At 42.4% G+C, this 144,179-nt stretch overlaps 2 protein-coding genes across 17 annotated transcripts; one reads left to right on the forward strand and one right to left on the reverse strand.

Annotated features, from left to right (window-relative positions):
* Window positions 1–26,593: 26,593 nt before the first annotated feature.
* CDK8 (cyclin dependent kinase 8) lies at window positions 26,594–107,134 on the reverse strand. Of its 12 annotated transcripts, none has more exons than XM_080358658.1 (13): window positions 106,953–107,134; window positions 83,796–83,871; window positions 72,801–72,911; window positions 69,780–69,920; window positions 51,045–51,102; window positions 48,153–48,284; window positions 45,957–46,100; window positions 43,840–43,909; window positions 42,731–42,803; window positions 35,136–35,233; window positions 33,693–33,771; window positions 33,414–33,569; window positions 26,594–27,885 (listed from the first exon to the last, which is right to left on the reverse strand). In XM_080358658.1, the coding sequence occupies exons 1-13, from the start codon at window positions 107,078–107,080 to the stop codon at window positions 27,760–27,762; spliced, it is 1,392 nt and encodes a 463-aa protein (XP_080214784.1). In that variant the 5' UTR covers window positions 107,081–107,134; the 3' UTR covers window positions 26,594–27,759. The 12 variants fall into 12 exon arrangements, with proteins under 12 accessions (XP_080214784.1, XP_080214783.1, XP_080214786.1 ...); XM_080358657.1 differs by having other exon boundaries at window positions 33,414–33,572; XM_080358660.1 differs by having other exon boundaries at window positions 33,414–33,572; window positions 83,796–83,866; window positions 106,953–107,062.
* A 7,468-nt stretch (window positions 107,135–114,602) lies between these two features.
* On the forward strand, window positions 114,603–127,335 carry RNF6 (ring finger protein 6; the record flags this gene model as incomplete). Of its 5 annotated transcripts, XM_080363368.1 has the most annotated exons (6): window positions 114,603–114,996; window positions 118,435–118,644; window positions 119,234–119,341; window positions 120,562–122,052; window positions 124,305–124,444; window positions 127,244–127,335. In XM_080363368.1, the coding sequence occupies 5 exons, from the start codon at window positions 114,603–114,605 to the stop codon at window positions 124,310–124,312; spliced, it is 2,211 nt and encodes a 736-aa protein (XP_080219494.1). In that variant the 3' UTR covers window positions 124,313–124,444; window positions 127,244–127,335. The 5 variants fall into 5 exon arrangements, with proteins under 5 accessions (XP_080219494.1, XP_080219493.1, XP_080219496.1 ...); XM_080363367.1 differs by lacking the exons at window positions 124,305–124,444; window positions 127,244–127,335 and having other exon boundaries at window positions 120,562–123,366; XM_080363370.1 differs by lacking the exons at window positions 124,305–124,444; window positions 127,244–127,335 and having other exon boundaries at window positions 114,644–114,743; window positions 120,562–123,366.
* Window positions 127,336–144,179: the final 16,844 nt, after the last annotated feature.

The raw sequence follows: 144,179 nt of genomic DNA on the forward strand, positions 1-144,179 counted from the left end.
GGACTGAGGCAATTGCTGATTTCTCTCTTTTAACAGCTACGCACACCAGACATCTGAAGGCACTAACATTCTCACCATTATCCCAGAGTAATGTGAGTAAGAGCTGGAATGAGTCGCTCAGCAATCACAGAGCATCCATTACAGCCACTCAGCCGGAGCAGAAGCTTCATTGAGGCCCTACATAACCGCCCTGGTATAAAGGATTTCTAATTCCTGTAAGAAACATTACTCTTTCACATAACTCTGCAGTGCATGCAGGTAATTCCCACCAACTCCTAGCAGCTCTACACTATGTGTTTTAATGTGCTCTCCCTGCTTTTCTGAGTATGATAGAATGAGGTCTTGAAAAACACAAGATCATCCCCAGCATCTTTGTTTCTGCACTGTGATGAAGGGACTGTAGCACTCTGTTGAGACCGTCTTCAGCCAAGCATCGCAGAGAGAAGAAAGCCACAGCTGATATTGGACATGTAGGATCCATTAAACTGGATTCCTGCCCACAGATGCAGAGTCAGCTCTTAACTATGCTGGTTTTATGGTCATTTTGCCTGAGGAGACCAATTTAAAGCAGGTGCAGCATCACCAAGAAATGAGCCCAGTGACCTGGAGTTTCAAAGGGATTTGAGCATCTCAATGGAAGTAAAGCCTTGCTGAAACTACCCCACACTCCTTGGAATACTCTTCTCTCTACTACTGACTATTTGGAATTGCTTTTCCTCTGGTTATTTCAGCACTTTCAACACTTGCTCAAGAATTTCGATATCTCTGATGGACTGGTTCAGTTTAGGAGACAAAAAGCCAGCATTTCCTTCTATAATCATTGAGATAATCCACTGAATTTCCAAAGCTGCCACCTGCAAGTCTCACTCAATACCAGGAGCTCTGGTGCCTCTGAAAGTCCAGCAAGGAAAAAAAAAAAAAAAACAACCAAAACCAGAGGCTACAGACACATGGGAGAGGATATTGGGATATTGGTAAATGAAATGGAAGAATAACTCTCTGAGAGATGTGGTACCCCCTGGAGAAGAGGAGGCCCGGTCTGGCTGCTCTATAGATTTTTAGGTTGCTTTTGAAAGAAAGTGTAACTATGAATATGTAAAAAAAATACCATTTACAGAATAAATTAATTAAAATTAATTAAAGAGGAGTTGGAGTGAAGAAGGGACAGTTGTTGGGGACAGGAGAGCAGCCCTGGGCAGTATATGCCCTTGTGATATGCATGCATTTTCTCTGCATTGCCCAACTTTCTCTTTGGCCTCTAATTTAAGGTTGCATGTTCGGATAGTAAACATCTCACAGCTGCAGAAAGGAAGCCACAGACAGCCTGTAATTTACTGCCAAACATCACTCTGAAGGAGTTTGCAATTTGTGATAATGGTATTGTTCCTTCAATTCTGTTCTTGTAGCTCATCCTTCATTACACACAAGGCTTTACAAAGCCTTCTGTGTTTAGCAGCATTAGCCCCTCAAGCAAGAGATTACAGTAAGAATATTTAAAATTTTATTACTGCAGCTATTTTTTTAAGTCCCTAGTGGCGGTTAGTACAAGGTATGAGTGGGTAGTGCCAGAAAAAATCATTCTTGTTTGTATCAGGCAACAAATAAACCCCACGTGTCTAATACAATTTGACATCATAAACCCTCAGTGCAATTAGCTCCTGGATTAGTAATTTTATAATTTGGTTGTTCAGCAATGACTCAAACCTGTTGTATGCTATCTTTCAAGTAACAATATAAATAGCTTTAGCCAGCAAATCAGAGACCTGCAATTTATTGTTTCAGAATGCACTTTTCTGTTCCAGATCTCTGATCTTTTTCCTGGTAAAACTGTCTGAAGGTGATTTGGACTAAATGGATGGGCTTTACCCAAAGCAGCCTGAGGTTCAGCTCAGAGTGTATAATGTGTGTCAGCCCTGAATGGACTGGGGACATGTACCTTTCTCTGCTAAAGATCTGCATTTTACTGCTTTCCCAGGCAAGATATGCATCTTCTCTTACCTCTAAGGAGGGATGGGGGTGTGCACAGAGAACCACTGCGCAGAATCACACAGGTAGGATTCAAAGCAGATGGATTTGCTGTTTCTTCAGGCTAAAGGCTGAGGTCTGCTTCTAATTATGATACTGGCCAAATCCACATAGGATTCAGATTTGTGAAATCCAGAGGTTTGGTTTGACTTTTATTTATTTGGATGTGCAATATTAGTCTTGTCGAGTTTTCCCATCAATGACTCCTTCCAGAAACATGACTTAGTGTCCCCAAGGGGCTCCTGAGGACGGAGAGCACTCAGCTCTGCTGCAGAGCGGGTGTTCACAGACCACGTGCAATTGCTCAGGATCCAGGATACCGTACTTGGCTCCCAGATTATTCCTGTAGTTCTGGATTGTATCAGTACCCAATGTGTCCTCTGGAGTGTTATATTTAAATGGTTAAACTTTTCCTCTCACCTGCTCCAGTATGCTTGTTTCTTTTCCCCAACTGGGATACACCTTTCCTCTAGAGAAATAATATTTGGTACCCCAAAAATGTCTTGCGCTGTGGAAATACACTGCTTCCTTTCTGAAGAGTCTCTGTTTTACCCCAAAATATTATTTTACCCTCTGGGTTTATAAACCCACTTTATACTATGGCCCAAACTCCATAGCCTTACATCACGTCTTTCTTCTCACTGTAGTATGATGGGAAAGAAGGAGCCATGCTTCATGAAGAACTGACCCAAACAGGTAGCTAACGGGTTGCACTCTTAAACGTGGCCTCTGTTCAGCAGATGATAAAAGTTTTGCTATCTCTGGTAATATATATATATATATATGTATCGAAAGGAACAGGGGTCCTGGGAGGCCACCATGGCAAACTTTGTTTCAGTCAGTAAAACAGAAACAGGAATACAAATTATTTATTTAGCTTTATTTACTTGAACAATGGGCAATAAAGGCTTGTGATATGATAATTTCTTCAAGTGGAATTAACTTAGACTGGGCAGTCAAGTTGATACGGCAATTGTGAATTTGGATTGATTTTTCAAGAACAATTGTGGTAAGGTTTTGTAAAGTTAATGTGACCCTAATGATGTTAAATATAGAGGTTGTCACCATGAAGAGCCTGGCTCCATCCTCGTGACACTCACCCTTTATATATCTGTAAACATTAATGAGGTCACCCCTCAGTCTCCTCTTCTCTAAGCTAAAGTGACCCAGCTCCCTCAGCCTTTCCTCATAAGAAAGGCTCCACTCCTTTTGGTTCTAGCTGTTGCCCAGCTTTCTGCAGTTAGCAAGGAGCTCCGTAGCAGCAGGGAACCCCAGACATCATGGAACCTGGATGAACAACGCTCTAAACACTGGTTGCAGAATAATTAATTACTGTCTTTCACGCTGGCATGACTGGCCACATGCAGTATCCTCCTAGTGACCAGCAAAATGAGACTTCTGTGTGAATGCAGATTAAAGCCCCAGGACTGACCCCCAGAATGGCACCATGCACATTTCTGAGATCAGGCTGCCTGCGGGAGAGTTTTTGGAAGACCTCGCTTCACAGGGCTGCTGGCTTGCGGGAGCATGGCTGAGAACCTGGCATGATGTGAGCAGATGGAGGGATACTTCAGGTTTGCTGTTAACAGGGGAGATATTTCGGCTACCAGTCCCTAAAGAAAAGAGGCTGGGGAAGATGTTGCTTCTGCTTGCTGAGGGCAGGTCTCCGCCAGAACTCGTCATTAAGAGGCACCAGCACTAAGGAGAGCCTTTTCCAGATATTTTATGAGTCTTTAGGGACACACAGGGTGAAGGTTCCCTCACATCTCTCCTCTCTTTGTGGAGTGTTTGTGATACCTGCAGATTAGCACCACGCCTTCACATTGTCAGGCTGGGCTGAGGCCACCCCAAGAGTAAACACAGACACTGCTGGTAAGACAAAGCCCCATTTACCCATCAAGAGATAAGGTCAGGTTTCTGTTAGAAGATTGCAAACTAAATTGCCAGCAAAGCATAAATACGGTTTTAATCTCAGCCCTGCTGCACAATGTGTCTGTTTGCTTAGGTTCTTTTACCTAGACATATCTCTGCTCTCAGAAGAAAGGGCTGAAGGCATCATCCCACCATCAGGGTGTCATCCTCTGCTGTCCAGAAGCAGAGACCTCTTCCCCAGCGTGGAGCTGGTTTATAGGACTACGGTCAAGGGTAAAAAGGAAAATGCTGAGGAGAGTATTTAGGAGTAAAACTGCAAATGAGAACCACCTTAAATATCTACAGACCATCTTTCCTCTGGTCTCTGGAAAAGACAGCGTAACACATTGCTGTTATATATTTTTCCTGTAATTGATCACAGAAAAAATATTGTGAATCTCATACCGTTTGCTGCATACTTGCAGCTCAGATGCCCGTTTAAATATTGCCTTATTTCTGTCCTTCTCCCTCTGGCAAATGTCACAATCAGCACAGCAGAGCTTCTGAAGGTCTTGTTTTCCTCTGATAGCATGTAGCAGCCCAAATAATATCAATGGACTGTGGCGAGAAAGCTTCACTAGGGAGGAGAATTAACCCAGTTGAATAAACATGGATCAGCTTTGGCTAACACCTCAGGGTGAAATCTCTAGGTCACTTTGGCTGACAACGATGGTATGAAATGGGTCAGACATCCAGGCCTTGGCTCCTCCTGTTTTCCAGGCTCTAAAGTCAGTCTTTGCAGGCAAAGCAAGCAGGGAATGTTTTCCTGCTGACCCAGTGGGGTTAATGGGTTCTAGGAGGGCAGGGAAGCACTGGAGCCTGCAGGAGAAAAGGATGGAGACAACCATCCTCAGGGAGGACAGGGCCGTGGAGAGGAGGCAGAAAGGGGGCACAACATTACAGTGATTCCTGCAGCACCATCCGACTGTGCCCCAGCTTCTGCACAGTTAATAAAGAGGAATAATTGTGTTTTGAAATGGCTGGTTTTAAAGGACACTAAATTTCCTGACAGACACCTCCCTGGTAGATGTATATAATTCCCTTGGATAACATGCCACTCAGAGAACTGCAGGCCCTTAGTGCCTGGGTAAGATTTTCAGCTTTGGTTTTCATAGGCTGGCTAATGGCTGTTAAATTCCCTCCCAGCTCTTAGTTTGAACACTGCATCCATGATTTAAAAGCACTCGCTCGTTTACCCCTATGTTAGATAAAGAAGGAGGCTACATGTGCTATGTAGTGTGTTATACTCCTTGATGCAGCTGGAGGGATACCAGAAGGCCCAGTCCATCAGCAAGGCTATAACCTTAAGTGAATGAAACCACATAATAGGTTCTTCAGCCATCACCTTAAGTGAATAAATACACAGAATAGCTTCTCCAGCAAAAAAACCAGCTTTGAGTACCAAGAAGAATGAAGTCCTAATTCTGCAAAGATACTATCAGCAGCCACTGCAGCACCTATTGTTTCTATTCATAAGCTCCCTCTCATATCTCTGCCTCTTTTATTACATCAGTTTCAGGCTACTGAGAAATTCCTCAGTTCCCAAATCATGCTCAAGCTACTGTAACCCCTGGATGCACTTGAAGGCAGCTGACACTGATTTGATTTTTGCTCTATTATCTCAAGTTTCCTCCCTTGACCACTTGAAGCGATACAATTCAAACACCCTGAAAAAAACCTCTGACTTGCTAGTTACATAAACTTTCAAACAAAAGGCTTGCATAATTATATCACCCAGTTTTGTGCAGTAGCAGGAGCCTGATTAACAGACAGCAACCCTAGAAAGATGGCTTTTTCTTAATCAAAGCAAAAATGCAGTGCTCTGAGGCTGAAATGCTGAGAAACTTGGACAGTACCTATCTGCTGCAGTCTTATACATGACACAATGCTGTTAATTAATGAATTCCAGAGAGTCTTCTTAGTTTGTCTACAAACCCATTTAAATTAAAACTTTACTGTCAGTGACCTGAACTCTCTTTTAGGGACCAATTTGGCATTGTGTTTGCTATGGAGACAAACACCCTGCACATGCATAGAGTGACACAGCTGTGTGCCAAAACAGGGTCATAGGGAATTCACTCTGCACCAGAGTAACAACTTGATGTTCCTGTCTGTTAGTGGTGGAAATGCAGGACACGTTGGACAACACTGCATGTTACACACATTTGCACAAAGCGAAGCTAAAGGTCAGCCAATGATGGCAACAGTCACTTGGTTGTTAGACAACTGCTGCTACAGCTTAACAAGCGAACACAAGCTCCAGGCAGATTATGGCTCCTCATTGTTCAGTTACTACAAAGCCTGTGACCTGCTCCTCAGCATTGGGCTACTCTGCTTACTGGGCTACATGGCCATCAGAGGCGGTGAACAGCATCTCTTGATGTTTGCCTGGGGACATACAGCAATTTGAATTCTGACTCTCTCCAAAGAGACAAAAACAAGAGAAGCGGACACTGTCCACAGGAGATATGAACCTGGCTATTGTCCAGATCACAGCCACAGTTTGGGGCTGCGAACGGCTCAAACAGCTTAATTGAGCAGAATGTCCTCTCCCATGGGAAATGAGGAGAATGGAGGCAAGGAAAACCGTCCTGGAGAGCTCAGCTCATTTGGAAGGACTCCGGTGGCCTTGCACATGCACAGCATGGAGTCTTCAGAGGGTTAAAGAGTGTGTTTGGCTCTGATCTTGCACCCCTGCAGACACACAGCTCCAGTGAGTGCTGCGTGAAGGCTGTGGGTGCACAAAAGGATGAAGTGGAGCCACAGCTGAGCCCTGGTGTGTGCAGGGACAGCACCTGGGTCTTCTCCTGCAGGGATCTGCCTATTAGCACAATGCCCACTGTCACTTTGTAGTTAGAGCAGTCACCAGCTCTTGATGACAATTTTATTCCACTTAAAGAAGACATTATCTTTGCTAAGTTGGATGTTTGGCAGTTGCAAAGGACGTGTCTCCACTATTGTTTTGGTTTGTATCACAAGTGAGCTTTAGAAATTATTCTCCTCATCAGGTCTGTGGAGCTTTCCATGAATAATGAGAACAGACTAAATACTCCTGCCGGCATCCTCCTTCCTATTTTAGGGGGAGCTTCAGGCAATCAAACAATTGTCAAGTTTCAAAGCAGCTGCTTCACTCCCAGAAGAAGGCACACTTTGTTCTTCCTGAGCAACAGCTCTGAAGTCTGCTGGATTAAGTTTGACCATGACAAAGTAGGAGAACCTGGACCAGGGTGTCAGTGGTGGATGAGGTGAGGATGAATTTAAGCCCCTGTGAACCCCATGTCTCTTGGGCAAGTGCAGAACTGACATCACGGAGATGAGATGAAGGCCAGGGTCACCAGAGCCCCAATCCAGCTGATAGACTATTGAGCAGCTCCCATCAGTCCTTAACTGGGCCAAGGGCACCCCTGGGAAGGAGAATTCGATTTGAACACTGCAGCTTGGTGAGGAAGTATTGACTTCTCTTTCCATTTTATTTCTGGGGAGAAATTTATCACCCCAGCCTATTTTTTGTTGGAAAAGAGATAGTTTCAATGGATATTCCTCTGGAAGTTAAAATGAAAATATTTTCATGAAAAGAAAATTAATTTATTTGGGCTCAAAATATCACCAGAAATTAATCTACAACTAATAAGAAGTTCAATGTCAAAAGGCAACAGATGTTGAATTTTGGTGTTGTTTTGTTTCGGTTTTTATTTATCCATTGAGGAGGTCCTTCTCCCTCTTTGCCAGAGGGAGATGGTGCTGGGTGTCTACATGAGTGCTCTGTCTGCCTGCACCAAGGGGTCAGTCACCTTCATTTCCTTCATCAAAATGATTCAGCCTTCTGCAGAAAGACAAAGCAGTGCCTGACCGAAGCGGGCTCTGCCGCCTCTCACTGCAGCGTGCTGCTCTGGGCCTGTCCTCTCTGGCATTTGGACCAGTAAATTCCATCTTGGCCATGTGCCTTGGAAAATGATCTGTTTCTGAGAGAGAAACAGGGCACTGCTGTCAGCTCCCAGACAGCCCCTGCCATGGCCTGCATCCTCCTGGCTCTACAGTGGGTCCCATCGACACATCTGTGCGGTGTCATGTCTTGTGTGCAAGCTCCTCAGCACAGGGAGCAACTCTTACTTGATATTCATACAAGACTTAACACGACAAAGCTTAGGGTGGTTTGGTTTTGTTTCTTCTTATTTTTGTGTGTGGATTTTTTGTTTTTGTTTTTGTTTTTTCAGAAGCGATGCTAGAAAGAAATACAAAAAGAAAATACATGCCATCTGATACAAGAGCTTATTCCATTGCATCATGATGAAAGTTTTGCTGAATTAAAATAAAAAAAGTGGATTTTCTCAGCTGGTCACAGAAATAGAATACAAGTGTGAAGTCAGTATGAACTAAACATTTGTAATGTGATGCAGCCAGGTCATGGAGTGCTGAGAAGATTTTTCTAGTCACCTAAATCAAGGAATTGTGTGAGCCGTGGGACCCATAAATCCTGATGTCTTGTGTCCTTCTGCATAAGTCTCTACTGACTAATAAGGGGGCAGTCGTTAGTTTTTCCTGCCAGAAAGGAAGGAAATTCACTGCAACCACTTGGGACCACTTCATCACCGGTTCCTGAGATAATCTGAGAGGGGCAGGACTTATGATCTGCCCCAGCAGCTCCCTGGAGGAGGCAAGGGAAACCAGTGCCCTGGCTGCAGCTGCACTGGAGAGCCTCTGCGGAAGTCTGGAAACGCTGTTTGCAATATGGGGATTTTTCCTTCCATCACCTTGTCTTACTTAGAGGAATCACCAGCTCTTTGGAAAAGCAGTTGTACTTTTGTAAAGTGTCTAACAGAAAGGAGTTCTGACCTAAGCAGGTGTTTGCTAGAGAAACAAGTGATGGTACCTTTTGAGAAACTTTCCAGTAGGCTGCTCACACAGCCACGTTCTCTAGCAAGATGCTAAAAATGGAGCTGCCTTCATGATGATGGCTTTTAGCTCTAGAGAACAAGTGCTCACAGCTCGGACTTCCTGGCCACGAAGGGAGGACACGTCCAGGCCTTCCCTTTTCTGATTTGTTCTCAGGAGAAATTAGACTTGTCTCACTCTTACATCAGGGAAAGAGAAAGCTGAGATAACACTCTGTTGGTTATTTCCATCTGTTCTGCTGCCCCAGTCAGCCTCGTTTGCTGCTTTCCTTCTTTGTTCTTTTTTAAGGTGTAACAGATGAGTTGTGAAGTGCTGTGGGTGATGTTCTGCTGTCTCTGGCCTGCTGCCACTTCCATTACATCATGTAGGAGCTGCAGGGTCGTGTGAAGCCCCTGGAAGAAATCTCTGAGTTTGTCTTCACCACGCTGAGCAAGCTTGCTACCTGCCATGGTGCACCAATGTCCACTTTGTGCTTCGATGTGACACTCTGACAACTGGGAGAAGGGATCCTTCCCTCTCCCACCAGCGCTCGGTGTTAAACTGAAGGGCTACAACATTATCACTGCCTCATCTCTCACTGTCCAAGATCTGCTGCACACTGCAGCATGGACACATGGAGGAGACCAAACTTACCAGAGACCTGCTCCACTTTCTCCACTCAATCCCACTCTCAAGTGCTTCTCTGCTCCCATCCCTCTCGCTGGAGACCAGCCTACAGGCTTTACCCTGGCAAGAGACTTTCTTGCTTGGTACCTGCCCATTGACTTTCTCTAGCATCTCTTGAGTCCTCATTACCCTTCTCCCTCCACACAAAGGCCTGGCATCCCCAAGCCCTTGCCCAGCAGAGATGCTGAAGTGTTTCCACTCTAGCCTCTCATAGCGGACTGCTCTCCTTCCCTCTGTCCTCTCTCTCACAGCGTGAGTGGCCACGTACAGTGCAATGAGCCCAGCAGGCAACAGCAAGCTTGAGCAAGCTTTGTTGTGACTGTAAGAATTTACTGCAAGCACCAGGGCATAAGGGGAGCAGAGGTGGCTGCCCCATGTTGGAAACGTCAATCTGTTCTCAGGCTGTTGCAGAAACTTCTGAACTTGGCCAAGTTCAGACACTTTACAGACTCAAACAGTCTTGGCAAAAACAATGTCTGCAGCTCTGGAGATTGATGTGGACTGGAATAAAAAGGCAGTTGATGTAATTCTGCTCCTTAACCTCCTGCAACAAGACTTGGAGAGAATAAAAAAAAAAAGGTGTGAGGGGAATAGGAGGAGGTTGGAAATAGCTCAGCACTTAATGAAGACCTTTCAAAATGTCTCACACCTTGTCCCTTAATTCCAGTCTCTTCCAGAAATGAACACCAAGGAGCATGGTGCCATTGTTTGAGACAGCTAGGATGATAATGCAAGATAGCCACAATGGTACATATATTTTGGTTGATCTGTTTTTCCCCTTCTGTTGTTGAAGTTCAAGAAACATGGTTCAAAAGGTGTAAGTATGCATTCCAGACCTTGAGAATAATGTTCCTTCCCTTGGAGAAGGAAGGCTGTTTTTGTAACAGAATTAATTTTTTCTTCTGTGGGGCTATTATAAACTGGCTTTACAGAGAATGATATTTAAAATAGTTTGATTGGAAGTGATTGCAGCCCCTTTTTTACTGCAACACACCAGAACACCTGAAATTCTCCTTTCGATCTAACAGCCTTTCCTAGACCCACAGACAACCTCCTGGGATAAGGCCATGGAAAAGACATCACATTCCTGAGATGAGGGATCCTGAGATGAACTTTTCTTTTCTCTGCCAGACCTCTGCACCCACCTTGGCCCATCTTTTCCATTGGCACCCACTGCTGAGGACAGGGCTACAGGTCCCCCAGAAAATCCACAGGGAATCATCTCCCTCTTATGGTGCGATCCCGTACTACACTTGGGTGCTCCTCTCCCAGCTCCCCAGCAATTTGCTGCTCAACGGGTGCTTGGAAATGCTGAGCAAAGAGGTGGCAGCTCGCCTGCCTGCAGGAGCGGGCAGGGGGCAGGCAGAAAATACGACAAATAAACCATCGCAAGGATGAGGGGGTCTAAAATGGGGATGGGCTGGAAATTAGAAGAGGGTATAACTGCTAGGGGAGGAAAATGAGGGCAGGAAGGTGATGACAAGGTTGTTCAGTTTAGGAGTGAAATTGGAGAAGCTGATCACCTGTGACTGCTGAGGACTGAACCAGTGAGGCAGGGCTCTCAGATGGTCCTTTACATGCTGAATTCCCAAATATTCCTTTGCTCTGATGCTGTGTTGGCTGTGGCTGTACTGGACCATGTGGTCCCTCCTCCGGGAGAAGGATGTTGGGGGTGAGAGCGGCACAGGTCTCTTTGCCCATCAGACAGGTGAGAACTAACCTCGCAGGACTCAGTGCTAAGGCTGGAGGCATCACCTGCACGACTTTGTTTACACTCTTACAAATTCCATACACCTCTTCTCGGCAGAGGTGCTCTGTCTGGTAGAGCTTGCTCTTACAGCAAGGGGAGCGGGGAAGGCAAGAGCTGGGCAGGCTGATGTGTCACCGTCCTAGCTTGTAGCCCAGCTCGACCCCCTTGTGATCACCAGAATAGAGCTTGTAGATCTCCATCTGATGTCTGCTCAGGGAAGAAATTGTCAACCAAACTTGCCAAAACAATCCTTAGAGCTGCAGGAAACGTACAGAAGGTCAGGTCAGGTCAGCGCTGGCCTGCTGGGCCATGCCCATGTCACCACCTGGAGATGCAGCTGCTGACTGGGAAGCACTGCAGCTCCCAGCTGGCCAGAGAAGCAGCTCTCCTCCCAGCCAGGAAGGAAGATGGCATGGACAAGGGTCCTGCCCAGGACCCTCTGCCCAAAAGACAGGGCTGCTGACATGCTCTGATGGTGCATGGCCAGACCCTCCAGCGTGGCAGTCCCAGACCAGTCTTGCACAGAGGCTGATCCTGGATTTCATCATCAATCTGATAAATGGGAAACCTTCATGGAGCAATTTCTGCTGTATCTGTGCATCAGTCTTAAAAGAGCTTATCAGTGTTCAGGTGACTGTATTGTTCGCAGAGCTCAGGACAACTGGGGAGAACTCACTTCATTATAAATATTCAGAGAGAAAAGCCAACCTAGACTGAAAAGAATTCCCAGCAAAACTGGCTACATTAATTTAAATGACCCTTGTTTCCTCTTCAAACTCCGTGACTTCCATAAACCTCACAAGCACTTGAGTGATTACTTTTAAGCTAGACTATTTGTGTCCCATTAGTACCCACAGCATCCAAAAAGGCGGTGGGAGAGCAGCGCTCAGCAGCAGCCTGAGAAGCACATGGGTGCTGGGGCCTCACACACACAAGGCACATCCCCATCACAGCTTGTGGCAGTGGTTCTGCCCCTCCACAGAGCTCCTTCTGCTCCTCCGCACCACCTGCAGCTCAGCTAATAAAATAAACTAACTAACTAAATAAATAAGCTCAGCTAAATAAATAAACTAATGGCCAGGTGCCCATCCTTTGAGATGGACCTGGGAGTTACCCAGCTGGCTGGAGCCAGACTTCAGGGGCTGCTCCCATGCCCATCCTCGTCTGCAGATTTTGCTCCCAGATTAAATCACCTTGATGCACAGCAGCAGTGAAGAGGAAGAACTGAACACAGCTGAAGATGGGTTTATCTTTTGGCTGTACTCATCCCTTCGCAATCCCAACCTGAAGAGTGGCCGAGTGCTCTGATGCTGTTCATTTTTTTGGGTTACATCCGTACAATGTGAAGGCTCCTGCTCAACAAATCAGCAATAAAGATAATGAATTTTAAATGATAAGCTGCAGTTAAGTGAAAGCTGCAGTTCTGTTGTAACGGCATGAATGTATGGGCTAGGAAAAACACCCTAGCTCCTGGTTTCCCATGGACACGGGGAACAGGTTGGGAGAAATTTGCTTCCAAACTGCTCAGGTACCTCTCCTCTAGTGCTGCCAGGGGAAATAGCACATGGTCAGTCCTCCTGCACCAGCCGTGCCACTCTCTAGATGAAATCCCTGGACCCACAGACACATTAATCACTATGAAACCAGGGCAGAAAACAGGAGATGGGTGTCTGTAAATGCCGATCCTCATTTGTGAGGAATTCTCCAGGCTTCCAGTCCTGCTCTGTAAAACACCAGCGATCAACGTAACTTGTGTCCCACAGACAAAAGGCCACTTGCCACATATCATTGCTTCCATGACCTCTGGGTGAAGCTTGTACAGGACCTCTCACTTAGCCTTTCGCCTATTTGGTTTAACAGGATACATCTCTAAACACATTCAAATTACAGGAAAAACAGGTCAAAAAAAGTGATAATTTATTTGCTATTCTGGGGTAACAATCCCTGGGTAATGTTATCAACATTCCTGGGGTGTATTAGAAGGGGGGTGGTTAGTAGGTCGAGAGAGGTTCTCCCCCACCTCTACTCTGCCCTGGTGAGACCACACCTGGAATATTGTGTCCAGTTCTGGGCCCTTCAGTTCCAGCAGGACAGGGAACTGCTGGAGACAGTCCAGCGCAGGGCAACAGAGACGATTAAGGGAGTGGAGCACCTCCCTTGTGAGGAAAGGCTGACGGAGCTGGGGCTCTTTAGCTTGGAGGAGACTGAGGGGTGACCTCATTAATGTTTGTAAATATATAAAGGGTGAGTGTCACGAGGATGGAGCCAGGCTATTCTCGGTGACAACGAATGGTAGGACAAGGGGCAATGGATACAAACTGGAACACAGGAGATTCCACTTAAATATGAGAAGAGGGTGACAGACACTGGAACAGGCTGCCCAGGGGGGTTGTGGAGTCTCCTTCTCTGGAGACATTCAAAATCTGCCTGGACACATTTCTGTGTAACCTCATCTAGGTGTTCCTGCTCCAGCAGGGGGATTGGACTAGATGATCTTTCGAGGTCCCTTCCAATCCCTGACATTTTGTGATTCTGTGACATGTGTGATGGTTGAAAATAAAACAGAGATTATGTAATTGAATGGCTAGTCATGGTACAGCAGCCAAAGGCAGACATGTCCTACTGAAGTTGTAATTTAATATGGAAAGTACAGGGACAAAAAGGCTTAAGGGAAGGGCAAGAAGGATATTGGCTGCTAAGGGAAGGTGGTGATGAAGAGAGAGCAAAAACACCTGCAAAGACATTTGTGAAAATCACTCAGTATTTTGTTCACATTCAATGTCCTACCCAAGCTGGCAGTGCACAGCTGTCACAGGAGGTCCCTGCCCCACCTGGAAGGAACATTTGAACCCTTAAGATTTCTTTGTGTGACCGACTCGTCCAAAGCGTACTTTTAATGGGCTGTAGTGACAGGAGCCACTCGTGGCGCACCGGGACCCACTGGTGCCGAGCTGCTTCTCCCAGCACCCACGTGGCATTGCTTCTGCTCTCTGACTGGGTGACATTTCACTTGGTATAAATTACCCATGTCACAAGTGAATGAACAGTTTGAAATTCATAGAGTCATAAATTGGAAGGCCAGGGGTGCTATTACCACCCTGACCCCCTGTATAACATCAGCCATAAAACCGCAGCCGGGAACTCCTGCATCCAGACGGGTAATTTGTGCCCAGGGAGTGAATCTGTGAGAAAGATGATCTGTCTTGATTAAAATCCTGACGTGACAGAGAGCTCATCTATCCTGGTTGAGATTTCCTAAAGGCTAATTACCCTTGCAGAATTCATACCTTATTCTTGCTTTGGGTTTGCTCCTCACCACAGGGTTCCTTACCTGCATTACTCACAAAGCTCCCCTGCAAAAAATGAACTGAGTATTTCTTTGTACCCACTGGTGTTTGATTGCCTTAGGGACCATTGCTGATTGGGGACCAGATTCACAAATCATCCTGAGCAAACGAGCAGGGGGCATGGGATCACCTGCAGGTTTTGGAAATGCCAAAATATTCAGGACATTAATCAAATATATTTTATAAAAATGATTCACTGAGCTCTCATCTAAAAGGGGTCAGTGGGTGCTTGTGCTCCCAGTAAGGGTGGGCAGCGAAAAGCGAGAAGGCAAGGGTGAGATAAGTGAGAGGATTGACCCAGAGCTGATTACAAAGCAAACTGGAGGCAGCGTGCCAAGCCTCACTGGGAGCTGAGAACTGAAAAAAGCCAACAACAACAAAAAAAGGCACATTTTAAGAAGTGCGAGTGCTACAAAAGCACCAGCACTGGGGCACTGGCTTCAGGAAAGACAGAGAAAAGGGGTTTGAAACCTGTGCCGTGCGTGGGGCTGGACTGCCAGCCAGGGTGATGCCGGGAGCAGGCGGCTGCCAGCCACCGCGGCACCGGGTCTGGCTGGGCAGGGACCGGGTAGTTTCTCCACATCCACACCAGCACAAAACCTGACCTCTCATTCCCATGGCAACCCTAACCCAGCTGCCTCACACCCAGGCAGATGAAGGCATACATTTAATAGGAAAGTCAATCATCTCTGAGCCTCGGCACGTGTGATGCAGCCGAGTTCGGGTTGCTGGGGGAACCATAACTTTTTAATCATGCTGCATTAAGGGGTTTATTACTCTTCATATTTATAAGGGTTGGTTTATTCAGATTCGTTGAGGGAGAGATAGATATTTGCCATTTTTACTGTGTCTTTCATATTACCCCAGGTTTCTCCTTTGCTTTGTGCTGTGCTGGGGCAGGCGACTGGGGTACGGCTGCTGAGAGCAAATGGGGTGCAAAATAGTCACAGCATGTATAAGCAAAATAGCAGAGATGCTAAAGAGACAAGTGCAAAGTATCAGAAGGAGGATCAGTTCTTGATACATAATATTTCTGTGGATTTTGAGTGAAAAGGCAGCTGTAACAAACATAAAGAGGGTTTTTTACATAAATGGCAGCTACAAACATTTAAACAACCAAAGGGAAAAAAAATGCTCAGTGAGTTACCTTCTGGAAAGACTGAGGAACAAATGCAACCATAAGTTTTGTGCCCTCCAGGGCCTTTGTGCACCCTTATTATTCCCCCTCCTGGCCTGTACAGCCTTGCTTAACAACCTATTTGGAAAGCTTTTGGAAAAACATCAGCGCTAGTCTTTGTTTGTATCAGCTGAGAAAGATGTACTTTCCAAAACATTTGGAAAGGAGCAAAAATGACCTCAAGAAACCCTTGGAGGTTTTTCTGGGCACAGGGCTCAGACAGAATTGTTCCTTTGGCTTTAGCTGTGATGATTTAAAATGTGCCTCCAAATTGTGCACTTTTCACCCCACTGACTTGAGGCTGTTTGGGGTTCTTGCTGAGCTGCTCAGCTCCTTGGCCTGGCTGTCAGGGAGGTGTGGGATGCCAGGGCCAGGCATCTCCTCCTTTAGCCATGGAGAGGACCAAGGGAGGTGCAGGGAGGCTGTGTGCAGCCCACACAGGGTGAGTGGTTTGGCTGCCCTTGCTGAACCTTACAAACAGATGAGCTCATTGCCATAGAATTCCCTTCTGAAAGTACCAGGAAAAACAAAAAAGTGTCAGCTTTGTGCCACATGCTTTGGAAAATCCCTTCCCATTTTCCAGTCATCACAACAGCTCCATCCCAGACAAGCTGAGCATCTGTCTGTGCCTCAGCCCAGGCTTCTGATGCCAGCCCCCCCTGTGGCGATGATGCACTGGAATAGAAACAAGACTTACAGCTTCCTCGGTACAAGCCCCAGCACTGGCTGCTGGGTCTTTGAGAGGACTGTGGGCACCAGGAGCACTGAGGCCTCCTTGGGGGCTGAGAAGACCTGGTTTGTTTATTCCAGTGACATAAGTGCTGGGGGCAGAAGGAAGTAACAGGACCTGGTACTATGCGTACCACCATGGTTGCACAGGTTGGGGTGCTCGCACTGCTCACATTTGTCCTCTCCTCCATCTGCTCTTCTTTCTGCCCCTGCTAACTCCTGCTACAGCTCCTTGGCCCCTTCCCGCTCCCCCCAGTGATGCCCAGGCTCATGGTGGTGCCGGCAGCAGGAGCTGTGGTAGCAGCAGCCCCTGCCTCAGGGACTGTGACACCTTTGCCTCTCTTGTCCCCTCCTCTAACACTGACAGCTCAGTGTCTCTTCTCACTCACTTTGCTCCAGTGCTGATTTTTCAACTTCTGAAGATTTTGAGCTTTGACCATTAGGGCGGTGACAGCTGCCTCAACCACGTGAGACTTCATGTTGTAGAGGAGTGGTCACTCTTGATCAGATCAAATGTCCATCCAACTCCATGGCTTGTCCCTATCAGCAGCAGATGCCACAGGAGGAGAGTAAGGACAGGGTGAAGCCATTGCAGTGCCACCCCAAGCTCTCCTCCCCACCCCTGGGGACCCAAGGGACTTCCCGGGCCAGAGTTTATGTCTCTGTAGGCAATAGCCTTTGGATGAATTTATTTTCATGATTTTTTCCTGCCACGTTTTGAAGCTGTGGCCAGCACTGGCAGCCTCTCATGGCAGAGCTCCATCGTGTAACAACACAATGTGTGAAAGCACCTCTCCAGTTTGAAGCCACTGCCTCCTGCTTTCACTTGCTGTCTCCAAGGCACTGACCTGGATGAGGCTGGAAGATGGCCTGTTGGCCATCCTCACGCCCCCTCTATCACCTCTTCCTTTGGCTGGACTGAAAAACTCTTATCCTTTTTCCCAAGACGGCAACTGCTCTGTACATTCGACCACCCTGCACCCACCGCTGCCTCTTCTCCTTGCCGAGGGTGAAGGAGCAGAGCATCTCGGCAGCCCAGCTGCACAGAGGCCGTGGCTCTCCATAGTGCTACAGTGAGCATCGGGGAGGAAAATGGTCCCCGAGGGGCTTCCTCGCAGGTATGGCAGAGCACTGCAGACCCTGGTGCTGAGCGAGCCGGTGGGCACCGGGTGCTGCTTGCCCGGGTGCTGGGCAGGAGATGACCATGAAAGTGTTCCATGGTGATGTCTCCAAGCTGCTGGGTGCCCTTGTGTCAGTAAAGCAAAGCTGCGCAGTGCTTGGCCCACACATGGCCTCAAGTAGGACACCATGGGTTTAAAATAATGTAATTCCATAAAGCTTTCTGTCTTTACGGGGCAGGCTGGAGCACGGGCCCGTTGGTGCGGAGGCTGGGAGGACAGACCTGGCCCAGGCTGGCAGATCCGGCTGCCCGCAGTGACCCACTGCTGCCGGCTCCTGCACAGCTCTGCTGGCCGCCAGCACAGGGCTGGGGCAATGCCCGCCCTGCGTCCCAAAGCCCCTTGCACAGCCACGGTCAATGCTGCAGTGCCTTTTTTTCTTTTTCGGTGCCCTTTTTTTCTCCATACAGCCAGTAACTCTGAAGCACAGATGATATCTTTAGACCTAACTTTGAAGTGCTTCAGGTCTGCAATTGGGTGATTCAGCTTCCAGTGCTATTTACTTTAGTTTTACATTCAAACTGGGCAATTACAGCCCCAAATGGCTCTTCAGAGACCATATTTCCTTGTCTTGCTGTTGCATAGTTCGCATGCACCATTTTCTGTAAAGAAGTGTTTTGCGCACCCTGGTACGTGTCTAAAGGTTTTCCAAAGCAGGTGGAGAATAAAGCCATGGGCTGTCACACCTCTTTCCTCTGGCTGCTTGTAAATCCACCTTCCTGTGCCCTTCATAATGCCACCTTATTTCAAGACGTTCCGGCATGCTCTGCCAGGGCTGCTCCCCAAGACGACAGCTCGTAACGGATTGCTGCAGGATTTGGGTCACAGCCGGAGCGTAAGGTGGCATTTTCTCCCTAATGAAAGTCTCTCTCACAGCTTTTTCCTTTCAGAGGAAGAGATTTCTGCAGCACACAGAGCCATTAGTACTGGCTTAATGATGCTCAAGACATTTATCCTGGGGAAGAGTTCTGCCTGAGCTCCCTGTTTACTTCAAGCCCACTTATTTATAACATTCTTTCTGCCAGTTCTTGAATCTTTCACCTGCACGAACATCTCCTTTAGATCATCTTTATTGAATACAGTTAAGTGTAGCTCATGGGGTTACTGAATTAAAGGCATGAACTTACCAAAATGAGATAAATCATGCACGTATTAGCCTCTCTCTATTAAACACATTTCACCCTGAGGCATTTTTCCATAGAACAGATACTATATATCAAGTGTTTGAATACTGGAAGTAGCTAATGTGGGCTTCTCCGCATGAGAAGGCACACAACGGGAATGCAGCAGCCCTCTCTGAAGGAAGCTTTACTGCCTAAAATATTTATTAGAAATAACATCCTCTATGTGAGGCTTGAACAGTAAGAGCTTGAGATGGAGTTTTAGCTACATTTTCTCCTATTAGATTCTCCTTCATGCAGTGTAGTATTAAACAATGACATGCACCAGTCATCGCAGGTGCCGCACTGCAGAGCATCACCACCGGTCCCTGCATCTGCCCCTGGCATGGGGTGGGCAATGCCCTCCCCGGGGTCACTCACCGACATGCCCCCCAGATCACCGCCTGTGAGAGAGATGTGTTTTTTCTTCGTGAGATATTTGGGCTTGATTTTGGGAGGATCAGCACTGGGAAACCCCGATGCTATTTGGGGATGCAAAGGGGCCGTGGCTGCATGGTGGGGAGCCGCAGGCCCTGGTGCCGCCCAGCCCCAAACCTCGCCACCTCCTCACCCACCCTGTGGCACCCTCGGATTCAGGCACCTCCAGAGCACCTCCAGACCTCTGGTTTGCCTTTTTCTCTAGTTACTTTTCATTCTGGCACTCCTTTTAACTTCTCTTACCTCATTTTTTGGTATTTTCACTGTCAACATCATATCCACATATTTCCTTCCGTGATTTGTAGTTTGACAGGTGGTGGATTTTTTTCCCCTCTTGCAATCACCCTGAGTTGGAAGCCTGAGCGGGTTTGGTGATGGTTTTTTTGGGGGATCCTGATCCCAAACCACATCTGCTGACTCTAAACCATTCTTGCTATAAGGTCGCTGGTGGAGCTTCAGCCTGAAGTCTGTGAGATGAAGGCACAAAATCTCTCCCTGTGATGTTGCTGGGGATGTGCACAATCTCTCCTGCAGGCGTTGGTCTTCTGCAGGGAAGGCAATGTAAAACCACCTTCCCTTTTGTGTATTTCTGTCCAGGTACAGAACTCAACTCGAACCATCAGCGGTTGCTGGCATCACTCTTGCAATTAGAGAAGGGGGGTGATGCTTTTAGCTTGTTGTTCAACCTGCTGAAAAACAGCCAAAATCTCTGCAGAAACCCTGTTTTACTAAACTTTCACTCTTGTGTTTTATGTTGATCCAGTTTCACTGTCTTCCCTCCTGATGGAAGATAAAATCACTCTTAGAGACACCTCCCACTCTGTAATATTTTCACCAAAATGGTCCATTTAATGTATCACACAGTATCACAGTATGTTTGGGATTGGAAGGGACCTCAAAAGATCATCCAGTCCAATTCCCCTGCTGGAGCAGGAACGCCTAGGTGAGGTCGCACAAGAACATGTCCAGGTGGGATTTGAATGTCTCCAGAGAAGGAGACTCCACAACCCCCCTGGGCAGCCTGTTCCAGTGTCTGTCACCCTCACTGAGAAGTTTTTTCTCAACAACACGACCCAGCTCGCAGTTTGTCAGAGCAGCGGTTCTGTGCCCACATCACCAGTTTTCCCAGTAACTGCATCCCACCGTACACACATTTGGGGTGCTACACTCCTCCCAGTTTGCCAGGCACGGCAATAAATCCCTGTGGGGGCTGAGAACAGGACTGCAGCTCCCAGCAAACACTTCAAGCAACACCAGCAACCAAGTGCTGTGTAAAGCAACTGTGCACCCTCAGGTGTTCTCCTCCTTCAGTCCCCCTTTGGGCAAGTTGATTTGCCTTTAAGCGTCCACACACTCTTCAGCTTTGCAATCGGGGAAAAGGAGGTTTCCCATCTTCTGACAGCGGGTCCCCACAGCATTTCGAGCCACCGCTGTCCCGCAGAGCCCCAGGGTACGATCAGCCAGCAGGACTCAGCAGCAGCTCGCTGTCCGCGGCTGCCACCTCCTCCTGCACTCAGACCCGACCAGCAGCGCTGGTGCCTCCCAGGGAGCCGGAGAAGCGTGTGATTGCAAATGACAGGCTCACCTCTTCGCACACAGCGCGAGGGCTGGGTGAGATCTGATCAGGCAGCTGCTCTTGGTCCCCAGGCAGCGGCCACCCGTCACTCGGGACGCACAGGCTGCTCTGCGGACAAGCCCCGGTGGGCTCTCACAGCAGAGCCTCCAAGGCAACTGGGGTGGGATTTTCAAACCAGCTGCTTTTGTCCGGCATGTAAATAAACTGCAGGGATTTCTTACATACTCACTTGGCTGGTGGTAGTGGAACATATATTAGGAGCTTATATAGAGATTTCCAAGTTCCTGGGCTGGGACATCACACTTCTCCCACCTTCTCCTGATCTTCTGAAGGTAAGATGGGGCAGAGAGCCAGGGCAAAGCCTGAAGCCTGTGCACAGAGGACTTCAAGAAGGCCTGAGCTGTGTATGAACTGTCCGCACTGAGGTGAGCACACCTCAAAGCACACAGCCACCACAGTGATCGTTCCCGGCACCCAAATGGAGAATTTATCCCCAAAGAATCCTTCTCCACAACCTGCTGGTATCTCCATATTCTGATCTACGTAGCTGAAGCTGATACGAAGCATGCTAAACAATTTATTCTTTAGAATTCCCTACCCATTAACAGGAAGAACTCACTAAGGACGAGTTTGGCTGGTGTAGGAAGCCCTACGGGTCCCTACGTAAAAATACTATAAACAGCAAAAGAATTTTAATTTAAAAAGTTGATTGATAAGAATAGCTCTGTGCACACCCTGCCAGCATCTTGTGGGAAGACCAGCTGCTGGATACCTTGCCTTTAGGCAACCCTGCATAAACTGGAGACACAAATGTAGGACACTGTCAGATTTTGGCCCAGTGACTCAGAGGAGGAATGAGCTCCCATTAAAGATGTCCTACCTCAAAAGGTAAGACAATACCTCTTCACCTTCCCATATAGCACCTATGGGAAAGGTGTAATGGTGCCTTCCATAAGTGTCTGCTCTGGGCTTTCCAGCTCTCATCTCAGCACTCCCATAGGCACCTTCCTTACACACATCCCTCCCTCGTCTCCCTCCCTTCACCAGTCTACTTGCTGCATTCCTTGTGTAACTGGTGGGGTGACAGAGGCTGCTGCTCCTCAGACACCGTGGGTAAAGCACCATACAAGTCCAAAGCTCCCACAAATATGAAGCTGGTGCTTGCTCTAAGCACACTGCAGCTTTCCCACACCCCATGCTGAGGAAAAGGAAACATTTCAGGAAAGCAGATGCTGTAAAGGCTGTCCTTGGAGCTTCTGTGGGCATGGGGTTACATGTCAAGATGCGCTGCACTGCTTAAATAACAGGTGCTTCTTGCACTCGCCCCTTCTGCACCTCCCCTGGCTCAGGTGGAGAACTCAGCCCACCTAAGGAGGACCAGAGACACAAAGGGGTAGTAAAGCTGCATGTGAGGGCCAAGGAAAGACAACCTAAACCTGGCAGGCTGAGAAGGGCTTTTCAGTATCTTGTGACCCAGGAGCTTTCAGAGCAACAGTGGAGCTTGTCCAGATTCCCATCCTGGGCTGGAACCAGACTCCTGTTCCCTCCCTCAGACTGCTCCTCCCATCGCCGAAACCCTCTTCAAAAGGGATCATTGAAGTTACTTACTTCTTCCTAAAGAAGCTGGGTCCTTACCAGACAGGATAAATTCAGAGCCGCCAGGAACTGGGCTCGCTGCGGGTGCCAAGGCGAAAGTGCAACAGCATATTTACCCTCACAATCAAGTTAACATAAGCCTACTCTAGAAAAACATTTGTTCTTTTATCAGAGCAAGGAAGACAGGCTCCCAGACTCCAGCTGCTTGAAATACATTGGGATTGGTGCAGGTAATAGGTGGTGAAAAATGAAAAGCTTGGAAGCTCTTGAATCTGGTGAGAAACGCTGCCACATCCCACAGGCGGCTGCTGCGTGCTCTCCCGCCCGCCCATTTGCGGCTCTTCTATTAAATGTCCTCAAAGGTGCTGCCTTCTTCCCGTTTCTGGACCCCTCACATAAAGCCCCTGTCCGGAGCAAAACAGGGACAGATGTGTTTTATTTTACAATTCAGGGCAATGGCTTCATTAACATCAGTGCTGGTGCCAAGCTCTACGGCACAGGATCCCTCTAACAGAAGACATTCCTCTGGAGATAGCTGCCTTCTGCCACCACTGAAACCAACCATCGAGACAAGGCTGCTTAAAATCCCCGAGGAGAGGAACTTACGGCAAGAGTCCTGGTGGAAGAAGCAGCTTTGTTTCTGTTTTGCTTTCAGAGGGTAAACACCTTTTTCTCTACCTCTCCTACTGCTAGAGCACAGTTTGTACATCCCATTGTTCATATGTCTGACATGACTTCACAAAGTGTTCTTTATTCATAGCTGTGACAAGCAAATCACACTGAATTAAGCTCATCTACCTTGTTTTCAAGGGATGCTGGCTATTAAACTGTCTCAGAGCTGGCATACTGAAGCACTGTCAGCCTAGAGGAAGATGCTGAGACATGGCGCTACCCAACAAAAACAGGCTGCTCTGTTCAGTGCTGTAAATAAAAGAGCGTGTAGGGAGCACCACATCCCTCAGTCCTTCTGCAGAAAATAGGCAACAACATTTAGTCCAAATGGCAGGGTCTCAACTTCACCCCTGGCTCCAAGATACAATCTGTGTCTTTCCTTTCCAACAGACAACAACCAATACAAGATCCTGTGGGCTCATCCCACCACTGTTGTCCCACTCCATGGCAGTCAAAGGCCTGACCGTACCCATGAAATCAACAGCCACCACACATGAAAGGCAGAGATCAGAGCTTGCCTTTCAGTGACGCCAGCATGGGCTTGGGGGAGATACAACAGGAGCTGCTTATTGTTCAGAGAGCTCTTTCAGAAAGAAATTGATGGACACTGGGGAGCAGCACAAGTCATTTCTTCACATAAAACCTTCACTCGCAACTGACTCTAACCCTTGTTCTCACTGCCACCTCTGCTGAGGTCTGAATGGGCAAGGGACATACAGGAAGGTGACAATGATCGGAACAGCTTCCAGGATCCTTTTTGACAGGGCTTAAGGCCATTTCACATGACGTGGCCAACACCCGCACGCTTCACTCACGCCTTGCTGTCATCTTCTTGCTGCAGTTAGTAAAGGAAGGTTGAGTTGACACCACAACATCCTAATGATCAGAAATGAGAACGTGCTAGTGGTCAGTCTCACAGAAATGTGCTGTTCCATGTTGTAGAGAAAGCTTTGTGCAAAGCTACCATGGCCACACTTGAGCTGTGGATGGCCCTCAGCGAAGAAATACAGAGGAACCTACTCTTTTCTTCTGGAGGAGCCCACCCAGCACAAACGAGGCACCAAGGATTGTGCCACTGTTTGAACAGGCAATGGCATACACCTGCCACCTGCATCAAGCATCTCCCCTGAGAAAGCAAAGCATGGAAACAGAAATCCCGTAAAAACTAAGCACTGCACACAGAAAGTAAAATGGAACTTGTAGAGACACGTTTGCTCGCTCCTCTCCTGCCCCAGCTACCTGAGGGGTCACCCCAGACTCAGAACAGACTCTGCCCTGCGGTGCCTTCAGAATGAAGGGAAAAGGAAGCCGAAAGAAAACCTGAGCTAATGGTGGCCAGCCCCTCACTGCGCATTGCTTGGGCATTGCCACGGGCAACTCAGTGAGTTCAGCGAGTGTTTCCCTATTGACACACACACAGGAAAGGACGGGATAGAACCAGACTCCTGTTCCCTCCCTCAGACTGCTCCTCCCATCGCCGAAACCCTCTTCAAAAAGGATCATTGAAGTTACTTATTTCTTCCTAAAGAAGACGGGTCCTTACCAGACAGGATAAATTCAGAGCCGCCAGGAACTGGGCTCGCTGCGGGTAACTAGGCAAAAGCGCAACAGCATATTTACCCTCACAATCAAGTTAACATAAGCCTACTCTAGAAAAACATTTGTTCTTTTATCAGAGCCAGGAAGACAGGCTCCCAGACTCCAGCTGCTTGAAATACATTGGGATTGGTCCAGGTAATAGGTGGTGAAAAATGAAAAGCTTGGAAGCTCTTGAATCTGGTGAGAAACGCTGCCACATCCCACAGGCGGCTGCTGCATGCCGGCTCCCACCCACCCATTTGCGGTTCTTCTATTAAATGTCCTCAAAGGTGCCGCCTTCCTCCCCTGTTTCTGGACCCCTCACATAAAGCCCCTGCCCGGAGCAAAACAGGGACAGATGTGTTTTATTTTACAGTTCAGGAAAATAACGTAGAGCCTTGCTCTCAGTATTCCTAAAACCAGTATTTAAGAAGCAAAACAGATACCAAACTTATTTGATGGAGATTATTTGTGATTGTCACAGATATTATAGGATTAACCTTATCTGCAACAGAAATACACCACATCTTGAAGGTGTTAGAGCTTATACCAAGCACAGAAAAACCTTCTCTTTCTGCAGTTCTAGAGAAAGAAACCTCAAATTCCTCCTCCAAAATGACCAGCGGAGACATCAGAAAAAGTCAAACATTAAGGTTTTATTCCCCCGTAGGATCTCAGTTTGTTGATGTAATCTGCAATATGTCTACAAATAATGCAGTAAGAATGAACTAAATTACCAAGAGCAGCAGACTATTTAGAACTAAATGTAGAGTATAATTTAGTTTTATTATAATTAGTTGATATGCTGTGTCTTCATCTCAAATACCTTCTTAATAGGAAAATTAAATTCAAGTGCAAACTAATGGCAAGAGTCCTTTTTATCAGCTGGATGCATTTCCCTTTGCAAAACTGAAATTAAAGCCAACCTGCTACTTTTAAGCAAAGCACTGGTATCAAATAGTATGAATAACATTAACTGTTATGGACTGATCTGAGTATGCTTCAACAAGACGGCAAAAATTCCAGGCCAAAGAAAAGTTACTCTTGACACCATATTAGTACCTGGTAAGAGGGCAGAGACAGTGAACAATCAAGTTCAAAGCCTATACACAAATTAAGGATGAAAAAAGGCTTTAATTTTAGAACAAATAAAAAAAAAAAAGATGTTTCAGGCACTCCCACCTGTATATGTATTTTTATTCTAGAAACTGAAGAAAGCCAGATTTTTACAGCACTTATGGCAAAACGCAGCATGTATCGCGCACTATTACTAAAGCAGCATAAACTGCACTCAGATTTTTTTCTTCAGTTTTAAGTCTCCTGAATACTTAAACCTCTACTTAGCTAATTTCATCTTCACCTCAAACATGGTTTGCATTTCAGGCTGGCTACCGATCTGTTTTTCTTTTGCCCCCATCAGCAGCTCAGTGCATTTGAACAGATCATAGCAGCTGATATTCACACTGCATGAAGCAGAAAAAAAACCCTTGCATATATTGTATATATTTATGTCATGGAGCAATATTAGATACCACAATGAGCTACAGAAACCTTAGAAGAACTATTCAGACAGGAACATCTCTAGATTTTGTAGATGAAAAGGTGCTGTCTGATCTGTGAAATGTAGCTGGTAATAAACCCATGTTCAGTGTATCTCCGGCTGATCAGCTACGTGTACGCAACGGGGTTAATGACATGTTATGAAGGCGCTGTATTTTTTTCTGCTATTTAAAATAAAGACTGCTGCTCAGCAGCTAATGGGAACCTGCCTGCTGCAAGAAAAATTCCTGTCTGATACTGTTTCTCAGGACACAACTCAATATAGATGTACAACGGGGGAGCAGGGTCTTGTCGCTGATAAAAAGGAATACAGGCAAAGGTCATATGCAGATTTATGAAAAATAAATTTATTACATAACACCTTGTTTTAACAATGTTTGATTTTTTAATTCAGAATACTTGTGTCATTCATGTAAAATAGTTTGATACAGTACATTGTAAGTTTTTCCTCATAAATTCTAAGGCTCTCCTAACACCTTGATCCTTCGCTGTAGCAATGGCACCCCTAAGCAACGTGCGAACGTTTTAAAAAAACATAATTAAGTGAACAAAATTTAAAATCCACTACACCAAGCTGGTTCTCAAAAATCATGACAAAATATCTGAATGGATGCCGCACCTTTTTAGGAAATATCATTCATGCTTCTTTAATCTCAAAGCATGCTCACAAACCATTAACACTAACAGGAAAAAAATAAAACACTGTCTATGACAATCATTTTAGTTTGTTTGCTGAACCAAACATGTTTATATCAATGACAACATACTTATTTAACTATCAAATAGCAGCTTTAATACCAGTCAAGTCATAGAGTTAAAAACAAAACCAAAAACTTATGTCAGAAATTAATCTTTGGGACATTCATAATTGCTGGAAAAAAAATGCAAATGTTTTCATGTTCTCAAAAAAACCAAATCTCATCATAGCAATCGTGTCGGTCATAAAACACTGATCTAGGTGGAAAACGAACCAACCCACAAAAGTCACTAAAATAAATGTCTACCAAAATCGTCTCAATCGGAGTCATGGTTAGTTTGCTTTTTTGCCATGGTAACATAAACTGTATGCTTCAAGTACCAAAGATGTTGTGTACTATTGGTCAGATAAAGTTGTTACATCAAGAGAATTAATTCACCACATACGACAACAGAAATGCTTGCCCCTAGCACATTTCACAGCTTCAACTGCTACAGACTGTCACTGAAAAAAATTAAAAGAAAAAAGCATCGGTCAGTCTGAACCATGTCAAGTAAATCATGGAAGTAGCATATCCACAACACAAACTGTGCTAGCACTTTCTCTTCAAGTCTAACCCCAAAAGCCAGGTACGATTCGGGAGCCGCCACTGGGCGCTGTGGAAGGGGGTGTGTGGTGGCGGCCGGACAGGTGGGAGGTGTGGTTGTACAGTACATTCTCGCGGCCCGCGCCGGGCTCCGGGCGGGCAGCTGCGCGGCCGGTCCCGCAGCATCAGCGACAGTGCACGGGCGTTCCTGGGATGCAGCTCAGTACCGGTGCGTCTGATGGGAGTACTGGGGCGGCTGCTGGGAGGTAGCTGAATACCCCATGCTGCTCTGTGGCTGCGATGTGCTTGGTCCGGGGTTGGGGTAGGCAGCATGGGGGTTGGAACGCTGCAGGGGGGTACAAGCAGAGGAAACACATCCTTCAGAACAGGGACAGCACAAAACACCTTGCACTTAGTCTGATCACAGCAGGTGCAGGTACGAACATCAGGAATACCAGATTAGAAAGTGAGAGTTACCACCCTTCGGTTATCCACCCAAATCACGTCCTGTGAATGTCCACCCCCCATAATCAAACCTCCAGCCAGCCCTCCAGCTGGCTCTGGTACCCCTGAACGCGGCACCAGGCCACCACCGCTCATGGCAGGGGTCTTCTCCGCTTGCTCCCTTCCCCTGACAAGAAGGTGTTGGGGTGAGGTCCAAACAATGCGTCCTACTGCTGATGAGCCACTCCGCATTACTCCAGAGATTTTCCTACACAAAGGATAAGCTTGCCGCTCTTTTGTGTAACCCAGGAGTAAAGGCTGAGAGCACTGTGATAACTTAGGCTAAGGTATCACCTAGCAGCAGCCTTACCAATACTTGAAGGAGAGTTAAAGACAACAGCCGCAGGCTTCTCAGTGGAACTAGATATTTCAGGGGGAAATGGCCATAGGTTGCAGCTTGGGACACTCAGGTTGGACATTAGGGGAGTGGGGGGAGAAAGAAATCTCTGAGAGACCAGTATAGTACTGGAAGAACTTGCCCAGAGAGGCTGCAAAGTCTCCATCTATGCAGGTTTTTAAAACTCATCTAGACAAAGCCATGTCTGACCTGATGGAGCATTAGCCACAGTCCTGCTACAAGTGAGAGACTGGGGGACACAGTCACTGGAGGCTCCTTTCAAGTAGCATTTCTGCAATTATTTATTGAGTAGAGCATTCATCACTGCAAGACGCTCTGAGCAAACCAGCAACTGCCTGCTCCAATTCTATTTACACATCATGAGGTATAAAGGAAAAAAAGGACTGCGTGTGAGATTTTCAATCTAAGCCTATTACCACTTAGTAACATTAAATTAACACAATTTGAGTACATCACTGTGCTGTTTTACATTTATTTTAAGGTTTACACACACAAATTTTGCAGCATTCGGAAACTGCTGTGTAACTTCTGAACCCTCGATACCACAAGATGTATTAGGATTTTTAGAGACAGCTGTTTCTAGGAAAGGTCTGGAAACTTTCTGAGATGACTATTCCAGGACTAGGGTATTGCTACTTAGACCTGAACATGCAAAACTATGGTGAACCACCATCCTGAAAAAGTAAAATATTAAAACAGCTTTGCAGATTTTACAAACTACGACATAAAACACTAAACAACTACCCAATTTTTTTCTTGCCATTCAGCATTTAGAACAGAAGCTATAAATCAGGATGCTGAGATGATGGCAGAAATGAAAAAGTAAACTCTACCCGTTAACATGTGCTCACAGGACTGAGGGGATTCTCTGAGGGTGTGTAGTGTAAAGGGGAAGAAATGGCTGGACCAGCATTTAACATCAGCAGGAACAAACCAGCACTGCCGAGCTGCACAGAGACTGCACTTCTGTGATATTTGCTTTCAGTCTTGAGAGAGGGACTAAGTCACTCCTCAACAGAAGTGTCACAGCTCTGGGTCACCCTTCTCCATGTAACAAATATATGATGCACTCCAGAGAGCAAAAATCCCTGAATATTCTTTCGGTGCAGCTCCTGTACGTAGGAAACTATCACAAGTTTAACCATTGAAAAACTGACCGCTCACATCAGTTGTAAACACTTTCCACATCCTGACTCCTAAAACAGATCTTATTTTAAGACAGAAGCAATTAAAAATTAGATTCTTTCATTACACCCAGTGCAACAAATGGCTTTTGTTTAAGAACAAATGTAAATAACCATTCCCTCCTAGATACCATTAAGCACCCAGAGGGTTACCACAAGCAGAAGCTCAGAGTAGTGGAATTGCTCCAGCCTGTTTAGTCACATTGCCTTTCGAAGTGTCACGTTGCAGATTTAAATGAGAGGGCAAGGAAGCCTGCGTGCCATGTGTCTACTATTTTCATGCATGGCAGAAAAGGATATAGGGTCAACTTGCTCTGCAGAGAGCAATTCCACTTCTGAATGGATGGAGAAACTGTCTTAGTTTGCCTTGCCCAGGAGATGGCAATCCTTCTTCACAAGCTTTACATAGGGAACTTGAGCAAATTAAATGAAGAACAAAGGAACGGGTGCTTGATTAAAACAGAGGGCTGTATTGTAATATTTGTCTGCTGTATACTCAAGTCACAGGATCAGAAGAAAAAAAATGTGAGGAAGGTCTTTCAGGGAGACCTGAAATCACCAATCGGCAGCATTGAACTGCTTTTGTTCTACTGCCAGCAAGTTCACATCTCCTCCCTTTAATCACCATGCTTTCCAGATACCTTAATCAGAATACTTCTACCCATCGCCTTCTCGCAAGGCTTGGGGGGAGATGTATTTTTTTTTGAAAAGCAGGTGTTTTACCTCCTAGAGAGACAGCAAAAAGATTAGTCGTGAGCAGCCAAGCTACCAGTAAGAGCTCCTGGGACAGCAAGGTAGCAGCTGTCACTATCTCAAGGCAAAAGTATTCTGAAATTATGTTTGTTGACAAGGGCTGCCCCCAGCTATCATCCTGAGATGGATTATCTGAGAGTATAAAAATTTCGATGAGCATGAGCTGAAAACAAACCAACATCAACTCCTGCCAAGGCAATTTGAGTCTTCTGACTTCTCAACTAGCAAACCTCAGCTCTTGCTCACAGAAGTGGAAGCTGAAGTCTGTTCAAAATGCTGCAGCAGCAAAACAGGGTGAAGGGCAGGTAGAATCATAGAACATCCTGGGTTGGAAGGGACCCAAAGGATCATTGAGTCCAACTCCTGTCCCTGCACAGGACAACCCCACATTTCACACCTTGTGTCTGAGGGCGTTGTCCAGTCTCTTCTTGAACACTGTCAGGCTTGGGGCCGTGACACCTCCCTGGGGAGCCTGTTCCAGTGCTCCACCACCCTCTGGGGGAAGAACCTTTTCCTAATGTCCAACCTCAACCTCCTCAGCACATCTTCCTGCCATTCCCTCGGGTTCTGTCATTGGTCACAAGGGGGAAGAGATCAGCGCCTGTCCCTCCTCCTCCACTTGTGAAGAAGCTGTAGCCACCATGAGGTCTCCCCTCAGTCTCCTCCAGGCTGAACAAACCAAGCAACTTCAGCCACTTCTCACACGGCTTCCTCTCCAAACCCTTCACCAACTTCGTGTCCCTCTTCTGGACACTCTCCAGTAGCTTTATATCCTTTTTGTCCTGTGTTGCCCAGAACTGCACACAGAGCTCCAGGTGAGGCCGCACCAGTGCAGAGCAGAGCGGGACAATCACCTCCCTGCCTGGCTGGCAATGCTGTGCTGGATGCACCCAGGACATGGGTGGCCTCTTGGTTGCCACAGCGCACTGTTGGCTCATGTTGAACTTGCCGTCAACCAGAATCCCCAGATCCTTCTCTGCAGAGCTGCTTTCCAGCATCTCGTCCCCCAGTCTGTATGTACAGCCACGGCTGCCAGGTCCCAGGAACAAAATCCAGCACTTGCCCTTGTTGAACTTCATGTGGCTGGTGATTGCCCAGTTCTCCAATTTGTCCAGATCTCTCTGCAGGGCCTCTCTGCCCTCGAAAGTGTTGACAACTCCCCCGAGTTTGTGTCATCAGCAAACTTACTAAGCAATCCCTGATGGCCTGAGTCTAAGTCATTTATAAAAACATGGAAGAGCGCTGGCCCTGAGATCGATCCCTGCGGAACCTGCTAGTGACTGGCCGCAGGTAAACAGGGCATGTAAATGGGAGCTCCCTGACAGGCAAACTCACCATCAGTCCTCTCAGATATGACTCAACATGAGGGGAAGATGAAGAGCTGCAGCTGCATTTGCCTTCTTAAAAATTCACACACACAGGAGTGGTGGAAAGAGGCAGCTAAAAGGCCAAAGCAGCAATCGGCTGCAGCTTGCCAAATTGAGTGGGATGAGGCACCTGTAAGAGGGTGCTCTGTGATACCTAATCTAACTAAAAAAAAGATTATGTTAATACTTGGAGGCACTCCACACTGCAGCACTGTAGTTAAGGCTGACCACTTTTCAAATGACTGAAAATTTCACTAAATGTTTCAAATGACTAAAAATTGTTCAAGGAGAATGATCTGAAAACTGATCTGCTATTGATGTCCTGGGCACAAAGGCACTTGGGAGCTATATGAAAGGTTACACAATAAAGCTCCTGAAAAATGACCTTATTTTACATTCTGTAGTACTTTCAAGTTTTGGTCAATGCTGGAAATACACAGATTTATGTAAACATGAGGATAATGCCCCCAGGCAGCCTTGGAGGATATCTGGTAATCTCAGGAACAAACTCTGAAATACAAGATTTCAAAGCCAATTGATGTTTATGGAGAAACAGAATCAAACTGTGAAAAGTAAGTTGACAGCAGCAGTTTTACTGACACCATTCTTCAACTGTCCCTAAGTTCTGCTACAGAATATAAGCATAAGCTAAGTGAGATTCCAATATTAGGGTCTCAGATTTAGATATTAAGCTTTAAATTAACTGAAAACACCACCAGTAATTTCTGACTTCCCCATCTTTTGATTTCATCAGAGACTCTGCTCCAGTTGTCCTTGTGTACTATGCACTTCACGTGAACCACTATGTAACAGTTCCTGCAGGCAAACACTGCCACCAGCATGTGTTCTCTTGAAATCTGCTCTTCCTTAGGCTTTCAAAACCTGCCACCTCTCTACCTGCTCCTGTGCACATCATTTCAAGTCTTCCTTGCTCCTCTTTTGTAGTTTCTCAGCTTGCACTACCTAAAGGTTGTGTCCTTAACTCTCTTCTCCCCAGTCTCCAGGCATAACCTCAGCCAAACGTACAAAATCAGGCATCATGCCCTGGCATGATTCTCAGTCTTCTGCTCCAGACTCTTCCATTTCCTGATGTCTGAGCACAAGCTCAAATGCAGGCAGGCTAGAACACCATTTTCAAGATTTCCTAAAGCTTTTTTCCTAAACTCCTCATCTTCCTCACTCACTGATTGCCACCACCTCACCTGTCTCTTCAGATCTGTAATACTGGGCTTACTTAACCTGGAATCTCTCTTGGTCTTCAGAGATTGAGATGGCATCATATCAAGTCTTTCTGTTTTGTCATCCAAAATGCAGCTTTCCCACCTATTTGCCCAACTAAAACTCCTGTTCCAGTTCTTATTTCGCAACTTGTTTACTGCAATATCCTTCACCTCCTACCATTGTGGGCTTTTTTGAATAACGAATGGTATTTTTAAGTGATACAGAATGCAGCACAACAGGCTCCTGGTCCAAAATTGGCATTCCCTAATATAAAGGTAATAAATTAGTAACCGTAATAATCTCTGGTCTTAATTTCCTTACCACTAACCTAAAGAGCATATCAATTTACAGGCAAACCATCAACTAAATACATCTGAAAGATGCTAAAAAATACCAGTTAATACAGTGATGTTTACAAAATTACTTTTTTAGCTTAAAGAAACCGTGCTGTAAACATGAGCACCAAATACACAAATAAAACAATTACCTGATAGTCTGAGGTCATGATGAGTCCACCTGAGGTAGTGGTAGGAGGAACAACTCTCACTTTTTTCAGTGGGGGTCCCTGTGTGTGACTGTTGTCTTGGTTCCCTGGATGACCAGTTCCATTAGTGTGGTTATTGCCCTGCTGCTGCTGCTGGTTCTTCTCAATTGTTTAAATACAAAGAAAAATTTCAACTCAAAAGCAGTACAGGAAATAATATGAAAACAGGAAATAAGTGTGAAAGCCAGTGAAGCATCATGATACTGTTCTTCCAGTACTTACTTTGTCTCCTTTATCATCTGGTTCTTCTTCTGTTAAAAATTCTCGTTTTGGGTAAGGGATTTGACAACCTGCAAAAACACTGCCCCCCAAAAAAGTCTATTTATCACTGTATTAGAACAGAAGGGTTAGACCTGTAAGATTTATACTTCACCCATGCTAGTTTCAAATTGCCTGTAACTAATGGAGAAGTTTGCCCTGTCTAACTTTCATCATATTCTGAAGTCATTAATCTTCAGTTGCCTCTTACATACTCATTTAAACTCCTAATAGTTTTCACAGTTTCTGGTAACTGGCGACCAAACTGGTGGCTGAAAAGGCACACCACCTGTCAGATATCTGCAAGGGCATAAAGAGCTACCTCTATCCAGCTATCGTGTAATTCACCATCTCAGGACCAACTAAAATACTCCTGGACACTCCACTGACTATTAATAAAACAACCTGGAACAAAGATTAAAAATAACCAGAAATTTCATCTGTCAATTCATATCTCATGGTCTACATTAATTCGCTACCACGAGCATAAACTAGTATTTACCTGCCCTTAATCAGTAGAACGTATTTATAATAAAGCCTCTGTACAGTTGTTAGCATTGTGTATTCACATTAAAATGCCAATCTAAAGCTCTAAAGTTAAGAAAAAAAACAAACACTGTCCTAAAAGCGGTTTCTGCAAAAGTGAATCATTCACATCACAACATTAAATCAGAGAGACAGGTCAGGAGCTGTTATAAATAATCCAGTAGGCTTTCGTGAAATAATTTAATTTTTAATTAATTGCCTATAAATATACATACCATATTTCATAAATTCTTCCCTAGATAATGGCAGAGAATCATACACAGGATGTACTAATAGCTTTCCTAAAAAGGTGTACAATCATGCTCTCTGGCTAGTCTTTTGGGAGGGGAGCTTAATTTTTAATGAAATCATTCATTGTCCCTAAATTTTCTTCCTTTGGTAAATCTCCCTGCGCAAACAAAGGAGAGGAGCGTCTACAGAAAATGGATTTAAGTTGTTAAGGATGACAGCACAGAGACGCACAGTTGACTTCCCCCACCCACTGAATTTACAACAAAGGCTAAGACAGAAAAATGTAAACTAATTAGAGAGTGTCATCTGGCATTCTGGAGCAGAGAAGTGGACCTGCAGGCACTTAGCAGTTGTCTACAAAGATCTGTAGCATGCATAATCAACCTGCCAGTGAATAACAAGATTAGTGCTGCGACTAATAGGATCAAAGTTCCATAAAGCAAGGAGATTAATAGGAATGCTACTTAATTTTAAAAACCACAAATGGCATTTTAGTGGTTATAGCTTTCTTTCATTGTTAGACAGTAAGTATTTAGCTCAATAATCACAAACATATTTATAGCAGAGAGAAAGCACACATTTCTGAAGCATCTCTGGACTGACTGATAGATTAATAAACTGACCACTTACTCAGATGTGGGAAGAGGATCTTCTAAGAAATAGGGATCCTGCATAGCCTGTTCTGAGGTAATTCTCTTTATTGGATCCATAGTGAGCAATTTCTGAAGCTGTCAAAATAAAACATAAAAAGCTCTGCAATCCCAAAACTGTTTAGAGAAACTTCACTGTATTATTCCTAAAAGATGAGCTGCTACGAATGTGTCTGAACTCAAAACTCTAACCATAAATGGCATAACCACACTCTCCTCTCTCATTGAAATAGTAACTTTGTTTTCCAAAGAACACTATTTTACTTCCACAGCCCAGGACACTCAGTTCCAGTCACAAATGTTTTAACAGAAACACTGAAAGAGCTTGCATGGTGTACCAGCAGCTTTAATCATAGAATACTTTGGGACGAAAGGGACCTTCAAAGTTCATCCAGTCCAACCCCCTGCAATGAGCGGGGACATCTTCAATTAGATCAGGTTGCTCAGAGCCCCATCCAGCCTGGCCTTGAATGTCTCCAGGCATGGGGCATCTACCACTTCTCTGGGCAGCCTGTCTCTGTGTTTCACCACCCTCATTGTAAAAAAATTCTTCCTCGTGTCTGGCCTGAATCTCCCCTCCTTTAGTTTAAAAATATTACCCCATGCCCTGTCATAACAGGCCCTGCTAAAAAGTCTGTCCCTATCTTTCTTATAGGCTCCTTTCAAGTACCAAAAGGCTGCAACAAGGTCTCCCTGGAGCCTTCTCTTCTGCACGCTGAACAACCCCAACCCTCTCAGCCTGTCCTCATAGGAGAGCTGTTCCAGCCCTCTGATCATTTCTGTGGCTCCTCTGTGCCCCCTCCAACAGCTCCATGTCTTTCCTATAACGAGGTTCCAGGGCTGGACACAGGACTCCAGGTGGGGTCTCACCAGAGGGGCAGAATCACCTCCCTTGACCTGCTGGCCACGTTCCTTTTGGTGCAGCCCAAAGTACAACTGGCCTTCTGGGCTGCAAGAGCACATTGCCAGCTCATGTCCAATCTTTCATCCACCCGTTCCCTCAAGTCCTTCTCTTTAATGGTCTGCCAACTTCCCACAAGAATATGTAACATGCACATATTTAGCCTGATTTCTTCAACTAGACTGCAGTTAACAGGAAGCAACATCATATCTGTCTAAATTCAAATAATTCTTAGCAATTAATAAACAAAAGTGATGCCATGTGCATTACTGATCACTACTTAGTATTGTCATGTTAGCAACAACTCCGCTGTCATCCACAGTACTTTAAAGATGTTACATGAAGCCACTCCTTCGAAAATCTTCATGTTGTAAAAGAAAGGAGTAATCAACATGTTCAAAAAACTCACCTGGCCAGATAACTGGTTGTCACCCACTCCAGTGTGTGCTTGTTTATTCTGATAAATATGGACTCTCAGACATATCTGAGTGATCCACGCTGCTCAGAAGAGCAATTGTGCAAAATCTTGAATTTTAGTTGATTTTTTTTGCATGACATGATGCAAAATACTCTAGAGAAGTATAATAAGCCGCCTCCTCCATTGCTGTTGCAATATTAGCGTAAGACTTCAGCCTTTATCTTTGTATTAATAATAACTGAAGAATCAAGTATCAATTACATGGGGAAAAAAACCCAAAACAACCAAACAACAAAAAACATGCCCCCCTAAACCTTGAAAACAACAACAAAACCCAAACAACCAAACAAAAATCCCCCAAACCAGATAAACAACCAACCCCCACAACCACCATAAACTGTCATGTACTGATAAGGATAATGGCTGAAACACTGTGGCAAAACCAGTTCATCCAGCCACAGGAGATGATACATTCAGTATAGGGTGAATTGGGATTTACATATCAAGAACAAGAGATGATACATTCAGTATAGGGTGAATTGGGATTTACATATCAAGAACAAGCTAAAGAGCCGCAGCTCAGGCCAGCAGGCGATATATGAGGTAGGGGACCTGCCGGAGGGCACACAGCTTCGCCTTCTGGTACGCTCAGCACAGCACAAAGGGCAAAGCTGAGGCCCTTCAAGATGGCCTGAGACTTGTCCACCCCTTCCCCCCAGACTTTTCTCTCTTTCACGATAACACCTCCACACAAGGCTAAAAGTTGTGCAAGCAGGCAACCCAGAGGGCTATAAAGGCCCACCTGGTGCCAGCTCTGGCGGCACACACCATCCTGAGGACCACTCTGCCCACCGGTCTCACCGCATGAACTGAACAAGACACCAGAGGACACCGCACATCACTGGATCTGAGACTGCGAACTCCATCACACATACAACGGAGCCATAAGGCCAGTGAAATCTTTCTCTTCTTTCTTTCCCATACTTCTACCTTTATGCTTTCCCTTTTATAAGTAACATAGCAATATAACATCTACAGCCCTGCATATGCCGCAAACTTTTTATGTTTCCCAATTGAACCTACAATAACGTAAATCCTTCTGCCACCAAATCATACACCATTTGGACCAACCTGCAAAATAAAAGCCTTTTGTTTGTGGACCTTAAGTACTGTGTGTACTGTTTTCCAACCAAAGGGGACCCAGGAACCTGAGTCACTTCTCCCCCCAACTCATACCTGAGGGCAGGACATGACACAAACAAAACAAAAAAACTTTCCAAAATGCCTGTGCTTGTTAAAGACAATGAAGATGACCATAAAGTATAAATATGCAGAAGACAAGGCAAAGTATAATGTTCTACAAAACAGCTGAACTGATTTCAACTAAAAATCCAGCAAAACTTTACACTTTGAGAAAGCAGCTCTTGTTCTCATCAGCAAGCACTAACAGAGGGCTAAGAAGCGCACTAGGTATTGCTGTCTGATGTCCAACTTTCAAAAAGGGCATACAAGATGTTTCAGTAACAGACAGGAGGGCAAAAATCCTAATGTAATAAACAAATGAAAATTTAAGAAGAGAAAACTGACCTAACCAAAGCAAAGTGAAAAATTTCTATAAAAAGTGCTATAAACATTGCTAATTGGATGGATATGCTAGGAGAAATGCTTAGGATACACAGTCAGGAACTCCTCTTGATTAACTTCAAATGCCAGTAGCACACAATAACAGTCTAAATTCAGCACAATGTTAAAGATTGAAAGGTAATTCTGAAAAACATTTTCACTGTTTGTACTGTTTTTCCTCCTCCACTTTCATTTTCTACCTATGTAAACATTTCAGATGCTGTCTGGAATTTATAGACTTGGCACTGCAGCATCTCAACAGTGATTTTCAATAAAGAACACATTAGAAACATTATGCTGTCTCCATGGGTGTGAAGATTTCTCTCCATTTTAGGAACTGTAAACCAGAATGATTTTAAGTCTAGCACTGAATTGCAGTGATGCATTCCAAAAGTAAGTGCTCCTTATTCAAAAGGTGTGGTGTATGTGCATATTTCCCCATCCACCCAGCAGTTTTGTGGAATACAGCTGTGCTCAACAAGCAACATATACAGGCAGAATGAGATAACATTCAGATACTACGCAGAAAAAGGAAAATAGTGTCTTCATGTTTCACCACAGAATACAGTGTCTGAGGCAAAACTACACCATGATGCTTGTCAAAGACAATGATCACAGATCTTCCAAAAAAACCCACTACACTGTCAACCTATAAGCGGGTGGTTGTTCTGTTTGCTTTTATCATGGATCTAACAAAATATGCAGAAATGACACATGCAAATAATATTCACTTTACATTTGCTATTCATACTTTTCATGGGACTAAATTCACCTTTTAATAGTGTCATCATCTATGTCTGAACCGGCCACCTCCTTTCACCAGCTATTAAGGGAGCACACACAAGCACAGTGCTGACCTCCACGCTGCAGGTAGCTAAGGTTAGGAAAGTACATTTTCTCTCCTCAGCCTTTGGTTTTAATGGCACGGTTAAGAATATAATAAATATGTATTACCACCATCAATCCAGTTTTGTTTTTCACATAATCAATAAGGATTCACAATAACCTATTTCAGCTCTCTGAGTCTGCATGTAGTCTTTGTCTCTCAAACAGCTCAAAAAGCAATCCTGGGAGCCAGAAAAGGGGAAGGTGAAAAATGAGAAAGAATTGCCAACGGGCTGAAAAACATCACAATCAAAATAAAATTGCAAAATTCTGGCATAATTTCTGGCAATTAGGTTATTAGGCTGTCCATCATATGCTGACAAGATGTGAGCAAATCTGGTCATAATCAGCAACAGAAAACAGAAACCACAAGAAAAGTTTAATGATTGCGCAACTATTATCACACAGGGGAACAAAACTCCTACTGTGCCACTTTGTTCACATGCTAACATAGAAGTGAATCTTCCACGTTATTACAAATATTTTCTGTTTTAAAAACTGTTTGATGAAAAGACCACCTGGCTGAATAACATAAAAATGCATGAACTTTACTGCCAGCAATGAATGGGACAATCACTACAGTTCATATGGACCAAAGAAACAAAATAGAAGATGAAGCATCACTCAATTAAGCAGGGGTAGCAGCTCCAGTGTATCCATTTTCTAAGGCATAAACAAATAAGTAGAAGAAAAAAAATGAGGAAAGTGGAAAAATACGTAAGCTGCAAAAGCAGGAAGGAGCCAAAGTTGTCTCACATTAACACATCAGTTCTGCATGTGAAAAGCAACCGTGTGTACGAATGCCAGTAAAGAGGAAAAAAATCTGGTTAACTCAAGTTGGGAAATCAAAACATTTAATTTTTGGCAATGACAACCATCTCTGGATTTACTAGTCCTAGAATTATTAGTCCTGGCATACTTTACAATAGTAGATGTAAACAAGTTTTTATAAATCTGTTCTGAAGCAGAGAGTAAGAAGGGCTGTGAGACAGCTTGTAGAACAGTAAGATCTCAGGCTATCTCTGGAAGAGCTGGTACCAGGAGACTGGCTGAACTTGTTCAGGCGCTGGTACAGGGGCCCATCAGCAGTTCAGCTGAGTCTAAACAAGAGTGGAAATCTATGGCACTTTCTGATCTTGACAGCGCCTGAACAGTGCTTTAAGATGTTACTTTGGAAAGATCAGGGTATTTATAAGAGGTCTGATTTTCAGTGAGTTGTTCTGACAGACAGCAGTTAGCAGAAAACTGAGAAGACTCTATTAGAGCTAATTAGCTTTGAACTTCACAGCACTTCCCTCACAATCTGTTTCTATGGGAGGAACAGAAGGAGGCTACATCTACCCTACTAAATGCCTTTTAGCTTGTGTGACACTAGCAGACACCACTCAAGTCGCACAAAGGTTGCTCTCTTGCTCTCGGTTTGTGGAGGGAAGGTGGGTAGAGGTCCAAAGCAGAACGAGCGGGTCAGACAGCAGTCTGACAACGTGTTCAGCCAGGGGTCCGCTCCAGCTCCCCTCCTGGTCCTCTTGCTCAGTGCTAACAGCTCTGACCAGGGAGGGAAGGGTGGCAGCAGCCCGGTAAAGGACACCATTCCTTGATTTTGCATTTTAACTTAACCACTGCTTTTTGGTATAAACACAGACATGCTTAACAAAAACGCTGAACGCACTCAGACAGTTCACCCTGTTGTGATACCGCAAGGAAGAAGAGAAAACGCTGTAATAAGTGTTTTAAGCTATTCCTGTGTAATTATCTCGTGTCTAGTTTTGTTGTCCTATTGAAAACAACTGCGAGACTGGGAGAGCAGTTGAGAAATTTCAGGTCAGTTTGGCTAGAGCGCTCACAGTTCCCAAGAGAAGCCAGTTCATTCAGGGAAAGTCTTTTTATGGACCGTGAAGTTATACAGCAAAGCCTGAACTACTCGCTTGTACCTGAGCTTTGTATTAGACCAGCAGACCAGAGAAAGCTGAGAAACAAATAGTTGAGGAATCAAGGAAGAGGAAAAGCACTTGCATTACTTGAAGATGAAGTCACTGGTCATGTTATACAGGTTGTTGCATGGAAAAGCTTTTTATCTCATATTGCCTACATATGATATGAAAATCTAATGAGTCTGATTTTAATAAGCAGAATTGACTGAGTTTGCTCAGCTATTCACCACTAGTGATAATTAGCCACTTTCAGATTTTGGTACAGCAACATAAGCTTAATTTTGAGAGCTTGAGACTCCAAATACATAACAAGTCAAATCTGTAGGTGAAAAGCAGCATGCTGGTTCTCAAGGAAGGTGGAGTTTCAGAAGTAAGTATTGATGCACGCAGCTGAATAATTTTATAGAACATCAGCCTAAAGTGGGTGATGAGACAGATTGGCAAGTTCACTCAATTTGCATAACTTATGAGTCAAAGCATTAATTTTTATTTCCAAAACCCATTCTATGCAAAACATCATATTCAACACATAATTCATGTTTTTTTGCTTTTTGAATTACTTGATTTTCAGAAATAGTATTTAGGCTTTGATAAGAACACAAAATATTATCTATTTGCTGTGTCAAATGTATCTTTCCTAGAGTCTGTATTCTCATACTGAAACATAACATCTAGTAAATACTAAAAATGCATTTACACAGCTCTGTTATAAACAGCTACATGCTAAAACCTGCATCAATTATGTGCAAAATGGGATGGACAGTTTTGCCTGCGCATAACAGGCACTCCAGTTCTTAATAGACCAACATAAACTCTTTATGCATTACACACAAATATACAGACTGCTCAGCAGCTTCCATTTCTGCTTTGATATAAAGATCCATCAAAAATCAAAAATCTATATCAGGGAGGACTAGTTTCCTTGCTTATGTAAACTTCTCTAATATTTCACCAGTTTTTCACTTCAGAGAGCAGAGACACTTCACAGTAAATGACGCGTAATGGTACAACCACCAGGTAATTTCCTGCAATGGGTACTTGATTCAGCTGGTAATACTTACGTTTTTAATCTGAACTTTGAATATGCATTCTATTCTAACCTAAAACATTTAATCCAAGTTGGAAACTTAAAGATAAGGGGATTGTCCATTCAAAGACTTAAATTCTTTCTCATCCATATATGAATTTTATTTTTAGAAACTTGAGTGTTCTTTAAAACACAGAAGAAAAGGGCAACATCTGAAACAATGTACCACAGGCACTTCTAGGGCTAAGCGGGTGTACCAAGTGTACCATTCTAACTGGAATCTTAATTTAAAAAAAGTTAGATGTTCCAGAGAGAAACCAATTGCTGTAGCAAGTTTTCATAAGGAAGCTACAAAGGATTAACGCACCAGGATAAGATGTAAGCTTAATAATGAATATGTAAGAAAATATGCATTTAGGATTTTTTTTTAAATAAAAAATAGGCTGTTACAAGCTTGCAAACCAGCAAAATGGGTAAGAGTTGTGGCAAAATTACAAATTTAACTACAAGCTTAACATGACTTAAAACCTGAACATTTCTGATCTACTTGATACAGAAACTAAACCAATGAATGACTCACAGACTCATTTTATCCATGTGAGAAGATGAAGGTTTGCAATTTTGAGATTGCAGAGTACCAGTTATCCCTAACGTCATTTATAAAACGATATAATACAATATTTTATAAAATAAAGTTAGTCACAGAATACTTGACACCAGCTCAACTCTCAACTTGAACACCCGTAACTTATATGAGGGTTTTGATTTTTTTAAGCATGCAAAAACTTACCAAGTGGAATGCCTTACTATCTGGTTTAACTTTATGTTTTTCCATATATTTGATAAGACTGCAGTTGGTATACCTAGAGAAGGAAAAAAATGTGACACTTCTAATATGCAAATCTGATACAGCAAAACTCACTGGTAGCCATGAAACATGGGTAAGAATATTTTAGTCTCCATTGCTAATTCACTAAATAGTGAAAAAGTCACAACTACCAACACCTGAGAGCTTAAAAATCATTCAGACACTACAGAAATGCATCTGTTTCACTCATACACTTGTAAAAACACATCACATCCACATAAAAACACATTTCCAACCCACATGCAGGCATCAAACTATCGCTTGGATTTAAACTGCCGTTCAGCAGTTTTGCTACTCTACGGTTTCATTCTATGTATTTCTAATGTCAGTAAACATGGGGATAAATGCTAAGCCCAGTTTAATACTCTCTCTTGCAATGTACAGGTTGCTACAAGAACATCCATGAATTCGGTTATTTGAAGAGGAGCTCAGAAATAAGGTTTCTAATTGGTTGCGACAGTATGGCAGATACAAGACACGTATATAAGAGCACAGTCCCAAATCGCTCAGCCTGCAAACAAGCAACAGGGCAGGGTCTAAGCGCAGGTATTAGACTCTGGCAACATGACAGCAAAACTCAAAGGTGTTATTTTCTCCAGCCTTCATGAGTTCCCCTGGACACCAAACCTGACAATTACACCCACTGTTGGCTGGAAACAGCATAAGGTCACTTATGCAGCTCTCACAGACAAATTGCTCCCAGTGCAACCGGTGTGAAGCAGCTGTGGCCAGCTGTGCTCAGCCATGGTCCCAGCTGTGTGGGGCCTCCCGGGCAGAGCACTGGTTCCACACCCAACACCTGCCCCCTCACGCTCTGGCTCTGGCTGCTCTCCTGATTCACATCACCTCAACAAGCCAAGTTCACCATTACAAAACAACTTTATCTTTTTTATTTTTCAGTCTAACTCATAACCATTTCATAGTCCTTGTCTCGCGTCTATACAGAAAACAGCCTGAGCTACAAGAAATTTAGGGTAGGAGAGAGAATGAAATATGCTTTCCTAAGAAAGCGCAACTCAAAGCAGACTTACGTGTTTCTCCGGAAATCTTTCATTAAAGTTGAATGTTCGGGCATCTTTTTTATGTCTTCCCAATCTTTATCTGCAAAATCAATATATATTAATAATTCTTTTTTCTTTCGCCCCCCAAGTAAAACAAAGGCTTTCCAAGTATGGCCATAGCCCTGATGTTTTTTTTGTCTGCTTCTCTAACCTCACAGTTACTTATTTCTTTGTACTCTTTGGCTCATATTCCTTCATCACCTCTTCACAATAGATCTTCTCAATACCAATACGTAAGAGGATCCAGTTGTGTTCTGATTAACTCAAGAACTTCAAAAACAAAAAACAAACCACAGCTGCCAGCTACAGTGAAGATGCCCAAAAGACAAGACAGAGGAAAAACATGTCAGGCACTGTGCCTGTACTCTTCAGGACTGTTATTTGATTTATTGAGGGACAGTTGTGATCTCGGGATGGAAGTACATGAGACTCTCACACACGCTGTCTCCTTCTACAAGATTTTCCATTCTGACAGCGCTGTCTTTAGTGACAGGAAAATGCCTGGGGGTGCTGTGCAAATTGCTGTTGTCTCAACCTAAAAGAAGTACTGTTAGCCAACAAAAGGTTAAGGAAAAGTAACATTTGCACACTCAAAGAATATTTCATCTCAGCTTCTCTGTGTAGACAAAACTTGAAACGGATTTAAAAATAAACCAAGGAAATCACTCCTGGCCCCTAGCCTTACATGTATTACAATCCGTAACTCCTGAAAAGGCTCTATAGCGCAAGTAGTTTGATTCAAGTAAAATCTTTACTAATTCTGCTTGCAAAACACTCGGAGCTCAAAAATATCAAGTGAATAAATAAATCAGACATTAATTATTTAATTATTATTTATTTAAATAAAATATTATCCTCTTGCCCTATCCCAAAGACATGTGAAACTGTTTCAAATATAGCAAGTGTCAATTAAAAAGCAAAAGTTTGCTGCATTTCGACAAGAAATAATATTTCTTGGTATGAACCAAAGACCTTAGAAAAGCAAGTTCAGACCATCAGACAGGATTATTTGAACCAATTAGAAAACAATAATGAGAGCATAGTCTATTTCTGTAAGCTACACAAAGACAACATAAAACTCAAAGAAAAGCATAAGAAAAGGATAATTTTTTCCAGGTGAAAAACAGAAAAGGACAGTATTGCTCAAAGAAGCAAAATTACGGGGGATTTTCAAGAAAATAGAAGTACTTAATATGCAAAGGCAACACTGGCAGGTATCTCATGCAGCAGTATAGAAGCAATGAAGTACATACGACACAAAAAAAGTCAAAGGGAAAAACAAGAGGAAATTGAATACCAAAATTCTAGAACCACACAAACACAAGGATGTGATAGGATGAAGAAAGTCCACCAGAACAGTAAAGAAAAAGTTTATTAATAGTAAGTGGACAACAGCAGAGAACACAATCAGTGAGGAGAAAGATAACCAAAAAGAAAAACAAGCCCCCTGTTATTCTGCCATCTGCAATCATGTGAACACTAGAAGACAAAGCATTAACTGAAAAGATGCAAGACAGCCTGTAGAAAAACAAGATATGACCAACACTGAGGGGAAAATGCAACAACTGAGAGCTACATGTATTTGTTTTGGTTCATGCATCCAGTTATTTGTTCCAGTTTGGAAAGAAATAAAACTCCTCCATATCACAAGCTTTCTACCAGGGCAAAAAATGAAATCCCTTCCCCTGCTATCAAATGCTGTGTTTAATTTAGCATAAGTTAAAACACCTGCATAATATTCACTAAATGTATAGATTTTTGTTTGGTTTCATACAGTCACTTTCCAAATCTATAATCAGCACTGAAAAAAACCACAGAAATACTCCTTCTGATTTTGAATCACCCACCATGAAACATGGTCTTTTAAAATTATAAAGCTCTGACACACGTATACGCAAAGATAATATTATCACTAATAATAGGAAAAATCTCTAATATGACCATTAGATTCTAGATTTATAACTCATGAAATAAAAACCGTGTTTGAATAGCTTTGTTGCTTCGATCAGCTGCCACCTTCATATGCAAAGAAAGCAATACAGGTATCTTTCTTTGAACAGCAGTGAAAAAAAACATACAGCATGTACCTGCAGGAAATCCCATTACATTGAATATTCTGTCCAGCTGGTCATGGTGATAAGGATTACTAGTTTTGATATCTTCTTGCCGACAATGGAATATTGGCTCTGATGTTAGCAGCTCTGCAAATATACACCCTATGGCCCAAATATCTTTAGAAAAGGAGAATAGAAAAATAAAAAAATCAAATTAATCCTTCCAAAAGCATCTTTGTGAGGTAGAATGTTAGTTTTTAGCTTATCAGAGATAATGTACCTAAACTGAAAATTTCAAGTTTCTGTAGCAAAAGCGCAACACTTCCTCGACTTTTAGCTACAGATAGAGGGATACAATTCAGTCACTACACAGGAGCTAAGAGTATCAGACAAGTTGTGTTTTCTTTGGGTTTTGTTTGCTTGTTTAAGTGTAGTTACCATTTACTGATGTAAGAAATTAATTCGATTAAGAAAAACACCTGAGTAAATTATTCAGGTAACTCTCCACACATCATAATAATGCAAATGAAGACAAACCAACCAACAATTTGCCCATTCACTACTATACTGTCCCTGCCAAGAAACGTGCTGTCTCTGATCAGCCACTGGGTTTAATAAGTGTTAAATGACCCAAAAATACAAGTCAAAATGCAATGATATTAGAATAAGCCAAAAGTTTATCTATAAAATGTTGTGGAACGAGAATAAGAAGAAAAATCGCCCTGTGCCCCGTACCTCACCCCTTTTTTTAATAACATTCATTTTAAAAAAAACCCTAACCTGTTTTAACTGTTGTGTCCCAATTTGCAAAAGCAGATAGCTTGAATTTTCCCAGTTATTTTGCCCGATTTTTTACTAGTACATACAAAGACAACTTTTAAGTTACATAAAGTAATGCTACACTGAACTTAGAATGGAGAAGAAAAGGTCAGGAACAAGGACAAAAGCAAATGATGCAGAGAGCATAACCCCATTTCTCAGTGTTTGTACACAGTGAGTTTTTATCTATGCTGAAAAAAATCATGTACTAAAGGCTGTGGCTGTCCATGCAGTTTCACATGCAGCAAGCGGAAGAAAATGCCAATAAAGTGAAGGAACGCACAACAAAAATACAGCAAACAAAGCAGTTTAAAGGAACATAAGGAAATGTATTTAATCTATAAAGGAAATATAGTATTAACGGAAAACTAAACGAAAATACGTTTAAGTCATAAATGTTAGAATTTCTGACAAAAACACCAACATAATATTAAAAAATCTACTGGTGAAGGTCTGAGGAAAGAATCTGGGGTTAGAGCAACACCATACATGCTGATATACAGCCTCCATGTTTGTGCAAAGTAAGTGGAGCATTGCAAGGGAAGTTATTTCCCTAAAAATGCTTGCCAGGTTGTAATGTATCTTTTAAACCACCAGGATAAAAACTTCCCAGTCATGTTTCCTACAGTTTCTCTCCCTTCCACAGCGAAGCTCTTCTCTCCCACTGAAGGTGCCCCGTCCCCTGTTCCCCATCCCACAGCCACCGCACCCAGCAGCGACAGCAGAGACCGGCAGAGACAAGTCAACCAAAGCTGCTAAAATTCAGGCCGATAAGAAAGAATTAAGTGGTGAGGAGGGTGCAGCATTAAGCTGATGTAACCAATGCCATCCTCACAATGCCTGCATTCTGTGAGGCTGCAGGTCTACTGGATATGCCTTGTGCATGACCCTGATCACATCTTGCTACTTCAGGCAAATTCCTGTTCACACTCACACTTTGAAAGAAGATGCAGAGTGAGGCTAAAACGCAGCTTTTCACAGCTTAGTTTCAGTGCAGTCAATATATTCTCCATTCTGTGCGTTCCTTATTTCATGTATTTATTACGCGAGATAAAAACCTCTGCAATGAAATTAACGCACTGTGCCTCAACATCATACGGATTCTACTAACAGTCTGAAGGTGCATCCATATTTTCTATAATCTCTAATAGCATTTATGAAAATCTTATGTGAAAGCTAACTAAAGATATATTGCATCGTAGGGCATATGGAGCCCAGAAATGGTTCATTCCTTTCTCTAGCCACAGACAATACTAAGTTAAACATTTTGCCAAAGTTCAGTATTTCCTCAAGAATCAGTAACGTACCTTTAACTCAGCCACTGTCCTTCGTAATATTTATTAATGCTTTGATATTTGAGTACATTTTGCATAAAGAACAAACCAGTACATTTTTATCCAATGTACTTACCAATAGCTTTGGTATAATGCCTTGCTCCAAGAAGCAACTCTGGAGCTCGATACCAGAACGTTACAACTACTGGATCCAAGTCTGCTAAAGGCTTCAGAGGTGAATTAAATAATCGGGCAAAGCCCATGTCAGCTGCAAAATTCAAAGAGAGATGCTTTAAAATTTTCTGAAAACTACCGACTGTATTTTTTTTAAACGAACTGATCGTTTACTTGTTAGCACTACCATCACTGTGCTAAATAAAAACACAAACGCACGCTGTAGCAGATATGAATTCTGTGAGTAAATTTTATTAAAGCTTTTGTAGAAGTTACTGGATGTCACCACCTCTAAAGTATATAATTATAAATCATTACTAACACGAGCCATTTAGAACAAAGAATTAACCATTGTTCTGAAAAGGTGCATCAACTCACTTCTCTCAGGACACTGGTAAATCCTGACTCATTTTACCTGATATTCTCCAGTAAAATATTCCATTATTACAGGATGGTCTTTCAAGAAGCAGCTTTTTAAATCTGAGCAAAATGCAAGTTCTGCAAAGGTTAGAATGATTTATAATACATACATGCACACCACAAAAGCTTCCTCCTCATGAAGTTAGCTGTAGCAAGATTTCCTTCACACAACAAAGCAACTAAGCCTACAGCACCTGCCTCCCTGCTCATTTTCGGTCAAGATGTATTTTCAGTCTCAAGAGATCAGTACTAAATATCATTTAGGCTATGATTTCAAAATTCTGTTTGGGGGCATTATATAATTAAAACCTGTTTTTTAGAACTGGTGGTATACAACTGCCTCAAAAGCTGTCTGAACTACCAAGTATAAGTGATACGGGGAAAAATGGGCAAAGACCACAAAATGCACCTTTCTCCCACCAAATCTCTTTCCTGACCTACCACTCCCCAAATCCCAAGAAGGAGGGACCGTGTGGTGCAAGGATATACACATGCTGAGAAAGACTTGAATGAAATGAGATGAGGAGCCATTCGGAGGGAAAAGGACCTACGCACTACAGCTCACTGGGTGAGGCAAAACTGCAGTGTAAATACGGGTCGCTAACTTGACTACGCAATCCTCAATTTTTTTTTCATAGGCATTCCTATTTATGATTGTTTTAATGCATTTAAAAATACAAACATTTTATAGTTTTCTACATTAAAATATTGGTTACTCAAGTCACTAGTAACTATGAAAAATAAGGAGAATTGTTGGCAGAAAGTGAATTTATGACTCAAAATGACACAAAAAGCCTATAAAAATGATTTTAAGTTAAATACCAGTTATGTATTTTTTAGAAAAAATTAGTTACACTGGAAAAGTGGAAGCCCTTGGTATGGGTATACCTTCTGCATTCTTTTCCTGCTGTCGTAATATCTTAAGAAAATAAGAAAGAAAAAATCTACATTTTGATAACACACTTAGAAATCCAGGGTCCCCCTCCCTCTTCCCCCACTGGGAATGGATGGCTCAGAGGACTGGTGGTCCAATACAGAATCTTTCACCTGTCCATTAACAGAATACTGACTAAATTTAGTTGTGCTCTAATGTATTCCCAAATGGATTCAACACTGTCAATTAAGAAATAAATGGGTGGTCTATGTGCAATTACAAGCAAGTAGTTGTGTACAGCAAATATCACCACCACAGTTGAACGTGAACGTGCCCCGAGGATGACCTACATTCTCAATTTTGGAAGCAACTGCTCCGTGAAGAATAAGGTAATGAGAAGAAATTTTCCTTCCCGCTGTCCGTGCTGTACCAGTTTCGTATGCAGAAGACCTCAATCTCTACTATCAATCTCAAACCTCAGAAGGGCATTAAAAACTTTCAGGGTAGGATCTGCAGCAGCATTCAGCCCTGGCCCGTTGGCTCCTTGGATTTCAAAGGGCAAGGGAAGGACTAGAGCAGCACTGAATGCTCCAAGAAAATCCTATCCTGAATCATTATACTAGTGATTAACAATATAGTTGAGATAAACAAAACAGTAAGAGTACAGAGCAACAATGCAGAAGAATAATCTCATAAAGAAAGCCAGAGGGAAGTGAAAAAGATGAACTAGCTTTAAGAAAACCCTTCCAAACAGGGCTGCATTACCGTAACAAATCTAAGTGTGCTGTGCCATCGGCAGTCTGCTATCAAAGCACTGCCACCCTAATGCACAGCCTGTAGAGCTTATTACTGTTAGACTACAGTTATTTTATATTTATTTATTTACTTTAATTTAAAACAACTGAAGTTCTACTAATTATCCTCTCACTGTGAACACTCCCACCAGAAAACGTTACGATAGTGGGGAAAGTGTTGGGTCCTTCCTAACCTGGTATACCCCAGTTTAAGCATTTAGCAGTAGTTCTCACTAAGCATTTTGGCTGAATTACTGTGTTTTCTGGACTTTAGGACCCCTTGTGTTTATCTCCAAGGGACCTGGCTATCCCTTCAAGAAAATTTTGTAGGCTAAATGCCACCTCTGATTCCATTATAAAATTTAATGTTTGTAGTAATGAGTAGTTCCCTATTTAGATTTTATAAACAGCAGCAAGATAATGTCATGGCATTACAGGGGTAAATGGAGGAAATTTTAAAATCCCATTTCTGACTCCTTCTTTCCCCTAGCTAGCTCTCATCTTTAAGCCCCGTATCAAAATCCCCCATCCCACACAAACACCCACTTAAGCAAAATATGACATTTTCCACTTTTCATTGATGAGGCTACAGCATTTCATCAGAACTGGTGCATGGGGCTAACATCAAGAAGCGAGTCACTCAGAAAACAGCATTTAGGCTAAGTGCCCAGGCACATACTAGTGACTACTTCAGGGGGTACAGCTGCACCTTCAGAACATTCTAACTTAAATGCTACACTGGGACTTATCAAAGATATAAACATACCAATTTTTACTCTTCCTCGCTCAGGACCTTCACCCATAACTAAAATATTAGCAGGTTTCTGTGGAAAAAAAAATAAATATACAATACATATACCACGACAAACCTAAACATTAGTCTCTGAAAAGTTAGTTAAGCTTTGTTTTGCCAGTTTTAAACCAAATTTGTTTTGATAAAAATGACAAGTTTCTCCGCCACAGTAAAACTGTGCAAGGACCCAGACACAGGTTTTCCCTGACTGCATCTTCCTCATGTTCTTTTCAGTGCTCCGGCACCATCCACGCTCCTTCATGGACACCCTGGGCTCTGTCCTCAACCCACCTGAGCTGGCAGTCGCCGAGCCGCCAAGATTGGTACCGAAATTGCCCTAGATGCTTTTGGCGGGAGGCAGGCCCCTTGCTGTCCCGACCCCGCGCCCCAGCACGGGGACAGGGAGCCAGCTCTGCAACATGCTTGGTCCAGGGTCATTAGGCACGTCTGCAGACACATTTGACATTAAAAAAACTCCAAACCTGAATGAGATGCAGGTTAAACATCACCATATCACTTCATACTGGAGAGCAAAATAATCTACATTACTTCTATTTACAAGTGTGTATCAGTTCAGACAGCTGCAAAACTGGAAAGCATTGTCTTCACACTCTTTTTCTCTCCATCTTCCCTTTCTTTCTTTTACTAGGGAGGTGAGTTAAGTAATTGAGCTAGAATTCAACCGGTTAGAAACATAACCACTCACTTCTTAAATCCTACATTTTCTGCTGTCCTGCTTCGCATAATCCACTCCTGGTATCTGCAGTCAGAAGACTCCTCAAATGCTAGCATGTTTATATAGATCAAACCTGCAGTGCTTATTTTGAGGGAAAATAATCAGGAAATTCACAACTAAAGCTGAAAATTTATTCTAGACTTGTTTTGAAATGGTGTGATGTAGATACCCACTCATACTGTACATCCTGGACAAAACAGGGGCTCTTCAATAATTGTGAACTGTAAGAATTATAATAAGGCTGAGCTCTTGCTCTGATTTCCCAGTTTACATTGATCTGGAGAAAAACATACCCCAAAAAGACAGTTTAGGCTACCTAAAATTTGCTATAATAAATCCTAATATCTTACTGTAATTTAGTAAACACATATGCTGGGAAACTGTCAGGTCTTCCTTAATCTATAAGGCTCTAGTGTAAAAATATTCAAAGAGACAAAAGACCACAATTTGCTATCGATGTAGTAGCGATTCACACTGTGTAAAACAAGGTGCAAAAAATTAATAATCCAGAAAAAAAATTCCTTTATAAATTTAATTACTGCTGCTTATGAAAGGCTTCAACTTGGATTTCTGAAACTGTACAATCCACGTACAAAATACATAAAAGGAATTTGAGGTGTTGCATGTTGATCAGGTTAAAGGCAGAAGAAAACATCATAGCTTGACTGTGGTGAAAGATGCAAAATATATCCCTTTATCTTTTCTACAGCAATAATAATAATAATAGATGCAAATTGTGCTGCATTAGCTCAGTGAGATGCAGAAGAACTTGTATCCCACACCACTACCCCGTTTTGTTTTCTTTAACCAAGGTATACACTCCAGGTAAGTATTGCTTCAACATAAAAAAATGCGGTATGTGGGCACGCAGCATTCAATTTTGATTCCTTCTAGAAAAGTCCTAGAAATAAACAAGCAGCATAAATCTTTACATTCAGATTTAATGTTGAAATTTAAAGCAATTCAGACTGCTAAGTAAGAAAACACGCTACGCTGTGACTCAAAAAGAGTGTATGTACATCTTTTACAAAAGCTGCTTCAATATACTGGGATGCTAATAAGCTACATGCCTAATATTTTTAGAGTTAACGATATATTACTCAGGCACCAAAATTTTTTCAGATAAAAAAAAAATTGACCGAAAGTACAATTTCTGATGCTGCATTTTCACAGGTTGATAATACTCTACAAAAATGCTTGTAACATCCTCATGATGTTTTTACCTTAAAATATTTTACTATTTGGGTGTTTATAGAGACAAGGAGCCATATTCACACAAAGACTCTATTATGTCACTTGATTAATCAGCACAGCACTGGGAAACAATTCCTGCCCCAAAGATCTTCTACTCCAAGTTCAAGGTAGGTACAGATAAGAGAAACACAAAGAGAAGACGCAGTACTGGTTAGCAAAACACACAGCTACAATTCAATTCATACTCAGATTTTTTTCTCTCAGCATTTACAGAAAACATTTAAAAATGCAGACAATTTAGAAATCCGTGTAGGAGGCTTCTAAAGCCACAAAATAAAACACAGCAACAAAAAAACCTCAAGTAGCTCCAGAATAACCATTCACAGCAGTTCACCTCTTTCTAGTGTCAAAGGCCCTTCACTGAAACAGAAGATTCTTACTACAGACAAAAATAGTGATATAGTCACAGCACTGTAAAGAGATACAAATCACAGTTAAAGATTATAAAATTAAATTTAAAAACAGAGGTCTTATTCTGAAGATTCATATTTTAAAATAATTGCATTAGTATCCTGGAACAACATTGTTAGTTTAAAGAATTTTCCAAACAAGACCATTAATCCGTATTTAAAATCAACAGAGGAACCAGAAAGCAGTTAAGGGACAGTACTGGTGTTCCTAAAACATAAGCATTTTGAGGACTCTCTGGAAAACATTTGAGTCCACTAACAAAAGTTAAAAAGTGGGTCAGAGATGCTTGTTAGATACCTTTGACTCAAGTTCATCATCTGCAGAAAAACAGCAACTTCCCAGATTTGTCTCTTTGGTCAAATTATTACATATCAGAAACTTATTAGCAAAGAAAAAATAAGAAGTCACTAGAAACAGAATGGAGAAATCTGGAAAAACTTCAGATACATTTGTTAAATTTCAGTGTGTTTTTAGTTATACAGAGAAAATGAAAGTTTAAAGTGCTTATTCCAATCACTTGGGCTGAGCAAGTGAAGAAAAATCTTTCAGCAATTTTTATACTGTGTTCTGAAAACACACCACTTCAAAACAGTTATTTTTTTATAACTGAAAAGTATCAACTTTTTAAAGTCACCCATTTTTGTTCTAATAGAGGCACATTTGCTCCAAGTAAAACAATCTGCTCACACCAGACAAATGCAAATGAGAAAGCTGTTATGATCCTGAACCAAATGTGAAGAGCCGTGCAGCGATACACAGCTGAGTACTTCAGAGACCAACAAAACAACTTTCTGACAACCCCACAGAGCAAAAGTTAAGAAAAATCACCCTTCTCCCCATAACAGCCCACCTCAGCAGCAGGGGAATAATTTATCCTCATGGAACAATGGCCTTATGACCATGACACAGCACCAAATCTTTTATCTTGTCCTAGATCTGGCTCTGTAGGACTCCTTGTGTGATTTCTATGCAAAACCTAATCTTGTGCATTTAATCACTTACTACTGAAGAGAAACTGAAGATCCTTGCTGAAATATTTTTAAGCTCTTCTAATTTAATCGTTATTTGCAAAGCACAAACAGAAATCCTAAGCAGCAGGTTAGTTTCAAATAAAGGAGCTAAAAAACCCACAGGTTATACCAAAAGGTTCGTAGACCTATGAAGAACTTCAGGCTATCACCCTCTTTCACCTGCCTGATGTGACAGACGATATCACACTCTCTTCACCCATCAGATCCTAGAGTCTCTGATGATGATGGCTGCGCAATTCCCAGGCAATCCTTTCCCTTCCCCCCTTCTCTATATGGCAGAGTTTGTTCTTTGCTTCTAACACAACAAATAAGGTTGCTCCTACTGCTGCTTCTCTTACGCACCAGCAGAAAGAACAACCAACCATTCCTCCCCTGCAAGGACTTAGACTCATTTATACCAGAAGATGGAAACTACCAAACGTAGAATCATAGAATCATTTTGGTTGGAAAAGACCTTTCTGATCATCAAGTCCGATCACTAACCTAACACCGCCAAGTCCACCACTAAACCATGTCCCTAAGCACCTCATCTTAAACTTCTGAAGATGTGCATCTCTCTGCAGTTCTATCACCTGGATTAAAAGCGCTCCCTGCTGCTCACTGCTTCCCAGGGGGTTACTTTTTCCAGATATATGATCCTTCTTGTTGCTTCCCTCTGGCTGTTATGCCTGGGGCCACCTACGTGCTTGAACTTGAGTGCTCCAAATGACACCCTGCTGCTGCTGAGGCTTCACTAACACCAAATACAGCAGAGAGACCATTCTACATGCCTTGCACAGCATCTGCCACTTTATACAATCCTGGGATGCTAGCTGGTTTTGCCTCACTGTGTAAGGCTATGGACTCACTCGAAGGTTATGAACCATGCATTTTTTTCACGTCTTTTTTACAGGACTGCTGCTTATTTTTTTTCTTTTTATTTTTTTCAAACCATTGTTCCATTTGAACAAACACCACAGTCACATGCTACTTCTTAACATACACTGGAAATGTTTGTATTCATTCAGAGGGGAAACTCAGACTTCAGAGTTACTTCATTTCTATCTTGAAGACAAAAAATGCAAACATGAAAATTATCCAAATCTATTAATTTTTAAGATGTGATCATATAAAAAAAAAAGAGACAGCATTTCTGTTGCTCACAGCAAGTTACTACAAGCAGGAGATGATTACTTGTTCTATATTGGCATGCTAGATGTCTGGAAATCACAGGATGTTTTCTCACACTCCAGGAAAGGCCTTCTGCTCTTGGGTCCTTCTTCCACCAAGTTGTACTCATCAAAGCAGTGAAGAAAAAACCTGGCGTTTCTAGACAGCTTAGCCATTACAATCTTTCATACTTAGTACTTTTAGCATCAAACCAAGTCTGTAAGAAATATTACTCCATGTATTTTTTGCTACTTGGCTGTTTCTGAACTCATTAGTTTTCAAAGGTTGATTTTAAACATACCTATCAATGAGTAGCCAAAATTCCTTTGAATTATCTGTGGTAGTATAACATAGATGCTACCTTTTTTCCCTCCACTTATTAACCATTTGCAGCAGTCCCATGTATATTTATGAACAGGCTCACCTTCTTTATATCTCCATTTTAATGCACCTTTTTATAAGGTTTTAGCATCATGCTAATCAATTTTCATTTGGACAATCCCATACTTAAGGGTATGGTTACTAAAACATTACTCAGTAGCGGGTTCACATTGATGGGGTGAGTCACAACGACTTCCATTCACCACTAATATTTGTGCATCGTTAATGGCTATGCCACCAGTTTTCAGAACTGACCAGACTCCCACCCACTTCTACCTGTGATGAGCCAAGTTAACTGAAAAAAGGATAAAATTAGTTTTCATTTTTACAAAGTAGTTTAGCTTAAGAAGAACAATACTTAGCCAGGTGCTTTTATCCCTAAATTTTTGCTTTTGCAATCATGGCCTCAACAATGATTCTATTAATATTTATAATGACTGACTCTTCAATATTTTAAACTTTCAAGTCTTATAGAATACAGGAAGAGATACAAATGAACACCACCACAATCATAAAAAAAAAATTCAACTTCTTCAGCTGTATGTGAACCTGACAGGCATGAAACACAAATAAGTTTATTATGTCTTGCTGTGAAGTTTGCAATTCAATTATACTGAAGAAAAAAACCCATACACGCATACATAAAACACCACACCAGCAAAACAACTCCAACAAGGTTTAACAGGACAGTTGCCAGGGCTTACTACGTTGTAGCCTACTAGAAAGAACACTTCTGTGACATGTAAATCTAAAATCTGGTCGTGGTTTATCACTTGCCAGTTAGGTCCTAGGACGAGTAAAACTGCAGCAAAAACCTCCCAGGCTTCAGCCTTGCAAAACTCACACCCCAACTCAGGGTCTGTGACCCGCACAACACTTGTGCTTCTAAGGTAAATCTGTCTGAACAACCCTGTTCATCTTCAGGTAATTAAAACATTCATCAAAACATTTCCTTATTATCAAGGTGCATTCCTAGGGATTGGAACTGGGTTTTGTTTGTTTTAATCATTTTATAGTTAAAGAAAATAACTCAGTTCTCTTTCCACTTTAAACAAAACCAGCTACTTCAATACTAAATAGTACTTTAGCACCATTTAAATGCCAATACAACCCTATTGAAATGATAGTATCAGCACCTTTCTGCAGTTGATTTCCTTGATTTCAACGATGCGCAATCACAAAATAATTCAGTCACATCTATTAACAGATTTGAAAATAAATTATCATCAAAAGACCACCACAAACACTGGTGAAAACAATGGCTCCATAGAATCCAACATGTATAAAATCTAAACATTAAAAGTCTTCTTTTTAAATTATTTCTATAATTAATTAAAATTTTAATTATTATTAATATTAAAATACATGAATTGTGAAAACCACTGGAAAAAAATTAAAAATAATCTCTTAATACTTCCTGTTAATTATCTTCTTATAAAGACCATCTCAGAGCAATTTAAAAAAATAAATCAAGAATCTAAATAAGTTCTAATTAAAACCAGAAACCATCAAAATTACCAATAACAGCCAAACAAAACCAAAACCCTAAATTATCAAAGCACACATGCTCACAATTTTTCAAAGTACAGAAAGTATTTGGATAGGATAGAGGATAGAAGGATGCCGTATCCATGCCAGGAAGCCTTCTGCTAGTTACCACCACCATATTTTATCTCTGTTTCAGCCTGATGAAAGCTGTTGGCCTCACTACTACATTTTCATGCTCTGAACACATCCCAAGAATGTCTTTCAGTTGCTTTCACTTAGTTACTACCAGCTTGGGGCAACGTGACTTACTGAAGCCTGTGCACAGGCTAAAACAAAGGCCTTTCTATCACCTCCATTGGAACTGAATTAGAATTGAAAGAAAAACAAAAATCTAGTTATACTGTTTAGGCAAACTCTCCCACTCCCTAAAAATGTACATCAGTACATCAGGACAGGCTGCGGGGCCCGACTTCCTGTACGAAATTCAAGGAGGCAGAGGTGGATATGACAGGCAAAAACATCATTAGAACAACTTCAGAGAAAAATGCTGCTATCATGTCAAATATCATTAACTCAAAAGTGTAATAGCAATAAATTAAAACAGTCTTGCAGAAATATGTTTCCTGTGAGTTTTGCTACACGTGCTACTACCGTTTCCCAAGATCAAGGTGACCCTGGATGCTGTGGACACCTCACAGCAGGATCAAACACAAGAAGAGAGCAGGCACCAAAACTGGTTTTTGGGTACTACGTGATTCTGGAGACAATTCCATCTCCTCTTTCAATTTACAGTTCTGCCTCGCAAGTGAGGATTTAGAATGGGTAATAAAATGCCTGAGTACCATTTTTGCTCTCACTCATTTTGTTGGAGAGGGTTCTGTAGGTTGATAGGCCTTCAGTGGTATCGTAATCTCATACTTTCACACAAAAGAAGAAAACTGCCTTATTTACTTCCTGGTTTGCATGCAGCTGTGGTAGTCCATGCCGTTTTCCTTAACATCCCTATTTTATTTTTGATTTTCATTTAAATAGTACCCTCATCACTTCCGTATCACCCTACCTGCACTGGCCAATACAGAACTCCTCCTGTTCTGGCTAAGGAAAAAATTAAAAAGGTAAAAGCCTACATAATTTATTATGCTCACTTGTTAAAGCACCTTTGTGTGCAGAACAAACAGAATATTTGAAACAATGCCCCAAAGATTAAGTTTTGTGTCACGCATGTTGAGAGCAAGCCGGATGAAGTTGGGAGTTCATGTATGGCAAGCTTTTATATGGGATAAGTGTGCCCAATTTACAAGGTGAATTTTTCACAGGCTACTTTGAAACTGCTCAGATTTAATCAAAGGGCTGTTTTCTTATCATCTTTTCAACTTTTCCTCTACGAGTATAGATCTTTCATATAGATCATTGCATTTTCTTTCTACAGCAGGATGCAAAAAAACCTCCACATTATTATAGCTATTTCCTCTACTTTGAACAATTTCTATTCCTATCTTCCACAGCATTTTACGCAGTGCTATAATAACTTTGCCACAATCTTAGCAACATATTCAGTACTAAAACCCAACAAATCTAAACTGCAAACTGCATCTAGGTGTTTCTAAAATAATACTCTAGGGTTTTTACTAAATCCTACTGCAGGGTTTTTATTGACTAAGCTTACTTCAAAGGTAAATTCATGATCAAAGAGCTTCTGGTCCTCCATACCTCTCTACTTTTTCCGCCTGGCTAGTACAGCTCATTACCTTTACAAGAGGAATTAGATCTGAGGTTTTGAGAATGTCTTTCCTCTGTAGAAGTCTTATCTCTATTTGTATTTATATATCTGGATATGAGAGTTATTTCAGCCAGTTTACCTACCACTGCTGCATGGCAACACACTGAGATGACTGATGGAGCCTTCAAACAGTGAAGGAGTACTTACATGACTCTCTTCCCAGCACCATAACCACATATCTGGCCATCCTGGAAATCTAGCACATTAAAAAATAGGCTAATAACAAAAGAATAAGTTAAAAGCTACAGAGAAAAAAATCTAGCCCATCAGTTTATGTATTTGCATCCCCAAATTTTCACCTAACTAGGGCATGACTTTAGTTATTAAAAATACAAAAAACACATGCAAAGGACTTCAAAAGAATTATCATATATATATATATACACAGATAGATCTGAACACTTTCCATATATCAGATATCCATATATGACTGATATTCAAGATATTACTTGTATTACACCCATACAGTTCTCATTCCATCATTGTATTTCAGTTATCAACCTACTTAAATGCCCTGGAATTTAGAAAAGTGAAAATATTTTAAAGTTTGAGGAAAAACAACAGCAAAAGCATCTTAGCAAATCCAAATTTGATAAAGCAGCACATTAAGTAATGTGGCCTCCTTAAATAAAGAACCTGGTTCTGCATGTGGGCATCTTGTTTTCTGAAAAGGGCAGAAATGCAAGACAGAATGACAGAGTAACTACACTTACTAGGAAGAAAACTCACTTTGCAGTACTGAAAAAATCCTCTGCTACTGAAATTAGAAGAAAGCAGAATATTTTCTAATATGGCATTAAAAAATAGTTGTGAAATACAGAAAAATTCCAAATCTTTATTGTGCTTAAGTGCTTGGGAAAATGACCTGGAGGTGGAAAAGGTGACTACGGTGATCTGACCACCCTTCAGTACATCCACACGGCTGCATCCTGCTGCTGCTTCTCCTCCTCCTCACCCATTCTGTGCAACAAAGTTCGCACAGGTTTTAATGCATATTCCTTTGGCAAACAACTTGTTCTCCCTTCTGAAGCCTTTGCGAGGGCAATATAAATGGACTCTGAGATTGCTGCAGTAACAACTACTAAACGAATCTATGACTGAAAATGCCAAGTTTGGCACATGTGAAGCGATGTGATCCCTCAGCTGTCAGACAATTTTGGGTAGCTTAAAGATTTTCATAACATCGCATTTTTAAACACTTCCTTTTGAAAGTTGCTTAATAAACAACCAGTAATAGAAACCTCAAGCCTTTTGGACAGTTAAACAATTAAGGCAATTTTCACAAGGAGCTCCTATAACTTCACAAGTAACATAATTGAGTAAACCTTTCGAAATCTCTTAATAGTCCAATCTTCCTCACATAGTCAGAAAGAACAAAGTGCCATATGCACTATCATGAATTGTAAGTGGTACTGCTTTTGTGAGCAATATGAGGATCAAAAATATCCCCCCGCCCCAAACACATTTCCATATTAAAAAAAAAACCCCACCTTTCCTCAATTCTACATTAAAACAATCTTCACCAAAATCCTTGACATTTTCTAGTTAAATTTGATACTAATTGGGTAACACCTACTATTTTCTCAAAACACTTTGTTACCTGTGTAATTTTCCTACCCCAAAATTTTCAATCATTCGACTTGCTGCTTTGCTACATGTTCCCCCTGCCCTCCATTAAATCAGTCCGCTACAGGATTCTCCATACTTTCATTCCGAGATGTTGCAGAACAGATACATTATATATAATTTTAAATTGGCAGTGCCTTTTTGAACATTCTTCATAACTAGCAGGAGTTGTAAGTTTGGCTGAGTTAATTTTATCAGCATCAAGATTTCACAGTCTGACCAGCCCTTATTCTCTTGGGGAAGGGGTAAATGACACTCGTGAGGTTTCAATAGCTCCAATAAAAAACGAAGATATTAAATGTTTGTTAAAAGATTTCATCAAAAAAAGAGTATTTTTTAAAAACAATCTTTTATGTACTTTATGTACGATTAATTCAGCTGTTCTCTTTTTCACCATTAAATCTTTCAGTCTGGAGCTTCTGAACAAGACAAGGTGTTGTGTGATGGGTGCAGCTCCTGAAGCCCATGTCCTCAGCACCTCAGCCCTACATGTTCCTCCTGCATTTCCCACTGGGCACATTCCAGCTGCTCCTACACCTGCCGCTCCCCCAGACAGAACCCTTGAGCTCCTTCGCCACCTGCCATCGGTGGCCATGGCCCAGTGTGCAGTCACCAGCGATCCTCAGAGCGCAGTCCAGCTAAACTGAAACAGCCTCAGTGCAACTCCGTGTATTTCTCCCAGAACACGTCCTCCTCTATTTTACATCTGCTTGTCATGAAGTTTGAAAGAATCTGAACATTTGGATACCGTATCATTTTATCAAATGGATCTGAAATTTGTTAACAGATTAAAAAACTTGCTAACAGACACAAAAGTCACTTGGGGAAACTGGCAAAAAAAGGCATGCATGCCCGGATAAGCTTTGTCTTCTTGAGCAGCCACACAGAATCAGTAGACCAACATAAAGGTTTTTTACTATGGACTATGCAACACCATTTGCATTTTTTCAGCTATTTTTCCTAGAGACCGGAGCAGCAATGCTATCTATCATTTCTCCTACCTAAAACTCCAAAGCACCACCTTGTTTCCAGTTTAGAAGTCAGTATGCAATATGTGGACAGACATGTTTCTGGTGCTGTTATTAAATGTATGTTCCACCAAACAAGGGCAAACTTCTCAAAAGCCACTACAATGACATCAGTTTTTGATGAAAGGCACTGAAAAGCCCTGCCTTGATTTGATACCCTGTAATGTAAAGATGTAAATGGTTATAAAGACCAGTTCTGAAACATTTCACTTAGTACTGAAGGGCACTAGGGGAAGGAGGAGAGAGGAAATAAAAGCAGCACTTTTCACAACAGCATTTACAGCCATATGAAGAAAAACTACAAGCTACTTTCAGCCTCAAATTTGCAGTTGCCCTTTCGCAACAATTCTTCACTACCTGTTAACTGGTCCAAGATCACAGGTTAAAAATTATTTGATTTACGATGACATAGAAACATCAGGAAAAAAGTACTCTGCTTTCATTGCTTCTTGTGTCTGACAGTTCTGCAGCAGGTAAGTGAAAAACATCTCACTAAAATATCAAAAAACATGTAATGTACCTTAACGTCTCCAGATACTGTGTTGTACTCATTTGTCCCCAAGACATCTGGTGGATAAATAAGCGGTCTTTTTCCATTTCTTTTTTAGACCTTGTGCTTCTTTGATGTAGAAATTTTCACGGACAACAGAACTCTAAGTTCAGAAACTTCAGCTGCATCTCCTCTAGCCACTAACAGTCTGAGACTAAGTCTGCCTGGGTTTGCTCACATTACTGGCAAGCTAAATTAGCAAAGCTCTTCTAACAATGTATACATTGCTCCACCATGACCTTCCATTTACAGTTCAGACAAAGACTGTATTTACTGACATTTCAAAACAAGGTATGTTAATAAATAGAGCACAAAGTGTTGCCCGTATCACTGTCGGTTGTAAATGACAAGGTTGAGGGACTTAGCTTTTATCACTGCAGAGGATTCATTATTTTGAGAAGTATTTATGGAAAAGAAATGCTGAGCTAAGAAGCACAAAAGTTATTGATAAACCACATTTAGGTTTCAACAAACAAAACAGAAGTCCGTACACAAACCAATATAGTCAGATCCTTTGGAAACACCTGCAGAATATAACGAAAGGCTGAAAAAATTACTCATATTTCTTATACTCTAATAAGGTTGCACTTGACCATCAAGCAAATGGGGCTTAGAATGAAACCAGCTGTCTAATAAGTAGATTTGGAAAATGTTCTTGAAACCGTGAGATTTCTGAGCTCTCCTTGCACCCCTGTTTTCATATGAATCAAGTTTACAAACAAGCTTTATACTTGCAATTAGAAAAACATCTACCAAAAGTTCCCCTGTTCAGCACTTCATCTTACTATAAATAGGAATTTAACAGCATCATGTAGCCAAAGATAATCAAAAACTTACAGCATTGGTTTCCTTTTTTTGCTAAACACTGGTTGCATGGATAAGAAAATATTTTCAGGTCTATCTGTTCATGTCACATATTTTCAAAAACCTTGGAGTTTTACACTGTCCTTTCACGATTCTTGCTTAAAACTTGTTAAATCACTTTGCACTTGCTTATGAGATCTGAAGATAAAGACGATCAACCTGTAAAAAGCTATGAAAGATTACATTCATATTCAAGAATTACTTGAATGGACATGGCATACAAATTTCAAAAATCTGCTCCTATCGGTAAAGATGCCCAATTTATGGAATCACCAGGAAGTGTTGCAATGAAGACCCAAATACAACTGGAGAAGTAGACTGAACATTGTATTTTCATTTACCTTTTCCATGTGATTTCAGTGTGCCTTTAGCACAACAGGAATACTACTCCACATAAGAATAAAAGACGTAGGGCAAATCCAAGACAGGTCTAAAAATACTAATCTCTGTAACACTTGAATCCTACAAATGGATGAATTTTTTAATTGCTCAAGACTTGAGTATCTCTTTCTATAATATTGTGGTTCCAAGTGCGTTTCATACCCAATGTTGGTTACGATTTGATGATCCAGTAGTAATAGATCTTTCATTTTATGACCACACAGCTTCCAAAAACCTTGTAAAGATACATCATCTTTTTTTTCTTCAAGAAAAGCAAATGGCACTATATTCTCCCTCTCATCATGATGCAGTCAAGGTACATCACAAAAACACCCTCTTTCACTGAAAAGGTTTTGTATTTCACTGTTTTCTTCACGTTGTTCCTTATTCTACAAGAGCTATTTGATCTTTGATATTCTTCTTACTCACACCTCACCATTCCTTCACCACAGCTTCTCTTCTATTGATTTGTCATGAGTTAGATTTTAGATTTCGAAAAAGCAGTAACCGAATTTTCAAAGAAAGATCAAACAGTGAAGATACAACACATTCACAGAAGGCTGAGGTTGGAAGTTATCTCTCGAAATCACCTGACAACTTGTGCAGGGTGTGCTGCTCTGTCCCATTGTCCAGGTCATTAATGACAATACTGACCAGCACTGAACCCAGTATCAGCCCTCGGGACACTCCACCAGAGACTAGTGTCCAGCTCAAATTCGTGTCACTGATCACAACCCTCTAAGCCCATTAGCTGAGCCAGTTTTGAATCCACTTCACTTAGCTGTGCACTTACCCAGTCTGTACTTCATTAGTTTGTCCACAAGGATCTTACAGGATGCAGCGCTGAAAGCCTTACTAAAGCTTTTCCCACATCCATGGAGGCAGGCACTGAAGGTTTCAGGCTGGCTTAAGCATGATTTCCCCTTCATAAATCCATGCTGACTGCTCTCCATCACCTTCTCAGTGATCAAGGAGAGAGTGACTGGCATGTAATTCCCCAGATCTTCCTTCTTGCCCTTCTTGAAGATTGGAGTGACATTTGGTTTTTTTCCCCTCAGGAACCTCCCCTGATTGCTATGACCTTTCAGAGAGAGTAGTGGCCTCACCATGCTCAGCTTACATGAAGCAAATGATTTTATATAGCTCTATTGCCTTCTGTATGGTGAATTCAAAGATCTCTATGCAGTATGCCTTCCACTTCTCTGACTGGAAGGCTCATGGTACTGCAGCAATATACCCTGTATTTCTGTGGGGTTGTGTGCGTGTCTGGGTTTTTTTGCCTTTTATTTTTTTTAAGTCACTGGTATGAGCATCAAATACTTAGTTTTGTAGTCTCTTCTGATCGTTTCTACACTTTGATTAGTTACTGGTTTGAAAGTTTAATCCAAAACATAAGGAAAATGCTCAGAAAGGCAGGCAAGGGAATAGTCATGTTCCCTGCAAATAGCAGCATTAAGAAACACTAAAGAATGCTATTTTAACTGTAGAATATTTAAAATTATAGTAAATCACAACTCACTTAAAAGCATGTTATTACAGCCTATGCGAGAAAACAAGGTTATGCCAGACGTGTCTTTCTTTTCTGATCTCAGGAAAGCACACACACAATGAAAAACACCTTGGAAACAAAAATCCTTGGAAATGCAACAGCTGACAGCCAACCGTGATTGGGTTTGGGTTGTCTGTTTGGGGTTTTGTTTGTTTGGGGCCTTTTTGCAGGTTTTTGTTTGTTTGTTTTTTCTTCCTCTTTGAAAGCAAATCACCAGTAAGTCATTACAATACCTTTTGGGACATATTGCCTATTATCTGTCTATATACTTAAGCAGGGTAGAAGACCATCCTGCTTTTAAAAGCAGTTAACTTATATTGAGTCATGTGCACAGCTTTTCCTACTGTTTGTTTTTAAGCACTGAGGTTCATTCTTTCAAATGACCACAGTTTTGTAAGCACTAGATCAGGACCAAAGGGCACTCCTGTATTTCTGAAGTAATCCTTGAATATCGATGAGGAAGACATTCTCAGATTCAAGAGCTCTAACGTGGAAAACGGTAAATAGGCTGAGTAAAAGTTCCGTATATTTAACCCTGCCTAAAGCACATACTTACGTGATTCACAGCCAGAGCCTGAGCAGTGACTAAGATGTTGTCTACAAAAAAAATCCCAATGGCCTGGCAGTGGCTTCTCCTCATTTATTGTCAAAAGAACATCTTTAATGTTCCCACTACTCCCAAACCTGGCAGCAGGTACCCTTGGGACGAGTCCAGGCCCCAGGAAGCTACATCCCAACTGCATTAAAGCAAGTCTGCCCCAAAGCTTATTAAAAAACCAGTGCTCATCCCACAGCAGCAGTTTAGCTGAGATGCACACTACAGACACACTAAACAGGCCGCAGTATCCTGTGCTAGTTGCAAATGGTCACGTCCACAGCAACACAAGCCCAGACCAACTAACTAATTCACGGATGTTATTGAGAAAGGCCAAGAGCCTGTCATGGCTTTGGCGGGAGGGGAATGGGAAGCAGGAGCCCAGTGCTGTGTCACCCCTGCCAGACCTGGCTTGCCCAGCAGTAATTCATCTGCTCGGCACCCACTCGCACCATGCACAAAGAAACAGACCAGGGAATTTAGTCTGAAAATTTGGGAACAGAAAAATGCTTCACTGTAGTGTCTCAGCTGCAGTACTACAAGAGCTGTGAGTTCTCTGGGTTCTTTTCTGTTTGGGAGTGGGTTTGGGGGGTGGTGGTATGTTTTTAAGTGTTGCTGCACCACCTGAGCACTTCAAATAGTAGGTTTGCTGCATAATCTGTTATTGATTTAATATTTTATTAATATATTAGTAATTTAAACTGCAGACTAATCTTACTCTCACCACACAAAACGAGTGAAGGGGTACTCATCTCTTATCTGGGACTGGATTCTGACTGCACGGACAGGCCTAGTATACACTAGTATCAAGTAATGATGGACTTTTAAACGTTAACAGGTATGGCATATAAATTGCCGTACCATGCAAAGGGATCTCTCTTTGGAGCCCATTACTTGAAGAAATCTTCCAAGCACACAGCTAAGTCCACCCTCTCTTTCCTCTTGCTACTGAAGAAGTAGATTGACGAAAAGAGATATACGGCCAGTCTTCTGCTTATGCTTATTTTTAGTGTGGAATAAGCACTTTGAGTACAGGAAGAAGCCCAAGAGCTGGATATCATAAAGTGGAAAAAATATGAGGAAAAGAAGTCAGCAAAATGCAGTATGTTTCAAGCACACTTGATAACTAAATTCAAAATATTATTAAAATTGTAATTGATGTACTTTGTGGTAATTACATGAAGTGTTATTTCCTTCCTGCTGCAGTCAGCGCATGAATAAACAATCTGCCTTCAATTGCTCTCAGTCATTAAATTACAAAAAGCTGAAGAATATGCAAGTCAAAAATGAAATTTTAAAAGGACTGACATTTATTTGTTGAAAGTCTTTACTGGTATGTTTCAAAGACTTATGGAAATGCTAACTACTCAAGCACAGCACTATTCAAAGACAAAATATAATCAACACCTCTCTTGCTCCGATGGAAATGGTGAATTGGCTTTCATGTAACCAGTGAAAGAAAAAAAAACAGCAAAGAGTTAACTATTTAAATAGATAAATTACTACTAAGATTCGTGAGCACTTCCTTTGTAAAAGGCAAACTAGGACTAGAAAAAACACTGTACAAAACAATCAGTATCTTCCTGCAGTTTTCACTGTTTCATACAGAATATACTCACTTTATACAAATGTTACATCAATTAAGATTCCTCAGTTCCACCCTTATGAAGACAAAATTCAGTCTAAGTTTATGGGGTTTTAACAGCCATTAAGTTTTACTGCCTGGTTTGTGGATGCCAGCAAGAAAGGAGTTACTGTATGCCACATTTTGTTTCTGATTACAAAAGTCAAGATATCAAAAAACTCCAAAACATTACCTACCGAAAAGCCAACTTCATTAAGACATGTTAAGAAAACCCCAAACCCAGAAAATTGCACTTAGATGGAGTATAATTACTTTCCCAATAAATGAGCTTTCTTACCCTTGAAAAAATCCTTATCCTATGAGAAAAATATAACAAAGAACAGATTTTTCTGCCAAAGTTCTATACTCTTTAGCTTCCTAGCACTCCCAGGCACCGTCAACTCATAATAGCTAGTTTATGAAATGAAAGCAAGCATATTACTTAAACAACTCTATGTGTGTTATCGGTACACATCTAAATCTAGGGTAACAGCTTTTGTAGGATTCTCACCAACATGGCTTGACAAGGTTCCAGGGGGAAGACCTCTCAGACTGTGCCTCAAGCTTTTGGTCTCTTCCTCAGATTACCAAAAGATAGCCAATTGTGATGGTGGTTTTTCTGCTGGAAGAAAACTTCATGCTGGACTGAGACCACCAACTCATTTCACATAGGTCAGAAAATGAGGTGGTAATAGTTTTTCACAGTTGCCAACTTAACCTGTATTCCAGCTACAGACCTAAATGTGAAAGGCTCTGTAATAAGTTACCAATCTCCTGAGCCATCCAGTTAACAACATGCATGGTTTTCTTTTTTAAACTCAATTACACTTAAGTTCATAAGTTCTCTGAAACTGTAGAAAGTAAAACTTCAAAGAAATCTACATTCTTGATGACAGGTCATTTGTTTTCTGTATGCCTCTTAAAACTATACTGAAGACTACTACTGCAGGCAGAACATTAGAGTAAGTCATTACATTTTTGTTTAAAACAGTGTGTCTAAGTAGTAACATGCACTATATATTTCTACACCATGTTTTGCTCCACTATTTTATGAGTCATGACAAAGCCACCACGATCTTTTGACTTTTTCCCTTAGTGCTGTGGCTTTTGTTCCATTTCTAAAACTAGGAGCAAATCAGAAACAATATCCATACAATTATTTTAATAAACCAAAGCTTCCTTTTATTTATGCAAATGTTATTTATCAAAGACAAATCTTTTCCCATCAGTTTAAACAGAGACTGGCACTCTGTAAAAGCATTTATCTGGCATGAAAATAGAAGACAAATAACAAGTCACTGCCTACATTTCCAGAAATACTATTAAAGCTATTTCAAAGATAAAAAGTGACTCTGGAAGAATAACAAGGAAGCCAAACTTACTGCACCAAGTACAGAATAGCACTGGTAATCCTGACTCATGGGAATGAAAGGTCAAACTAACAATACTCTCATGAACTAATGAAACTTCAGTAATTAGAAGGATCACATATAGATAGTATTATACTTCAATAGCGTTTGTTTCAATTTACTTCTAAGAATAAGAGGTACAGACAACTAGGTCAGGAAAACTACCCAATTTTAAGACAACAGACAGAACCAGTCGAGTCAGCTATGGGCATATTTCAAAGGCAAATATATAAGAATTGCTGAGATTCACCAATATAAAACATTTTAAATAATTTGGTGGTTAAGAAACACTAACTGAGGTCCAAAATGTTTTGCTAATACTGCAGTTTGGATAAACAGTTTATTTGCAGAAGTCTTCAAAAGCTGGCATGGCTGATAGATTATAAATATCAGGAGAAGATAATGGCCTTCAAAAGTTACCTTCATAAGTAAAACTGATAATTTTAGGGAGTTCTTATTTTTTCAGCAGTTCTTACAGCCAATCATCCTCTCCCCCACCTACACATATGCCATATTTAGTTATTTATCTTGCCTGCAGTAATACTACCAGAGGCATTTTCTGTACCTCAACATGCCTGTTGTTTAAATGAACACTTTTCAAAATAGTTTATTTAAAAAAAAATCAAAAAAGGAAAACAGCCATCTGACATACTTTGCTGTCATAAGCATATCAGATCATAGCTGGCTTTTAAAATTCGTTCTACTAATCAAGGCTGTCTGACTGCAGCATAAAAATATTTATTAGTACATGCCCTTAGAGCAAAGGTTTTTGTTTCCCAGCAATTTGTATAAAAAACAGTCCTTGCCCTCAATCATCATCCCAGTGCTAAAACCCATTGCGGATTCACTTACCAAATCCCTGTGTAACACCCAGTTAGCATGCAGGTAGTGAATACCATCTAGGATCTGATATAACAGAGACTTCACCATTCCCCGAGGTAACTGAACTGGTTTCTTGTTTGCTTTAGAAGCCCTGTGAAACTTGATTATATGCTGTAAAGGGGAAAAAGAAATCAAAATTAAAAAGTGTAATGTTTTAATCTACAGCATTACACAAAAACTGCTAACAATTCCTTATGCATACTTCTTAGGCGTTTATTTTTTTTGACCTTTTAACATTCATTTTCAAAACTAGAAACATGTACCTTCAGTACTAGAAAATTAATACTATACAAGGCAAAGTGATCACTGTCCCAAGGAATTATCTCAAAAATGGAATCAGTGATTGCTATGGTTTTACCCTGGCAGGCAGCTAAGCCCCACACAGCCACTCACTCATTCTCCCACAGTGGGACGAGGAATACAAACCCAATACAACTGTCAAAGAAAATTCCCTTGCAGATCTGTAAAAGTTTGAAGGTTTTAGGGGTATTCTTGCTTGGGGGTTCTTTTTGGTAAGATAGGCTGACATCTTGTATATCACAGCACAGAAATAAAAGTCCATCACCTATCTCCTGTATTATTTTACTTTTTGGTTTTTTCCTACAGTAGTAATGACACAGTAATATTCAACACCTAATGCCAAACAGAAATTCTTGCAAACTGTATTGGGAGTTTTAAACATTTAAATTAGAAGCCTCAATTTATTCCTTCTTTATTTACTATTTCCTTAAAGCACAATACACTCAGAACAGAAGCTGTTGACAAAGCAAAGCTATAAATCTGTCCATCTGCAAGCCAGCTACCAAGCCAGACACGGAAAACACCTTCAACAATTTTAAGTGAGTACACAGGCAATGAAGTCTAGAAACAATGAGGAGTCCAAAAGGATATTTTGTCTTAGCACCTGAGTGCCAGGTGCCACTAACTTCAATAGCATAAGGTGTGCCACAGTCATGGCAACCAGTTCCCTGTTTCCTTTTGAGAGAGGCAGCTTCTAGAACAAACTTTCTCATACATTCACACTTCTTTTCTGTAATGGCTCACACCTGTGCAATCATCAAAACAGCCCTGATCTTGTCTATCCAAAACCTGGCACCAAACTTCTATCATGTGTTCTTACACTCCTGAGCTTTCATACTCCAGGTGCCAATTAGGTACTCAGCTAATCAAACCCCTTTGGGAAACTGCCTTTCCTCTCTTCCTGCAACCCAGCTCCTTTGCTTCAGGCATCGAACTTGGCTTTCATGGGAGGAAAACGCACATCCCTGCTCTGCCAAAGGTAAAAATGGGGCTGCACAGAGGAGAGAAACATTGACGACAAGGTGACAGTGCCTGCCCTGTCAGCCAAGCACCGCACGCACAAGCGTCCCTCAGCCTGTGTGTGACACAGGTTTTGCCTCCCCTCAGCTCCCACTTCCACAAATGTTATTTTTCAGGCAGTGGCCAGAGAGAAATGAATCTTCAGAGACAGCCAAAAAGGCTGTCCAGGCTCTCCTGGACCTTTTTGCTCCTGCACTAATAGACTCTGTGCCCTTTTCCCAGCCTTGTTTGAGAGCTGTTGTGCTAGATATGCCCAGCGCTGGAGGACTCGGCCCCAGCCGCTCCTGGGGCCCCAGGCCAGCCCAGTCCCGGCAGCTCTGCTGTCCAGATACAGCAAACAACAGGGAGCTGGTACAGCTGGGGAGTTCTGCAGTTTATACAGCTACGTGCACGTAAACATCAAGGTCAAAACTGAGGGTCGCTCCTAAGTTATGAAATTCAAAACAGCTTTATGTGAACAGAGGTGCTTCTGCAGTGATTTTGGTTAAGTATGAGGCAATGCAGAAATGTATAAACACAAACAAGGACAGGTCACTATTACTCACAGTCCTCCAAACAAATAAAAAGCCTTGCAGCACATTTAGAAACTAAAAAACCTCACATATTCTGAAACTTCTGCAGCAGAGCATGAGAAAAAAAAAGCTTTATTCCATTTCTTCAATGTTTTGTTTGTTTTGTATATAAGCCTTAAAAATGTCTCAACAGTTCAGCTGTTTGGTCCTCTTTTCATTGCCAAAACAAAATTAAGGCAAAATCTCAAGACCAACTATCAGAACTTCGAAGACATTGAACTAGGAGAAAATATCTTCAATTCAGCTTAGCTGAATGAGTTCTGAGGCAAATACTACTGGATTATTCCCAACTACAAGGAACACCATTTTCAAAAGAAATTAATTTTCATTTGGTTTGTACAGCTTAACTGTTCATCTAAACTATATGTAGAGGAAAAATCAACTAATGATTCATTTTACACAAGTCTTACATGAGCACATTTATCAAAATTTCCATCTCATCTCGAATTGTCTCTGTTGTACCCCTTGACCCAAATTTTCTTCATATCTTTTCAGGTTAGTATTACAATACTTGTTCCATTGAGAGCACCATTCGAAATGTCTATCAGATTTATTTTGCCTTCAACATGTTTATATTTGAAAGCTGATCTTGTAATTAGGAATAAACAGCTTTCCTCCCAAACACATGAAATTTCAGCAGTTGAGCTGTATAAAAAGCTCTTCCTCCTGAAACATATGAATTAAATTTCAATTATATGCAGCGGTATTACTCTCAGTTAGTGTATTCACGGATGACATATATTGTAACTAAACTCTAAAATGTTTGTAATTTTTCAAAGGGAATTCATCTGCATAATCTATTACATTTTCCTGCACCCTACTTTAGGTATAATGGAGGGTTATATCTGCATTTATTTAACTAGATTTCTAGCTATTGAGAACTGAATGCAGATTTTTATCTTCTTAAAGAGGTCACGGATTAACCATGTATCATGCTTACCCAACATTTTCCATTGCTCTTCCTTTAGCACTGAAAATGTTTCCAAACAAACATGGGGCAAAAGGCTATTCTGTTTTTAATCAGATGCATCTTCCCTGACCTTGTCCCTTTCCTGCAACTAAAACTTGAAGCCCGGTACCTACAAGCAATTCACCTTACCCAGAGGTCATGCTCGGCGTAGTCAAACAGAAGCCACACTTTCCTGTCAGCATGAGAAAGAAACACCTTTTGCAGAGAAATGACATTTGGATGCTTGAGCTCCCGCAGCAACTGCAAAAAAAAGAAAGTCCACAACAGTTATATCCGCACATCCAAAGCTGTGAAAGGGCTGGAAAGATGAATACTTCAATAGTTTTTGCTACATGTTCTTCAATACAAACAAGAAAAGTTGAAATCTGCAAGTCACAGAAAACAGCACTTTTTTTTTTTAAATGAAAAAACCAATCATTAGTTTGAAACCGAAGCTGAAAGCAGGTCATAACCCCCTTCAGGCATTCATTCCCTATTCATTTCCTACAAGCTGAAGTTTATGTAAACCTCACTATTATCCAGGATCAAGAAGACTCCATGAGCAGCCAGCTGTGGCATCTGCCCTTTCCCATAGGCTGTAATCTTTGATACAGCCATTTGGGACATCCAATTTTCTCCTGACCCCCAATTATCTGAAAATCCTGCATTTTGGTTGCAGCCATCCAAGGCTGAATGAGATGACTCATTTAAAGGCTAAAGGAAGATGTGGTTTGTAAGACAGAGTCAGCTGATCTGTAAGGTCACCACCACCTACAGAAGGTCCAGCTCCCTCCCACAACATGTATTACACCAGTTACCGCACTCACAGAAGCCATCCACGAAACAGCTCCCAGGTCAAAAGAAAACTAACCCAGACACAAAAAAGCATTAATTTTCTGCTGAGCTCCTGAGCTGACTCACAGCAGTAACAGCAAACCCAGCACTAGCAAAGGGACACGGCTACGGACAAGAACTTCTTTCTGCCGCAGCGAGCCATTAAACCAGCTCAGCTGCTTTAGTAACTATAGCTTTAAACACCACCAAAAGGAAAACATTGCTGAGATATAGCACAAAACTTCAATGCAGACAGTATCAGTCTTTTTGAGCTCTGCTGGCCATGTTACAATTATGTGGTGCTCACACAATTGTGAAAAAAGAAAAAAAAAACTTGATCTAAGCAAATTATTGTCAAGCGTGGCTACCCAAGACCAGATTAAATCTTGCCAGCTCATTCTGCCAGAAATGATGACATTTTTAATAAAAGGAATGGGTAGGGATTTGGGAGTTTTTTAAGCCAGGGTCAATTTGGACTACTATTTGAAAATACAGATTGAATCTATGTTCAATAAAATGTAATTTTGCCACTACATAATAAGGAAACAATTAATTCCTTTCTACTAATACCTTCATCACATGTGGTTACAAGTTAGCTCCTATCGAGCCAGTAAAATAGGAGTGGCTATCTGCACATGTTTGTTTCCTACTTTTCTATTTCATTTGAGACAGACTCCCACCCCTACTCACTGACCAGAGTCTTCAGTGTGGCACCTCTTGAGCAAGAAGATGGAACCCACAGAGCTTTTATCTCAAGTCCGAGACAGAACAGGGAGCCAGAGGACTGAAGAGACACCACCCAGCCCAGCTGGAAGGTGGTGGCAGGTCACAGATGCCCAGCAGGACACAGAGCCTACTCGCACAGAGAACAGCCAGGGACAGACACAGGATAGACCGTGGTGACCACGTACAGGGCTTGGCCAGACAAGCTGCCCAGTACTCTGCTCATGTGAAACCTGCCCCTTATTGCCTCTTCATCCTCCCATGCTTTTTCCTCCACAGTCCACTTTGACCACTCCCTTTTCTGCCCTTTACCCTTCCTCTAAACACTCCATAGAAATGTTAGAGTCCCAGCAGCTCTCTCAAACACCCAATAAAACCTGCATCCTCCTGCAAGATCCACAGCTTTCCTTCTCATCTGTTACAAAGCTCTGGTTGACTGTCTTCAAGGACACACCCAAGAGGTTCTTTTTGTGGCCCATCACCAAGGTTTCAAGAGTTTTAGCCTTTGTTACTGTCACTGATAGCAGCTGTTACAGTTTGTGCATCTGTGTTCAGTTTATCATTCTTGATGTCTTTTGTTTTTGCCTTTCACGCTGAATAGCCATTAACTACATATTCTTTCAGTCTGCCTAAAAAAAAAAAAAAGATGTGTTTGGTCAAAGCTAGACAGCCACAGGCACTCCAGTGAAAAGGATGACTATTATACATCAGCAAAACCATCAGAATAAGGAAATGATTGCTGCAGCGGTGACAGATGATCCCTGAATCACTGTCTTGGAATGGCTGAAATGCTCCAGGACAGCAATAATGCAGAACAAGTGCAAACACTGTCTGAAGGACAGAAAGAGCTCCTGTAGATGATAACACATCACATGGGCTGTGACCAGCATTTCCAGCAACCTCACTCTCGACGAACCAGGCCTCTCCAGCCCATATGCCACATGCCTTTCCTGCCAGATAACTCGCCTCGTGTCCAGCAGCTGACAGAGCTCACTGGAGACGAAGCAGACCACAAGAAACACAGTACGACTACTAGTTCGAGGCCAGCTCATAAAGATGACTCTTTGCCCCAGTGACTCTGATATTTAATAGCTTTTCTCCATCCTAGTTCAGCTCTATAGAACATAAAGAGAAAGCAGACAAAAACTATGCATTTGGCTCTCGGTAGGTTACTGCCCTTTTCATCTGCACATCGCACAATGATTCAAGAGCATTTCCACTGCCAGAAAGGTTTGCCTTAAATTAGCTTGTCTGGATGCCCCTTAAAAGGAAGGGAGACCCAATTCACCTTCAAAGACATACAAATCAGCAACTGATGAAGATGCTGATACATCTAGTTTGACTTGAGTGTTGCCCCAGTCTGGTCTTGCCCTTGTAAACAGCATCCCTATGTGCAAGTCCTGGTCTCACACTAAGGTTCCTCTGTTTCCCTCTTCAAATGCAGATAATACTCATTCCACAGCCACGAGGCTGCTGAGGGACAGTACATTTCTTAAAGTGTCCTAATGGTGTATAAAATAGTTAAATTGCTTCACAAACAAAGCCGAAGTGGGGTAAGACAGGACATTATTAAGTAATCAACAGCAGCATTAAGGCAGCCTGGCAAAGCATCGCATGACTAAAGCAAATCTTTCCTTGCAGAGGGACACTAACAATAATTAGCTTTCACATCAAATATGAGCTGAACTCAGCACAAGTCTCGATGAACATGATCTCCTTACTCCGGTGATATTCCCACATTTCCCGTACAGCTCTCCATCACTACAGGCCCTTTTCAGGAGCCAAGACACCGCACTGAACAAGCACATTCAATATTCTGCACTTTTCGCCTAAGTGAGGATTTCCAGCTTCATTGCAAATGTCATCCCGCCCTTGCTCTCAATACCTGCTACTACCCGTGGTTGGCAGGGAACGGAACCTGCTAAGCATTGCAATACTACCATGCTGACTCCTATAATCGAGCACAGACTCACTTGCTAGAGCAATCGGCCAGGTGACCTGGCCCAGGAGGAGTTTCTCCGATGTCCTCTCTCAGGACATGAGCTACTCCTTGCTCTCACCACCTTCCTATGAGAGCTATGCAACATGTTTCTCCCAAAGCCTGGGACAGTCAGAAAGCTGGCTATACACAAAGCCACAGGCAACACCAAGCAAAATATTCACTGGGGAAGGGCCAGGGGGGGAGAATTCGCAAAATTGTGTCATCTTGCTAGTTTGATGGTGTAAATTGAGAATCTAATCATCCTCTCATGTTTCAAAAAGGCTCACATCAGTTACACCCAGTGATCTGGCTACAAACAGATCACGTATTAATAGTCACGCCACAGCCTTAAGATGGAAAACGGGCAAATAGGATCTTGGAACAGAAAGCACATTGTGGTTGATGGAGAAAAAGGTGATTTTCAGACCAGAAGATGACTGACAAAGATTTAGTCATCCTGCAACAGATAAGATACCAGTGGAACTACTGGTATCTGCAGACGAGTAAAGGCAGCAGTGAGACACTACTGAAATGCTATGCACAGCTCTGGCCAATTCAGGAATGATTAATTCCAACCACAACAGGGCAAAGAAAGGCCAGGCCTACACCTGGGGGGAGAGCCCAGTGCACAACGGGAAACCCGCAAGCCAAGCCCAAACCCTTACGGCCTGCCAAACAGAGCCAGGGAAAGGAACAGTCTCTCTTTAAAACGAAAGCAGGAGAGAAGAACTATTCTAACTGACAGTATTATCTTAAGTAGAAATGCGTAGGAACTACTCATGATTAATTTTGGCTTAAAGCAGGAATAATGTTTAAAGAATCATTACTAGAATGAGACTCAGGAACTGCCTTCAGAGATTTTTCTTTTCCTTACAAGTTTAACTTGCAGTTTGCTAAATTTGTGAAGGTGCACTTTGCTTGTCTGCAAGAGCAGGAGCAGAATATTATGACTCCAGAGGTGACATCCATTTCCATATTCATAACATATACCCCTAAAAAATAAAAATTCAAATCCCTATTCTTAGTTTCCTATCAAAAATCTGAGCTCTACTCAAGTACTTTAAACTTGTTAATTAAACCAAAACCCAAATTATCACACGAATTCTTAAATCCCAAGTTGACTTAGATCCAGTAGACTAAAGATATTTGTTTCAATGTAAATACAGTTTTATATTTTCATGAGTCAGATATTCCACAGTACTAAAAAAGAACAAAATACCTGCTGAAAGTACATGCTGTTTTCCTTTCAAAAGTGTTCCAATGAAAGCTTAAAGGCAATGTAACAGAAAAAAGTTTTAATACTGCTCACTCTATGAATTTATTATGAAGCTGACAATACATTTTTGAAGCTACAGTTCTTCAGACAGTAACTGCTGCTTTATTTTATTCTTTTGTTTTCATTCAAAAGTTCTAAATGTGCAAAAAAAGAAGCCTGACAACACAAAACGTCAAGAGAAAAAAATGCACATTTCCATTTATAACTTGTGTGGTTTCCAAAACAAATGAGTCTTATGTGATCACACATACTAGTCAATAGCTATTAGCACCTCGTATATCCAAACTCATATAAAGTATTAGAAGATGTGTTATTAAACATTCTCTCAAAGTAAGGAGGTGGATGAAGAATCCAGATGAGACAGACACTGGATGTCAGACTTGGTCAAATTCTTCTGTTCACTGAAAACAATATGATTCCTAAGGATTTCAATTTCTATCATTTAATCAGTATCTTTGTCCCACTTTTGCAGAACTAAAAATAATTCTATTCTCCCTTTACACAAAATCTCTCAAGAATACTGTTTGTAGCCCTGTGACACAGCTCAATAAGGTACTCCTCAGTCACAACTTGCATTTTACATACTTATTATATTGAATTAATGCATTTGAGAGTCATTAGACTTGCCAAAGAGGGTCAAAGCAAACATTTGCCTTCCGCAATACCTTGCTACCTTTCACTACATGGAAGGACTGCTAAGAAACCATGACTTGCCTTCTGACATGAGGACTGTACTCATCGAAATGATTTCTGTGTTTGGTCTTACAGGAAATTGCTTTCGCTGTTAGTGTGGCAGGGACATGACAGCCCTCATAACCTGAGTGACCTGCACCCAAATACTGTTCCTGATCACATAGTTGGTACAGGATCTTTTTAGCAAGCTCACTGGGATGGTCATTTGTTCCTTACCAGGGGAAGATACTGAAGAGGGTGAATCCTGGAGTCAGCTGGTTTCAGCTTCTGGCAAGATGTGCCAGGGGAGGTTTAGCTTGGACATTAGGAAAAGGTTCTTCATATCCAGGGAGTAGTGGAGCACTGGAACAGGCTCCCCAGGGAGATGTCACAGCCCCAAGCCTGACAGTGTTCAAGAGGAGACTGGACAAAACCCTCAGACACACGGTATGAACTGTGGGGTTGGACTTGATGATCCTTGTGGGTCCCTTCCAACTCAGGACATTCTATGATTCAATGATTCTGCCTCGTGGGGTCCCTCCAGCTGTTGCATGCTGCCTCAAGAGTCCTTGGTGACGCTCAGACAGGCTCTGAAAGGGCCTCAGTGTCTGAAGACCAGTTCACCTCTACAGTAGCCTCCTCCACCAATGTCAGCCTGGCCAAGACCACTACTTAACAGCAGCTCCCTTCTCACCCACCCAGGGGCACAGGGCTGGCAGCTCCAGCTCTGCCACCTTCCAGCCCAGACGCCGACAGCCAGGGTGAAGGAGCCATTGCGGAGGTGAGCAGGACTGCTGCAGAGGCTTTCACAGAATCACAGAATGTCAGGGATTGGAAGGGACCTCAAAAGATCAGCTAGTCCAATCCCCCTGACAGAGAAGGAACACCTAGATGAGGTTACACAGAAATGTGTCCAGGCGGGTTTTGAATGTCTCCAGAGAAGGAGACTCCACAACCCCCCTGGGCAGCCTGTTCCAGTGCTCTGGCACCCTCACTGAGAAGAAGTTTCTTCTCATATTTAAGTGGAACCTCCTGTGTTCCAGTTTGAACGCACTGCCCCTTGTCCTACCATTGGTTGTCACTGAGAAGAGCCTGGCTCCATCCTCATGACACTCACCCATCACATATTTGTAAACATTAATGAGGTCACCCCTCAGTCTCCTCTCCTCCAAGCTAAAGAGCCCCAGCTCCCTCAGCCTTTCCTCATAAGGGAGATGCTCCACTCCCTTAATCATCTTTGTTGCCATCCACTGGACTCTCTCCAGCAGTTCCCTGTCCTTCTTGAACTGAGAGGCCCAGAACTGGACACAATATTCCAGGTGTGGTCTCACCAGGGCAGAGTAGAGGGGGAGAAGAACCTCTCTCGACCTACTAACCACTACTTTCCCTTTGGGTAAGAACAGCAGCCACCAGCCAGCTCTCACTGCTTATTCTCACGCTGCCTGGGTGCCACGTGCCTGCTCCCTGCAGACCCGGCCAAGTTCCTGACGGAAGGAGAGCTGTACCAATCCCGGAGCCTCCTGCCTGGGAGACAAAAATCAATACTCCCTTTTGTCAACACACAGACACGTGAACATCAGCGTACAAGTCTGCATTTCACCCACACCACGCCTGCAGGTTCCTGCCACTTCCCATGAGCCACGTTAAGCAACAGTGCGACCAAAGCATGGTTCAACGCAGCTTGTTCCCACAGAAAACTAACCAAACTGCTCATTGTGCCTTCGGTGAAGATGAACTTCCTCATCCTATGGCCATGCTATTGCTAGATCCACCACAGAGGACATCACCTTTGGTGATGACAGCCTGCATTAGTTACCATAAGAAACCACAAAATCCTAGGAATGCCCAGATGCCTCCAAGGCAAACCTAAAGAGCAGAAATGATCAGAAAAGCCAGCTAGTTATCATTCCGTAGCTTTCTGTCCCAGCTTCAGCAGACTCAAGGCTGTTCTAACTTGTAAAAACCAGCTATGGTGCTTGAAGGACACCAGACAGACAAGACACAAGAGTACAGAATTGTCTGACACCCCAGCTCTGCCTTGTCCCATTCAGCATTTCCATCACTGAAAGCATCTGCCACCATATCTAGTAGATCCAACCAGAGCCGAGTCGCAAACTAATACTATCATGTAAAAATATTATATGTTGGGTTTACACACATGCAAACTTTTCAGGAATTTTTCTGACAACCAAATCAGGCACCAAAAAGCAAAACTACATGGAAGTCCTGCACAAACCACCCTCGCACTAGCTGAAGGAAGCACACGCAACTGAAACACTTGCAAACCTGCTACAACAATTCAATAATGCCAATCAACAGGGAATAAAAAGCAAATATGAAAGGCTGGAATACACCGCACTGAGAACAGTCACGGACCTGGAGGGCACACAATGCACTGAATATCTTAGTAATGATTTTTTTATCCCAGTGTGTCATCAACCTCCATAAGAAAAACATCAGAATGTAATTTGACTCCTTTAAAACCTGAGACTCCTGTATAAGAAACTGCTCAACCCAAAAACCTGAAGCTTTATCGAAGTCCGATGAACTACTTCAGCTTCCTCCAGCCTCAAAGAATTATCCTGTTTCGTGAGCTGCGAAACGGCACTTGCCACACTATTGCAGGCAGACAGGCTTTTATGACTTTCTTCCTTGTGATTAAATCAGAGGGCAGGGAATTGAGTGTTTGGGCTTGTATGTTTTCTATATTTTATACAAATCATATCACTGTTCCATCCCCCTGCTCTCCCATCTAATACAAATCCACCTCTCGGTATGATGAGTGTGCAGTTTGTAGTGTCTGCTGAAATCCTCAGGAGTGAAAGTGCAGATCACAAAAGAGAGATACCCGGAGACCCATCTCTGCAGTACAGACATCTGCAGTTATGTGCAGCCAAAATTCAGTTAAGGGTCTGGAAGAAGCAGGATTCACAAATGCTCACCATGGCAGATGAATGGAAGAAAGATAAGGAAGAATAAAATACTACAAATGTCTTGGTATTAAAGATATTCAAATAGTGTAATTACCACAATAACTGTTAATTCTACCAGTTAAGCAAATGGTTTACATAAAATCATTGAAAAAATCCCTCCTGTTTCAGAGTAAGAGACTAGCTAAGTTCTTGAACATTAGGTCTAAGTTTTCACGCTGCAGCAAGTACTGAAATGCAGAAAGTCTTTCGTATACATATATATATGTGTATATATATAGGATGAGCTCCCAATAACTGAGTCAACTGTCTCTGATCTAACTCAATCCTGTTGCTGTAATTGATGTTATTTTAGTAATTATTTTATTTTTCTGAAGATCTGACATCGTTCTTCAGCTCAGGTGTCCACATCAAATAGATGTCTTAGAAGAGTAGGCTATGGGCATTTTTAAACACATATCTTACTCAATAGTCCCAAACTGAAGCTAGCTGTCAAAAACAAAAGCCATTGTAGAGCTGTGAAAACAAGAGAGTTTCACTGCAATTTATACTAAACTGCGCTTTTCCCAGTATCACAGAAAATAATATTCAGCTTCTCTGGAGAGCTGAAGCTTGTAATGGATACAGCTCATATGCAAACCAAGTCATCCTAGTTCCTCTTAATAACACTGTGCTTGTAAAATGCATTAATTGTGGTAGTCCAGAACACAGTGTTACAAAGTCTGGCATCCAGCCTTGACTTTTAAATATGACAACAAATTATTCATTAGATGTACAGCTGACATTTTAGGATACAACAGTGCTGATTAACTCAGTAGCATTTTCATATATACATTCCACATTCACATGGCCAATATAAACAGTATGGTTATTACCCTCAATCTGATCCACCTGCATACGAGGTTCCTTGTTTTCCTTTTATAATATTAATTGATAGAACAGAGGAGGAACTTCCATTTAGCATAATTTTTTTAAAAAATAAATAACAACACATTTTGACCCCAAAAAATATCCTGTTAACTCCAAAAATCAAGATCAAAAGAATAGCGAGGAAAAATATTTAAACCCTAGAAGTCCACAGTGAATTATTAATTCCACTGCAGGAAAATTCAACCACAGTATCAGCAGTTGCAAGCCTGGAAGCATAACTGGAAGTAAAGTCATCAATAGCTCACGAAACGCTGTTTGATGTTACTCTTTCTACCCTTTCTACAGCTGCTTTTGGGCTCCACTCCCTGCTCTGCTCGACACCTACTTTCTTGGCATCTTTGGTGCCTTCAGTACGTTCCCCTCCGTCCCCCACCAACCCTCTCCCCCATGGGTCCCACATTGTACTGCTGTCCTCTCCAAGGGCACACGCTGGAGCAGCTCCGAGCAAGAAGAAAACCTCCCTGGTTCTTGCTCCTCCTGCTGCCGAGAGGAACGACCACACAACGCTTCTCAAGCCACGCAATGAGGCCAAATCCTTCCCGGCTGCCAGCCACGTTAGTGATTCTCCTTCAACAGACAGAAATTGAGTCAGGGTCCTGTCCAGAGCAGAGGCGCCTCCCTAACACCAGCCAAGGTGCTCCTGCCAAATGCAAGCTGAACAAACTCTTCAAAACTCTTTAGGTAAAACATTGCAAAAAGAGAAACAAAAAATTCTCTCAAATCCCGCTGAAATGGTAGCGGACACTTCTCAAAAGCATTCAGCTTAAAAGAGTCACCGTATTTGGAAAATTTCTGTCAAAATTGTTGACAAAAGCAAAATTTAAGACCCTGTCTTCAACTCCCTTAGTTCAGTGTGGATGTCTACAACAGTAGGAGGCTCAACTTTCATCAGCAGACAGAAGAGCTTCTCCTGAAGAATATTCTTTGCACTTCATTTTTTCACTGAGTTCAAGGACTAACATGTTCAAAATCCCAAAGCCAACTGGAATTTAACAAAACAGGAAAGTCTGATACTCACTTCGATCAATAAAAATGAAATTAGGGTAGGAGTAGATTTACGCTCCTGAGAAATATGGACTGAAAATAAACTATTTGCTTCCCCCCAACACACATAAGGTATGTGCATTTCCTTTCAATTAGTAATCTCAGTTGAAACATTTCAAGAAAAATCAACTTAAGCAGCAGTATAACATAAGAACATATGACAGTTAAACTTCAGAATACTGGTTCTACCAGGCTTTCTTTTCAAGTTTGTCGCCAACCGTAACTACACCACATTATTCACCGGTTTCTAACAACATAGAATACACAAATATAAACCTGAATAATGTAAGAAAATGTCTGAATAATATTCACAGGTGTATTACAGCCTCCAAGGCAACAACAATGCCGGTTTAGTTTCAAGTTTTCACTTATGCAGAAACCAACATGTTGTAATCATTATGAGTCAATAAGAATTAATCTCTTCTGGAAAATAACTGAAGCACTAATGAAAAAGTCAGATCAGATATGTAACTTAAGCCACTGACTCTAATCATGTTTTTAAACTGCTGCATTTCAAGTTAATCTATCCTGAGGCAGGCAATAAACTGTGACTTAAAAACACTGCCACTTTTGGACAACAAACATAACAGGTACACAAAAATCTTCCATGTCATTTGTACTTATTTTATACCTCTACAATTAAAATACAGCACCCAAAGTTGAATAACACGATTCAGTAAACAAAAACCAGCATACACTCAAATCAATACTTTTAATAAGTCTTTTTGCTAGTAGAAAGAACTAATGTTACTTACTGCTATTTCTCTGCATGCAGACATAGAAATTCCAGTACCTTCTATTTGCTTTAAAGCATAATCTTTATCATCTTTCCTGTGAAAGAAGAAAAGAAGTTTTTTTAAAAAAATTGCACCATGAATTCAAAGTGAGCTCTTCACCACCATTCAGAGGACAGTTTCTCATTCATACAAATTCTCCATCTTATTTGCTTTTGATTCTTTACTAGTTTAATGTCTGGATACCCAGCTAAGCCATAAGCTAACCACATCATCTTGATAAAGCTGAGATATACATTTTTTCTTACTACATAAACAGAGATTTTAAAAAGAAAACCTTTTTTAAATGCAATGCATTCCTTCCTCTTTTATTAAGAAGGAAACAAAGCAAAGATTTAGTACATACTATAAGTAAGTCCAGCCAGGGCTACATCTCCCATAAATATATTACTCTGGGACACACTAAATCTTCCCCATATTTTAATGAATTGGCAAAACCAACACGATAGCAACATATTTTCTTTCCTCCAGGTGACAAAAAGTACCCTAAAATTTTGATCCTACCGAACTAACAAAGATTACCAAGATTAACTGAAAAAAACCCACAAGGTATCTGTGCATCCTGAAGAACCCAGAGAAAAGTTTGTTCAACTTTAAACATGTATAACACTCAAAACCACCAACACCATCACCCTGTACTTTAAACAACCTTACAGTAATTTATTTAAAATGCAATCTCATTAGTAGCCCCAGCTACCAAAATCGAATTAAAGAGATACACTGCAGCAAAGAAGACACTGAACTCTTGTCCATCCTCAGCCTCAAATTGCTCAGACTAAGAGATAGAGAACTTGTCCTTCCCACCTGTGGCCTGGCACCCACCGTACTCCTGGGAGACACAGCACTTAATAGTATTGCCAGCAATATTTCGAGCACTCACACAGCCCCAAACCCCCAGGTTACATAAGAATCTGTATTCATTTTTAATGAATCCAGCTTTCACAGCTGTGAAGAGCCACCCTGAAAAAAATGCAACTCAAACATCCTGAAGGCAGATAAAATAGAACTGGAGTTAAGCATTTAAAGCATATGCACTTGGCTCCTCCATCTCTCACTGAGTATTTGCAAGGCTTCAAATTGCTGTATTCCTACCTGAAACACACAATTTCTCCTATTCATCATTACCTATTTAATCCCTCAAATTATTAGGCCCTGTCCAAGAGATTTTTCATGGGGTTCAAAGACAACCCACTGTTAGCAATAACCTTTCAAAACAGAGAAGAGAGGAAAAGTGGGAGATTAATGGACAAAATCTGAACACAGTTAATGAGGAGGAAGAATGAAACAGCAAGTGGGCGAGAGCAGATTTCAGTAAGAAGGCAAATATGTGGATTCAGCAAGAGAAAAGAGGGGAAGAGATACATGATCTGATACAAACAGGGGAAAAAAAAGAGTAGTTAGGACAGCAACAGAAGGGATTAAAAAGCTTCTGCATTATAAGAACCTAAAACCTCCTTGTCTGGAAGACAAAGAGCCAGTGCTGAGCACAGATTCATACATGGAAAAAACAAGGTGGGAATAGGGAACAACAATCTCCTCTGTCTCACCTTAGAGGAAAACAAGGTACGTGAAGCCCAAAACCAAGAAACTATTACAGCATTAAGCACATAATTAAACTGTGCAACTCATTATGACATAATATTATAGGGATCTATAGTATAAATGGATTTCGAATCAAATTACACAAATTTATAGTGGACAGGGGACTTACGGACCACTCCATGAGCAGGTACTGAACATAACCCCAATCTGCTTTCCAGCACAGAGATTTCTTGTGCTGCTGATAGAAAAACATACATGGAAATTTTCTCAGCTAAAAATCATTTTACCCTCTATCTGCATTAGCTAGCAACAGCTCATGGATGCTACTGGACACAAATATAAAGCAAAATGGATTGGACCAGAGGTCATTTTCATTGCCCTATGTGCTCACCTACTTAGTTTTCAAGGTGCTTGAAGAGATGCTTTTTTCATGAGAAGTCCTACCACACAACTGCTACCATTACAAGCATTACCATGGACAGAATATAGAGCTAAATAGGTCAGACTAAAGGTTATTCTCATCACCCTGTTGCCTATCTGCTTAGAATTCCAAGTGTTTGAAGGAGAACTCTGCACAATGAGAAGTGCTACCACAGAACTAGTATTATTACAAGCATTTCTGGTAGCGCTGTCTACACTGTAGCCTGCCGAACACTTAAGACTGCACAACTATTTTTAATTGATCAAATTTTTGCCAAATTAAGTCTGGATTGAAATTTTCCATACCAGATGGCAGACATTATCTGGAAAATTTTAGAAAAAATACTTAAGCTGTTTCCTAGAACGAAACTGGAAAAACACACTTTTGGTTGTGCATTTTAACTTTTACAATCGTTGCTTTAATACTGAAATTCAACAGCTGAGCTTAAGAACATACCATTTGGTTTACTTGAAACAATAGATAAAATAAGAAGTCTCTGAAAATCAATCTGCTCACATCCAAAGGTAGCTAAAAGACAGATCCTGAGATCCAACCCAACCTTTCTCTGCTCCCATAGCAGCCCAGGGCTGTGGTGAATCAACCACTCTACTTGCAGGAACCGAGAGCAAGTGGCCTCTGCCACCTGGTCCTCAACCTGCCCAAGCAGCGTACAAGAAATATAAGCATGCTAAAAAGGAGGAAAATAAATTACAATTTAGGGATAAAGCACATTTTTTAGCACCACACTACGCTCCCCTCCAGAACCTGAAAAAAAGCCCGAAGACTTCCAAGACTTAAACTCTCTGAATTGTGCAGGCACAGCTGATACGCAAAATAAAACAATTCCTAACCCTTTCTAGCATCCGTTCTACGGTGAGGCTGGTAACACGCCATGGTTACCCATCACACCATTAGTACCAGCTTTTCCATTAACAGAAGTTGGAAAATCCTAGCTCTACCTTTGAGCCAAGTGAGATTTTCTTCATACAACTTACTGCAGTTCCACGGGAGCCAGAGGAACTGGGGGAATAGTTTTTAAATGAAGTGATAAGAATTTGCAAAAGTGTTATGAAGTCAAAGGAGACACCAAACAGAGTGAACAAGATTATTTTTACACAACTTCCAAAAATATTTACTCCGTAGTCTGTTTATATCATAACACATGCCAAAGGGCTTTTGTGTAGTTTTGGATATGGGAAATTTCCTCCTTCAAAAGTAAAGACAGGAGAAGCAAAAAAATAACTGAAAAAAAACAAACACACGCCACACATACACACTCACAACAACCCAAAATGAAACAGAAAGATGCTTATAAACATCTTCCACAGCTAATTAAGCAACAGCGCTGGCCACTTAGCAGCTTGCATTTTCAAGGTACAGTGAGACTCAAAGCATAATTCAATTAAATTTATCCTTCCAACAGAGAGGTTGTGTTGGGAAAACCTGTCCTATCTCTGCTGCCTGAGAACTGGATGTTAAGTAACTTCAGCAGATCCCCCACCCACCAGCAGGCTTCGAAAAACTGGTTAATCTGCACTTATTTTTACACTAGTATACCAATACTTCCCTGCACTTAAGCAGGCTGGCATCTTCAACAGTTATACTCCCTGCTAGTAACAGGCAGGTGTGAGAGCAGTAACAATAAGAAAACTCGCTTCATACACAGCTGCTGGAAATAGCTGTGATTATATATAGTCATACGCAAACTACACAACCTTGTGTAAAAATGTCTTTTCCTCAGAGGGACAACACTAACATGAAAGGTATAAACCTGAAAAAGAATATGTAGCTAGCTACAACATCAGTTTCCGTGGACTTGAATGACAAGAACAAATAAATAGACCTACAAAATCACTGTAAAAGAGCATAACTATATAGTCTTCTTCTTACAGCTTGAATAAACTAAAACAAAAAATGCCATCTTTAAGAGAATTAAGCTATTATTATAATGCTGTTTCCAAACATTTTTTTTAAAGTTCTACTGAATTTGGAAGCACAACAGCACCATCGCAAACATTTAGTCTATCTATAAAAAAAAAAAGGAACAGATGCCCGCTGAATGTGAGCACGTTGCAAAGCTTTAAGTATTTAAATGCCCGGTATTTCTACCCTTTATTTAGAAGGATACTTTAAGCATAAATATGTTCAGCAAGTGGGAGAAAATATCCTACATAAGAAGAAAAACCTGGCTTATTACATAACAAGCAGTAAAAAACCCATAAATATTCTACTGTTATTTCATCTCACATATTTGTTTCATAGAAATGTATTGGCACAACATTACAATATATCCTTTATTCAGATCACTAGATCAGTTCAAATTCAACTGAGTAATAAAAACAGCAGAATAAACCTTAAAACCAGTGGTCATAATTTACATTACTGTTAAAAAAGAACTCAAATTCAAAATTAACTGGTCACAATTTAAGAATAGCTTTGTGTTTTACCATAGAGAGATTTAAAACTTTTCACCTTTTTAATATAACTTATACTATTGTGAGGACACAACTTTGAATTTCACCTTTTTGTGGAACAGTAATCTATTCAATATTTGGAGTTTGTTCTAGTGTTTACAACACGGGCAATGGCAATTCTCTTTAAAAAGGGAAGTCATTCTATGGCTTGTGTAAAACTAAAGCCACGTAAAGATGATGTTACATGTAAACATGCTAAAGAAGGAACCCAAAGGTTAATTTGTTTTGTGAGAAAGAACAATCCTTTAGAATTACATTTGTACTTAATAGTATAAATAGCAGTATGTGAATCTCCAAATCTTGATCTAGCCTGCAAATTATTTGTATGAATACCACCCAAATCAAGAATAAACTCTTTCTACACACTGAATTTCAACAGCTTTCACACAGACTCCACAAACTTATCCATGTGCTTTGAGCTTACGCACAGAGATGTAACAAACCCTTTCATGCCCACAGACCACCACACCCTGACAAGATCAGGGTATTCTAGAAGTGCACTTACTACAGCACAGTACTGGTTTTGCCTGGGCTGGAGTTAACCTTCTTCATAGTAGCTCCTATGGGGCTCTGCTTATGATTTGTGCTGAAAACACTGTTGATAACACAAGGATGTTTCAGTCACTGCTGAGCGGTGCTTACACAGTGTGAAGGTCTTTTCTGCTCCTCACACCACTGCACCACTGAGTGGGCTGGGGGTGCACAAGCAGCTAGGAGAGGACACACCTGGGACAGCTGACGCCAACTGACCAGAGGGATATTCCACACCATATGAAGTCACACTCAGCAATAAAAGCTGCATGTAAAAGGAAGAAGAAGGGTGGGCATTCAGAGTGATGGCGTTTGTCTTCCCAATAACCACCCTGTGGAGCTCTGCTGGCCTGGAGATCCAAAATACACAGCCTTGATAAGCAAGCAATGCACCAAAATATGACTTTTACTCAGGCTTACAGTCACAGTCCAACTGGCAGAGACTGAAAAAAGTTTCCATTATAAAACATTTAAATGTACAAAATCCCGTGCTTAGCACTGCATACCTTTAAACGTAAAGCCAGACAGGTGTATCTGTTTAGGGTGGTATAAAACAGTTCTGCAAGGACAGAGGTTAACAGCCCAATAGCAAAGAGGATACACATCAGCAGAAAATAAATGGTACAGGAAAAAAATTAGTACCGACAACTTGATACAAAGGCTGAGAAATTGCATTATAAGCACTCAGCTTCCCAGAAAGCACATTTTAGGTCAAAACTTTTGTCAAATTGATTAGTACACACAGTCTGATCACTGACCCTGTACTCTCAGATAAACCTAAAATAAAGAGCAAAATCTTGTATATCATCTCTAAAAACATTCTGAGCTAACAGTGATGCAATGATAACCACTTCAGCTTTTTCTCAAAATCAGATGGGTTTCATACATTTAATGTTTTACAAGGTTGTTAATAAAAAGAACTGAAAACTAACAGTGAAGTTTTGCACAGAAGCTTGTTTTAAGTCCATGGTGTGCTGCTGAAAGAACTCCATCTTCACCCCTACACCTCCTGTCCCTTCGTGCTAGAGCCCGGGCACTTGTTTTCAGATGGGGATGAGCTTATTCAGAGAGCAGAAGTGGTATTTGCAGTTTTCTGTTTGGTAAGCTTTCTGCCACATGGGCGAGTGGAAGCAGCCTGCCCAATGCTCACATGAGCGCTGGAGCTGTCTAAAGGCAGAGAGCAGGCACCGCACACACACGCTGGTTCCTGCCCACGTTCAGGATGAAGTTAATCTTCTAACTAGTATTTCCCACGTCATCTTGAAGCTGTACACCCACCTTTGCCAGAAAGCTGCAGACACGTGCTACAACCACTGCAAAAATAATCCTATTCACTAAAAAAGCTCACCATTGCTGAAACAGTGGTTTTTCAAAATAGAGAAACAACACAAACTAGAATTATGTCATTCACTTATAGCTGTTGAGGATAATTTTAATTATATATAATGCACAGAGCATCAGTAAACCATTTCCAAAATGAGATTATGCTAAAAATAACTTTCCAAGGGCCACTTGGAGGCTTTTTGTTCGGTTGAGAGCAAACAAAAACGCTTTTCCGTTCTATTAGCTAAAACAAGTTGGATGAACCAGGACCAGATGATAAACATTAATTCAAATTACTGCTTCCTCATTTGACTGAATTTAAAATAATTTTGAAAAATGTGGTAGTCTATAGCATGCATGAAACCTACAGAAGATAGGTTAACGTGATCTTCTATATTATAAACTGCCTGCTACGCAACCAAAGCATGACTATTTTTAAAATCTCAGCTTTACCCAAGCCCAGAGTATTTAAATGTATTTACAACCAGCTTAGAGTTTATCCCATCATAGATTCTAGCTTGTTCCTTCCATGGAAGAAATGTGCCAAAAATCAGATAAAACCCCAGATTCTATCATGAAAGCCTCTTATTTATTAATAAATGAGAAAGGGTCATGAACAGTGCAGCCCACTCAGAAAAGCTGGAAGTCTGAGCTGCTTTGTTGAGGATTTCAGCTCAAAGGAGTAGCTCACAACTGTTCTCTCCTCCACAAAGTTTCCCATGAAGACTTTCCAGGAACAGATAAAGAGAATAAAGAGTATTTGGTACTACTTAATCTGCAGACAAAGATAAATATAGTTCATGAAGTAGCGTGACTTCTTATCAATTTGCCACCACAACCAGAGCCTTGCACCCGTTCTAACACAGCTTCTGGTATCAGTACATGTTTTACAGTTTCACGCACTTTCATGACAGCGCTTGCTGCCAAAGGGGAAATTTCAGATTGTTTCCATATTTCTACAGTAATATGTGTTGTCTACTTCTCTACCTTCAAATATGAGATACATAAGAAAAACATGAATCAAAAAATGCATGGAAGCATGTTTAAAAAAATATGTGTGCACGACTGTGTATTATCAGTGCTGGGTCACCTGCCTGCAGATGATGGGGCCAGACTGTGGTACCAGACCCGGCACACGACCTGGAGCAGAGCTGCCCCGGCCTGCAGGCTGCTCAGTGACCTGAGATAGCAGCCAGGAAGAGGGAGCAGCCAGCAGCCCTCTGCCACCGCCAGAGATCTGTGCTGGCCCAGACCCACACGAGAGCTGAGCAACCCCTGAGGATGCGCTGTCTTCTCCAACAGGTGCTTTTCCAGGCACATCTTCACATCCCTTGGTGATGCTGATGTGCAGAGGCTCTCAAATTATACCCATAGGTAATTATCACAGAATCACTGTATGGCTGGGGTTGGAAGGGACTTCATCTAGTCCAAGGGAGATCATCTAGTCCAACCCACCTGCTAAAGCAGGAACACCTAGAGTAGATTGCACAGGAATGTGTCCAGGCATGTTCTGAATGTCTCCAGAGAAGGACTCCACAACCTCCCCGAGCAGCCTGTTCCAGTGCTGGCACCCTCAAAGTAAAGAGGTTTTTCCTCATATTCAGATGGAACCTCCTGTGCTTTAGTCTGTGTCCATTTCCTCTCATGCTATTTTTGGGCACCACTGAAAGGAATCTGGTCCCATCCTCTTGACACCCACCCTTGAGATATTTATAAACATTGATGCAACTTTTAGATACAGGGTGCTTTAGGACTTAAAAAAAACCAAAACAAAACAAAAGCCAACCAAACAAAAAGAACAACAACAACAAAAAAAAAACCTTGACAAAATGACAAAAGGACGGAAGAATACAAGTAACACAGCACGTTTCATGGACTCAGATCTGAATCCACAAGACATCACGTGAAAACAAAAAGCCATATTACTCACCAAAATGCTAACACAAGGAAATTATTTCAGAGGAAGATACAGTAGCAGAACTGAATTTATTAAAGGTCTAACTCAGACATTCATACTTTTCCCATCCCCAACATACTTACAGAACACGGCAAGACTGTTGTGCCAGAACAGCATCATTATTCTTATCAGATAGCAAGGCTTATGCTGAGAATATTTTACACTTCAAAACAAATCCTTCAGTAATAGACCTTTTCACGGGTAAAGAAAAGGTCATTTCCCACAGCTGGAGGAAAAACCATCAACAGCAAGCCAATAAACACCAGGGCTTCTGAGACAGCTGATACTAGGTGGTGAATGCCAATTACTGATTCACTTTATTCCTATTGTTCTTTGATATTTTTTTTAATTAACACCTTTCGCCACAACATGTAGTTTGGCAAGAAGTTCAAAGTAAGCAACTGAATTCAATGATACACTGTACATGTGGTTATTCTGATGTAAAACTATGCTGTGCCAAAAGAAAAGCCTTTTCTTGACATCTCTGCCTTGTTGTTCCAAGCCAGAAAATCCCTCCCCTTGCACCAGCTCTGCTCTGTGCCACGCTCTTCACGACATGACTAACGGCCCGTGTTCCGCAAAAACCTAGCCACTTCTTCATTCCTGGGTTTAAAAATTCTGTTGGTCTACAATGACGAAGGATGAGTATCAAAGCCAGCACCAAAGTATGTGGTAAGAGCAAATGACAAGGAGAGGACGCAGAAGAAAAGCAAGATGCCCCTCACTTCACTCCCCACCTTCTGGTGCGGATGAAACCACAGGGAGTACAGTTGGCTATGAAAAACACAAAACAAAACTAATAACAGCCACACAACCACAACCCCTCACCCAGCTAGCCCTGCAATAAGCTCCAGCAGAGAAGTTCCACAGAGCAAGAGAATCCCTGGGATTTGGTTAAGTTTGTTCCCCTCTCTTCTCCCACAAAATGTTCATTTGACAGCCAGCCTAGAAACAATATTTGAAAACCGTACAATTATGAAGCTCATTGCTATGAGACGAGCAGTTACCAACAGCAGCGCTTTAAGAAATTCTCCACTGATGGACAGCAGTACCTCACCAGACTCAAAGCTCTGTGCTGCTTTATTAAAGCACGTAGAAGTCTTACCAGTATTCTACATAAAGCAATACACAAGCTACCTATACAAATTCTATACAAAGGGATATATTGTTATGTTTCATTTGCACTTTCCTTCTTCCCTTAGATTGCTCCACTTCAGAAACCTGGAGTTGCATAAAGACAGCACAAGGTTTCAAAGAATCTGTTCTCAAAAGCAACCAAAAAGCAGGATTAAAGTATTGGTCTAAATTTCAGGAAACCATAATTCCAATAACCTGTATTTTTGGTATATTTTTCTTCAGTAGACAAATCTGTGAAACTTTTAAGTTTACATGGAAGAAAAAACACATTTGCCGCTTCAAAAAAAAGTCTATGATTAGAAGCTTTTTTTCATGTCATAAATGTTCATAACAGTTACAAACACACTACTGTAGCAGCTACAGGTTCACAGATTATATTTTATTTGATAATCCTTAACAGATTTATCTTTCATAAATTTACCCAGTCACTGAACAAATGTCTCCTGCCTTCTTGATGACACTCAGGATTTTAGAGCCTCTCCCTGTCCCTCACACTCACAGATACAGAAGAGTCCTTGTCTATGGAACGACTGAAGTTTTCATACAGACACCGCTCCACATTTCTGAGCATCCTTGTTAGTCCTCCTTTGGTCTATTATACCCTGCCTGGGATGAAGGGATTAGAAGTGCCTACAGTACTGAAAATAGGATTTACAGCAACAATGACACTGTGTTTTGTGCTCCCCTCCATTGCTAGTAAGTCCTGTGATTCTCTCTGCTTTTTAGCAATTACTTGCACTGAGCTAGCACTCTCACAAAACTGTCATTATAAACTCCAAAATCTTTTTCTTAAATAATACTAAATTCAGAGGCTACCATTGTGTCAGTAAAGAAAGGACCATTCTCCTATACGCACCACTTCACATCAATGAGGATGATGTATTATTGGAGAAGGGCTCCGTGATATTGCAGGCCAAGCCTTCACAATCAGTCCTTGCCTTCACCATCCCAAGTAACACTCACCCATCAGCAAAGCTGTTTCCCAACTACTTTATGACAAGTGATTTCCAAACAATCCTTCTGAGCAGCACAGTTTCCCAAGAGACACCACTAATGACCTCTCACCATAACTCACATCTCTAAATAGCTTCTCTATCCAGAGAAGGATCATTTATACCTTCAGCTTACATCTTTGGTAGAATTCATAGAATGCTTTTTGGAAATCTAGACAGATTACATGAACTACACTGCCTTAACCTATATGTTAACTCCGTCAAAGGATTTTACTAGACTTAGGAGGTGCTGACTGTGTTTTATAGGGCTGTTGTCTCTTTACCTCAGCACCATGTGTCCACTATCTTTACTTTTGATTCAGATTACTAGTTAGTAGTTTCCACCTTCTAAAATGTCCTTTTAAAAACTGATCTCACCACCGCCCCTTTCCAGTATTCTATGACTATGAATTTAAAGCATTGGGTTATACTTTCTAGTTAGTAATTTACTTATTGCACTCTTGAACTCCTTCACATGTGCAACCACGTGTCATCTTGACAACTGACTGCTCTTCACCTCAGCTTGTTCAAACAGCCCCTTCCCAAAAAACTGCAATTTGAGACAGGACCCCCCCAATACATTCCTTAGCCTCCAATTCTTTATGTTCTTTCACAATGCACAGACAAAACCACAGCTTTTCTCTTGCCATCATTCATCTTCCCTAAGCGCTGCTTTCATAGGCCAGTGGTGCCCTGGTCCTACACACAGCATTGTGCTACTGATGCACTGGAAAGAGGAGGTGGGGGAAAGATTAATTTCATGCCCTTCTCAAGCAGTTTCTCAAGGGAAGGGTAGGACACACAGCTTGTGTGTCCTTTTAAGGGCTTATATAGAGGGAGGTTGCCAGGAGAGGCTCTCATGGTGCATTTTTTCAACTTAGCCCACCACCATTTACCTTCTATTTAAATATTCATGACACACAGAATACTGAATTTTTCAAGAAACATAGTCTCACTTTCAAAGGCTTCCTTTATTCTACTATTTCGCCATGTTCGATTTTTTTTTTAACTGATGTCTTTACAGTATGTCTTGAGTGATACACACTCACTGAGAGACCAGCAAAGCTTCCAAAATGGTTTCCAAGCAACTTGAAACATTTCACCTTTCGGCTTTCTTTTAGCTTTTAAGAAGTCATCTCCTGCTATCATCTCCACCTCCCCCTGCTCTAAAAAAGAAAAGCACCTGATGTGACATTGTACTTCAAGCAGAAGTATAGATTCAGCATCCCTCCAGGAGCAAAGAACAAACCGTGTTGGTCACAGACACCCCTGGCAGTAACAGCCTGAATCTGCTCTTTCATCCTACAGGCCAAGTTCTGAGTGGATTCTCCTGCGGTGGGTGCCCTGACCAGCTGCTTCAGTGAGTAGCTGCTCATTGTGCTCAAGTTTGTCCTGGGACCTCTCCCTGACAGAGCATCCACCTAAATGAAATGGGGCTAACGAGCCATTCATTGCTGTATTTTCTACTTTGTAGCCTCTCTGATCTCACACAGCATAGGCAAACTAGGCAGACAGATGGAAACGCAGCCCTAACGCTATTTTCCTCCCTTATATATGCCTGGAACTCTACCCATAGAGCTTTCAGTGTTGCAATAGCTACTCTTTTTTGAGTCTTTTGGTATCTGACACTCATCTGGCAGAGTCATATAAGCTTCCAGTTGAGCCTTTATAAAATTGAATTAGCATAACAGTGAATGGCACTGTTAGCACATTTACTTGAGAGGAGTTGTTTTGTTCAACCCTGCTTAAACAGGATCAATGTTCATCCAAAAAGAAAAGGGAGAGTTGGATCGCCACGCAGTTCAAGTACAAAAGTTAGATAAGATTCCAATTACACCGGAGGACAAATCTGCTGCCTTGAAGTCCACCCAGGCAGAGCTTGCTCCCCATGCTTTTGTTCTGCTCCATCCCTTGCACAGCAGTTCCGTGAGAACAGCAGAGTAGATGAAACCTGACTTTCCAAGGCTTCGTTGTGGGATTATCCAGTGTCTGAATGCAAACTGTAATTGAAAGTCCACCTGCAGCTCGGCTCCCCTCACAGGGTAATGCTATTCTGCTCCCAGAAAACACATATTGCCCAGAAACACAAGAAGGAACCAGGGGTTTGCTGCAATTCACATCCTTTTGTATTCAAAGTTCTCAGCCACACATATTATTCACAGAGACAGTAATGAATTGATTCTTCTTTTTCGGTGCAACTCTCAAGTGTCCTTTATTCAAATGTCAACATCTTGTATGCAAGGTGTTACAAGCACACAGCATGGAGCTTTCCCAGAAAAACAGGCGGATTGTTTCAGTGACCTTTAGTTGTGCTGTACCCTGTTCACAAAACGTGCTTTTTTTCAAGACTAATTTTAATTTTGGAAGTTTAGGCTATCATCTGTAGTTGAGAAAAATCACTATGTTCTCTTGAACACTCTGTCCTTTAAATAAAATATTTGCAGCTCTAATCCTGGTTCTTTTCCTGCAAATTCTAAACTGACTGTACAATATGTTTTGCCAAACTACCACTTAACACTCAAGATAGTTAAAACATAGTTGGATAGAAACTGTTGAGTAAACAGCAGTATATTTTTGCACAAGTATTGTATATAATTTTACAGGGACTCTCTGGCATCCTGACTATGTTTAAGTCAGTTTTTCAACAGGATATGCAAAACACAGGCAATAGGGCAACATCAGTGGAATTCTCTGTAAAAAAGCAGAATTATCAAATGGTCTGTCTAGTACCTTTCCTATACAAGCTACTAAAGACCTCATATGCTTCTGTACAAAACCTAATATATTTATTAAAATAGCTATTTCTCAGATGGGAAGCATACAACACACAGAAGTTGCCAGCTAGTTAACGAGTGGCCTTGTACTTAACAAAAAAAACTGTAGCTATGAATAAAGCTGTGCTGTAATCCCAAACGTGCTATTATGAGGGCTTGACAAGGTCTCAGAAACCATTTGTCGAGCCTTGGAGGAGACAAGGGGGAACAGCAGGGCAGGCGGCCGGGACACAAAACCCTCCGGCACGGTTGTTACCAGCCGCACGTAGCCCTAACGCGCAGCATCGCTTGCCAAGCTCAGAGAGACAAGACAGGGGATGGCGGGGGGAGAGGAGCATGAGAGCTCAAGCATTGGTGGGATGAAGCCCGAAACTGAAACCTTATTCCCATCCACTCACTCAAGATGGGCTTCTCTACTCTAAAGTCAAGACTGCTTTGCAGTGGAAGGATACTCGAAAGCAAGCAAGCCTTGTATTAGCAGCAAAGGTAAGTATTATCTTGATGGTCCTGCCTCAGCTTACCTTATTTGAACAGACTTAGATAAATTTTGGCTGTATTGAACCTTAAAGAACATTTCCAAGACTTAATTTAACAGACAAGGGTGAACTGATTACCATCACCTTGAACTGATTACCATCACCTACCTAAAATCAGAATCCACAATTCCGAGTACTTCATAATATTACAAAACAAACTGCTGGCTTACTTTGTTAATACTTTTAACAAGCAAAGAGAGAGCCAATTACATATTGATTAACATAATCGTCATAGGCTTACTCAGTTTTAAAATGAGAATTTTGAATGAGATTGGACTTTGCTTTAGCATTGGCCCTTTTATCATGTTTCAAATGTTTAAGATCTGGCAGCTCGTCTGGCCCCAGTGCATGCCTGGAAAGCACATTTTTACCTCAAATCATTTCAGCTGATCAAATCTAAGATTCTTCATGGCAGCAGACTGGCAGAAGACACGCAGATTATATCTTTTGCACGACACGTTATTTACACCATCCAAGAAGACAGTCCCAGCTGCAAGTATACTTTCAGTTTGAATTTGCATTTAGACACTGGATAATTCCGCAATAAAGCAAAGACCCTTGAGGTGGGGAAAGGAAAACAAACAAACAAAAAATCAGGTTTCATAAGTGCTATTACTCACACAACTACTGTGCAAGCTACAAAAACTTGCAACCAGAAACAGTGCAGTCTTTGTGACTTCAAGAGAGCAAGTCTGCAAGTCCATCTTCAAGATTCCAGTATCTCAAAAGCAGCTAGAACCTCAGATCTCTTTACACAAGGACTCTGTACAGCCACAAAATTCTTTGGATTGTAACTGTTTCAGAAATAGAGAGGATATCAGTATGTGTAGCTATAAAATTAATATTTTCTTTTCTTTTTCCTTATGGTTAAGACATTTCCGATGTTTTTGCAGAAATATTTGAAAGTGCTATTTTCCACAGAACAGTTATCACATGCAGAGACCACAAACAATATTGTTTAATATCAGCACGAACGTTAAGGAATACATCCAGATATTCATTCACTACAGGTTATGCTTTTAGAATCCGCACTTCCTAGCACAGGTTCTGCAGAAGCACAGAAGTTGTTAGAGCCTCATCACACTCACCCCTAAAAGCAAGGGAGACACCACCACCACTTCTTTGTAAAAAACAACCAACCAACCCCCCAAAAAAACAAAAAAACCCCCACCACACACTTTATCAGGCATAAGGAAACACTTTCTCAAAATTGGCTTTCTGTCTGTTCACTGAAGAACTGTTACTGCAGTGCAAATTACTTGCACTGTGTGTACTTAACATTTATTTGCTTATCTACCTGAAGTTTTGTTCTCCAAGTACTTTTATTCAAAATTAGATTCATCCTTGAATGCTATTATTAATATTTTACTCCTGCTCTCAGATGTGAGGGGCTCCTTCCAGGCCTGGTTTAGGTTGTTGGTTTTTTTGTTTGTTTGTTTGTTTTCCAGAGTTTCTATCAGGATTCTCCGAGATCTGTCCTCCTGGTCCAGGAGACCCCCAGCAACCAGTTCCAGATCTGTCCTCCTGGTCCAGGAGACCCCCAGCACCCAGTTCCAGATCTGTCCTTCTGGTCCAGGAGACCCCCAGCACCCAGTTCGTGACTCACCTCTCCCCCCCTGCTCCTCCCCTGAGATACAAACCTGATGCTACTCTGCACCCATCAGTGATTTTAGCCCCAGGAAAGTTTCCAACTCTGTAATTTTTCTCCCTGTCTCCCAACTGTTTGTTAACACAGAAGAATCCACCATCACAGTTCCCAGCTGGTCTAGCTGTACCAGCAAGTGCTTTCCCATACAGATGCTGTGCCCAAGCTCTGAGCTCCTGAACCCTGCAGAGCCACCAGCCACCTCTACCCAGTCTCTCACCTTCCCCTGAAGAACAGTTTAGGTCCAGGTTCATCTCCTCATTGTTACCAACACATGGCCCATAGCATCTGCCGCTTTTTCACCACACATATTCCACACTGCCATCCCAAAAACACACAGCACAGTACGTTGTTTCTAGCACACCACAAGACACCTTGGTATCTATGAATGGCTCATGTTTGTCTTTCACCTCCACCACTTACTTCTAGTGCAGAACATCACCCCCAAGACCACTCTTTGGGGCACTGTACATGACTGCACCCAGCCTTCGTGGGGGTGGGCAAGAAAATGGCACAGTCTCCTCTGCCCTGAAATTCCCTCTGAATTTTTCAGAAGTTTGTGGACATAAACAGGACACAAAACCCACAAGAATCATTCCCCAAGGTGACTGAAAAATTCAGCACGATAGTTACCAGCATATTGCAGTCGTCCATCAAAAAAGCTCTGGCTTACTGAAAAATACATGCATGAGAGCTCAGCTTTAGCACACTGAAGAGAGGACAATTACATCAAAACAACCACAAGTACCAACTCGCCCCTACAGTTTCCTTTCAGCCTTGACATCCTGCAGTCATTCATGTTAACAAGCCATTTCCATTTTATTTGTTCATATTCAGTTACATATTACCTTAATGTATGTAAAAACTAGGATAGCATTAGGCTTAACACTGGAAGTAGGCAGTTTTCTTATGTATGTAGGAGTCTAGAGAGAAAAGGAATATTTGGGAAACTTCAAATCTGTCTGTACCCAATGCCACTTGTGTTATAAAAATTTGAACCATTTTTTCACTCTCCAAACAGAAGACACCACCAGACTATTCAGTTATTTGTGACCTTCCCTCCGCCCATCACAGACCAGCAGACTCTGTATGAGCCCCACTGTGACAAATAACTCTGACACTCCTGCTGCTTCCAAGGCAGCCACGAAGGGAAGCCAGAGAAGTCCTGCTATCACTCATGTTACAGACTCCTCAGGAAAATTCAGATTAACATACTTGGAGATGAAGAATTATCTCCGGAATTAAGAACTAGAGCCAAGCTTGAAAGACAGGCTGTACAGCAAAAATACAGACAAGGCAAACATTTTATTTTAAGATGAAAAAACAGCATACCAGACAAAAGTTAAAGGCTGAAGATAGCCCTAATTTTGTCAGCGCAGCAATCACCTTTTAATACTCTTCCGAGGTGTAACTTGGTCTTCTGAAGTGCACATCATGTGTTGGCTGTTGCTGCACAGTGCTAGAGTACAACCTCAGACATAAACCACATCCACTGTACCTTCCTTATGTTTCACCTGTAGTTTCCAAATTTCAGCATAACTAAAAGAATCTCTTCTTGAGAAACAAGAGATTTTTCACAGTTCATGCTAAAGCAGTCTGCAAATTACAGCTCTTCAGATCCCAAAAGTAATAAAGACCATCTCTGTTGTTTTGTGGTTTAAAAAAAAAAAAAACAACTTCTAAAAGATTTTAAAACAGAAGAATCAAAGAATACTCAAGAGCTACAGTGAACATAATACTTCACTGCCATTTGGCTGAAAGCAGCATTCTCTTATGATGTGCACCTTCTCTGTATTCAGCACCCTCAAAAAGATCTCCCTTTCCCTCATGAGAAACCGAGCACAGCAGTACATGCCTCCATTATTTACATATATTATGCTAATTTATAAATGAAGAATAAAAGCAGATATAGATCTTTGGTGTTTTGCAACACTACTCTCACACCCTCCTTTCTGCGCTTGTCAAAGGCTCCAGGTAGGAACAAAACACTAACACATGGCTATGCCAGCTCCACCTTTGCTGCTGGCTATGAAAATAAATCAACACATCTACGACAAGATAACAAAAGATCACACCAAATAAAGTCCAAGGGCCACAGAAAGACTCAAACTGCATGACCTTGAAAACCTACAAAGCTTGGAGCCACCTAACCAGGTGAGAAGGGAAGGAAGCAGATGGGAAGAGCAATTACATGAGTGGTTTACCAGAAAAATTAAAGAGCACAATACTTCATGCATACCTCATTATGTAGATATAGTTTAATTGGGAACTTTCTAACTACTATGGTAATGGATCCAAAAGAGACTTGAGGCATATATTTTAAGAAGATAGTATCACATATTGCATACATAAAGTCTATGCCATTTAGAAATTCAACAGTACCGTTCAGCAGAGTCACAAGCCAAAGGTTTGCATGATGACTCCACAGCTCTCACTGCCTGCCTGTCATCTGCACCACCCGCCTCAGTTCAAAAGAGTTAAAAATCAACACACATGAACATTCAGCCCAAAAAAAGAAAAAAAATACAAAAAACACATCTCATGTCTGTAAGACCAAGAGAAGACGAGTTGTTTGGAAGTTTACAACAAAAACTAGCAGCACAAACTTCATGGCGCAAGTCCTGTAAAGGCTCAATACAGAACTAAGCAAGAAGCTGCAAGCCCTGATCTGTTGTTGAACTTCCTGCCAAGTAAAATTTGTCACTGGACTCATTCCCTCTATTTGTGGCACTCCCAAACTCAATGTACTTCTCACTAAAAATGCATCTGATATAAACATTGACAAAATAAGTGATCTGACCTAAATGAATACATACCCAAAACCACAAACTGGTACTTATCTGGTATCAGCCTTAATTACGAGTCAAGTGTTTAAAAAATAATAATAATAATAAAAATAAAGAAGCAAACCCCAAAATTTCCAAAGTAAAAAAAAAATGGGTTCTTCTGCATGCACTGCAAAGCTTGGTCTGATCTCTAACAGAGCAGCCTAACTTCTAGAGCAAGAGAGCATTCAACTTGTTACAACAGTTAGTCAGAAGGGATTGCTTTTGATAACATTACAGACCAGACACTAAGCTCTTGACTTATCTTTTTTTCTTTGACAACAGGTTGTGCAGTTTATCTGCATTGCATTAAAATATTTCCCTATTGTTAATAGAAAAATTCCATGTCCCCCCCTTCAAATACTGTGAAATAAGAATAGCACCAGCATCTTGTACATCACCCAAACCATTAATTATTTTATCTAACTTAAACATGTTCTGCCTTCTCTTTTTTCCAAGGGAAATACTCCCCATACTTAAGTTTCTCTTTGTACAAGTTTTTGAAATAGATTCATCGTCATTCTTGCAATATCCTTTTTACCAGTAAGTAGAAACTACGACATACTGTATTAGACATTAAGCAAACCAGTTTACTAGTTTTCTACCGGTCTGCTTCTTACACAACTCATACAAACTGTCACAGAGCTAAAGCAGATATAGATTTGATTGTTTGAAGGGTACAAGGAAAATGTGAGCACATAAATGTAGTCTCATAGTTTCAATTATAACACGTATGTGCAAATGAAAGAATCTGTCCCTCCACCTATAGCAATACTTCCAACATAGAACTGTAATAGATGAAACTGAATTTAAAAACTCTCCAACGGCACTTGTGTTTGGGAACTATGCCTCTCCTCACAGTTTCTACGAGCGACTAGGAGAGCGCCAGCTTGCTCACTGTTATTTCCCCATCAACAGTCTCTCACCGCACAAGTCTCCTTCCGAGAGATTAAAAGCTTACAAGAAAACACTGGGGGATGTTACCACAGTTTGAGATCTCCAATGCTATTATCCTTTGCTGTTGTAATTAAAAAGTTAGATACTGCCTAACAGTGATGTTCAGTAGCTTCTTATTCTCATCCAAACCACATCCAATAAACAGGAAAAATGAGTATTTGGAAACACTCCAAACTGCCACTGAAACAGGCAGCCTTGCTCCACAAAATCGGCTTCTCTCAAATTTCTCACTGTAGCTGTATAATAAAAACAAAAAGAAAGAAAAGTGAACAAAAAAGCAGTGAGAGATCGATGCCGTTAGAAGTGGGTGCCCCTCAGGCGTTAGCACAGAACCAGCACACGCTGCCAGCTCCAGGAGAGCAGGTACCTGCAGTGCTGCACCAGCCGTACCCGCACAGGCAGCTCCCCTGTCCTGCCACCTTGGTCTGTCTGTCCTGGGCACTCGGCTCCTAATGAGCTTTGAAGAAGTCTGATCCACTCAATTTAAATTAAAAAAAAAAAAAATCTGTATGTATATTCATCAAATGAAAAACTCATGGCATATTTTCCAAGTCGGGCATAAGTCAAATAGGTAGGTTTAATGTCTAAGTTGAGCAACGTTCCTGAGGGAGCACCCAAATAGCACGCCAAGAGGCTTTCATGCAGGAAATATCTGACATTTTCTGGGGAGGAAAGGAAAAAAGAAAAACAAACAAACAAACAAGAGAGAAGTAAACTATCCTACTACCACTAGAGATGGGCAACAGTTTCTTTATCTGAAGACTGATGTTCAACACTCCGTGCTTGCATTTTCTTACTGGTGTCTACCATTAGAGCCACTTGCCTTCTTGTACACCTTTCTGCTATAAAAATAAACCCTGTCAATTCACATAGAGTTTGTTCTAACCAGGTTAGAGTTAGAGCCCACTGCAGGTACTACACTGATGAAAAAAAAGACAGCACCGGTCAATAAAAAGCCAGGAAGATTCTTTTCAACCACAGAGACCACAAACTCAAAATAAGAGCGACTAAAATAAATATTTGAAAACAGAACGCAATTTTGCTGCAGGCAATGCAGCAGGTAGAGCTCAGCTGTAAGGCTTGACACTGTTACTCAGCTGATTTGATGTTCAGCTGTGCTGAGTCTGGCAGTGAATATGCAAAAAAACCCTGCACAGAGCTATACCTGGTGATCCTCTGAGACAGAGCAGTGGAGACCCCAGGGCCCACCCTGCGGCAAAGGGACCGCAGGGCTGGGCTGGCTGTGTTGTTGGAGCAGGACATGAAATCCAGGTGACTAAAGCACGTACCACCCAACATCTCTTTCGTGCACTACAAGGACTCTCACTCTATCAAGAGTCCTTCTGTAAGACTGTCCTCCAAAGCGCTCCCGTGTAGTTTTAATGGCATACAATTAACTTTCTACAATTAGGACATGCAGCTGCTATCTAGTTTTGCATTGCCATACTGCATCTGAGAGACAGCTGTAAAAGCAAAGAGGTGAAGACTGCAGCAGTACTAAAGACATGAGCTACTCTTAAACTGGATTATCACCAAGGGCTTTTGAACATACATTTGCACACATTGAGTTATTTAAGTTATTTTCTGTGTTTCTTCTATTCATTAGACATCTGTATGTAGAAGATGTCATTTAAGAAAAAGCTGCCCCAATATTCTTAACAAAATATTTGCAAGTCCTGCAGCTCATTCTTCAAAGTACTCTAAAAATCACGATGTATATTAGACTTGAAAGATGTGTGCTATTTAAGACAAGAATTAGAATCATGTAACAAAGTTTGCTTTAAACTTCGAAGTTCAAGGGAAAAAATACTAAAATTAACTAAGATAGCAAACAACATATGTAAAGAACGTTTGAGCTGTACAAATGCTACAAAACAACTCAAAAAGCAGGTTATTCATCCATCAACATTGTACCATTTGGGGAATACTGAAACAATGTAAGAATATTTTTTCAATATTTGCATATAACAATGTACAAACACTGAAATCTGTTTCATACACTCCCCACTGCAAGATATAACATCCATACATACATTGCCATAGCTTCATGAAAACAAAATGTTGTTACACATTTGTTTTTTGCAATTTAATGAGTTCCTTTGGATAAAGGGAAGTAAATGGAACCTTGAACTTCAATCCTAATTCCATCCATATAATGTAAAATGACACGCATGCAAGTATAAGCTACAAAAGCATCTACGGATGTTCCTATTTTACATATTTTAGTGACTGTCCGAGGGCAATTCGGCAGCATATTTAAAAGAGAAAGTTTTCAGAAACCTGGAGGGGAAATGGGAAATACTAAGGAAAGGAAGAGAAAGGAGGCACTAAACAAACAATAAGGTAAAAAAAAAAATATATATATATATATATACATTGTTCACCCTTTTTTTCTTTTCAAGCTAATACTGTGCCTTTGATTCCCCCTTTTTCAATAAAAGAACAGATTTAAAATCATATATGCTCAAGAACCAAGAGGAAATTCTACTCTAAAGCCACCTTTGAGTAACTAAGCATGTTTAAAACACACAACTCCATGATTCTGAAATTTCTCAAAATGACATTACCACCAGCAACTCTAAATGCACCCTCCCAAACAATATCAAGCAGACTGATGATTTCACCAAAAATATGTTTGAATATGTGCTTCAGCAGTATCACATGGTGAATTCCCTGCAGGCTGCTGCAGTCCAACATGCCGAACAGCCGCAAAGAGCCTGACACGAACATCAGAAACACAGCCGTATCTTTCAGTAGCTCAATCTATTTTTCGTGTTACAGGTCTCTTTATCAGCGTTGAAACCAGGGCTGCCTGTACCAGCAAAGTTAGTACCTGCATGTAAGGAGACTTGAGGCAACAGCTTATCACACAGTTTATTCCCCTTGCCCTCCCAGAAAATTAAAAAAAACTAATTCAGGCAAAATAAGAATTTCTCCTATGAGCAGATTGAAGGATCCAAATGTGAAATTTGACAAAAAAAGTAGTCAGTTAACTCGTATCAGCAAATATAATTCAAGCTGAAGTAACCGTGCCACAATTAACATCGGCACGTTTAAGACATAGACAAGATACGGTGCAACCAGTCCCGTTACAACCATTCAGTAGGTAATAGCTAAAGCGTTTCTAGAATTAAAGCTTATGCAAACAGAATGGGATCGTGTTTCAGCCATGACTGACCACAGCCTGCTTTAAAAGTTATTTATCAAACGCAAAAATAATAACCGGACTTTTAAAATACACCTTATTTGAATGACAGCATACAGAGCACCACAGTGATGAGACTGCAACAGAAAGGGACACGATTTACAATTTAGGACCTGTTACGAGAACAGTCTGCGCCTCTCTTGCTTCTTGTGCTCCCACTTCCTATTGTTCTGCTGTTCTGCCAGTGGTGCCATGTCATGGACGAGGGAAATCTAAATGACAGTTTGCTACATCTTTCTTTAAAACATTTATGCAAAGAAATTAGTTTGCTCAGGTCTGTACCGAGAGCTGGTTGCATGTAAAGCTCTTTTAGGGCATTCTAAAGCCCTAAAAGGACCGGCACTCTTCGGTTCCTGAAGCAGCCAGCAAGAATACCCAAAATGGTGACTACAAGTAATAAATCAGACAAAAAAGCATTATTTTAAAAAAAAAAACAAAACAAATCAAACGCTGTTCTATATGAGGCTGAGGATGAATATCCTAAGTGGCGACTGATTTATTCACAATAAAATCCCTTCAGTTAAGAATTTTCCTCAACTACATGGTTTTTTCTCCCACACCTCCCGGTACCGACACAGGACCCGGTGTCGGGCGAGGGGACGGGAACGCTCCGCTGAGCGACCGGCGGGCGCGGTCCGGGCAGCGGAGCGCGGGTGTCACCGGGAGGGGACCCGGCAGGGCCGGGGCCGGGCGGGCACACGGGGCGGCCGGCGGGCCGGGAGGGGCGGGGGGAGGAGGGCGCGGCGGGGCCGGGGGCGCGGGGCGGCGGCGGGGCCGGGCAGCCCCGCTCCTCACTCACCCGTCCTTGCGCTTGGCTTTGTAGACGTGCCCGTAGGTGCCCCTGCCCACCTTGCAGCCCTCGTACTCGAACAGGTCCTCCACCCGCTCGCGCTCCCCGGTCAGCTTCACCTTGAAGTCATAGTCCATCTTGGGCGCCCGCCGCGCCGCCCCGAGCCGCCCCTGCCCGCCGCGCACCCCGCCGCGCCCCGCCCCAACGCGACCCGGCGGCGGCAGCAGCAGCAGGAGGAGGAGACCCCCGAGCCGCCCCGCGGACCATCCAGGGGCGGGCGGGCGGCGGCGGGGCTGCTCCCTTCCCTCCCGAGCCCCGTCCTGCGGCTGCCGCCTCCCCGCCCCGCCAGATAGCGGCACAAGAGCCGGTCTCCCAGGCGGAATACGGCGGCCGCGCCTGGCCGCACTGCCGCAAAGAAACGTCGCAAACCGCGGGCACCTCCCCGGCCCCCGGCGTGGCGGGCAGCGCACCACGTGGAAGGCGGCAGCTGCGACCCCCGCCGGAGCCCCGCCCCGCCCATCCCGGCGAGCCTTGCGGGCGCCGCGGCACGCCGGGAGCTGTGGTGCGGGCGGGACGGGGCCTGGTGCGCGGCGCCCGCGGTGCGTGCCGGGAGCTGTAGTCCTGCCCGCGGGAGGCGCGCTGCAGGCGCGGTGCCGCTGGCGAGCGGCGCGCTGCCTGCCGGGAGCTGTGGTGCCTGCGCCGTGCAGAGCGGCAGGGCTGGGGGCCCGGCCTGGCCGTGCGTGCGGCTGTTCCGGGGACCAGCCTCCCTTTGCTGGGCTGCCGAACTGCTGTAGCACAGGATGCCACCCGCGGGCTGCCCTGGATCAGCCCCCGGCTGAGAAGGTGAAGCTGGGACATGGTCGGCAGTCGCCACCAGCGATGATTGTGTTGTTGCAGAGGCTGGTGACAGTGAATACTGAGGTCCACAGCTCAGTCCAGAGCGGTGAGGGCAGACACAGCTGGTCCTTGCCTGCTCTCCCTGCCAAGCCACCTGTTAACATCATCATAATTAAGATAATTCCACGGCTTTGGGCATAGACGCGGACAGATCCTACAGCACTGACAAACCTTCTCTGTGTAGCTGCAGAAAAAAATTGGGATTGCAGTGCCTGGTATTTAATCCAAAAATGTTAGTTTACCAAGGCCCTTGCATGTGACCAGTACCAGGCACTTTCCAGTTCCTCTCCTTGGCTGACAGAGCCGTAGTTACCAACACAACACAAAGCCAGCTGGTCATTTTATAAAACTAAAGCTACAGCAATATTCCTAATTATGGCCCAGCTTTTGGCATTTTCAATAATTGTGCACATATACTTCACATTTCATCTCAATAATGCAATGTGGGTACATAAGAGGGCACTCAAAACCCTAACGTAGAGACAAAATATGGTGTGAGGGCCTCTGGAAGAAGAAACAGCATTTTCTGAAACATTCTGAAATCATCTCAATTTACACTTCTCCATTTCCATTTACACATCAAGGTTGAGTCCTAAAAATTTGGGATAGGGGTGTGTTAGCCTCCTGAGCTGGCATCACTCAGACTGATGTCGGCTGCCCACAGTTTGACCTTGCTATGGTATGTTGCTATGCAGTTGTGAGATATAATGTATATTAGACGAAGCAATTAGGCAGGTGTTATGGAAAATACATGCAATCGGCAGAAGCAGCAAAACTAAATTTGATTTACCCAACAGCCCAACTAAACTGTAGAAGAACGTTGCCCAGTGACTTGCTGCACCAGTCAACCAGAAAGAGCTGAGGGCAGCCCAGCGTCCTGTAAAGATCAAACGGTCTGGAAGATGTCGTCCACCTTGTGATGTCCCTCCACCTCAGCCCAGAGCAGAGCAGCGCAACCCTGCCCTCAGGGACGCGTGGCTGCCAGGGACAGCAGGGACCAAGCTTGCACAGCCAAAGCCACCGTGTTCAGCAGCTCCTCCCAGCCCACAACCCTCAGTCCTGTTAGCAAGGAGGGGGGAAGTAGAAATAATCACTCTTCTGTAACTTTGTACTTTTCTTTCTATTATGAATCACTCTTCCATGGAGGCAATAAATATCAGAAGTCGTCTACACAGATCCAGTTGTTGCATGGTAACTAATGGGCGAGTTTAGTCTGTCCTGACCCACAAGGCAGGGTGTGGAGGAAGAACAAGGTCTGCTTAGAAAGAAAAGAGAGCATGAATAAAGACAAGAACATAGAATCCAGACTGGCTTTTGTGAGGACCTGTGCTGTGTTTTACGTTTGCATAAACCTCTTGAAAAGAATTCCATACTTTGACAAGTAAACTCTGAAAAGTCAAAACCACAATAGAAATAACTTGTCTTCTCTTTCAGATTTTGGTCCTTTCGTAAGAATGTTTAGAAGTCTGCTTTTCTGCACATTTCTTTCATTAGTTTCTCATAACATTTGGATTATATGCCTTCCAGATTGAGCATAGCTGTACATTGGCTGCTTCTTCACTCTGTTGTCACTTCAGATACTTGTACTGTGGGCAACATTCAGTTTTATCAGTCCAGATGGATGGTCCCCAAATCATGAGAGACTTGAAAGAGAAAGCACACCTTGATTCTTTTAATGATGAGAAATGAATATTGACATTGCAAGGTCAACTTTTAATTCTGTTTCATGGAAAGCTGCATACTTTTGTGCTTTATTTTAAGAATCTGTCACACTATAATGTAATATCAATAAAAAGTTTTAATTTGGGGTTCATTCTTAAAAAGAAAGACACAACCAAGTCATGATCTGCTACTCTTGACTCTCCGGTCTCCACAGTGGCCCCTTTAACTGACAGGATTTCTTTTATCTTACTGCTTGTTTTATATTCTTCCTTCCGTGCTATCTCAGAACTCAATTTCAAAATTGATGTTTAAGGTGTTGTGGCAGATGCACCTAACCCTCCCACCAGCCAAACCAGCAGTAGTTTGGTTCAGGCTCCAGAGCAGGTAAAGGCCTAAGCTGTAGCCAGGCCAAGAACTACTTTTGGGAAACTCACAAGGAAGCAGAGCGGCGCATTGAACACTGATACGTTGTGGGCGCTGGGAGTCTTGTGCAGACCTTTCCTACTGCATGCAATTTGACTAAGAGTCAACCACTTCATTCTATAAATATGCCAGCCTGAGTGAGCCCACTTTGAGCTCTCTCTGCCAAATAAGCTGGCTGCATGGCAATGGTTTTATTACTCACAGGTCAGTGGATGAGCTCAATTTAAGTTTCATGTCAATCATCTAGCTAAAGTAAATGCATACTAAATATAATGAATCATCTAGAAGTATAAGGTTGTATGATTTTTAATGTACTCTCTGCTTCATGTTACTTAGTAAGCTGCATTTGCTGAAATCTTAAGCTGTAAAGTTCTGCTCATATTTACCAAAAGCAACTACAAACTACACTGAACACTTGCAAGATTAGCCTGTTTGGCACTTCGCTGAGAAAAAAATATTTGTTCAGACAAAACAGCACCCACAAGGCTATAGACTATAAACAATGTCTACAGCTACACAAAACAAAGGCACATGGGAGATCAGTGAAAAGGATCGAATGAGAAGCAAGAAGACCCCGAAGTGAAATATTGCTATTGGACTGCATCATGATATGAATGGTTTGTAGAGATAAAGTCTTTGGTTTTCTATGGTCAGGTTGTACCTCTGCACAGGTGCCCAGCTTGAGCCAACCCTCCTGCTATTATACTCCATTATTTTTTTTTTTTCCCCGAGAATTTTGTTTCCTGAAAGTCTGCTCTGCATAAAGTTATCAGGCCTTGCCTGGAAAGTTGCCTCTGGAGTTCTAAATATAGACTCCAGAGTGAACGGTTATCAGGAAGGGAACGCCTGAAAGTTTGCATTCACGAACAGGTACAGGCACCTGGAGAGAACATAAGCAGCATTCGGTTTGGCATATTTCCCCCATGCAGTAAATAATAGTGTGAACCTGCCCCTGAACTCTTTTAAGTGGCACTTCTCTTAGAGAAATCCACACCTTGTTCTGCAGTAAGCAGAACCCTAAATTACTCACTTGCGACACATGTACTGCTGAATTTGGCCCTTTGGAGCCTTCTTCTTTCTCTTTTTTTTCCTCTAACATTTATGGCTCGCTTTATAATATCCTGCTCTTCCAAGTTTGTGTCATTTCTAATGTTTAAGAATGCAGTTTACTTAAAGCAGGTAAGTAAAGTGCTGGTTCTACAAATAGCTTTGTATGTAAAGCAATGTGCTTGATTTTTTTAAATCATTATTTTATTTTGCACTTAACTACACTTTACTATAAAGTTGATGAACTCCTATAAAGTTGATAAGACTAGTGATGTGCTTGATCTAACAAGGCCTCCTAGATTCTAGCAGGAGTGCAAGTTATTAACAAACATAAATCAGTTCTTTGGATCTGGGTGCTGTGTAGGAGTCATGCCTGCATTCAGCGAAACATCTGTTTTCCAGACGCGGGACCACCTACAGTAACTGTCAGCCCAATTGCTTTATGCTCCCAAAGAAGCCAGAGAATTACTTCTCAAGAATCTCTACAGACCTTGAAAATTCAGCCTATGAACTCCTGTTTACTTTTGTTATTGAAAAGAGCCCTTCTTGAGGGGAAATAAATCCTAACAGTGAATATTATTTTAGTATTTTATATTATTTCAGTCAACAGAATCGCAGAAATATCCAGGTTGGAAGGGGCCTCTGGATGTTATCTAGTTGAATATCCTGCTCAAAGCAAGGCTATTAAATTCAGGTTGCTTGAGGCTTTGTCCACTCAGGTCTCAAAAACCTCTACAGAGGGAGATTCTGCAGCCTCCTTCAGCATGACTGTCCTTAAGATGAAATTTTTTCTCATTCTATCAGTAAAACTCCTGGTTCTGTCTTCTCAGTAATCTCCTTGTCAATACCAGCAGGCTGCCCCTTCTCCCAGCTGAAGTGGTGCCCACAGCCCCTCTCAAACAGCAAGTACTCCAGCCTGTGACCACCTTGGTGTTCTCGGCTGAACTCACTGCAGTTTGTCGATAATTTTCCATATCAGGATTGCTCTACTGGAGAGTTCCAAACCAGGCATCATATTCCACATGCAGGCAAACAAGAGCCACATACCCAATCCCTTCCTAATAATCCACTCTGTGTTCCTCTTGATACCCCCTCGGATGCCATGAGCCCTCACAGCTGACAAGTGCTCCCTTGGCTCCTGTTCCACCACTGACCTCTGGAGGTTATCTAGTTTAATATCCTGCTCAAAGCAAGGCTCAAAGCAAGGTCCCCACATCCAGCCCAGCAGGGACAGTCAGTAAGCTCCCCGACCTGCCATTCAGTATTGTCCCAGAGGGCTGGTCACTCGTAGGTGGAGGACTTTGCATTTGTCCTCATTTAACTCCATGAACCTTACTTATCTAATATCAAGTAACAAAATACAATAAAGTTACTTTCTAAAGAACTTAAACAGCTGAACAATCAAATAAAAAACAGGGTTACAGATTTTCTGTTATTAGAAAACTTAGTGATTGCCTGACGTTTGCTGCCCTCCATAGGTTATTGTTATTATAGTTCCAAAGATGATTTACTCTGGAAAGCATTGCTTCACTGCAATAATAATATTGCAGGAAAGATCTACTGTTGTTATTTTGTGTTAGCAACACAGCATAAAATAAAATACTGTAAATAAATACTGTACTTAGTTATAGTGTGCTGCTATGAAACATCAGTATCAACAGGACACAAACACAAAATTCTGCATTGGAGGACAGGTCAGTGCAAAATTAATTCAGTATAAGGATTCAGTACAGACATACATGTTTAGTTATCTCTCTAAAACATAACTGCCTTCTGGGTGAGCAGCCCATACATGGGCTTGGTACCAGAGAAGATGTTGTGTTTGATGGTGGAATAGTGATTACTAAAAACAGACTATGAAAGAAAAATATTCCAAAAATAGGACAAAAAAACAATTGGAGGAAGAAACAGACTTTTCAAGGGATACAGGCACTACTTTATATACATGGCAGATACTCTGACTTATATAAAGAAAGTAAAATTGATCTTCAGGAAGGACATACTGTAATTGCTCCAGACAAAGGAAATCATAATACAGTACTAATAATACTGTACTAATAACATACTGCAAGCAGGAAGGAGCAGACCCCAGCATGGCCTCAGTGCTGCATCCCCACTGTCAAGTTGTCTCGTGGAAACCACGTACTGGCACAAAAGGAGCATAAACTAACACAAAACCTAAATGTGTAAAACACAAAACACTTATGTAAATTATTTTTCCCAGACAAAATATAGAAATTCTGGGGTCCGTAAGGTGAAGTGGGGAGTGGAGGTATCTTCCCGGCCACTGGCCCAGGCCTTTCTTATCACCTCACTCATTAGGGAGGGTTTGCCTTTGCATTGAGACCAGTTGCATAAAAGATACTCAAACTTTATTTCTGCAAGTAAGTATGAGCAGTTTGGCTATTCTAGGGATGAAGTGCTTTTACATAGTTAAAGCATCCTTCTTGTGACATTTCCTCATTTTGCTGATTCAAATAGTTTATGTAAGATGTGAAACGTGCTCCTCTGTCACAGCCTGCCACCTTCCACCATATGTTGAAACAATCTGCAGAAACAACTTGGAAATGAAAGTTTGTGGATGCTATGTGAGCAATTAGCATACGTGAAATTTGTAAAACGGTTCGCACCTTACATGAAAAACTTTTGAGGCTCCGCAAATCAAAATTACTAAAAATCACAGCTTGAGACACAAGTTTCTGTGAGGGCACTGAGCAACTGATCATTTCTTTTAGAGAACTGAGGTGAAGGGAGGTTACTGCAGAAGGAAGGGTAAGTAGGAAGGAAGTAGAGAGTCATGGAAAATGGAAGAAGCATCCCATCTAAAAATCAGGGCCTGAGAAAGCAAGGAAAGAAGTTATTATAATCTTATTCCTTATGTAATTTATTATAAAGTACCAAACAAGTAACTGAAGTGGCAGTCTTATGCTTATTTGGTAAAACAGAATAACGGTCACTGATGAGGTTAAAGATGTTGAGGTTGTTCTACAGTTGAGAAGCAATGTATTGTGAAATCCTCTGAGTAAGTTTATTTATCTTTACAGTTCAAGTTCCCACCCACTAGGGCGGAGATAAACCCTGCGAGTTTTGACCAACAGTGGGTTTGCTAATGAAATACCGTACCTGAAGCGACTTCCTTTACGTGTTTAAAGGGAAGCAAGTGTAGAGACTGGCGAGTTAGAAAAAGCGAAACGATGCAAAGCCTTGCTGAGAACAGAGGGAGAATCCGCGCAACTCCGGGCGGGGACCCTGGAATGAAATGCCCAGAGACGGCGGCAGGACCAGCCGCAGATCGGGCGCTCCGCCGGGCAGGGGCAGCCTGACGGGCAGCTCGAGGCGCGGACAGCCCGGGTGAAAGCCGGCGCTTTCTGTTTTCCTCACGTTGTTGGCGCTCGTTAACGTACAACCGCCTCAGAGGCGTGGACAGCAACCCGCGAGTGCCCGGGGGCGCTAGGGAGGAAAGCAGCGTGTGCCGAGCGGGGACTGAGGCCCGCAGGCCAGGCCGGTGTCAGATCCCGGGACCCGCCGGCCGCCTCAGCGCCGAGCGGCCGGAACGTGGCCGGCGCGCCGCCGCCGTTCACCCCGCGGCACGCGCACTGCCCAACGGCCGCCCGCGCGGCAGCTGCGCGCATGCGCGGGAGGGGCGGTGCTTGCCGCGGGGGCCACCCTCGCGCGCTCGGAACCTGTGCTGGTGGCTGCCGGCAGCCGCCCGGACCGCAATCGGGGCTGGAGCGCCGCGCTCGAACACCCAGGGGCCGGTGTCGTTCCGGAGTAGGTGGCTGTTGCTCCTGCCGCCGGGAGGGACGCGCAGCGGGGCTGAGCCAGGCCGCCCCGGTCGGCGCTGCTGCCAGCAGGCAGGGACGGGATCTCGGGTCTCCCCGGCTGCTCTGTCGGCAGGCTCTCCCGGGGCAGGCGGCGGCATGGACGCCTCCCCGGTTTGTCGCAGCGGGTGATGCCGCCTCCCGGCGGGCAGGGGAGACGGGGTCGCGCGCAGTGGCGGCGGGAGCCGATGGGAGCGGTGGCGGTTAGTGGCGGGGCCCTAGCGGGGAGTCTGGGGAGGAGAGAAGCGGGAGGACACGGGCTTCTCCGCCCTGTTGTGGTTGGTCGGTGGCCGAGAGCTGGCCAGTTGATTGGGTGGGAGCCGTGTCAGTCACTCTCCTCATCCTCCCCTCCCCCAGGCATCTGGCAACAGGCGCTGTCTGGGGCGGCGGGGTCGGCTGGGCCGGGGGCTCCGCGGGCTCCCCGCCCCCGCCGGGTGCCTCCCCCCCCCCCTGCCCCGTGGGCGCGGAGCCTGGCCCGTGGCCTTCCTTGGGGAAGGGCTGGAGAGCGTGAGCCCGGCGCGGGGCTGGATCCCGGGCCCTGCTGCCGGCCTGGGGCTGGGGGGAGGCGGGTGGCCCCGAGCCCGCGGATTGGATCGCTTTGGGTGTCCTGCGGCCTGTTTCTCAATTACCTTCTGATTCTTCCTTTGTCTTTCCTGTCCTCCCCTCTCCTTCCCCAGGCTCTGTGGGGTTTCCTGAGTTTCGTTGTGGTTTTTTTTTACTCCCTTTTTTTTTTTTAATTCGGTGAGATCATCTTGCCTGGAGGCTGCAATGTGACAGAAATGCTAAATAGCCCTGTCGCTCGGGGAGGCTTCCTCATCTAAACTCCATAGTCGTCTCACTTGCAATCAGGTGATAGTCTTTCAGAAGATGAATACCTAATGGAATTGGGGGTAGTAATACCTGGAAAGAGGCCAAAACTTAAAAGCACAAGGTATATATTGCTTAGAGAAAAAGAACATGAATCTTCGACAATGGACCAGGGTAACTATCAATTAAGAACTAAAGGAGTTAGGCTGAAAATTCCAGAAAATGTAGATACATTGTTGGCATGTGGCACCTGTTTCTTCACAAAGAGAGTAATTCTGAGTCATAACTGGATTTCAGTTTCAGTTTTTTACATCTTTGTAGTTAATACCCTTCCAATTTTCAATACTCTGAAGTATTTTACATGCCAAAGTACTTAATTTTGATGCAGTTAATACCCTTCAACTTTCACTACTCGAAAACATTTTAAGTGCAAAAGTACTTAGTTTTGATGGCGTTTGATAAATACAGATAGTAGTTGTCATCTGTGCAGTTATGTTAAACAGATGGGACAGCCGAACACTTCACACTTCTTACGGTTTTTAAATGAGTCATTTAAAGAGTGTGACTAATCATCCTACCATACAGTTGTCAACAAAACAGTAATTCTTTTCTACCACCCACAAAATCTGAAGAAGAGATTTTGAGATTTTTTTGTGTATGAGGAAAGTAAAGGATCTCACTTTTTAACAACGGTTTAAATTTAGATTGAGGAGGACTACATGTGATCAACTTTTCATCCTAAGAATTTATAGGTAATTTTTTAATGTGCAGCAATATGGTGAGATAACCAGAAAGCTGGTGAACTTACTGTGGTCATTGTCAGGCAAAAAGTAATATGTTAATTGTCTTAAGGCTTTCATCTAAATAGCAACCTTACCTGAAACTAAACGAATTTTAACTGGCCTCTTTCCCCTCCCTGCTTTACCTGTGTCAAGCTGTAAGTCACCTGGGACAGAAGCACTTTAATATTGGGCATTTTTATTGTAATAGTCAAGTGATGGGTGTCATGAGGTTAATAATAGTGTTAACCGAAGCAGAGTAGGGGCAGGAATTGCATTTGTTTTGAGGAAACAAGGGTAGTAAAACAAAGAGCCGGCTGAGAAACTTGTGTTTAGAAATGTGATACGAGAAGTGACCTGATTTGAACACAGCCTTTGTAGGACCTGGAAGTCAGTGATTCCCTACAGCTTGCCAGGCTGAGCCAAGAGGGTGATAGTAAATCTAAAAGCCCTTCAAATAATATGTGTTGAAGAGGAGATGCTCAGGTTCAATTTCTTTTCAGTCAAGTGAGTTAAAAGAGCATTGAAATGCAATATTGGCCACAGGAGGTAAATGAGTGGAAAGATTGGGAAGGGCTGCTTAGAAGTGCAGTTACATATGGAGGGGAGAAGTAGCATATGGGGTGGAAAATTTGGAGACCAAGGATGCATCAGAATGGATCCCACAAAGAACATAAGAAAGGTATATTAAATGTATGCCAGCTTCTGCTGTTGGCAAATACATTTTCTGATTCTTCATATCTCTTGGCACCATTGATAAATATTTACTCTTTATTGAATGTATGTCTAATAGTTGATTTGGTCTATTTGTTGTCTCATCATCTTTCCTGTTAAGACTAATTACTGTTTGGGAGTGTGCTGAGAATGCTGTTTTATATTTTTCCCATAATTAATACTTGAAGTGACTTTGATATGTTGGTGAATTGACAAAAAAAAACCCCTTTATTTTCACATGTAAGCAGAATGGTGCTGTATGGTTGGGTTTTTTTGGCCTGATGATCTCCTCTAGAGAAGTGGTCCCTTCTGTCAGATGTCTGCCTCAGCAGGTGTTGTAGACGGCTTTTGCTGAACGGGAAGCCCCATTGAAAGGGTGACACTTCACTTTCTCTTCTTTCAAATTTAATGTTGAAGAACAGATTTTCTTTAGGAAATAGAAAAGTTGGGGTATGGTCCAAGAGCTGATTGGTCCAGGACTGAGTCCTAACCAGAGCGAGCTGGTAATGACACAGGAATCAACACAGGAGGTGATGCGTCTTTCTGATACTGTAAGGTTATTCATGCCTTCTGATGGTGTGGTCACACTGGTTAAATATTTGGAAAGTATTGAAGAACTGTGGGTAAAGTATAGCTATTTCTCTTTTACATGAGTTTCCTGGAGAGAGGAGTATCCTTTTGTTAACTAATCATTGGTTTAGAGATCACAAGGAAAATAAACCAGTAATGTCAGAACATCAAAAGAGAGTCAGTTCGGCAAAAATGTATGTGTAGTTTTTGTGCTATGTGAGGGATGGTACCGATGGACATGCTAATGTAGTCTTACCTGCTTATCGCTAAATGTTTCAAGTGGAAGACTGTCTTCTTTAAAGCAGTAGCTATGGTTGCCAGAAGTCTACACTAGGTAATAACAGTAAAATAATTACAGAACAGCGTTTTCAGTGACATTTTAGCTTTTAAAATACTTATGCTGCTGCTGTACTTTACTTGGCAGAAGGGAAATAGATTTTATATTGTTCTTTTAACTTTCTAGAATACCCTTATTTAGCTAAAAAAATTAAAATCTGTTATTGGTCTTTTATTTTAAAGTTGCTCTACCAACTGGTTTGTCCTTTCAGTGAGCAAGAGGGACTTCTGGCTATTTTTGAGCAAGCTAGAAGCAAAATACTTGCGTAATAAACTACAGTGTTGATTTGGCAAGGAACATGGAGCTTGGTTCATCTTAATCATCTTTAGCTACTACTAAACTAATTTCATTGAAAATGCTGGGAACTTGTTACTGTAAATTAGGTAAATTCTTAACGTAATTAGTGTGCAGTCTAACCTTCTGGTTTTGTTCAGGACATCCTGGCATTATCATTATGGATCGCTCTCGGCACCGTGCAGGGAATGGCAACGAGCAGGCATCTTCACGTGAGCATAGTCGTGAAAATGAGAGACAACGACAGCTGGAGCGCCTCAGCAGGGAGGAGGCCTATTACCAGTTCATTAATGAACTCAATGAAGAAGACTACAGGTTAATGAGAGACCGCAACCTGCTTGGCACTCCTGGTAAGATATGGTACCTTCAGTAGAAAAGATGTAATGTGAAGTAACACTCTCGCTGTCAGACATCACATGTGGTTGTCTGACTCAGGTAGCCTGATGATGTCTGTGGCTTTGTAGAAAGGAGCAAAACCTCCATTTCCTGTCAGCGTTATTCAGTAAAAATTAACAACTTAAATAGATACTAAAGCTAGACTAAAAATATAACTCCTTCAAATGTAATGTCTTCGTGTACAGGTAATATCCAAACTCAAGTAATTCACATCTGGTACACTAAAGTATATCTCTTGGTATGTGGCAATTTTATGGGCCTCCGAGTTGTTGCTGCACGTAGCTCTGAGTCTGTGCTGGAAGCTGGCATGCTCTTGACACACATTCGGCATCTTTTTCCCCCCGTGCCAGTACCTACTTCCTCTGTTATCTGTGTACCTGCATTAGAATCTCACAGTAGTGCTGTTTTCTTTTCAGTTTCATTGATTTTACCTTATTTCTGGAGATTTTACTTCAAGATAGAAAATATTGTTAATTCTGCATGTCTGTATTGAGGCAATAATAATGTCTTATTTAACTATTATCAAAACATAAATTATTTCAGGGGAAATAACAGCAGAAGAGTTGCAGCAACGCTTGGAGGGGGCTAAGGAGCGTCTGGCATCACAGACTGATCTGGATAACAGAGAAGGTGAAGGCAGAACTGTTGGAGGTAAACATTTTTCATTCATATGTATATATACACATAGTATGTGGTGCATAAATATGTTCTGTACAGATACTTGAGAGAAGTGCTGTTGGATTTCAGTACCAGCTATTTCGAGTCTTGTTCTTCCATTGTGCCCCTGTGGAATGTTTTCAAAGTAAGAGAAGTTTCCTAATGATATGAAAATAAACTTGAAGTACTTAATGAAAACTGATTTACGTAATCCATAAATTAATTTCTCCTCTTTTCCTGGTTTCCCTAGTATACTTGATAGCACAAAAAAAATTATATTCCTGTAATTCTTAAAAAGTTTTATCATGTATTAGGGAAGTTGGAGCGGGAAATAAGTTAACTGGGAAACAGTTAACTGCTCCACTGTTGTTTGGTTCTGTCTTTTCATTTCCATTTATTTCAATGGAGTGAGGCTTGCATTATGTGCACAATCTGCCTTCGCTTCCTCAGCAATGTTGGCTTAATCATTTGGCTAATTCTAGTCAGATTTAGAAGCGGAATAGACAACTTGGAGTCAGAGATACCCAAGTTCTTGCGGGTTTCATGAAAGTAGGGAGAGGATGGAGTACAGAGAGCTTAACCTGATCCCTTCAAGGGAAAACCTTCACTGTGATCATGACCACTGGCTTTCTTTATACACATAGTTAGCACTAACCTCAACAGTTGTCTTGAGCTTGGACATGGAGGAGATTTGGGAATGGAGTTGTAGGTATTGTAGTAGGAAAAGAGTATACTTTCACAAAAGGACCCAATCTGTTGAAACCATGCGTCATTTATTCCTCTCCATATAGAAAACAAATTTTTAAGATGTTTTCCAAAAGAAATCAAAATCTCTCTTACTTTTCCTTGCTTTGTCAAAATTAGTTGATTTATGATACTCTCAAATTGATAGCTTAAGTGAGGGACAGATATTGGACAAATACAACTAACTTTGGACTGCCTAAATCTGAACACTTTCTCAGAGGAGGCCACCTGGCCATATTAGTTTCTTGGTGTATCTGCCAGTGAGACAAAAATTCTAGGCAAAACTGATGAGTTTTGCAGATGTTTTTACATAAAGCATATTTTCAGCAGAATTACATTAGTACAGCAAGGTAGCTGTCCTGCTACTGTAACATTTTTGAAGTGGCCCAGCCACATAGAAGATTTGGAGTACATCGTAGTATGCTGAGCGTGCAGTTGGATGAATATTTGCCATTCTTTGTTTCTCTCAGATTCTGATGTTCTTGGAGAAAACTCAAATGGTGACTCTCTGCTTGAAATGCTGAACACATTTCGTCGCACAGGAAATACCACTCGCAGTGGACAGAGCGGGAATCAAACCTGGAGGGCTGTGAGTCGAACAAATCCAAACAGTGGGGAGTTTCGATTTAGTCTTGAAATCAACATAAACCATGAGCATAACAGTTTTGAAACTGCCGGTGAGGAGTATGTGGGTATAGATAGTAACAGAACGCATTTAGAAAGGAGACATCAAAGAGCTGTCAGTCCGGTACCCCCAAGAACGAGAAGCAGGACTGCAAGAGAGGCAAACAATGAGGCTTCAAGCACTGCAAGGACCAGGTCTTTAAGAAGTACCATGGCACAAAGCTCTGAAGCAGCCACTCATCCAATCTCAGGGAGGCTCAGGAGTAGAACAAGGGAGTTGACAGGCCGTTCCCAAACAAATACTACACGTAATAATTCAGCATCTTCTCGTGAGCAAAGAGAAATGCCAGAAAGAGGTACTTCAAGAGGAGTCACAAGAGGTAGAGCTAGAACTAATGCTCAGATGAATACAAACCAAAGACTAGAAATTCTGCGGCTGAGGTCTACTTTAAGTAGTCGAAGCCGCTCTCCGCTGCAAAGGCAAGGTGGCACTGCCCATTCTGAGGAACATGGGCAGAGGCAGGATAGAAATGCACAGCAAGTCAACAGAAGTAGGAGACAAACAGCTCAGCCTTCTCCCCAGCCTGCTGAAGAACAAGCAAGAGTTAATCCTCAGACACCCCAGCTTTCCAGTGTAGCTCCATCCTTGGGAATAACTTTGGAAGAAGAGGAATCTAGTAGGCCAGTAGCTGCTGTTAGAAGGCATCCAACAATTACATTAGATCTTCAGGTGAGAAGAATTCGTCCTGGAGAAAACAGAGATCGGGACAGTATTGCCAGTAGAACTCGTTCTAGAGTAGGAATGGCAGAAAACACAGTTACCTTTGAAAGTGACAGCGGGGGATTTCGGCGTACAATATCACGATCGGAACGTGCAGGTATTCGAACCTATGTTAGCACTATACGAATACCTCTTCGTCGGATTTCAGAAACTGGGCTTGGTGAACCTTCATCAGTGGCTCTTCGATCAATCCTTAGACAAATTATGACAGGCTTTGGAGAACTGAATTCTTTAATGGAAACGGAATCTAACTCAGAAGCGCAAAGAGGCGGTCATCACTTACCAGATGTACAGTCAGAGCAGAACAGCTCAAGTTCAGCAAACAATAGCAGTGATCCAAGTGAGGTTGCATCTAGAAACGCACACGCGGCGGAAGGCAGCAGGGAAACACGTGGGCAGAGTGATGATATTCAACACTATGGTCGCAGTAATGACAACCAAGATAACAGGCAGTCTCAAGATGCTAACAACCTAGTGGAGAATGGAACGCTGCCCATACTTCGACTTGCCCACTTCTTCTTGCTGAGTGAAGATGATGATGATGATCGTTTAAGAGGTTTAACCAAAGAGCAGATTGACAATCTTTCTACCCGAAACTATGGGGATATTCACACTGAAAATGAAATAAGTAAAACCTGTAGTGTTTGCATTAATGAGTATGTAACAGGGAATAAGCTAAGGCAGTTACCTTGTATGCATGAGTTTCATATCCATTGTATTGATCGCTGGCTTTCTGAAAACTCCACTTGCCCAATTTGTCGGCAGCCTGTATTGGGGTCTAATGCCACAGACAATGGCTAGAATTATTTTGGCTGTTCAGTCCTCAAGGATTTGCTTCTGCTCTATTTATGATAAGCCAGATGGAATTAATTTACTTACATAGGGGTCCATTTGTGGGGCAGTTTTGTTAAATTTCTTTAAAAATAAAAGGAAACTTGTCTAAAACTAGCAATGTAAATACTATTTTTCTCCAAGTGCAGATCTAGGAGTACACATAGAACCAAATGATATTGGTAAAGTTTATATTTTTTTAGGTAATTTTGTTATGCTAAGCACTTTTGTAAATACAGAAATGCAATAGTTAACCAGTCCTGCTTAATGTATGTTTTTTTTTAATGGTGTAATGGACTCACTTTATTTAGATTACTAATTGTTTCACACAGACCTACCACTGTGTTGAAAAATTAGTGTCTAAATAGCCATTCATTAGGTTTTTGTTCTAAGAACAATTTCTTTTACCAAGAGTTTCTTGCTGGACATATTTGCTAAAGATATTTAAGTTACTTGAAGTGCTCATTTAATAGACAGTATATTTTTTTTAACATTGAAATATCCTTTCCAAGAACTTGCCAATTTGGTTCTATTTAAAAAAATTTATGGCAGTTTTTGCATGTGGTTTCACACAATGCTTAAGGCTGATGAGTTCATATTCAAAAGTGGCTGGGTTAGTGACATTATAAAATGTACATAATTAAATGCTGTCTTTGACAATCGCTGTCTTTTCAGTGCAGGCAGCAATCACATCAATTCTAATTCCAAGAGGGCGTGTCTTACTGAACATGGTATTTGCTCAAAGAATAAATGAGCACTGAGGAAGCCTTTTTACTCTTCCAAATTACTCAATTGATATTCATGGGTTTTTAACTGCCTTAGTTTAAAGGGGGAAATATTTCCTTGGCCATTATATTGTCTACAATATGCATGATTTGTGCATCCTACTTAGAAAAACAAAACAGAGCCTTGAAGTGCTTTTGTACAGAAATTTAAGGTACACATATTAGTCCTCTTAAAACATGTCTGAGGACCAAATGGCAAAAGACACTAAAAAGGGCAAAATAAGCTTCCTTTGAAGTCCCCAGATTACTGTATAATTAGATATTAAACTTTATACCAATAACTTATAAAGAAATAAAATTGCAAAGTAAATAATTGAGGCTTTGTGTGAATTACTGTTGAGACATATTGTACAGATTGGTAATAAGATTTATCATTCTTGATGTTCAGTCTCAGTTTTCACTTTATTCTTTCCCTGGTTTTCCCCAGCGTGTATGTGTGTTTCCACAATATGTGTGTTAGCTGTTGTGGTAGATAAAAATGCAAGGCAAAGCACTCCTGGGGCTTCTGCGAGCAAGCTGAATGTTAGAAGGCTCATCATCTGAGCAGTGTGTATCTCAGTCCTTAGAGAAAGGTAAAATACTCTTAGATGAGTAATTCTGAGTGGTAGAAAGAATACTTAAAGTGAAGAAGTCCTGCTGACTTTCTCTACCTACAGATGGCCTTCACAACTACACTTCTGTGCCAAGTGCTTCAGTTAAAACATCTGCTCATGGTATCCATGAAGGGAAACTATAAAACCACATGTTAAGCCATTTGTTATCTACCTCAGTTTTGCAAGTGAAAAACTTGTGTCAGAAGTTCCACAAAAGTGCTTCTTTTTATTTCCAAAGAGTAGTTTTAAGAAATTCTCTTATGAGATTTAGGTAAGTTTAAGAATATGATTAAGATCTCTTCTGATGTGATTTGGACTGCTAATTGTTGCAAACACTTGTTGCCTCCTTAGCCATATTCAAAAGGGAGGAGATCTGAACACGATTACCAGAACTAGCTTATTTTTTACTTTTTTTTTTTCTATTCGCTCTTGATGTTCACGGTACCTAAATACATGGGCGCCTTCTGCTGCTTCCCTGTCTCCTCGTATTTGAAAACTGCCTGACTCAAGTGCCACATTTGTAGAAACCTGCATTTAGCTCACCATTGCCTAATGGTTGGTTGTTTCAAAGTCAGTTTCAACTTAAACCCTTGTTACAGGGGACTAGTTGGAGTCCTGCTCAACTGCTACACTAATGCACTAGAGGTAAAGAGAGACTCCCTTTGCCGCCATTCATTCAGACGGCATTTTGCTGTATAACCATAAAAGGAAAAAGTCGTACAAGGTCCCATATGACAAGGTACTTAGAACTGAGCTGCTGTGGGGGAATATCCAAAAGCATGGTAAGAGCTTCCCATAGCAATTCTAGGCTACTGGAGATGATACATGAAGTCTCCTGTGCTACATTCCTGTTCTGCTACATGTGAGCTGTCAAGTGTCTGCTTTTGACCTCATTGGAAGTGTATGTCGTTTGTTCAACTTTCCCAGCGAATTGTGCTGATAGGACCAATTAAATCTCAGTGGCTCGCTTTGGCGTTGGCTTCTGCTACCTGCATTCCTGGGATGTTCCTTCAGTTCTCCACACACAACCCAGGTATTATTTTACCTTGTCTGTGGCCTGGGGGTTTCATGTTGCAACAGTCATATCTGTGTTTAAGAGCTTCAGTTTATTCTCCCTGCATTTTCTGTAATTTATCAAATCCGTCTGTGTTCTGGACCTCTGCAGCTGCCCATTGCAGAGTTAGACAGTTTATCTTTTGTGAGCAGTACTTGTTTTCTACTTGCCTTTTAGTATCTTAAAATCCATGGTTCTTGTACTGTAAGAAGGAATGTCACCATAGCTAACACCTTTGCATTCAGTTTGCTAGTGTCTTAGCCCATTCTCTTTTTAATTTTGTTAATAATTGAGGAGTTCAAATTAATGTCTTTGTATACAGAAGCTATCATTTTGTAGTTATTCTTGTTGCTCTTTTGAAATGGGGGGACTGTTACTCATGCAGAATTCAGTATGTGGATGTACTAGGCATTGTAAGGTGACATAACTGCCTTTTTCCTCTCTGATTTTCTAACTAATTCTTATATTCTGGTTTTGCTTTTAATTGCTGCTCAACACTGAGCTGATATCATAACAAGTTTTGCAGAAAAGATTTCACAATCACTTTCCTGAATGTTAGTTGCTAGTTCAGAACTGATTATCGCACGCTTTTTTTGCATGTACTGCTGTGGACATTTTTTTTCTTGTGGATCATTTTGTGTGTTGTGTCCTTTCATCATCTTGTGCACCCACCTCCTGTGATTTGTCTTTACTTCTAATACCAAAATAATTCTGTACTATTTGCCTATTTTATCACTTGTTAGTTATTTCTTTTTCTGATCATTTATGTCTCATAGCACAGGTATTTCACTAGTAATGACTTCTAATTCAAAGTTTAACCATTTATTTCTAGCTATTTAGTCAGTAAATTTGTGATTTTTAATTTTTTTTTTTTTACTCAAAGGGAACTAGAAGTAAATACATTAAGAATTTCATAAAACATAGTAATTGTCCTTAAGCCGAGACTTGTTGAGAAGAACTTGAAATCCAAGTAAAGCTCTGACAGAATAAAAAGCTTGTTTGTTAATTATTGAATTCCTTTAGTTATGTCTGAATTCCATTTGATCAGGTGAGCTAATTACATGGTTTATCCTTTCTTTTGCTTGTAAGAGGGCTGAGGAAAGGAATAATACTTGCTTGCTCTTCATATATTTAATGTAAAGGTGCAGTAGCCTTTGCCTATATCCTCCTTCATAGGACAACTTTGTAATGTTACTATTGGTACACGTCATTAAAAGAAAAATATAATATCCAATATGTAAATTAGCACAATGATAAAGACTGTCTGCTCAAGTTTGTCTATAAAATTAGAAAGGCATTGAAGTATATTTGTGTATCACATTCATTTTCAAGAGCAAGATGCAGTTTGTGTTGCAGTCTGCTATCGTGGGAATAACCTGAGGGCAGACACTAAAGCGAGTGCACGTGAGTAACATTTAGATCGGTTGCTTAGCTATTAGCAGCTTCATTTTTGCAGTATCAGTCAATTTTTGAGTAAGTTTAAACACTCTTCAAAGTGGCACGTGACAAGTTTGGTTTTAAAAAGTTAACAAATGTATTAAAGGTACAGGTGTCTGGAAAATTGATTGAGTCCGAAAGTGTTTGAAATCCCATTTGTTACTTAGAACAAAGATCAAGATTTTCTGTAATACCCAAAATGTGTTTTTGAAAATTTCAGTTCTTGTTAGTGGAGTTTGGGAATTTCAGTATTTGTAGTTGAGTGTCATTTAGTCGTTTTCCACAGAAAGGAATACCAAAGCCAAGTGTTCAAATTCTGGAATGCCGCGGGTTTGTTATGTTCTATTTTCCTTCCCCACCCTTGTAAATCTCCACAATCCTTTCTCCCACTATCCACTGTGTTCTTCCTCCTCTTGAAATTTCAGCATGATCTACCTTTTCTCATGGACATTTTCGTTTAACTTAGTTTACTTTCAGCTCCCAATTAGAAGTTTTTCAGCTTGTTCTAACAGCTCCCATTTGGGCACATTTTTCTCCCTTTTCAAATTAACACTTAAACTACTGTGGAATTGTATTTGTCTCCCTGGCTGAGCTGAGCTTCCTGAGCCTGTCCTGTCTGATCCCAGCTGATGGTGGCTTGTGCTGAAGGCAGTGGGAGCTGAGTACTCCCCAGCTGGGTTTGCGTGTCAGAAGAACGCTTCTCAAGTTAGGCTGTGCAATCGCAACAACATAGTCTGTACAAGAAACCTCACAAATAAATTTGGACTCTCCTGTATTTATTGTCGTGATGTGTTCAGTGTGGAAGCTGTAACCTATGTGGTTTTAGCTCCACACATTCACCTTTTTTGCACCATTTCCAGCACCAGCTGTTGCGTGAGAGATTCACCCATCAGACTGACTGCACTTCTCAGGCTTGTGATTTAAAGTGTGTGTGATGATTTGGTCATCTGTGCAATTTCTGCTTGTCAGTTAATGTGAAGTTAGCTCTTACTGCTCTAAAAATGTATGCTGTGTGTTTAACTATGTATTTGTTTACTTGGCCTGCAGCAGAAAGCTGCCTGCCCAGAGAGGGCACTTGGCAGTGCTGAGTTCTGGCTGTTCCCTGGTGCGCTGAGAGGGTGGCCCAGCCTGGATCAAACCCTTCACCCTTCCATGTGGTAGGGAGGCAAGAAGATCATTAGAAACGAGGAGCAATGAGATACTGGTGACGCCTGCAGGGATGTGTTTGGGAGTTGTCTGCTTTCAGGATAGCATTAGATGCTTCTATCAAGGTAAATAGCAACAGGATGTGCATGTCCACTCGTGTTACTTTCACATTTCTTTCTTACGAGGAGGGACTGAGTGTGGTGATTGAGAACATAAAGTTTAATGTTTTTCACAGGAAGCCACCTCGGTCCTGTTGGAAGAACAACACACACATATCCCCTCCCCAGGTGATGAACTCTGCAGGCCCTTGCCAATGACTGTTGTGCAGGGGATCCTGATACAAAACCTTTGATCTCTGAGACAGTGAATCTGGAACATGGAAGTGTTTTTCCACTGCTGTGATAGAGGAGGGAGGCACAATAAAATTCAAAAAGTTCATATGTTGCATTGTCCAATTGTTCTTGGACATCATATTCCCCCTTTTTTGTTTTAACAACATATATTTCAGTGTAGGATGTACCCGTTCAATAATAGCCTGTCCAGTGGGAGAACACAGAATACCTGTGACATGTGACACACCCCATTGCTGTAAAAAATATTATGTGGATCTGGCAGTGTAGCCAGGACCATTGTCAGTTTTAATCTATTGTGGCACACCCAGAATAGCAAAGCAGCAGGTCCAGGGCACTGAACATCCCTGCTTTTCTCACTAGTAAGAGCAGATGCACAAAGCATACCTGAGAACGTATCTCTGGAAACGTGTACATACTGCAAGTGGCCAAAAGATGAGACGTGTAACATCAATCTGCAAAGTGGCATTAGCTGTGAGCCAGTGAGGGTTAACTCCAAGGGATGCACTGTAGGACCTTGACTACGTACTCAGAATCACAAATCAAATTTAGAGGTTCCTCCTTAAAAAGCTCTAAGGCATGTATAGGCGCACCAAGTCCTACTAACTGGGTTGAGCCATCAATAATTTTAACAGAATAATGCTAACTGTTATCTTCATGCCAGATCACTACAGCTTTATGAGATTTCCATGATCCATCAACAAAAACTGTGCGAGCATGTGGAATCAGATCGAATCCAAGTGTGATCTGTGGCCTGATGTCAGAGACAGCAGATGTCAGATTCTGCAGCAATTTACATTTAGGCATGCCAAAAGCTGTGCTGTTAAGAAAATCTGCTAGTACAACTTGCAAGGACATAGATTGTGAATAAATAAAATCAAAATCAGATTTCACAAATGGCATATATATGACAGATGGGTCATGGCCTACCAAGACCCAAGTCTGCTTCCTGCCTTTTTTGATCACAGCAACAATCAAATCTAGAAGATGATTAATAGTTTTAGGGAAAGAATTGGGAAAAAAAATCCATTCCAAATATATCAGTCTGTTTGCTTTCTCATCATTTTGTCCCACAATAGCCACAGGTTGTTTCTTTGTTGTAGCTATAAATAGACAATTCTGCAAGTTTAATTGACTAGGGTCAGTCTGTAAGGTAGTCATAAACTTGTTCATCAAAATTCTCGAACCCCATTTTGGCTTTTGTGTTTATTGAATATTGTTTTTCCTTACTGGCTTGAAGTCCTGTTTCAGTTCTACCAGCCTCTCTATCACAGAGTTGTGCAAGCCCGGATGCTGGAAAACAGGATTCTTTACCCAGTGTGCATACAAAAGAGCCAAATTTAGTACACCAAGATGAGACACAGCCTATCACAGAGTTGTGCAGGTCTGGATGCTGGAATAAAGCTAGCATGCTACAAAGAAAAGTAACAGTTATCACATACAAAATCTGAGTACATTCACATAGTAAAGAAATAAATTGCTCATGGTCTTCTGTATCATCACAAAGTCTACATTTTGGGTCCATGCATTCTCCTGAATTAGGAGTCTGTAAATTTACTATAACATATAACAGGCAAAGACTTATGAAACTGTAATACATTAAAACAGGTACCTACGAAGAAAACAGGTTAATAACGACAAGCATCTCGCATACTGTTCTGCAAGTTTTCCTGTGACTTGTTTGTTATCAGCTAATTGTCTCTCAGCTTGTTGAAGTTCAAACTGTTCCACTTGTAAATCTGTCTGCAATGATTTAGTGATCTCTTGCAGAGATTTATTTTGTCTTGCTCTTCTCGCTTTAAAAACAACACTACTTGCAAGAAAGTATTATACTTAATCAACAGAAGAGAGTTGAAGTGGGGTTACTTCAAGTGTGTGCACACAAATAAAGAAGGGCCTACAGGCCAGCGTGGTGGGGACAGCTGTCATAGCTTTTCTGGGAAATCAGCAGCTCAAGTGCCTGTAGGCCAGTGCACACAGCGTGGGGAACAAGCAGGAGGAGTTTGAGGTTTCTGTGTAGTTACAGGGCTATGACCTCATCAGGATCACAGAGACATGGTGGAAGAGCTCACGCAACTGAGTGCTGCAGCAGATGGATACAGGCTCTTTAGGAAGGACAGGCCAGGACAGCGATGGGGAGAAGCTGCCCTTCATGTGCGAGAGCAGCAGCATGCATGAGCTCTGCCTTGCGACGGATGAGGAGCCAGCTGAGAGCCTGTGGGTCAGGACTGGTAAGCGGACCAACATGGTCAATATTGTAGTAGGTGTCTGCTATAAACCACCTAATCAGGAAAAAGAAGTAGGGGGGACCTTCTTTGGGCAACTGGAGGAAGACTCATGTTCATAGATCCTGGTCCTCATGGGAGACTTTAACCACCCTGGTATCTACTGGAACAGCCATGCAGCAGGGTATGAACAGTCCAGGAGGTTCCCGGATTATCATTTCACAAATGATAGTAAGTATTCTTGCCTGTTTCTTCATCCCATCACAATTTCAGGACTACTTCTTTCAATATACACCCCTAAAAAGAGACATTGACATTAAGTTGATTGAGGGGTTGTAGGATTTACAAGTTCCTGAAGAGGCTTTGAGACCTGACTCTCCTTTTGGGTGCGTTGACCATACATCAGTGCACTCTGCAGGATTTTAAGGGAGAGAGAGGGCCAGTGGTAGAAAGCTCTGCACTATTGTTATCCAGCCATGTACTGTGGTTGTAACTATGGAGTTGTGCATGCCCAGCTTTGATCAGAGCAGCATCCACAACAAAAGAAATGGGTGAACTATAACTGCAGCAGTCAGAGATGAGTCTTTAAAATGAAATCTATCATTTGCTGTCCTGAGATGCTGTACAGCTAATCTGACTTCAGCCTATACACTGAAACTATCGGCAGCAGGCAGGTACTGCTCAGCATCCTGCAGCCTTCCCTCCACCTGCTCTCCTTTACAGTGGGAATGGGGTTTCCCCACCTTTTGGCAGCACAAGGAACCTCAAAGCACAATTTCTCTCCTTTCCTTTTCCTGGGCTTACACTGGACTTTGACCTGGAGCAGGTTCACTAAATACCAGCTTGGTGCAAGTTGCTCCTTTGCGTTCATGCTTATTCCAGAAGGTGTTTATCCCACCACTAAATTTATCTTTAGTGTAATGTAAATTGCCTGAACTGCGAGAAAGAAACATATACACAATAAAACAAAACAAACACAGCTTTGATTTTCTTCTACAGGTTGAACAGCTATAATGGGATATGTGGGATTGCTTTGTCCCGTTATTTTAAGCAGTCCTATATAAAGGCCTAACTTCAGGCATTTATAACACATAACTGGGGTTCTTGCCCTGAGTAAAGTGAGACAGATGTAGTGTATCAGTTATTCCTACTTCCAAGAAAAGCACTTTAGTTTTTATCCTGAACCTTTCTGTCTCATCTTTAGTATTACGCCTTAATCTAGGCTAGTCCATTACATTGCATTTCCTTACACAACATCAGTTCTACGGTGCTGAACATTTGATGTACCTTACACAGCCTGTAAGCTATTTTTGCAGTTCACACAGGTTTGAGCCACATTAATAATGGCTCATCCCTTTACCCTCAAGCATGCATGCTCAGGAAAGCATACCACGTTGCTATTTTAATACAGAGGTCTTGCCCTTATCTGAGTGAATGATGCATGAATAGAGCACTTCGTTTGCCAGTACTATTCCTTTTACTGATTCTTAAACACATTTTAAATACAGTGTATTCGATTTGCTCTACATTAATGGTGTATGCATAAACACTAAAGGAACAGGAAAAGCCAATATGTGTACGAGCATGCAGCTAGTGTGTAGTTAATGTGCCTATATGTAGCAGTTAACTTGAATATGCATACAGTGAGAGTAAAGAATCATGTTATTTCTTGCCTAGCACTGTAGGTTATTTCTCTGTATATGTATACAAACACACATACACATATATATACATACCTAAATTGAATTCCGAAGGAAAAAACATGTACTCGTAAGGAAAACATACAAGAATCATAGTGTAATGTTTAAGTTACAATTATTGCACATCTGGATTCAGGTCCTTCTGTTGGGTTACTTTAGCATCATATAGACAGTATAGTTGGGGACTATCCCCAACTAGTATTGTGACAGCTAAGACCTTTTCCCCGTTTACACAGTTTAAATTCTATTAGCTCCATTTGTTTTTCTTGAAAATTTCTATTCAATGTGGGATTGAAGTAAAAACCCATGTTTGACGTTATCTCAGCAAAAGGTTTCTAAAATTTAGCCCCTTATTTATTTAAGGCATCTCCAAGGCCACAGACTCTTGTTGGGTTGGTTTTTTTTTCTTCCTTATACCTGAATCTCAAGCAGTTATTCTGGCCTCACTCAATTCACATAATTCCCCTGCATCCATATGGTGCTCTGGCCCATCACACAAATCATGTTATAGCTCCTTTACTGCCTCACTGTTGTGAGATGCCCCCAGGAGTAATGCAATTTTAGACACCCAAACCCCCAGAAAATACCGTGGTGCGATTCATTCTGACTTTGATGGTGGTAGACGAGGAGGAGGCAGAGCAATCTGAATGAGACGGACCGTGTGGGACAGAAGCAGGCAGAGCACAAAAGCCAGGCCGGAGCCGCAGGAGCCCCGGACTCATCTCCGTGCGCTGCCGGGACTTGCTGAACTAAGCCCAAAGCTCCAGCTCCCAGATACAGATGCTTCGCACAGCAGAAGAGGGCGCCAGGCAACCAGGAGCAAGTTGTTGGCTTGGCGGTGCCTCCTGAAGCACCGACCTCTCGCATAAGAGGAAGGAGACCAAGAATGCGGCATCGGGGTGGAGGCAGCGGGCTGCAGGGCAGAAACGCTGCTCCTCCCTCCGAGCCGCAGCTTCTTCTAACAGCGAGGGCAAAAAATAAAGGTTTGGGGAAAGAAAATCCCTCCCGTCCTGCTCTGCTGATCCCCGTGCACTGCAGGGCAGGGCCGGGCCAGCGCTGCCGTGCGAAGGAAAGCAAAGCAGAGGTTACTTCGGCATCACACAGCACCCTTTGTTTCTCTGGCCTAATTTGATGGACAGCATCTTAAATGAATGCTAATTCTGAGATAAACTTAACACTACATAACTCATTTTTAAATAAGACCAAGCAAAGCCAGCTGCAAAATCAACCGACAGAAATTTCCCTGGCACAGCTTTCAGGCTGTAACACGGCTCCCGGTGCCCTTTAGCACGTAGCGTCCTCAGACCCTAGCACAGCGGACAGCCCACGGCATTGCACGAAACAAAGCGGCCAAACGCCGGCAGCTGCCCAGCGGGCGGAACCCAGGCGGGAGCGTTTCGCCCTCCTTCCTCTGCAAACCGCAGGCGCGAGTGGGGATAAACCCCAACCGCAGCCTGGGCGTCCCCCGGGCCCTCGGCGGGAGGAGGCAGCGAGTCGAGGAGCGAAGCCTCGGCCCCGGCTCCGGAGCCCAAACCCTGTCCCGGCCCTGCCCGCCCGGCGCGGCGCCGGGAGCTCTCCGAGGTGCTGGAGCGGCGCCGCCGCTGCCCGCCAGCCCGCACGGGGGCCGCGGTGGCCCAGTGCTCAGCACGTGTTAGGGCTTTGTTTTTCCAGCCACCCCAAGGGAAGTCACCGCCTCCCGCTTCGCTGCCCTGGGGAAATGGGGATGGTGACATCGCATCTCCATAAGCTGCTGTGAGACCCGTGTCTAAGCAGCAGGTTTCCAGCCTGCAGCACGGGCTCTCAGAGATGGAAGAAAACTAGGTTTGCACAGCAAGAGTGGGATGTGTTTCCCGAATAGCAGAAGGGCAGAGACAACAGGGCCTTTACCCTAGTCAGCCAAAACACTGCAAACAAGGACACGTAAGACCTGGTTCCTAGAGCATGTAAAATACCTCTCTGCTATGTTAAACTGTATTTCAGTGTTTTTAAAAACTATTTTTACACATTTTATGTTGTATGTAACATTTTTTTCCTGGTATCTAAACATTTTAAATAATGTGTAAGTCACAGATATACTATATACCAAACTGTATTTCCCGGAAAATGATGGCCTGGCCATAATAGCTGTTTCAAAACCTGGTTTGGAACATTTACACACTCATGCAGAGTACAGTTTCATCTTAACAATTGTGTCAGTTCTCTCAAGCTTCTTTTCAGTCTTTCTGAAGACATCTGATTGGGACCAACTATTGCTTTTCTGCACTTTTTTACAGCAGTTTGAAGTGAGTGGCACCAAATCAAACTGGCATTATCATATGCATGCCTCGGAATCCCTTTGCATGAGTCTCATCGATTACAAAGCCAGAGAACACCAGATCACATTATCAGCAACCTAGCTGTGGGACAAGGAGTGAGTGAAAATTATGGAAACACACGTCATGCATTCTGAGAACTATTTACATTCTGGAAATCATCTTAAACATTTCTTCATTAAACTTTAAATTTATTCAGTATTCTTCTTCTTTGCATAAGAATACAATTTTTTTCTTCATTACTAGTTAATTATTAACTTTGCTCACTATAAGCTGAGGGATTGTCTAAACTATGGGCCACTGTACCATACGTCTCCCTTTGTAAGGGTTGTTCTACAGGCAGTTTTCCATCAATTGCCAGCCTAACGAATTCCTTCTGTGGACACCATTATCATGCAATAAAAATGACTTGTTCCAATTTAGCTTACTGTGTTTTGAATGTATGTTTAAAAGCATATAAACCTGGAGTTAAAGTAGTAACCTGGAGTAAAGTAGTAACACTGGTGTTTGCTTCCTGAATTAATTTGCAGATATGAAAAAGATATGAAAAAGCACCAACAGTTGTTATAACAAGTACTTAGTATTGAGTATCCTACAAAAAACATGTTTGTTTTTTTTTTTTATTTAGTTTCTCTGGTTTTGTTACTGTTAATAAAGAAAGGACTCAGTATTTTTTCAGTTTTTCAGTATTTTTCAGTTAAGTCAGAGATCACCTCCTGCTACAAAAATGAGTAGGAAATTCAGTTTCTAACATATCAAATGTGATTATTCTACTCACTATAATTTGATTTACATGTCATTATTCGAAAGTCATCTGGAAAACCTTCATGTGCCTGGTGCTGATTATTTTCTATTGGATGGAAAATTTCCACTGGAAATAAGAGAAAACTGTATAGCCTTGAATAAGTTTTGAATGGGACTTGAAAATTGAAAATGCCTACATTTCCAGATCTTTGACCTTTTTCTCCACCATTGCACTGAGAAGTAATGGTTTACCCTTTGTCCACCCTGTCACCTCTCTCCCATGCACCCACTGCATGTGCAATGTATCACAGTATTTTTCCACCTTCAGGTTAAATCTGTGGACTATGGTGAGCTGCAAGAGCAGTGTCTTGTTGAGAGAAGCCCCTTCTGCACTAAAAGGTACAGGAGACCAGCAGATGCTTTAAGAGGTTACCGATGGTCCATCAATACACGGTCACATCCCACATCAGCCTATAGAGATACAGCATCTCTGTGAAGAAGATCGATAAGTGGTTTCATGTATTTTCTTAAGTTGAGTGATGCTAAGCACACTTTCTAGATCTGGAAGTAGCTTGCTCCCTGAATGTAGAAATAGCAAGCATCGGATTTTTGACCTTTTTTTAAATGTTAGGATAGGTGACAGATACCTCCCATGTATCTCAGCATACAATTTGCATCATGCAGATTTTGATCCTATGCATATAAACAAGGGTGAAGCACCAAAGCACAAAGATTTGTTTTAAGACACAGACAGTCTTTTGTGTTTTTTTATAAGATAGCTGAGTCAGAAAAGCAGAACTTGCATGCGATTACTCTAGTCTTGTAGCCCAATAACATTGTTGCTTGTAGGAAGCCACAGGCTTTGTACTGCCTTGGGACTCAGACCTGTTTTGTCTGAGTTTTTCTTCACCTGTCTGTGTCTTTCTTTTTGTTTTCTTTAGGTGTAGCAGCAATATCTCTAAGGAGCGGGTGTCTGTGTCTAACTATTTTACTTTTGCTTGACTTTGTATTGTACAACCGTAGCTTTTATATGGATAGTGACAAGAAGTTATGCTGTGTAGAATGAGATATTTATAACTAACATGATGTAGTGTAGAGGAACACAGGCCTGGTATGACAGCAGAGTGCCCTGAAAGTGGGAACACAGGACACTGTAGAGATGGCATAGGACGATAAAAGGAGGGGCACAGCCTCGGCGCTGAAGAACTCAGGGTTCTAAGGAGCCCTTCAGCAGTCAGCTAATGCAGTGCAGACCTGGGAGCTGGGCAAAGCTGGTCTAAGAATAACAAAGAGAACAAAGAACAAGTATGTAACACACATAAATGGCATAGCATAGAGTAAAATTAGATGTAATGTGGAGCTGTAGACAAATGAATAAAGAGCAAGGTGTAAAGGCATGTTAGAAAACATGTAAAAATAGCCTCAGGCTCCACCTAAATCTGAACAGGAGGAAGAAGAAACCCCACCACATCATACTCTTCTCAGCAAAGAACTTGTTGGGAAGACACCGATGACCAGCTGCAGCCCTGACACCCGGCGCTTGGGGAAGGCCGTTGGCACTGTTGACGTTAGGTCCCAGAGGGGCAGTGGTGTTCTTTCTTTTTTTCTTTCTCTACAATAATTAACTCTTGCATAATAGTTCTTCAATTAGACTGTTAAGTTTTCTGCCATACTAGTAATATTTTTTTTTTTTTCAGAACCCAACCCTGTGCATAACATTAGTAATTGGAGCAAAGGATGCATCTTTTGGAAATTTGGGTTTAACGATCTCTCCAAGGTCCCAGATGGTATCTGGCACAATCAGAAATAGAATAAAAATATCCTGTCTCCCAGCCTGGCACATTAACCACAGGACCATTCTTCCTGCCTTTGCTTTATTTATTACATGGAAATAATTATTATGTATATTGAGCTCTTTGAAAGTACATTGCTATAAATACTAGGAAAGTGAGCACCTTGTAAACTGAAAAATACCAACTCTTGTTTTTTGGTTCATCATTCAAACCACAGAGCCATTATGACAGACCCCAGGGAATAATTCTGCCATGACTCATGGTCCAATAATATACAATTTACTGCACATCAGTGCTATGACAAAGAAAGGCACTGCATAATAAAATGGCAAAGGTGAGTCTTGTGCAGCTGAACATTTTTTTTTTTCTCAAAACTTGGGGCTTACCTGTTACTTGTTGGCTGGTTACTAATGCATGTGAGCTTTCAGAAACACAACCAACTCACATTCATCTCCACACTGCACACTTAGCTTTCCTGCAGGCTGTATTCTTCAGTCTTCTGAGCAGGATTCAGGTTCTTCCTCATCTACTGAAATGATCCTGCACACTCAGTTTCCTTACAAGACACTCTTGCAGTCCACTTTCTCCCATTGCCTTCCCGTTAGACTGCAGTGGATGATTATATCAACTTGTGACTGGAGACAGATATTGCAGGCAGGTCCTCTGATGCTCACAGTCTAAGCAAGGGCAAAGATGCCATTAAGCATCACTGAAATACGTGGTTTCTAATGGTCAGGGATCTGCCTTCCTCAGGGATGCATCTCAGGCTTGTTGAGATAAGTGTGGGTTGGTTAATTAAATCTCTTTGAGGAGCTCATATGGTCAAGTTTATGTGACTGAGTAGCCCTGCATAGATGCAAGCCTGATGATGTGTTAGCTGGAGCACTCTTCAAGAACACTGAGGGCGCAAAGGTGAAAGCAAGGGCAGTGCATGAGGAGGAGTGAGTGCATTTAGCAATTGGGCTTGCAGGCTGACAGGGCTGATGGCTCACAGTCCACAATACTTTTAGTGTAAACACGGTTCACCTGAGGGTTAATTTCTGAAGAAAAAGTAAACGTGAAACCAGGAGGTGCCAGTCTTTCTTGGTCCTGTGTTGGAGCACTTCCCTCGACTTTGATCTGACAGCTTGAACCCAAAGTGAACTGCACTTTTTCTACTAGCTAACAATATATGTGAAACGATTTTCTGTTCTCCAAGCAACTCCTACAGGTGCAAAAAACACTGATCACAACAGGAAATCATTTGAAGAAAGGCAAAAGAGTAAGGTGATGGAGAAAATAATGCTAATGAAAATAACCAGCTCCATGTCATGGGCTTAAAATGGGAAAGGCATGCAGGAGTGCCTGCATTCAGATTGGCCCTTACCAGAAGATTTCTTCTGCAGAAGCTCTTGGGCTAGTCTTATCTCACAGTAATAAAATCCACAAAAGCAAAAGCTTCTCACAAGCCAAGAAGTATGTGTCTGCAGTAGCACTGTCCCAAAGGGAACATCTCCAGGTGGATTACGATGCGCTCAGAGAAATCAGTGTAAAATCCCACAGTTCTACACCACTTCGCATTTATGAAGCGCAAAGTGATTTGTCACGAAAATTTCTATTTGGACCTTTTTGTGAAGTTGTAGCTGGAAAGTATCAGTTTCCGTATTATATGTGAGGACACCAAAGCACTGCAAGACTCGATGGCTTAGCATTATTTACGATCTCTGTAATAAAATCCAAATTACCTATCTTGTATGTGAGCCAACTCTGTATGGTAGAGTGCTTTAGATATAGACTTAGGACCATTTTTCACAGACTTTCATGGTACTGGAGGCCATTTGTTATGCAGCAGGTCTTCCCAAAACGCAGTACATCCTCATCTTAGGGAAGTTTTTGCCCCATTTAAAACAGTCTTAGCTTGAAGCTCATGTAGTAGAGAAGGCAACTGCTTAAGATGTGGCAACCACTGCTAGCTATGCCTGACTGAGACCAGCATCTGTGAAAGGTTTTCTTTTAGTTTATATTTTACCCTTTATTTTCGTTCTTTCTTTGACTGTCCTTGAAAGGTAACTCTCATGGTTGCAAATGTTTAGGACAGAAAGGTGATGTGCTGTAAGAATTAAGTGGTATATTGATTAATCTTTCCTCTATATCTTTTTTTATCCCTGATTTACCAGATATTTTAAGTTGAGAAGGAACATCTTTTGTGAAGGAAGGGACTGGCAGCACGCCATAGTGATGAAATATGCCTTTGCAAGTGGAACAAAGAAGCCCAGTTAGGGATCCTGATCCCAGCAAGGGCTTTGTTGTGATGCTTAAGCGCCTAAAATGTCAGTAAAATACTAGTTTCAGACAAACACCTTGCAAAACACCCAGGCCCAGACTTTATCGTATCTTACATAATGATTCATTCCTGATCCATGGAGTTGCGAGAGGCTGTTAGCACAGGAGCAGCGCTTCGCTGCGGTACAGATGGCTGCGGGCTGTGAGGCAGCGGGGAACCAGCCCGGGCCCGTTCACACCCTACACAACGGACACCAGCGCCGGGCCGGGCCGGCCCCTGTGCTCCCGGGAAGCCGTTGCTTCTGTAAGCGGCGATGAGGAGGCGGTCGGGACCCGGCTCTGCGCCCGCCTTGTGCCCGGTGGCGTTACCGGAGAAGCCCGGTAGGCGCTCGGGGCCGTCGGGCCTCACCGGCCCCGCAAGCCGGGGTCCCCCGGGACGCGGGGTCGGCGGGAGCTGCAGCGGCGAGCCCTGGGGCGCAGCGGGGCCGGCCCCCTCCGGAGCCGGGCGGAGAAGGAGCTGCAGCCCCGCGCCCGGAGGGGCTCCCTGCGGCCCCAGCGCTGAGGGAACGGCAGAAGGAGGGCGCAGCACCCGCCGCAGCGCCGAGCCCGCTGCTCAGCGGGGCAGCGGCGGGGAGCCGAGCCCGGCGAGGGCTTAGCGCCTCGCCCGCCCCCGCAGCCAGGCCGCGCCGCTGCCACCGGCCGCCGCCGCAGCGCGGCGTCTGCGTGAGGGGGGGCCCATGGCCAGCCCGCCGCCGCCGCTGCCGCCCTAGCCGGCCGCGGGCTTCGCCTGCCGCCCCGGCCGCAGCATGCCGAACAGGGCCGGCCTGGACACGGCGCTGAGGATGTCCCTGCAGCGGAAATCCTCCAAGATCCACTCCTCGGCCGGTGAGGAAAGGGCGAGGCGAGGCGGGAGGGAGCGGCGGCGGGAGGAGGCGCCGCAGCGGAGGAAGGAGCGCAAGGGAAAGGAGCCGCCGCTTCCTCGGCCCGGCCGCCCGGCCCCGCCGCCGCCCCGCGCCCCCCCCTCCGCCGCCCTCGCCGGGGTGTTTGGCGGCGGGAAGCCCGCAGTGCCGCCCCCGCCCTGGGGTCTCTCTGCGGGAAGGAGGCGCCGCGGCCCTCTCGGGCTCCCCGGGCCGCAGCGGGGCAGAGCAGCGCTGCCCGCCCGGCCCCGCGCCCCATGGGCGCTGAGCCCCCTGCCCCCGCCTCCGCACCCCGGCCGCAGCACTGCACCCCTCGGGCCTCCACACCCCGGCCACCCCACAGGGCCCCTGCATCCCACTAGGCACCCGCAGGGCACCCAGACACCGCGGGTCGGGTCCCCATGGCCGCACTGGCACTGCGGGGGCAGGGGCCGGGCAAGTTCCCCCTAACAGCCCGGGTGTTGCCTTCTGACAGCACCGGGGAGGGCACAGGGTGTTTCTCCCTTCTTTCTCTTGGTTCTGATCGTTCCTGACCGGTAGATCCCTTGGTGCGAAAGGGGGCACAGGGCAGCGCTGCCGGCAGAGGTGGGGACGCGGGGCCCCGCTCCCGTGGGCTGGTCGGGGCCTGGGCCCGTGTGAGGCACCGGAGCGCACCGGGCGTGCTGTGGGCTTGCGGAGAGGTGAATTGTGAGGTTTCTCAAGAGGCTCATTTAGGAAAGCGCTTTGCATTCATTTCCGTTTTTATCAGAAGATGGACAAAAATGAAATACTTTGAAGGTGTAATTCTAGTCCCAAAAGATCTTGCGCTGACTCGTGTAGGACCAGGCTGCATTCAGAATTCACTTGTGGTATCTGTTTTACCTGGGGACAGTTGAAGCCTCAGTGACATTGTCTGTGACTTATGGACTTATGGACTTTGTTCCTAGCAAAATATCGAGGTGCCCAGTACCATGTCTGCGGTAAGAGTGCAGTATAATGCTCCTTCAGCACTTTTTACTTGAATAAATAATATGCTTTTGAAGCACATTTCCTGATCAGCTCTACTTTGGGTTAAATTTGAGATCACCTTGGTGAGCATTTGCTGTTTTGCTTCTGGATGGTACTGAACTGGAAGATGCCTTCCAGCCACTCATAGTTGTTCAGCCATGAACCAGCTTGAAGGAGAAGCCACCTTCCCTCTGGCTCCTCTGCACAACCTGGTCACTCTAGTGATATTCCCCCGTTTGGCCTTACTGCTTGCTAATAAGGACAGAACCTCAGAGACCTCTACATAGCTGCTGAAGTAAGCAAGATGCTGAGCAAAGAGGTGTGTAATGCTAGCTCTCAGGAAATCGTAAAGCTTCAGACTAGGATTTAGCACATTACCAGCTTTACTTATCTTCAGTGTAAGCCATTCAGATGAAACAGTTGCAGTTAAGCAGATTCTACTCTCTAGTGTCTGGGGTTGTGTCCACTTTTGCAGTCCGATCTGAAATCCTGTCCTGTGGCCGGGAGACGCCTTTCTCAGAGCTGTAGTCTGGCAAATCTGTTTGCAACCTGACATTTGGAATCCAAACTAGGTGTGCATAACCAGCTCTTCAGATACTGAATGGTTGGCACTTGGAGAATGTGTAACTTGAACATGGGATTCATAAGGAATTTGAGCTTCAGCTTTTATAAATCATACTTGTGGATCTAGGTGATTAAGTTGCACCTCAGTCATGCCCGAGTCACCAAGATCTTTGAGCTGGGATTTATCTATACACAGCTTTAGATTTTTACATGTTCCCTTCATTTCACGTAAGTGAAATCCAAATTAGATGATACTTTGAAGAAAGATAGGGGTTGCTGGTTAGCATTAAGACGACTGCTTCTCAGTTGTTGAACAATGTATTTCCTATTTAGAATATTTTTCTGGAGAATAACAGAGTAATATCTAGTATAGGTATATATAATGCCTATAAAATTACATAATAGAGGTAGTAAAAAGGATTTGGTTGCAGTAGGCTTAGGACAACCAGAGCCAGTCCCTCCGCCACGCAGAGAGAAGGTCCTGCCTTCCCGCTTCCTGCATACTCATTCCCATTGCCTGGCCCACGTCAACATTAGCTATTAGCTGGTTACATGGTCACCTGGATCAGCGCTGATGTCGCTCACTACCAGCCAGTATAATTTCAAATGGCAGTAGGGAACAGACACAGAAAGGCAGGAGCGCTCTGTTTTTCACAGCATGGTGTGGCTTGGTGTGAAGACCTTCTGTCTATGTGGACTGAACAGGATGGTCTGGGCTGTGTGAACTCCACTGTAAAATCACATTTGGAGAGCCACTGTCAGCTGAAAGTCAGTTCAGACACGGTCATTTGGTGGCACTGCAAAATCTGAAGGCCTTTCCTGAGCTGCATGGCATGGAGGGGGGATTGGTCACCCTTTTGTCATCCTTGGCTAGGGTCAGGTAACACTGTCCTCATCCCCTGCGGTTTTCTTAGCACCCATGGATTAGAACATTCTAATTTCTGTCCTTTTTAGAAGATAAGATGTTTCCTGCTGTAAAGACTTGTAGTTTGTTTGCTAGTCTTGTTTACTTTTGAGGGAGTTTTGGTAGCTTTTGATTTGGGTCACAGAGATATCTTTTCATACTATGAAAGGTATTTCGGTAGCTTATAGATGTTCTTTAGTCAAGAGGAACAGTGCCTCTGTGATGATCTAATGATGTCTTTTCACATCAGATCCAATTGTGATTTTCTACCCTCTTGCGTTTTATAGTCTTGCTTCCACATGTGCTAATACAGTATAAAATGTAATTGTATATTGGGTGGAGTTTTAAACCTGCTTAGCACCGGTACAAAGGACTTCAAACAAAAGCAGATGATAGGAAAAGGAGAATTTAGAGATGGCAAGTCACCTCCTGCCACTCAAATGATCAGCCCTCTTCTTTTTCTGCATTTGCTCATTAATCGATTTTTTTTCTTGCTTTGTACAACTGAATCTTTTTATTGCTGTAATGTTGTACTAGCTGAGCTAAATTGATTAGATTAAAATTATTCTCAAAGAAGTCTCCAGCTCTTTGCTGTTGGAACCACAGACATCAAAGACTAACTTGTTCTTCTCCTTCCTGACTCCTTAAGTCACTAAAAATAAGCAACTGTCAATAATACATTGGATGATTACACAATAGCCCTTTAATTTTTAGGACAAAAATATTTGAATTCCAGCTTTAGAATGGATTAAAGATACAAATGATCTTTATGTCATTTACTGTGGTCTTTTTCAACTGCTCAGTGGTGCACATCAGCAAGAAGTATTTTTACTGTAAAGGCAGTGACAGAGTCTTCTTCCAGGACACAAGGAACTGAAATATAAACATCATTTTGTGGTGTGAAACCATACTTCTTTTATAGCTTTTCTATCTACATTTCCCCTGAAATAGTTGCTTATATTTTGTTCTGTATTTTTGGTCTTAAGAACAGCATCTGTCTCTTCCAGTCTTACTCCCTTTTGGTAATAAAGGATCCATCTCTTTCTTTGTCAGAGGAATATCTGTGTAAGAGCCTCTCTGGGCTAGATCCTGGTTTTGTGCTGTGATAGTACATTATTACCATGATTGCAGCTGCTGGGAAGTGTCATACTGAGCAGTTATAATTGTACACAGACACCTATTTTGCTCCAAGCTTTCATCTGTTGTCATTTATGGGTTAGACATAACTCCTATAGATATATGTAAAATGCACAGTAGCTATAGGTGAAATACTTGGAGTCAGCTTTGCACTTGTTACATATTGCTGTAGCTGCTTCAAAGGTGTCTTGGGATTGTGAAGGTCAGGCTCAGACAGTGTAAGCAGCACAGGCAAGGCTAAAGCTTTCACCATGGAGCTCATTCAAGCCACCTGTACTTGCAGGATGCCTGTGTCAGACTTGCAGGTAGATCAGCAGCCACCCTGAATGCATTTTTAACCAAAGTAACCCTGTGAAAGGGGTTAGCACAGTGCTGAGGTAACAGATTCCTAAAATTTTAACATGTAAGTGCTTAACTTAAGAGCAAAAGCCCCATTCTGCTGTGTGAAATGGCACCTGGCAGGCTTAGGGGCAGTGGGCACTAAGCAGAGGGGGGCACTTCCTCAGCAAGTGCTTGTAATGTCCATTAACGTGACCAAGAGTTACAGAAACATCTAGCAAGACAATTGCAACCACAGTGTTGGCACATAGAAATTCTAGCCTATGACAGGAAATTTTTCTAGTTGAAGACTAAAGTAAGTGTTTGTTTACGCACATACTCATGGTGTGGTGGTAATTACGTGTGTTACAGAGCTCCTCTTTTCATCCGTGTTTAACTGGCACATAGCTTATTCAGTCACATCAAAGGCCTGATCCTATTTCCATAAACACCAGTGGCAATTATGCCTTTTCAGCAAGACCTCTTCACAATAAACCCCATGTTTTACGTTACTATATTTTATAGTAACACAAAGCAGAGTCTCCTCAAGCAGTGTGAGATCCTGCTCAGCTGTAAAGTGAGGTGGTGACAGTGATGGGGCTAACTGGAGGCCACCCTGAACTT

Source organism: Nesoenas mayeri (genome assembly GCF_963082525.1).
Source record: "Nesoenas mayeri genome assembly, chromosome: 1".
In the NCBI taxonomy this organism is placed as follows: Eukaryota; Metazoa; Chordata; class Aves; order Columbiformes; family Columbidae; genus Nesoenas; species Nesoenas mayeri.

Bases quoted from the DNA above. Each gene is read 5' to 3' on its own strand.
- CDK8 (XM_080358651.1), bottom strand. From the start codon at position 106,451: ATGCAACCAGCTCTCGGTACAGACCTGAGCAAACTAATTTCTTTGCAT. The intron at 83,872-106,266 runs GTCCTAAATTGT...CTTCTTTCACAG, and splicing joins GCAGACTGTTCTCGTAACAG to GAAAGATGATAAAGATTATG. The intron at 46,101-48,152 runs GTAAGTACATTG...CCTTTTCTAAAG, and splicing joins GCATTATACCAAAGCTATTG to ATATTTGGGCCATAGGGTGT.